The sequence below is a fragment of the Salmo trutta genome, chromosome 39 (genome assembly GCF_901001165.1).
Source record: "Salmo trutta chromosome 39, fSalTru1.1, whole genome shotgun sequence".
Taxonomy (NCBI): Eukaryota; Metazoa; Chordata; class Actinopteri; order Salmoniformes; family Salmonidae; genus Salmo; species Salmo trutta.
In genome coordinates, this window is record NC_042995.1 from 25,031,772 (window position 1) to 25,175,950 (window position 144,179).

The following is a 144,179-nucleotide window of genomic DNA, read 5'->3' on the forward strand; positions in this document are numbered from 1 at the left end:
CCTTTATTTGGAGAGCTACCGTCCTGTAGGTTTTCACTCCAACCCTTATTTAGTACACCTGCTTCTAATAATTAGCTGCATTTACACAGAAAGCCCAATTCAGATTTTTTTTCACATTAATTGGTCTTAAACACATCAGGGCTTCTTTACCACGAACTGTTTGGTCCTATTGCAGAAGATTTGTTGGTACTGCAGGTCTTCTGGAAAGACATGGTTGTGGTCTTAGCATTTGAAACTTTTTGTGAAAGGGATGTAGGGCAATACGCCTTTGTTGGTAAAGTTATCAACCGAATGGGACCGGCTAGCGTATTGTTTAGGGACATTGAGGGGAACATTGGGAGCTGCTTTTGAGAGGAAATATCAGTCAACAAAGTGAATGGGTGTGGGGGAGAAAAAATGTATGAAAAGTCTTAGGAAGGCAGTATTAACCACTTTTACTCTTGAAATCTTTGGTTTTTTACTACACAGTGAATTCTTAAATAGATGGATGGAGCTAAGGCTTAAGAGGGTGTGAACTATGCTGAATGGGTGTAGACAAAGAAGAGCTCTCCAGTAGGTGTACCAAAACATTCACGGGCCATTTTCTCAAAAGTGGGATTACAAATTCATCAACTTTCAAAGCAAAATTACTTTCTCATTGTTTCTCAACTGCAGTGTATGATACTGTATTCAATTTTCCAGCTCAGTGTCTCTACTTGTATCCAATGTAAAAAACACAATTCCTATTTTGCTGCATAGGACCGAATTCAGGTGGTGGGCCACATATATCTATAAAGTATGTAAATATGCAAGATATGGACAAAAAACTGTCTTGGGGTATCAAAACAAAGAAGCTATATAGTACAGCTTAATTCAAATCATTTATATGCAGATATGTCTTCCCTACGGATTATTCCATATTAGAGAGGCCATGATAATATTTTACTAAATTAGCACAGTGCACCAGGGGAGAACATTTCCTCTGTAGAGTCATTGTGGAATTCAGTTCATTACTAGGAGCTTGTCATTTGTCATTCCTGTTACTTCCCTTTTCCGATTGCCTGTCTCATTATCTTTAATTTTCCCCTGTTTACAATAAATATTATGTTCATTTCTCATTTTATAGGCTTATATTGAACTGATAGTGTTACAGTGTTGTTCTATCCCTGGCTCCAACCAGGGACCCTTTGAACACATCGACAATTGCCACCCATGAAGCATCCTTACCTGTCACAAAAGCGGCAGCCCTTGCACAGCAAGGGAAACAACTACTTCAAGGTCTCAAAGCAGATGACATCTTGATTGAACACTGCTAGCACACCATTAACTAGCTAGCCATTTCACATCGGCTACACTCACTCCCCTTTAACAACATTCTTCAAAGCAACCCCAGCTGTCGAGCAGACCCCGACTGAGTGATCTGGATCAACAGCACCAATGTTAGTGTTGAGTCAGTCCCTCTCCTTTCCCCAACCTGGACTCAGAAAAGGACCCTCTGAAAACATTGACAACTGTCACCCATGAAGGACTGTTTCCTGTCACTCCACAAAAGCCAAAGTCCTTGTGGAACAACTACTTCAAGGTTTAAGAGCGGGTGATGTAACCAATCGAATGCTACTAGCGTGCACCTCTAACTATTAATTAATGGTCAAAAGGAAATCAAGTCTTAGTGTTTTAATGGACACTTGGCTATAAAAGCTCACCATAACAAACCAGTCAACCAAACAATTTTTCTAACACATTTTTAGGGTAAATTGTGTTTTTATACAGTATCATCATTATCTTGAAAAAACCTTTTCATGAAGTGACTTTTTTTCAAAGGACCTGAAAATTTTGTATTCACTATTTAATTGTGTGGAATGTACATTATAACTGCATTACAAACACATTTTTAGTCAATGTTACTTATCGAGTTGTTGATTGTTTTTTGGAGTATATTGGAGGATGGGCCTATATGCCATTTTAAGGTCAACAAAGCAGGACCAGGAGAGGGGAACCCTATATTATATAATCAAACCCAGTGCTACAAAGCTGATTTGTTGGAAACAAGGCCAAACCAAAGCCAACATAGCAGTTTATCTAATTGTAAATATACTGTACATACAGTACGTGTTCATAATTTATTTATGCACTTTGAGATTATTCTGTATAATGAAAGGCGCTTTACAGATGTAATAAATTATAAATACATCTACGTCACTCTGATGGTATGCTTTGGAACAGTAGAGCAGACTAGACATTTAAACATACACCAACATGGAATCTAAACACTGTGCTTCTGATCTGGTCTCAAATGATGACAGGTGAGATGGTCACCGTAGCGACACATTATCCTCCATTATTAAACAAATATGGTTGTGTGAAAATGCTTTGAGACTGTGAAAACAGACACCTGTTCACAAACTGGGAGGAGGAGAGTGGTTACTTGGACTTGAAGTCCAGCAGGGCAACTGGTGATGAGATGCAGAACTAAATCTGTACATTTCTTGTTTGCAGAATGTTCTCAAATAAGCAATATGTAAATGTATCATGTCCCCATTGGGATAGTTTTAGACTGAATCTCTGGAAATGCTTATTTTAATCAAGCTGGGCATGATGTTATGTCACAACAAAATGGCAACTGTCACAGGATCCAACGAAAGTGGCGCCCCTCCTCGGTCGGGCGGCGCTCGCCGGCCTATTAGCTGCCACCGATCGTTGTTTCTGTGTCTTTTGGTTTTGTCGGTCTGTTCCACACCTGTTTCGTGTCCGTCATTAGTGGGGCCTTATTTAGTGTGTGTTTTCAGTTGGGGTTTTGTGCGGGATTGTTTATTGTCCACTCAGGACGGTGGGCCGTGATTTATACATTTTTACTGACAGTTTTCGTCAGAAGATTTACCGGGATGCGCCCCTTGCTTTTGTGCCGTGTGAATATATTTTTTGCGTGTTTATGGGAATGTGTTTTTCCCAGGCAGACTGTATGTAGCGCCCTGTGCCTCGCGGCTTTTTGTGTGTGTCAATTTATTAAAAAGACACTCACCTCCAGCACCTGTCTCCTGCATCTGATTCCGCCTCTACACCAGTCCAAGTCAACTGTGACAGCAACCTTCCCTATTAATTGCATAAGAGAAAAATGGCATTATGACCACTGTTTTTTGTCTAATATTAATGACAGTGAAATTAATTTCCTAACATTAGCTCTTAACCTTTTGAGAACCTTGAGGCAACATTAAATTTACTTCAAACAGTAAACTCAGAGAGGGTTGAACTATGTGTACTAACACCGTATTAATGAGATGCTCAGCATGTTTGCCAGTTTTTACATTATAAATGACCAGTCTCGGTTACAGTGGTGCAGCAATAGCTGTTGCACCTGCTTCACCACACTGTCTGTGTGAGTGGACCATTTCAGTTTGTCAGTAATGTGTACGTCGAGGAACTTGAAGCTTTCCAGCTTCTCCACTACTGTCCCGTCAATGTGGATAGGGGGTGCTCTATCTGCTGTTTCCTGAAGTCCAAAATCATCTCCTTTGTTTTGTTGATGTTGAATGAGAGGTTATTTTCCTGGCACCACATTCCCAGAGCCTTCACCAACTCCCTGTAAGCTGTCTCATCATTGTTGGTAATCAAGCCTGCTACTGTTGTGTCATCTGCACACTTGGTGATTGAGTTAGAGGCTTGCTTGGCCACGCAGTCATGGGTGAACAACAGGGAGTACAGGAGGGGACTGCGAAGTGGAGGTGTTTTTTCCTAGTCTCTCAAAACACTTCATGATGACAGAAGTGAGTGCTATGGGGCGAAAGTCATTTAGTTCAGTTACCTTTGCTTTCTTGGGTACAGGAACAATGGTGGCCATCTTGAAGTATGTGGGGGCAGCAGACTGGGATGGGGAGAGATTGAATATGTCCGTAAACACACTTAAATGTCTTACTCACATCAGCCACAGAGAAGGAGAGCCCACAGTCTTTGGTAGCAGCTGTGTCGGTGGCACTGTGTTATCCTCAAAGCGGGCAAAGAAGGTATTTAGCTTGTCTGGAAGCAAGACGTCGGTGTCCGCGACGTGACTGGTTTTCCTTTTGTAGTACGTGATTGTCTTTAGACCCTGCCACATACAATTGAAGTCGGAAGTTTAAGACATCAGTCAGGAAGTTAAAGCTTGGTCACAAATGGGTCTTCCAAATGGACAATGACCCCAAGCATACTTCCAAAGTTGTGGCAAAATGGCTTAAGGACAACAAAGTCAAGGTATTGGAGTGGCCATCACAAAGCCCTGACCTCAATCTTATAGAAAATTTGTTGGCAGAACTGAAAAAGCATGTGCGAGCAAGGAGGCCTACAAACCTGACTCGGTTACACCAGCTCTGTCAGGAGGAATGGGCCAAAATTCACCCAACTTATTGTGGGAAGCTTGTGGAAGGCTACCCAAAAAGTTTGACCCAAGTTAAACAATATAAAAGGCAATGCTACCAAATACTAATTGAGTGTATGTAAAATTCTGACCCACTGGTAATGTGATGAAGGAAATAAAAGCTGAAATTAAATAATTCTCTCCACTATTCTGACCTTTCACATTCTTAAAATAAGTGGTGATCCTAACTGACCTAAGGGAATTTTTACGAGGATTAAAATGTCAGGAATTGTGAAAAACTGAGTTTAAATTATTAAGTTATTATTAAGTTATTATTAAGTTTCTAAGGTCTTCGAAAGCCAAGTCAACAAACAGATTACCGACTATTTCGAATCCCACCGCACCCTCTCCGCTATGCAATCTGGTTTCAGAGCTGGTCATGGGTGCACCTCAGCCACGCTCAAGGTCCTAAATGACATCGTAACCGCCATCGATAAGAAACAATACTGTGCTGCCGTATTCATTGACCTGGCCAAAGCTTTTGACTCTGTTAATCACCACATCCTCATCGGCAGACTTAGTAGCCTTGGTTTCTCAAACGATTGCGTCGCCTGGTTCACCAACTACTTCTCTGACAGAGTTCAGTGTGTCAAATCGGAGGGCCTACTGTCTGGACCTCTGGCAGTCTCTATGGGGGTACCACAGGGTTCAATTCTTGGGCCAACTCTTTTCTCTGTATACATAAATGATGTCGCTCTTGCTGCTGGTGAATCTCTGATCCACCTCTACGCAGACGACACCATTCTGTATACTTCTGGCCCTTCTTTGGACACTGTGTTAACTTCTTACATCTACACGTTCCGCTAGCGGAACGATTGCTCCAATATCCAATGATGGGCGGGGCGCGAAATTCAAACTCCTCTAAATCCGAAAACTTACACTTTTCAAACATATGACTATTTTACAGCTATTTAAAGACAAGACTCTCCTTTATCTAACCAAACTGTCCGATTTCAAAAAGGCTTTACAGGGAAAGCAAAACATTAGAATATGTCAGCAGAGTACCCAGCCAGAAATATTCAGACACCCATTTTTCAAGCTAGCATATCATGTCACATAAACCCAAACCATATCTAAATGCAGCACTAACCTTTGATGATCTTCATCAGATGACACACCTAGGACATTGTGTTATACAATACATGCATGTCTGTTCAATCAAGTTCATATTTATATCAAAAAACAGCTTTTTACATTAGCATGTGACGTTCAGAACTAGCATTCCCACCGAACACTTCCGGTGATTTTACTAAATTACTCACGATAAACGTTCACAAAAAGCATAACAATTATTTTAAGAATTATAGATACAGAACTCCTCTATGCACTCGATATGTCCGATTTTAAAATAGCTTTTCGGATGAAGCACATTTTGCAATAATGTAAGCACATAGCCCGGCGTTACAGGGCTAGCTATTTAGACACCCTGCAAGTTTAGCCTTCACCAAAATCACATTTCCTATAAGAAAAAGGTTCTTACCTTGCTTGTTCTTCATCAGAATACACTGCCAGGACTTCTACTTCAATAACAAATGTAGGTTTGGTCCCAAATAATCCATCGTTATATCCAAACAGCGACGTTTTGTTCGTGCGTTCTAGACACTATCCCAACGCTAAATCTCGGCCACGAGCTTGACGCAAAATATGACAAAAAATGTCTAAATATTCCATTACCGTACTTCGAAGCATGTCAACCGCTGTTTAAAACCAATATTTATGCAATTTATCTCGTAGAGAAGCGATAATATTCCGACCGGGAATCTGCCTGTCTGTAAACTGAGGAAAAAAACGAAAGCCGGGGGCGGGGCGTGTCACGCGCCTAAGGCTTAGACCATCGAGTGACCACTTAGCTTTTGCCTTCCTGTGCTTCAGCCAGGGCTTTGAATTACGTCATTCCTGTTTTTCCCGGGCTATGAGACCTCATTGGAGACGTGTGAATTGTCACGTAAGAGCAGAGATCCTTTGTAAACGACAGAGATAATAAAGAAGGGCAAGAAATGTTCAGACAGGGTACTTCCTGAACAGAAGCATCTCAGGTTTTTGCCTGCCATAGGAGTTCTGTTATACTCACAGACACCATTCAAACAGTTTCAGAAACTTTGGAGTGTTTTCTCTCCAAAGCTAATAATTATATGCATATTCCAGTTTCTGGGCAGGACTAATAATCAGATTAAATCGGGTACGTTTTTTATCCAGCCGTGAAATTACTGCCCCCTAGATGTAACAGGTTAACAACCCTCCAGACGAGCTTCAATGCCATTCAACTCTCCTTCCGTGGTCTCCAACTGCTCCTAAACACAAGTAAAACTAAATGCATGCTCTTCAACCGATCGCTGCCTGCACCTGCCCGGCCATCCAGCATAACTTCTCTGGACGGTTCTAACTTAGAATTTGTGGACAACTACAAATACCTAGGTGTCTGGTTAGACTGTAAACTCTCCTTCCAGACTCACATCAATCATCTCCAATCCAAAGTGAAATCTAGAATTGGCTTCCTATTTCGCAACAAAGCATCCTTCACTCATGCTGCCAAACATACCCTCGTAAAACTGACCATCCTACCAATCCTCGACTTCGGCGATGTCATTTACAAAATAGCCTCCAATACCCTACTCAACAAGCTGGATGCAGTCTATCACAGTGCCATCCGTTTTGTCACCAAAGCCCCATATACAACCCACCACTGCGACCTGTATGCTCTCGTTGGCTGGCCTTCACTTCATAATCGTCGCCAAACACATTGGCTCCAGGTCATCTACAAGACCCTGCTAGGTAAAGTCCCCCCTTATCTCCGCTCACTGGTCACCATAGCAGCACCCACCTGTAGCACGCGCTCCAGCAGGTATATCTCTCTGGTCACCCCTAAAGCCAACTCCTCCTTTGGTCGTCTCTCCTTCCAGTTCTCAGCTGCCAATGACTGGAACGAACTACAAAAATCTCTAAAACTGGAAACACTTATCTCCCTCACTAGCTTTAAGCACCAGCTGTCAGAGCAGCTCACAGATCTCTGCACCTGTACATAGCCCATCTTTAATTTAGCCCAAACTACTACCTCTTCACCTACTGTATTTATTTATTTTATTTATTTTGCTCCTTTGCACCATATTATTTATATTTCAACTTTTAACTTTCTTCAAACTACAAATCTACCATTCCAGTGTTTTTCTTGCCATACTTTATTTACTTTGCCACCATGGCATTTTTTTGCCTTTACCTCCCTTATCTCACATCATTTGCTCACATTGTATATAGTCTTATTTTTTTCTACTGCATAATTGATTGTATGTTGTTTTACTCCATGTGTAACTCTGTGTTTTTGTATGTTGTCGAACTGCTTTGCTTTATCTTGGCCAGGTCGCAATTGTAAATGAGAACTTGTTCTCAACTTGCCTACCTGGTTAAATAAAAGTGAAATAAATAAAAATTAAAAAATGTATTTGGCTAAGGTGTATGTAAACTTCTGACTTCAAGTGTATGTTTGATAGTTACAGTTGAAGTCGGAAGTTTACATACGCAATACCATAGATACTTTTGTACTTGTTTCCTCCAGCATCTTCAGAAGGTCCTTTGCTGTTGCTCTGGGATTGATTTGCACTTTTCGCACCAAAGTACATTCATCTCTTGGAGACAGAACATGTCTCCTTCCTGAGCGGTATGACGGCTGCGTTGTTAACAAGAAATTTGTGGAGTGGTTGAAAAACGAGTTTTAATGACTCCAACCTAAGTGTATGTAAACTTCCGACTTCATCTGTACATTAGTAATGGAAACACAGACTCTTTGTTTCAGTATTAAAATGATCCTTTAGTAATACAATTGTAGGCAGAAGTTGGTACAGTATATGATAGCTCTCCCCAGGTTCTGCAAAATGTCTAAAACATCCTGTAACTCATATAGCCTCTCCCATTCCTCCTTGTGTGAGTTTCCCTGGCAACAACATTTTAATAAATCTAACCTCCCCCTGATATGAGCAGACATCTTGTCAGCAATTAAAAGCTCCGAAGTGGGTTTGACTGAAACTTGACCTTTCATCACAAGTACATGGTCATAACAAGGTGAACGAGTCCAAGCATCTTCTGACAGGTGGCTGTTTTCATCAGGCCTGCGGCAGCCTTGTGTTCTCAGAAAACCAGTCGTATTCTCAGTACCTCAGATAGCCAGGTGGGGCCCAGACAGGAGGAGTATGTATGAACGTAGGCAGATTCCTGCTTCTGATAGTGTCTGAAGGGCACAACAATCAAAACAGGTGTTAATACACACACAGTTTACCATAGCACAATTTATTAACCCTTTAAAAGGGATGAGGCCTTGGTTTAACCCCTTCGGTATCAAGAACGGTCCACCACCCGAAGGACATCCAGCCAACTTGACACAACTGTGGGAAGCATTGGAGTCAACATGGGCCAGCATCCCTGTGGAATGCTTTCGACACCTTGTAGAGTCTATGCCCCAATGAATTAAGGATGTTCTGAGTGCAAAGTTCTTAATGTTTTGTACACTCCATGTATGTACATTTTCAGTGAGTAATTTAGTCTAATTTACTGCAATATAAATACTCAATTTTTTGTGTTGTGTTGATGAGTCTTTAAAACTAAATTAACTTGTAATTTTCATTTGTTATTTGTTTTTGAGCTACACCACCGGTCAAAAGTTTTATAACATGTAAGGACCGATGCTGGAGATGAGAAGCAGGTACGGGGAGTCAACATTTAATCAGGAAACGAACAAAGACCAAGACAAGAACAGCGTCAGCACATGCGTACAAACCGACAATTACTGCTGCAGCAGGGAATAGAGCGGGGAACCGACAGATATAGGGGAGGTAATGACAGAGGTGATTGAGTCCAGGTGAGTCCAATAATCAATGATGCGTGCGAAGGAGAAAGGCAGGTGTGCGTAATGATAGAGAGCCTGGCGCCTTCCACACGCCAGGGAGGGAGAGCGGGAGCAGGCGTGAAAGAACACCTACTCATTCAAGGGTTTTTCTTTATTTGTACTATTTTCTACATTGTAGAATAATAGTGAAGACATCAAAACTATGAAATAACACATATGGAATCATGTTGTAACCAAAAACGTGATCAACAAATTGAAACATATTTTATATTTGAGATTCTTCAAATAGCCACCCTTCACCTTGATGACAGCTTTGCACACTCTTGGCATTCTCTCAACCAGCTTCATGACGTAGTCACCTGGAATGCATTTAAATTAACAGATGTGCCTCGTTAAAGTTAATTTGTGGAATGTCTTTCCTTCTTAATGTGTTTGAGCCAATCACTTGTGTTGTGACAAGGTAGGGGGGTATACAGAAGATAGCCCTATTTGATAAAAGTTCATATTATGGCAAGAACAGCTCAAATATGCAAAGAGAAATGAAAGTCCATCATTACTTTAAGACATGAAGGTCAGTAAACTGCCTGTTGCTCAGGCCCTGAAGCCAGGATATGCATATAATTGTTACCATTGGAAAGAAAACACTGTGAAGTTATAGGGGACTAAAACACAATAGATATGGTAGGAGAAAATCCAAAGAAAAACCAACCAGCATAAAAAAATTGAGAGCATATGCTCTTCCATTAGAACATATAGGGAAAAAATGTAATCCAGCTTCCAGTATGCAATTCCTATGGCTTCCACTGGATGTCAGTAGTCTCTGTTCAAGATTTCAGGCTTGTTTCTTCCCAAACGAGGAAGAATTCAGAGTTTTAGTACTGGAAATCAGTCTATGCGCACGCGATGAAAAGGACGTGCACCTGCTAATATCGTTTTCCTATTGAACATACTTCTTTCCGTATGAAATATTAAAGTTTAATTACATTTTAGGATATCTGAGGATTAACCTGTTGGGGCTAGGGGGCAGTATTTTCACGGCCGGATAAAAAACGTACCCGATTTAAACTGGTTACTACTCTTGCCCAGAAACGAGAATATGCATATAATTAGTCGATTTGGATAGAAAACACTAAAGTTTCTAAAACTGTTTGAATGGCGTCTGTGAGTATAACAGAACTCATATGGCAGGCCAAAACCTAAGAAGATTCCATACAGGAAGTGCCTTGTCTGACAATTTGTTGTCCTTCTGTTGCATCTCTATCAAAAATACAGCACCTGTGCTGTAACGTGACACTTTCTAAGGCTTCCATTGGCTCTCTAAAGCCGCCAGAAAGATGAATGGGGTGTCTTCTGTCTCTGGGTAAAGTACAGCAGCAGAGTTTGTAAGTGGTCAGCCTGGGGACAGTGAGACTGAGATGCGCGTTGACGAGACTTCTCCATTTTTTTCTTTCAGCCTTTGAATGAATACAACGTTGCCCGGTTGGAATATTATCGCTATTTTACAAGAAAAATAGCATAAAAATTGATTTTAAACAGCGTTTGACATGTTTCTAAGTACGATAATGGAATATTTTGACATTTTTGGTCACCAAATGCGCTCGCGCGTTACCCTTCGGATAGTGACCTGAACGCACGAACAAAACAGAGGTATTTGGATATAACTATGGATTATTTGGAACCAAAACAACATTTGTTGTTGAAGTAGAAGTCCTGGGAGTGCATTCTGACGAAGAACAGCAAAGGTAATCCAATTTTTCTAATAGTAATTCTGAGTTTAGTGAGACCCAAACTTGGTGGGTGTCAAATTATCTAGCCCGTGATGGCCGAGCTATGTACTCAGAATATTGCAAAATGTGCTTTCACCGAAAAGCTATTTTAAAATCTGACATTGCGTTTGCATAAAGGAGTTCTGTATCTATAATTCTTAAAATAATTGTTATGTATTTTGTCAACATTTATCATGAGTAATTTAGTAAATTCACCGGAAGTTTTCGGTGGGTATGCTAGTTCTGAACATCACATGCTAATGGAAAAAGCTCGTTTTTGATATAAATATGAACTTGATTGAACAAAACATGCATGTATTGTATAACATAATGTCCTAGGAGTGTCATCTGATGAAGATCATCAAAGGTTAGTGCTGCATTTAGCTGTGGTTTTGGTTTTTGTGACATTTTTGTGATTATTTTTGGCAGGGTACTCTCCTGACATAATCTAATGTTTTGCTTTCACTGTAAAGCCTTTTTGAAATCGGACAGTGTGGTTAGATTAACAAGAGTCTTATCTTTAAAATGGTGTAAAATAGTCATATGTTTGAGAAATTGAAGTTATAGCATTTTTGAGGTATTTCTATTTTGCGCCACGCGATTCCACTGGCTGTTGACTAGGGTGGGACGCAAACATCCCACCTAGCCCAGAGAGGTTAAAGGGCTTACTCACATCGGCTGCGGAGAGCGTGATCACACAGTCTTCCGGAACAGCTGGTGCTCTCATGCATGTTTCAGTGTTATTTGCCTCGAAGTGAGCATAGAAGTAGTTTAGCTCATCTCGTAGGCTCATGTCACTGGGCAGCTCTCGGCTGTGCTTCCCTTTGTAGTCTGTAATGGTTTGCAAGCCCTGCCACATGCAACGAGTGTCAGAGCGAGTGTAGGTCGATTCGATCTTAGTCCTGTATTGATGCTTTCCCTGTTTGATGGTTTGTCTGAGGGAATAGCGGGATTTCTTTCAAGCTTCCGGGTTAGAGTCCTGCTTTTTGAAAGCGGCAGCTCTAGCTTTTAGCTCAGTGCGGATGCTGCTTGTAATCCATGGCTTCTGGTTGGGTATGTACGTAAAGTCACTGCGGGGACAACGTCATCGATGCACTTATTGATGAAGCCAATGACTGATGTGGTGTACTCCTCAATACCATCGGAGGAATCCCGGAACATATTCCAGTCTGTGCTAGCAAAACAATCCTGTAGCTTAGCATCTGCTCAGGGGCTGAGTCACTGGCTTATTGGTGTTCTTCCATGCCGTCCCTAGGAGGGGTGCGTCACTTGAGTGGGTTGAGTCACTGACGTGGTCTTCCTGTCTGGGTTGGCGCCCCCCTTGGGTTGTGCTGTGGCGGAGATCTTTGTGGGCTATACTCCACCTTGTCTCAGGATGGTAAGTTGGTGATGAAGATATCCCTCTAGTGGTGTGGGGGCTGTGCTTTGGCAAAGTGGGTGGGGTTATATCCTGCCTGTTTGGCCCTGTCCGGGGTTATCATCGGATGGGGCCACAGTGTCTCCTGACCCCTCCTGTCTCAGCCTCCAGTATTTATGCTGCAGTAGTTTATGTGTCGGGGGGCTAAGTCTGTTATAAGTCTGTTATATCTGGAGTATTTCTCCTGTCTTATCCGGTGTCCTGTGTGAATTTAAGTATGCTCTCTCTAATTCTCTCTTTCTCTCTCTTTCTTTCTTTCTCTCGGAGGACCTGAGCCCTAGGACCATGCCTCAGGACTACCTGGCAGGATGACTCCTTGCTGTCCACAGTCCACCTGGCCGTGTTGCTGCTCCAGTTTCAACTGTTCTGCCTGCGGCTATGGAACCCTGACCTGTTCACCGTACGTGCTACCTGTCCCAGACCTGCTGTTTTCAACTCTCTAGAGACAGCAGGAGCAGTAGAGATACTCTCAATGAACGGCTATGAAAAGCCAACTGACATTTACTCTTGAGGTGCTGACTTGTTGTACCCTCGACAACTACTGTGATTATTATTATTTGACCATGCTGGTCATTTATGAACATTTGAACATCTTGGCCATGTTCTGTTATAATCTCCACCCGGCACAGCCAGAAGAGGACTGGCCACCCCTCATAGCCTGGTTCCTCTCTAGGTTTCTTCCTAGGTTTTGACCTTTCTAGGGAGTTTTTCCTAGCCACCGTGCTTCTACACCTGCATTGCTTGCTGTTTGGGGTTTTAGGCTGGGTTTCTGTACAGCACTTTGAGATATTCAGATACATCGGCAAGACAGTGATTTCCTTTTCCTCTGTGAGGAAAACCATTCAAGTTATGGTTAATCTATCCCATGCAGTGGCATGAGATATAGAAGGTATAAGAAAGGAGAAAGATCATTGGTCTGCATCCCAATTGGCACAATCAGGAGTGTGCATGTCTGCGTCCTAATTGGCACCCATAGGGCTCTGGTCAAAAGTAGTGAACTGTAGGGAATAGGGTGCCAATTGGGATGCAGAACATGACTATGCATGTATATGAGTGAGCATACTCTGAAGTGGATGAGTGCACCTCATACATTGAACAGGGCAGAATACCAATCCTATCAGTTTATTTGACAATCCAAACAAACCTTGATCCATTCACCTCCAAATCTGTATCTATTTTAACAGGGCCATAATGGTGCATTAACATCAAGATGTTTTTGAATCTGGGATTTTTTGTATATAAAAAAATGATTCAAAGTAAGCATAGGTTTCAAAAGAAATGTTGAATACAGAGTTTGAATAGTTATTGTGTATGCATTCATACTGTATTTGTGTGGCGGGAGAGTCTGTACTGTGTGCTCTCCATCATTGTCTATTTATAGACACTTGAATTAGATTTAGATCAATCTGTCTCGTGAATGCATGCAAGATCACAGGGTTTCTCTTCTTGTTATGGAGAGATGAGGCATAGGCTCAAGCTAGGTGAAATCCTCTCATGGATAGACCACAACATGAATCCTCCCAACTAACCTCTCACAAGAGTCCAGGGTCGTGAACACCCATAAGCACCAAGAAAACGGATTGGAACAGGGGGGGCTACTCATTTTTGTTTTCCGTTGCAAAGTATTTTAAAACGTTTTCTGCTGTGTGCTCTAATAAACACAACCCAGGATATAGCATCCAATAACTTAAAAAAAGATGTATAAATAATGGTTGTCTGACACAGGTTAACTTGTGACAGGCTACAGTGCAAGCCAGTTAGGAAGCATACTTAAGGTTAAATGTCAAGGGGCGCCCGCACAAATTTTTTCCGGAATGGTGACATTTGCGAGATCGGTTTTCTATCGCTCATTTGCATGTCACGTCAATGATATCATGTCACCGTGTGGGACTGTGGGTCAATTAACCTTGTCGGTGTAGGCGCCCTGATTCTAGTTTGTGTGCAGGCAGGCTACTGCCTGGGAAGGTCCTCTACTCAGAAGTATGAGGCAGGGGTAGGTTGACCTCAGGGGTCTCCCAACTGGAAGCTCGAGGTAGGGGGAGCGGGGGAATCTATCAAATAGCGACCTCTAACTTTGTACAGTACTAATGCAATTAGTAAAATCAGTCACTGTCACGTCCTGACCAGTATTAGGGATTATTTGTAATTGTAGTTTGGTCAGGACGTGGCAGAGGGTATTTGTTTTATGTGGTTCGGGGTGGTTGGTTGTGTATTAGGGTGTTTGATTTGTTAGTTCTGGGTTTTAGGTATGTGTTTGGGTTTGTGAGTTGTGGGAGATTAATTGCTGTGTATAGCTTTGTGCCTTACAAGCCTGTTAGTCGTCGTTGTGTTTTTCCTGTGTACGTGTTTTGTTTTCGGTTGACCTTCTTTTCCATAATAAAAAGAAGATGAGTACACATAACCCCGCTGCGTATTGGTCCACTTTCTCCGACGATGACTTCTCTTTATCTTCAGACGAAGAAGTTTGTGACAGTCACACTACGAAATGCTACCAAATAAACCACAATTTATTCATAATACTGTGAATATATATAGTTTCACAGACATATTGTTGCATTTTTTTCTGGTTTGTGCGAAATATAATATATAATAAAACCAGTCTGCATACCACCAAGGTGAATTGGTTTAGTCTTGACTCTTGGTTGACAGTGTTGGGGGATGGGTAATGTATTGATGCTCGAGTGCCAAATCAACATTTGTCTTTGTTACTTCTTTCTTATTTTTGTATTTATATAGTTGTAAATATTATTATTTGTGTTCCAAATGTCTGAATAAAAATTACAGTTAGTGCAGAATGGAGCTTTTTATGGGAGTGTGGTTCGCCCAGGGAGCCATACAACCTAGAACCGCTAGTGCCTACAGCATCCAATGTCACAGGAAAGATCATCAAGGACATCAACCACCCGAGCCACTGTCTGTTCACCCCGCTATCATCCAGAAGGTGAGGTCAGTACAAGTGCATCAAATCTGGGACTGAGAGAACTGAAAAACAGCTTCTATCTCAAGGCCATCAGACTGTTAAACAGCCATCACTAGTACATTAGAGGCTGCTGCCTATAGGCATAGACTAGAATTCACTGGCCACTTTAAGGAATGAAACACTAGTCACTTTAATAATGTTTACATATCTGGCATTTCTCATCTCATATGTATATACTGTATTTACGTTCTTAGTCACTTAATGTTTCCATATCTTGCATTACTCATCTCATATGTGCATATACTGTTTTCTACACTATTCTACTGTATCTTAGTCTCTTCCGCTCTGACATCGCTCGTCCATATGTATATAGTCTTAATTCCTTCCTACTTAGATTTGTGTGTATTGTGTATATGTTGTGTAATTTGTTAGATATCACTGCACTGTCGGAGCTAGAAGCACAAGCATTTCGCTAAACCCGCAATAACATCTGCATGTGACCAATCAAATTTGATTCGATTTGAGGAGGTAAGGACCCCTATTTCTTAAAAAAAACAAAGTGGATTGTACAACATAAAGGGATTTTTTTTAAATGTAAAGACAAGATCTTCAGAAAGGGAGACCTATGTAATTTAAATTTGATTAGAGTAAGGTGTTTTAGACATTTTGTAAATAATGTATCTAGGTAAGCAACATTTATAAAGTAAGTGGGAATATTATGTTACATTGTATTTGACGTGGAACATTTTGTTTGAAACCATGATACTGTACCTCTTTAAAAAGGTGCAATATGCAGAAATCGCTTCGCCATTTCCTGGTTGATTCTAATATAGTTTGCCTAATGTCAGTTTGTGTCAAAACAAGCAATGTATAATGTAGAGAATCATTGTACCATCTAAAATACTGTGAAATATATTTTCTATAACCAAAAATATTGTATTTTCAGCTGTTTGAAGCTGATGTACAAAACCGAAAGTAAAAGAACCAAAAACAAAACTTAAGAACGGGAAGCATAGAAATAGCACACACAGGATAGATCTACCACTTCTTAGACTTGCTTTCAAGGAGTGACAGATCTAACTCACATTTCTCTGTGAATTTGGTAGGGTTGCCCATAGTTACATATTGCATCATTAAAGAAAATGCCTAGTCCCATTTCAGGAAAAAAAAAACATCCTAGACTATTATTTAAATCCTAAATGAAAGGTAGCATGAGTCAGAATTTCATGAATTAAATATCACAGGCAACATGTAATAATTTCTCATCCCCCCCAGAAATAGCTATAATGGGATGGGTCAATTATTCTTCATGCACTCATGACGTGTCAACTCCTGAGCTAAGAGATATCTTGATTGCATGTCTTTTGTTTGAGCAAAACACGACAGCGAGGGTCCAACGCAGTGGATAGGGACCACAGCAAGTTTCCCTGTATTTGGACGGGAAAAAGCTGTGAAGCGAGCTGTAACGTATTGCATGTGCCTGTTAGGTGAAAATGTGTCTACACTGAGTGTACAAAACATCCAGAACACCTTCCTAATATTGAGTAGGCTGTTTGAAAGGTTTGAATCCTAATCAACCCATTCAATGTGAGTACATCTGTTATTGAAGTACAGTAGCTCAATGAAGCTACAGTACTCTAGCAGTAGTCAAGCTACTTATGATGAAAGCATAGTTAATGCATAGGTGAAATTTGCATTTGAATTTCCTGTCTTTTTCGGCTTCAGACAAAAGCTAATATTTCACTTACAACATATTCTTCTTTTCACGGAAGGTGAGTTCTTTTCATGGAAGGTCTGATAATAGCACAAGTCCTGCCTTGAAACATTACTGTGCATTATAACTATTTGAAATGGCGTAAAACAACATGGGTGTCAATGGCAGCCTAAAGTGGTTGGTTTTCAAAATGGTACAGCTCTTTAACAGTTTAAGCTACAGAGATCTTACAACTACATAACTATTTTATGAACTACACTGAACACAAATAAACACAACATGTAAAGTGTTGGTCCCATGTTTCATGAGCTGAAATAAAAGATCGCAGAAATGTTCCATAAGTACACATTTTGTGCATCAATGTGTTTACATCCCTGTTAGTGAGCATTTCTCCCCTGCCAAGATAATCCATCCACCTGACAGGTGTGGCATATCAAGTGGCTGATTAAACAGCACGATCATTACACATGTGCACCTTGTGCTGGAGACAATAAAAGGCCACTCTAAAATGTGCAGTTTTGTCCCACAACACAATGCCACAGATGCTTTTGAGGGAGTGTGCAATTGGCATGCTGACTGCAGGAATGTCTACCAGAGCTGTTGCCGGAGAATTTAATGTTAATTTCACTATCATAAGCTGCCTCCAACGTCATTTTAGAGAATTTGGCAGTACTGTACATCCAACTGACCTCACAAACGCAGACCATGTGTATGGTGTCGTGTGGGCGAGCGGTTTGCTGATGTCAATGTTGTGAACAGAATGCCCCATGGTGACGGTGGGGTTATGGTATGGTCAGGCATAAACTACGGACAATGAACACAATTACATTTTATCGATGGCAATTTGAATGCACAGAAATACAGTGACAAGATCCTGAGGCCCATTGTGAGGCCCATTTTTTTTAAGGTATCTTTGACCAACAGATGCATATCTGTATTCCTAGTCATTTGAAATAAATAGATTAGGGCCTAATGAATTTCAATTGAGTGATTTCCTCATTAACTGTTACGCAGTGAAATTTTTAAAATTGTTGCGTATTATACAGGGCACGTTTGAAAAAGTGACCTAGGTCTCAATATGCCTTGTTAAAATAAAGGTTAAATAAAGAAATAAGAAGAACTCAGGGAAAACGTAGGCTGTAGCTGTATTGACAATTTCGATGCAAGGCAGCACTCAGATACAGTTAACTATGAAAGGTTGCTTTCTTCATAGGGGGACTCCCAAGTGACGCTGCGGTCTAAGGCACTACATCTCAGTATCACAACCGGCTGTGATTGGGAGTCCCATAGGGCGGCGCACAATTTGCCCAGAGTCATCCTAGTTTGGCCGGGGTAGGTCGTTATTGTAAATAAGAATTTGTTCTTATTTGCCTAGTTAAATAAAAAAATACAATAAAATTCATGGCCTTGTTGAAGAAAAAAAAAATACTCCTGTATACTGACAGTTGACAGCATATAGAATGCAACCAATATTCTATATTAGGAGAGAATATATTTCTCAACATTTGTATTTGAATCAGGCCAGTAAACGTAAATTGTCATCATCAATGCCAATACTTCCCATTCATTTTGATGTCAGACATAGCTGACAGTCAGTCTGACAAGGTGTCTATTGTCCCTGTATAAAATCTTATGCTAGTGATGAATCCAATTTCCCCTCTGGAGATCAATAAAGTTTAGGAAGTGTATATTTGACCGGCAGAAAAAAAAAAAAGATTAGCCATAGTGGTTCGAAATTAATTAAAGTTTGGTTAGGAAAGAGTGAGGTTAAGGTAAGGGTTAGGAAAAGGCATTAAAGTTCACATTGGTTTAGCGTACCTCCGCCATTAATTTTCTGCTGGTCGAATATAATTAAAAATATCAGGGCAAAAACCAAAACCACAGGAAGTGCTTAGGGGAAATTTGCATACATTATATCGAAGGAGAATGCTTATCAATACACTGAATAAATGTTTCAATGTTGTCCATCAGAGGGGTATACTACAAAGCAGGATCAATGAGTTAGCCAGCTAACTTTGATAAACAATGCTAAACTTACATTTTTTGGGGGTTGTTGAGTCAACTAGATCATTCCTATTTCAAGCTTATCTTTCTAAAAAATTAAGTTATGAAAGAATATTTAGGTAAGTTAGCTGGCTAACTTGATCCTGCTTTGTAGTATACCCCTCTGTTCCATTGGCTTCATAACAAACATATTTGCCTATGGTTTGTAATGATTTGTATTTTATTATTAGAGAGTCTTGCATGTTCAGGATGTTCGGCCTACATAAGACACTGCATTTATATTTCTTGTTTTGCATTTACATTGTGGTAGTTGCCTATGGTTTGTAATTCTTTAGTTGCTCATGAAATCCTGGATTGGGATGGATAGAGGGTCTTGCTTCCTTCACAACGGCAAATGCTTCATCAAACCCCAAACCTTCTCTGTACATGAGGTACCCAATTAATACTGAGGCAGCACGAGAGACTCCGGCATTGCAATGGACCAGGACAACCCCACTCTGGAGAAAATGGGGAAAGAAATATAAATTAACGACTTGAGAAATGTGGCAATAAGGTGTTACACAGTTATACAAAATATTATACAGTGCATAGGTTACTATTCATAGAAAATACCCTACCCACTCTTATTTACTTGTTTTTACTGTTACGGCAAATCCCAATTATTGTCTTACATGGTCAGTTAACACAAAGATTAATTAATTTATAACCATTCTTATATTACCTCGGTTTTGGCTTGATCTATGAACTGTGAACATTCTTGGAGATATGAGGTGATGTCTGTTTCCGGAATATCCAGAATGGTCACTGTTTTATAACTGAATAGATCTGGGAAGTTATTTTTAACACCATAGGCAACATTCAATACATGTGAAACCTGGAAGGAAGAAGTGTTGAGTTAGGGAAATGTATATTTGTTATTGTTTATTAATTTATTATTGTTTAATTGAAATGTACACCACAATAGGCAAGTTTTTACCTTAAATTTCTTCAAAGTTTCTATATCTTGGGCTGCATCTTGGGACGCTGAAAAAAAATTAAAAAAAAAAAAAAAAAATCTGTATCATCCCTTCACAATGTTGTAACAAGGCAGGCTACTATGTGTCAACTAGACAGTACAGAAAATAATAATTTAGACTGAAGTTAATGGTTCAGTGATTCACGCTTGTGTGATGAGTAACCTTGACTGAGACCTGAAGAATTGCATTATCGACCTGAGCTTATGCCTAAGCTTTAGCTCAGTGGGCTAATACAACCTACAGTCTTGTGGCACACAGGAGACCTGGGTTTGAACCCAGTCACATTCACAGCAGTTCTAAAAGTTGTCCCAAGTCCCCCTTAAAACACTTCCGGATATTCTGAGGACCCCCTACATCGGAGATCCCATTTTTAAAAGTAAACAGTCTGCTCAATACTAATTTATTGTCGACACTCAAAATATGAAATTGAAAACGTTGGAATATTTGAAAGTATTTAAAAATACTTATCTTCCAAATGTGAGATATTTTGGACTAAGTGCAGTTATTTTGTATTTGCTAGGTCTCTTTGCTTTTCCTAGGACCCCTGGTTGAGAACCACTGATATACACTAGGGTCTAGAATAAACACTAGGCAGGTTTCAATTGACCCAGGTTTATGTGACAAAAGCAAAAAACAACATTTCGACATGTGTAATGGAAACGGTAGACATACGAAACATTTTCTGAAGATTGACAAACATTTGATCTGTTCGACAGGAGGTGGATTTTTCTTTAGTCCAACTTTCTTTATTGCAACAAATGTGAACCGTGTTTTTCGAATATCTGATTATTGCTGAATACATTAGAAGGTAGGCGGGGCACATGATGTCATGCAAGCTCATCTCCACATATAAAAGTAAAATGTAACTAAATGTAATCCAAATCAAATCTTATTGGTCCACTGGTTTAGCAGATGTTATTGCGGGTGTAGCGAAATGTTTGTGCTTCTCGCTCCGACAGTGCAGTAAAATCTAACAAGTAATATCTAACAGTTTCACAACATATACCAAAAATACACGTAAATCTAAGAAAGGAATGGATTAAGAATATATATACATATGTCAAAGCGGCATTGGACTAAGACACAGTGGCATAGTATAGAGTACAGTATATACATATGAGATGGGTGATGCAATATTTACAAACAATTAGTGACTAAGATACCGTAGAATAGTATAGAGTACAGTTTACACATATGAGATTAATAATGCTCCGTATCGTGCATTACTCAAGTGTTTAGTGTTTCATTTCCTTAAAGTGCCCAGTGAAACCTAATCTATGTCTATAGGCAGCAGCCTCTGATGTGCTGGAGATGGCTGTTTATCAGTCAGTGGTGTAGTATAGAATACAATACAGTATATACATATGAAATGGGTGATGCAATATATAAACACAGTATATATATTGCAATATATAGGACCATGCCTCAGGACTACCTGGCATGATGACTCCTTGCTGTCCCCAGTCCACCTGGCCGTGCTACTGCTCCAGTTTGAACTGTTCTGCCTGCGGCTATGGAACACTGACCTGTTCACCGGACGTGCTACGTGTCCCAGACCTGCTGTTTTCAACTCTCTAGAGACAGCAGGAGTGGTAGAGATAATCTCAATGGTCGGCATTGAAAAGCCAAATTACATTTACTCTTGAGGTGCGGACTTGTTGCACCCTCGACAACTACTGTGATTATTATTATTTGACCATGCTCGTCATTTATGAACATTTGAACATCTTGGCCATGTTCTGTTATAATCTCCACCCGGCACAGCCAGAAGAGGACTGGCCACCCCTGATAGCCTGGTTCCTCTCTAGGTTTCTTCCTAGGTTTTGACCTTTCTAGGGAGTTTTTCCTAGCCACCGTGCTTCTACACCTGCATTGCTTGCTGTTTGGGGTTTTAGGCTGGGTTTCTGTACAGCACTTTGAGATATCAGCTGATGTACGAAGGGCTATATAAATATATTTGATTTGATAATGCAGAAAATACACGAGAGTAAAGGGGCCTTGCTTTAACAAAGTTAAACATTTTCACTGTAGTGTCCAAAACATCTTTCAAGCATTCCCTTGGCAGCAAGAGCATCTCGGTGGATGCTGCAGTGTACCCAAGTGGCGTTGGGAGCTTCTCCTATGTCTCCCTGTCATGGCTTTTGCGCCATTAGTACAGATACCAACACATCTTGACCACCAAAGTCCATTTGATGTCACAAAGCTGTCCAGTACTTTACAAATATCCTCTCCTGTTGTCCTGGTTTCCAGAAGAGGATGTCTTGCTTAATTGACCCCCCAATAAACGTAACAGACATATACCAGGAGCAGTGAAGGAGCAGTCTGCCACGTCTGTTGACTCATCCAGCTGTAACGAATGTAATTCACTGGCTTGTATGCGAAGCAGTAATTGTTTCAAAACATCTCCTGCCATGTCACTGATGCGTCGTGAAACAATGTTGTTTGATGAAGTCATTGTCTGTATAGTTTTGGACTTTTTCCCCCAGCATTGTCCCAGCCATATCCACGTCAGCAGGAAGAATTAAGTCCTCCACAACAGTATGGGGCTTGCCTGTTGTCGCCACTCGGTAGCTCACCATATCAGACGCTTCTAGCCCCTTCTTATTAATGGTATCTGTTGGTTTTATACGTTTTACTACTCGAAAGGCGTCTTTATTCTTGCTCAAAAGTCCCGTGGCTTATTTTTCAAATTGTCATGTTTCGTTTCTAATTGTCTGCGCAAGAGTGAAGGTTTCCTGCAAGAGATTAACGGTTAATGTGATTGGATGTTAATTGTTTGACTAGGCTACCTGTATTTGACATTGTGTTGTTATTTCGCTGAACACTAGATGGTTTAATTTTATTTTTGGCAGTGAAACAAGGCTACTCAGACAAGAAAAAAACCTCAACCAAATGTTCAACCCCGTTGGAAAATATAAATGTACTGTTTGAAAATGTGAAGAAAAATAAAACGTACAAAAAAAGCGAATCACATTTTATTTGGTGTTTCCCCCTACTGCATTGCGTACCCCAGTTTGGCAATACCTGTGCTACTGTGATGACACCACCCTCTCCTGCTGCACTACGATTACATGAATGAGTGGTTTTGACATAGGGTTCAGAGGGTCGGTAGGAAAAAATGGCGGAAGTGGATGCTGAGTTCAAGTCAAGCAGCGCGTCAAGATAGTTGGTGAAAATGAATGTTCTGAATGGACAGCAGCAGTAGTGAAAACTGGAACAAAAACTGGAACAAAGAAGGAAATTGTCTAAATTCGGAGTGGAGAATGTGCATGAATGATAATGAATCACTTCTTGTTGGGATGCGTTTGCTGAGTAAGGATGCATATGTGGGAAACCCATTTTAGATGTCAACTGGTGAAGTACGCGCTGGGAAAAGTGGAGTCTGTCAGAGTGACCATGAGCCTCAAAAGAATCCGGACAACAGAAGTTTTGAACTTCGGAATAGAGCACCCATCAAAGGAGTCATCTCAGGTGTGACAACAGATATTAAGGTTGAACACATGGACAAAAGATGTGCTTTTCTTTCAAAAACAAGGACATTTCTAAGTGACCCCTAACTTTTGAACGGTAGTGTATATCAGATCCCTACACAGGCTCAAGGGGAACCTGGGAGGGCGGGTCTTCTGAAGAGTTGCAATCCCTTGCAACTCTTCAGATGTAAAATGTAAAATCCTTGAGTCCCAAAAACTTTTCTGCCGCATTCACAATAATGTCCAGTTTCTTAGATTTCTTTGAGACTTGTGCCGTACAGTTTATAACTGTGGCAATGAACTCCACAAAATCCACCTTAACACACAATGTATCTTTTGACTGGCAGCAAACATTTACTACAGCCATTATTTTGAATCACCTCCTCATAGGAGATTCGATTGACCGCTCAAACCTTTTCCACCTCAATCTCCATCACCCTTACAGGGCACTTCAGGAAATCGGGATTATGATCCCCACCACAAGTGCAACAACATCGTCCTTCTACACACCATTCTTCAATATACTCTGTCCGTCTGCACACCCTTGCAACATGGCCAAATCCTTTACAATTCTTACACTGCAATGGTTTGAGGACGAAAGCTCTTACAGCATATCTTACATAACAAAGCTTCATATGCGTGGGTATTTGATCTTTATCAAAAAACAGGACCGACAGACTTTATTTTTCCCCATTCCCCCAGCGGGTCAGACGCCGGGCATCAACCACACCAGGAATTTTCTTCATTAAAATAACATCAAATTGATCAGAAATACAGCGTAGACATTGTTAATGTTGTAAATGACTATTGAAGCTGGAAACGGTTGATTTTTTATGTAATATCTACATAGGTGTACAGAGGCCCATTATCAGCAACCATCACTCCTGTGTTCCAATGGCACGTTGTGTTAGCTAATCCCAGTTTATCATTTTAAAAGGCTAATTGATCATTAGAAAACCCTTTTGCAATTATGTTAACACAGATGAAAACTGTTGTTCTAATTAAAGAAGCAATAAAACTGGTCTTCTTTAAACTAGTTGAGTATCTGGAGCATCAGCATTTGTGGGTTCGATTACAGGCTCAAAACGTCCCGAAAAAAAATACTTTTTTCTGAAACTCGTCAGTTTTGCGCGTACTATTTAATGAAGCTGCTAGTTGAAGACTTGTGAGGCGTCTGTTTTTCAAACTAGACACTAATGTACTTGTCCTCTTGCTCAGTTGTGCACCGGGGCCTCCCACTCCTCTTTCTAGTCTGGTTAGAGCAATTTCACGCATGGAATAGCCTTCATTTCTCTGAACAAGAACAGACTGATGAATTTCAGAATAAAGTTCTTTATTTCTGACCACAAACTTTTGAACCGTAGTGTGTATATTTGTATATATACAGTTGAAGTCGGAAGTTTACATACACTTAGGTTGGAGTCATTAAAACTTGTTTTTCAACCACTCCACAAATGTCTTGTTAACAAACTATAGTTTTGGTAAGTCGGATAGGACATCTACTTTGTGCATGACACAAGTAATTTTTCCAACGATTGCTTACAGACAGGTTATTTCACTGTATCACAATTCTAGTGGGTCAGAAGTTTACATACACTAAGTTGACTCGGCCTTTAAACAGCTTGGAAAATTCCAGAAAATGACGCCTGAAGGTACCACGTCCATCTGTACAAACAATAGTACGCAAGTATAAACACCATGGGACCACGCAGCCGTCATACCGCTCAGGAAGGAGACATGTTCTGTCTCCTAGAGATAAACGTACCTGGTGCGAAAAGTGCAAATCAATCCCAGAACAACAGCAAAGATCCTTGTGAAGATGCTGGAGGAAACAGGTACAAAAGTATCTATATCCACAGTAAAACGAGTCCTAAATTGACATAACCTGAAAGGCTGCTCAGCAAAGAAGAAGCCACTGCTCCAAAACCGCCATAAAAAAGCCAGACTACGGTTTGCAACCGCACATGGGGACAAAGGTCGTACTTTTTGTAGAAATGTCCTCTGGTCTGATGAAACAAAAATAGAACTGTTTGGCCATAATGACCATTGTTAAGTTTGGCGGAAAAAGGGGAAGGCTAAATCAAACCACCTCTGTAAAATATAAATATATATTTTACAGAGGTGGTTTGATTTAGTTAATTTTTTTGTTCATTTATTTTGTGTGTGTGTGTGTGTAGGGGGGGGGGTTGTGTATTTTGTCCCATGTTTGGAAATCCTGTTTCCGTCCCGCATATTAGGTAGCAGGATGCATAGAAATATTGGCGATTGCACAATTTATCGAAGATGAATACATAGGGCTCAGCTAGGAGTTGATGGACAGTCAGAAGAGCAAATTAAATGGTAGGAGGGACATCCCAACTTCAAGCGGTTTCCAATTTCACTTCCTACATCACACAGGCTCAGAAAATATACTCTGTCTGTGGGAACCAAGGCTATTGCTCAATGCAAACCATTTCGATCTATGGTGTACACACAGATGAATTTATAAGCGGAAATGTCGGTTGGAACGGGTACCAGTTTACATTTAATAGGATTATTCTAAATGACTACTGCTTTAAAAAGCAATTTGTATAACTATAAAAATGTTTCTTTACAGGACAAGGATTGTACTGACTTTTGTTACATTCCCACAAGACACTTTCAAGACTTGCTTTTCTGGTTGGCTGGCAAGTTTCACCATCCAATTATTTAAGATCTAAAGTAGTGCAAATTTCACCATGGCACGGCCCATTGCGATACATTGGCACATGATGATTATTTGAATATGGCAAATATTAGTAAATGATTGTATTCTATCCCACCCACTACACTGTTATTCAAGACATGGGGTGGGTTGCACCAACGTGGATTAACTCTTAAACTGGGTTAAAAATCAACAATTAATCTTGTTGCACCAAATTGTAAACCTAGTTATAAATTAAATCATTCCTCTAATCTAAATTTAGTTTCACTTTAAACATAAATTAATCTATGTTGGTGCGACCCATTTGTGTGTGACGTCATTACGTCCTGACGTTGTCTACACGAGACAGTTAAAAGGAAACGCTCGATAGAAAATAATTGTCGCATCTATTTTATATGCAAACTTTCTTAATGTCGACAACAACAAAATATCCCTGGACAACTTAATTGAAATAACTAATGATGATGCCTTACAGAGCAGTAGAAATGGCCTGATAATGCCAACATGAAGATCCAAACTGGTATCTTGAACAAATCCACAGCCTGACATCCCTTGGTCCTCATTTTCGTGCACGTTGGAGTCGTCCATTGTTTCTATGTGCCGTCGCCCGAGCACAGTTGTCACAACAGTTCTTTGCTTTTTCAGTTTTGTTTTCGAAAATCCTTGAATTTCCTGTGCAAGTGAATGCATTGCATCTGTCAAATGGGTCTTTGCAAGCACAAATACTGAGAGCCGCTAATCTAGTTTGCAGCACATACCAGAAAAAACGTTTTCGCAACAGTGTATTGTAATCCAATGAAGTGCTCACGTTTTATTGCAAACTACGTTTTTCCGAACGCTAGCTATCGGGCTACCACCTGTCACAGTCATACAAATGGGAAATATGAACGGGATTGTGTCACGTGAACAGAGCCGTGTTGCAGGAAGCAGCCTCGTTCTGAGCGGGGGGGCAACACCTTGGTAGCGAGAAAGAAAAGCAGGGAGACAGTGGGGTGGATTGTGGGTTTGTTAGCTTTGATTATTTCCTTAAATGGACGAATTGTAACACTATAACACGATTTTTATTATATCAAGTATTTATTCTATACCAACACTATACTGCGAAGATACAAGACACATTTTTGGTTTGAGGAACACCTTGAACAAGTAAAATGTCACGGGGGGCAATGCAGCCGAGCCAGCAAAAGCTGGCAGAGAAATTTACCATCCTTAACGACAGGGGAATCGGGATGCTCACTCGTATCTATAACATCAAAAAGGTAACTAAGATATGTCGGTGTTACATTCTTAAGTTCATAAATGTATATATACATTTATCCATTCTTAGGTAAGTAAATAGAAACCTGTGTTTGGTTCTAATAATATAACGTTTACATGACTGGTGCAAAGCATCGGGAATGGTCAGGAATCAGTGCGAAGGCCTTAATGCTAGCTAGCCTGCTTGTAATGGTAGACAGACTGCTAGCTAATCATCCTCATCTTGTAGTAGCTAGTTAGGCAGAAAGCTCGGGTGGGTGCATAGCCAGAAACGATATTCTGTACGGTCTACTATGATTTCAAGAATCAGTACGTCTGTTAACACACAACATTAGCTAGCTAACTATGGTCAGCCCCCAAACCCTTCAATGGATAGTTTGCTGTTTAGTGTGATGATAAGTGAACGTGTTGATGACAGCCATTTAGGTAGCATGCTAGTAGTGACGAGGACGGGGATATTTTTGTTGATATCGTTTTGACTATCGTAATATGTTTAGAGCACTTATTTCCACGATTGATCTAAACGAGTTCTCATGGCTCGCTCTTGCCCATCTGCAGCAGAGACATGGGGAGTAATATGTTTGGAACATCGAATCACAATGAAATCACAGTATCAAATCACAATACTGGGTGTGCAGCAAAGTAAAATACTGCAATAATAGACTACGGTATAAAACCCTCCATTTGGAGACTATCGCAAAATGAGAGCTACTGGGGTGTGCATGATTTTGATCCAATCTTTATCAAGGTCTTGTTGAGCAGCTGATTTTTTTTTTTTATGTGTTGTGTTAGCGCAGGGCTTGAGCAAAAGCCTGTACACCCAGTAGCTCTCCTGGATTGTTGGCCAGCATGCACCATTACAATTACAACCAAATACTCTGTCTTTGTTAAATAATTCCCTCATTCAATGATCCAGGTACCAAATGGCTAAGGTGGGCGACTTCTAAGCAAAGTAGCTAACTAAGACATGTTTGGGATGGTGTTGTGCCAAAAATCTCCCCCCTGACAGAATTCCCCCCCCCCCCCCCCCCCCCCCCCCTTCGCGTTCTTCATTGCTGCGACTTGCTTGCTAGTTGAGATTTCTGCTCTTCACTCCGTTGTCAGTTTAGCCTACATTTCTCAAATCTTAGTAGCAAAAAGCGTTTTTCGGTTTGGCTATTTGTTTCAATATGGCGCCCTGGGCGAACCTCCCCTCTCCTGCTCCCCTCTCCTGCTCCCCTCTCCTGCTCCCCTCTTCCCTCCCTTCTCCTCCAGCGCCCGCACTCGAGGGCACCACGTGCCGCCCCCGGCAAAATGCCTGGGCGGCTGCCCATGTCGCCCATACCTAAATCCGCTACTGATTTGTATTAGTCTATAAATAAATCTCTTTGCCAAAATTCGTAATCTCTCCCATGTCTTATTCGACTAGTATTTTTGAAAGTGTAAGGATAATAATTCAGCCGTAGTTGTTCTGAAATGTTTATTGCTTGCCAACATTTTACTCCCTCTGTGTAATAACACACATACATTCATTATTAATTTCGGTTGCCTATCCTGACGTGAAGTGTGTTCTATAGAAAGTATTTGACTCTGATGTGTGCCACTAAGTATTTGACTCTAGTGACAAAATGAAGGAAATTAGAAGGGGGGGGGGAATTCAGGCAGGGGGGAGATTTTCAGCACAACACCCGGACAATACCAGTATGACAATATTTTTGAACGTTGTCAGAAGTATGTTGTATAGAGGAGAATCTCCGTTTTTCCAAGAGTGTCAGAATTATTTCTTAACACCCAATTTTGAGTGCTTGGGAAGGTGGTTTTACAACCAGAGTATGCAGCATTGGTTTCATCAACTGTGCATCGTATCAACTTTGTCGGCCTTTTGCAGTTATACACTTGTGCCGGTGGAAAGTGGTTTTATAAAAAAAATGTTTTGGGGGGGGGCATCACACATGACAATTATATTAATACATGCTAATAGTTAACTAGCGAGAACCAGCCAAACTACACAATATGTTTTGAATTGAATCTAGCTAGTCTGTTGTATTATTTTACCCGCTGCTGCAATGTCTCTCTCTCTCTCCTCTGGCAACGGCCCATTGGCACACATGCAGGTGATGCACACACCTTGACTTTTCCAGGATTTTCATTGCTGACCAAAATTTGCTATAACTGGGCAAATGACTCACTAACTAGCAATGAATATCAACACGTGCACATGTGGCTAGGCACATTTTGACATAAAAAAAACTTGCATCTCTTGACTGCAGGATTGAAAGACCTCTAGTGCCTGTCAATGCAGGCCTACAATAATTATACTCTGATGCGCTCTGCAAAGATTGGGAGGACAGTGCGCAATACTGCACATCCGGAGAACATTTTGATCCGGTTCTGATCGGAGTAGCCTAATTGTTTGACATAGATTTTAACGTTATTATTAAACAACTTTTTTCTTTGTCCATATGGACAATCTGTAATCAGCTTCTTTTTTTTTTTATATATATATTTTTTTTTACTTGCCAAGCAGACAAGTGTTAATGTCAAGCTCAATGATTATTGAGGATATAACAAAAAAATCCCTCATGAGTTTAGTTCAACTCAACTGTTGTACTCTATCAGAACCCAAAATTTAAGCTTGTTTTACTTCACAATTTGTAAACAATGTAATTGTAAAGAAACACTGTGGACCTATAGCCTCAACATGGTTAAAACTATCATTTTGATATCATGAATGGTCAAAGCTATGTCTGAATTTGAGAGGTTACATACTGTATCTCAGCACAAAAGTATAAGATCTCCTAAACCTGTGTTAAACTACAGACCTTATTTTCGGCGTTTATCCATAAACATTAATTTCCCCGTAAGCTTTGGCCAAAGAGCCATGGTGGAGTAGTGCCTACAAAAATATGCCATTACTATTGCTCTCTATTGAATGGCAAGAAATGTTATGGATTGTATCTGTAAAATCAAAACCAAAGTAACATATCAGATAATAATTTGGCAGTCACTCAAGTAATCGAATATGAACGTTTATCCGGATATCCGAATGGACGTGTCCATCCCTACGTGAACTGTACTACGTTGGCTCTATTTTATTTTCATATTGTCGTTTCCATCACAGTTCTAGCAACTATGGTGGATTTGTAACCTACAGTTCAGCTTGGCTTGGTTTGGCTGTAGGGCTATAGTGTGATTGAGGCAAAGTGAGCTGTTGGCCCAGCCGGTCACAGTCTTTCTGAACCATAGTGACAGGACTGTGTCGGAGACCAGTGTCAGCCATGTGATGCTTATATTCTATTCACTCTCCTGTCTGCGAAGTGTAGGCCATAATCCAATTTACTGAGTCAGGCAAACTGTCTTATTCACACAATCATGCACTAGTTTCGCTACGATACTACAGTTGAAGTCGGAAGTTTACATACACCTTAGCCAAATACTTTTAAACTCCGTTTTTCACAATTCCGGACATTTAATCCTAGTAAAAATTCCCTGTCTTAGGTCAGGTAGGATCACCACTTCATTTTAAGAATGTGAAATGTCAGAATAATAGCAGAAAGAATAATTTATTTCGTCACATTCCGACTGGGTCAGAAGTTTACATAAACTCAATTAGTATTTGGTAGCATTGCCTTTAAATTGTTTAACTTGGGTCAAATGTTTCGGGTAGCCTTCCACAAGCTTCCCACGATAAGTTGGGTGAATTTTGTAACTGAGTCAGGTTTGTAGGCCTCCTTGCTCGCACACGCTTTTTCAGTTATGCCCACAAATTTTCTATGGGATTGAGCTCAGGGCTTTGTGATGGCCACTCCAATACCTTGATTTTGTTGTCCTTAAGCCATTTTGCCACAACTTTTGAAGTATGCTTGTGGTCATTGTCCATTTGTAAGACCCATTTGTGACCAAGCTTTAGCTTTAACCTCTCTGGGCTAGCGTCCCACCTACTCAACAGCCAGTTGAATCCCGTGGCGCGTTATTCAAATACCTTAGAAATGCTATTACTTCAATTTCTCAAACATATGACTATTTTACAGCATTTTAAAGACAAGACTCTCGTTAACCTGTTATGGATAGGGGGCAGTATTTTCACGGCTGGATAAAAAACGTACCCGATTTAATCTGATTATTACCCCTGCCCAGAAACTAGAATATGCATATAATTATTAGCTTTGGATAGAAAACACTCCAAAGTTTCTAAAACTGTTTGAATGGTGTCTGTGAGTATAACAGAACTCATTTGGCAGGCCAAAACATGAGAAGATTCTGTTCAGGAAGTACCCTGTCTGACCATTTCTTCCCCTTGTTGATTCTCTCTATCCATTACAAAGGATCTCTGCTGTTACGTGACACTTCCTACGGCTTCCATGGGCCCTCAGAGCCCGGGAAAAAGCTGAATGACATAATTCAAAGCCCTGGCTGAAACACACGAGCGCTTTTGCGAAGTGGTCTATCAGAGGACAAAGGGCTTCATGCTCGTGCCCGATTTGACCCCGTGATTTATTTTCTTTCGGCTGTTTAGCTAATTGTAGATACCCGGTCGGAATATTATCGCTTTTTTACGAGAAAAATGGCATAAAAATTGACTTTAAACAGCGGTTGACATGCTTCGAAGTACGGTAATGAAATATTTAGAAATCTTTTGTCACGAAATGCGCCATGCGCACGACCGTTATTTACCATTCGGATAGTGTCTAGAACGCACGAACAAAACGTCGCTGATGGAACATAACTATGGATTATTTTGGACCAAACCTACATTTGTTATTGAAGTAGAAGTCCTGGGAGTGCATTCTGACGAAGAACAGGAAAGGTAATAACATTTTTGTTATAGTAAATCTGATTTTGGTGAGTGCTAAACTGGGTGGGTGTCTAAATAGCTAGCCCTGTGATGCCGGGCTATCTACTGAGAATATTGTAAAATGTGCTTTCACCGAAAAGCTATTTTAAAATCGGACATATCGAGTGCATAGAGGAGTTCTGTATCTATAATTCTTAAAAATAATTGTTATGTTTTTTGTGAACGTTTATCGTGAGTAATTGAGTAAATTCACCGGAGGTTTGCGGGGGGTATACTAGTTCTGAATGTCACATGCTAATATAAAAAAGCTATTTTTTTTATATAAATATGAACTTGGTTGAACAAAACATGCATGCATTGTATAACATAATGTGCTAGGGTTGTCATCTGATGAAGATCATCAAAGGTTAGTGCTGCATTTAGCTGTCTTCTGGGTTTTTGTGACATTATATGCTAGCTTGAAAAATGGGTGTCTGATTATTTCTGGCTGGGTACTCTGCTGACATAATCTAATGTTTTGCTTTCGCTGTAAAGCCTTTTTGAAATCGGACAGTGTGGTTAGATTAACGAGAGTCTTGTCTTTAAAATGCTGTAAATTAGTCATATGTTTGAAAAATGGAAGTTTTCGGATTTTAGAGGAATTTGTATTTCGCGCCACGCCCATCATTGGATATTGGAGCAGGTGTTCCGCTAGCGGAACATCTAGATATGAGGTTAATCTAACCACACTGTCCGATTTCAAAAAGGCTTTACAACGAAAGCAAAACATTAGATTATGTCAGCAGAGTACCCAGCCAGAAATAATCAGACACCCATTTTTCAAGCTAGCATATAATGTCACATAAACCCAAACCACAGCTAAATGCAGCACTAACCATCTTCATCAGATGACAATCTTAGGACATTGTTATCTTCTTCAGCCTACCATCCCGTTAGCGGGATCATTTTCCAGCGAAAACTCCTAGCGACATTAGCATAACGAAATTCAATATATATTTTTTTTCAAATATAGGGCTGTCTCATATCGTTTTATAGATACACCTCTCTTGAATCGACCCTCGTTGTCCGATTTCAAAAAGGTTTTACAGGAAAAGCACAATATTAGATTATGTTAGAGGAGTACATGGTAAAAGTCGCATCATATGAATTTTCCGAGCAAGCACACCCATCACATATAACCAAAAAACAGCTAAATGCAGCACTAACCTTTTACAAACTTCATCAGATGACACACCTAGGACATCATGTTACACACAGCATGCAATCTTTTGTTCAATAAAGGTCATATTTCTATATAAAAATAGCATTTTACATCGGCACCTGAGGTTGACTAACAATTTCCCATAAAATGCGTCCCGGGAAACAGTGCTACAATTTTATAAAGAACTATTCGAAAACGATTTTTTTTTTTTATATTGTCAATCTAAGATTTATAGATGAATATCTCTTGAAAACACCAGTCAAAACAGATTTTAAATTAACTTTACAGGGTAATCACACTTTGAGATCAAATGGGATGCGATACCCAGAAATTGAGCTCGAAAACCTAGCTCGGCGCCACCTGTGAACAATAGCACGTAACATCTGATATTGTATAATATCGCCAATAATCCCTCACCTTTAGTTGTCTTCATCAGAAATCACTTCCCGATGTCCCAGGTCCATGACAAATGTATTTTCGGTCGAAAAAGTCCATGCTTTATGTTCCATTAGCTTCCTCTTGTTAGCGCGTCCTAAGGCTGTAATCAAATGTCGATCCGTGGGCGGCAGCTGTCTAACGCAAAATGACTGTTTACGGTAAGTTAGGGTCGTTCAAACATGTCAAACGTTGTATCAAGTAATCGTCAGGGCCTGTTTCAACAAGAGAGCCAATCAGATTCAAGTGGGACGATTTCATTGTGTTTCAAAAAACTTCCAAAGGTGGGGGCAGACACGGCCGCCAACGTCACAATGCTCATGGCCCTCCGACTGTGACCAATTGCCACATCGTCTCTTTCACTGAGTTTCCACCGCAGAACCCTCAAAACACTTTGTAAAGACTGGGGACATCTAGTGGAAGCACTGGAAAGTGCTCAATTATCATTTTTTTACGTTGTGATTTATAGGTAAGGCTGTGAAGTCGAGTCGACAATTCAGATTTCCACTTCCTGGTTCAATCGGTCTCGGGGTTTTGACTGCCATACGAGTTCTGTTATACTCACAGACACCATTCAAACAGTTTTAGAAAATTTAGGGTGTTTTCTATCCATATAAAATAAGTATATGCATGTCCTAGCTTCTGACTTTGATTAGTAGGCCGTTGAAAATGGGAACGATTTTTTTCCAAAATGCGCTGTGGCGCCCCCTATCCTAGGGTAAGTCCAACAGGTTAAACAATAAATGCATGACTGTTCAATCAAGTTCATATTTATATCAAAAACCAGCTTTTTACATTAGCAGGTGACTAGCATGTGACTAGCATTCCCACCGAACACTTCCGGTGAATTTACTAAATTACTCACGATAAACGTTCACAAAGAAAATAACAATTATTTAAAGAATTATAGATACAGAACTCCTCTATGCACTCAATATGTCCCATTTTAAAATAGCTTTTCGGTGAAAGCACATTTTGCAATATTCTAAGTAGATAGCCCGGCATCACAGGGCTAGCTATTTAGACACCCAGCAAGTTTAGCATTCACCAAAGTCAGATTTACTATAAGAAAAATGTTATTACCTTTGGTGTTCTTCGTCAGAATGCACTCCCAGGACTTCTACTTCAATAACAAATGTTGGTTTGTTCCCAAATAATCCATTGTTATATCCAAACAGCTGCGTTTTGTTCGTGCCTTCAAGACACTATCCGAAAGGGTAAATAAGGGTTACGAGCACTGCGCATTTCGTGACAAAAAATGTCTAAATATTCCATTACCGTACTTCGAAGCATGTCAACCGCTGTTTAAAATCAATTTTTATGCCATTTTTCTCGTAAAAAAGCGATAATATTCCGACCGGGAAATCGTTTTTTATTACAAAGAGAGTGAAAGTAAAAGCATGCTATCCCCTCATGCACGAGCCTCAGTCTAATGGCCCTCTGATAGACCACTTGCCAAACGCGCTAGTGTGTTTCAGCCTGGGCCTTGAATTACGTCATTCAGCTTTTTTCCCGGGTTCTGAGAGCCTATGGGAGCCGTAGGAAGTGTCACGTCATGCCAGAGATCCCCTGTTTTTGTTAGATATTATCAAGGAGGGCAAGAAATGGTCAGAGAGGGCGCTTCCTGTTTGGAATCTTCTCAGGTTTTGGCCTGCCAAATGAGTTCTGTTATACTTACAGACACCATTCAAACAGTTTTAGAAACTTTAGGGTGTTTTCTATCCAAAGCCAATACTTATATGCATATTCTAGTTACTGGGCAGGAGTAGTAACCAGATTAAATCGGGTACGTTTTTTATCCGGCCGTGCAAATACTGCCCCCTAGCCCCAACAGGTTAACTTCCTGACTGATGTCTTGAGATGTTGCTTCAATATATCCACATCATTTTCCTGCCTCATGAATCCATCTATTTTGTGAAGTGCACCATTCCCTCCTACAGCAAAGCACCCCCACAACATGACTTTGCCATCGTTGGTGCTATTGGGATGGTTCTCTTCTGCTTGCAAGCCTCCCCCTTTTTACTCCAAACATAACAATGGTCATTATGGCCAAACAGTTCTATTTTTATTTAATCAGACCAGAGGACATTTCTCCAAAAAGTACGATCTTTTTCCCCATGTGCAGTTGCAAACCGTAGTCTGGCTTTTTTATGGCGGTTTTGGAGCAGTGGCTTCTTCCTTGCTGAGCGGCCTTTCAGGTTATGGCGTATTGGACTCGTTTTACTGTGGATATAGATACGTTTGTACCTGTTTCCTCCAGCATCTTCACAAGGATCTTTGCTGTTGTTCTGGGATTGATTTGCACTTTTCGCACCAAAGTACGTTCATCTCTAGGAGACAGAACGCGTCTCCTTCCTGAGTGGTATGATGGCTGCGTGGTCCCATGGTGTTTATACTTGCGTACTATTGTTTGTACAGATGAACGTGGTACCTTAAGGCGTTTTTCTTAGGTCTTGGCTGATTTCTTTTGATTTTCCCATGATGTCAAGCAAAGAGGCACTGAGTTTGAAGGTAGGCCTTGAAATACATCCACAGGTACACCTCCAATTGACTCAAATTATGTCAATTAGCCTATCAGAGGCTTCTAAAGCCATGACATAATTTTTCTGGAATTATCCAAGCTGTTTAAAGGCACAGTCAACTTAGTGTATGTAAACTTCTGACCCACTGACATTGTGATCTATTGCATTTTAAGTGAAATAATCTGTCTGTAAACAATTGTTGGAAAAATTGCTTGTGTCATACACAAAGTAGATGTCCTAACCGACTTGCCAAAACATTAGTTTGTTAACATGACATTTGTGGAGTGGTTGAAACACTTAGGTTGGAGTTATTACAACTAGTTTATTAAACCTTCCAACTTCAACTGTATATGTGTGTGTGTGGTCACAATAATTATATTATAAAGGCTGTCATGGCTAACTGCAATATTAGTGTACTGTTTTTTTTCTCAAGACTTGAGTGTCATTTGCAGTAAAGTCTAGGCAACAAATAACATTGGATTGCTTTCTTTACATTTTTCAGCTGTGAGGTAGGTTCACATTAACCACTTTTTATTTTACAGAGATTGATCATGTAGATCATATTCTTTGTTGTTTAATTATTTAAAACCTTAATTTCCCCCAAGCAGGGAAAAAGTGTCGCCTTTTGAGGCCCTCATGAGTTTGCATCCCTGATTTATGCTTCTCTTGCATGCTGTTCTTTCTGCTTATCCACCCTACAACCCTCTAATCTTCCATGTCCTCAGGAAGCCTATAGGCTAGACGGAGAGAAGCTTACAGAGCACCCCACTTCTGGAGGTCAAGGTTCTTATTGTAGGGACAACGTAAACTACACCATAATTAAACTTCTTAGGGATCAAATCCCTTGAGCGGGATCGATTTGACAACATCCGGTGAAATTGCAGAGCGCCAAATTCAAATTAAATGACTATAAATATTTTAACTTTCATGAAATCACAAGTGTAATACATCAAAATAAAGCTTATCTTCTTGTTAATCCAGCCGCTGTGTCAGATTTCAAAAAGGCTTTACGGCAAAAGCAAACCATGTGATTATCTGAGGACAGTACACCGCATACAAACACATGAAATTCATATTTCAACCAGGCAGGTACGTGATAAAAGTCAGAAATAGCGATATAATATATGCCTTACCTTTGAAGATCTTCTTCTGTTGGCACTCCAAAATGTCCCAGAAAACATCACAAATGGTCCTTTTGTTCGATAATGTCCTTCTTTATGTCCTAAAAATTTCAATTTATTTGGTGCATTTGATTCAGAAATACACCGGTTTCAACTCGCCCAACATGCCTACAAAGTATCTAAGTTACCTGTAAACTTGGTCCAAACATTTCAAACAATGTTCTTAATCCAACCTTAGGTACCCTAAAACGTAAATAATCGATCAAATTTAAGACAGGATATACTGTATTCAATACCGGATAAAAACAACGTAAAGCGCATTCCAGGTCAAGCGCACCAAAAGACTTGAGTCCATCTGAGTGACACATAGAAGGAACAGGGCTACTTCTTAATTTCTCAAAAGAAAAACATCAACCAATCTCTAAACTGTTGACATCTAGTGGAAGCCATAGGAACTGCAGCCAGATTCCTATTAAAAAGGCCTTCCCATAGAAAACTAATGGAAAACACATTGACCTCCAAAAACATTTTTCCCTGGAAGGATTGTTCTGGGGGTTTCACCTGCCAAATCAGTTCTGTTATACTCACAGACATTATTCAAACAGTTTTAGAAACTGAGTGTTTTCTATCCAAATCTACTAATAATATGCATATCCTAGCTTCTGGGCCTGAGTAGCAGGCAGTTTACTTTGGGCACGCTTTTCATCCGGACATGAAAATAGTGCCCCCTATCCCTAAGAAGTTTTAATAGCATCAGTATTGAATGAATGACAGTTTGGGACACTCGCATAGGCCTAGGTAAGAAGTTCCCCCTATGTGGCATAACATAGGCCTATGTCCTTGGCCTGTATAACGAACATATTAGAATGTAGTATTATTTCCAAAACCAGTTGGTTTTAATTAGATATGCATGTTAGTTACTTAAGAGCGTGTGTTGATGTATACCTTTCTCTCTTTCTGTTACAATGCTTCTCCTCCAGCAAGGACAAGTTTGGAAGGTTTGCACAGCTTTTCGCCTTCCACTAAATCTCAACCTTCCTATCGCCTTCTACCTAGTCTCATGTTTCATGACCCTTCTCTATGTTAACCACAGTGCCTTAGCACATAGTGTTGTACAGCTGCTATAAGAGGTCTGTGTTGCCAAATCGGAATGCTTTTGTTTCCCGTCTCGTTGAGCTATTGCCAGAAAAATGGTCTTTAAAAGCAGAATTTATAATAGAAAGGATTTTGATTGACGGCTACTGTGTGTTACTGTGTGTTTTGAGAAACATGGTGCTTCGTGTTGTACTTTTCTCTCCCATTCTTAAATCCTTGCCCTTCAGTAGTTTGTGTTGCAATCCACTGAGCCTATATGTGTAGTATAGTCTAGATACTTACATGCCATTCCTGTTGTAGCTTTTTAGCCTATTTGTTGAACAAAAAAAACACGCAATGTCACTCTTTTAGACCTACAGGCTCTGTTTTGTCTCAGATCTTCGTATCGCCCCTCTTTCTCAAATGAAGACTGCCGTTATGTAGCAAGCAACATCATCCATACTAACCACTACTGTAGGCTAGGGTCGTCACAATACCAGTGTCACGATTCTGCTATGCAACATTTTCTATAGGAAGCAGACTAAACTCCTTTGTCCTTTAAGAGCTTGCTGTGCTATATCTTGGAAAATAAACAAATGCAACACTGGTGGACAACAGAAGGCTGTTTGTTTCCAACATTAGGACTGTTTTCCTCAATAACGTATAGCATGGAATGCACAGAGAAGTCCCTATCACAGTTGGAGGCCCTCCCTTCTCTTGCTAGAACAAAAGCAGTACCTGTTGCCTGCCGACCCGGTAGCGACGAACCTACCGATTCTATACTCGTCAGTGGCCAAAAACTTGACTTTGAGCCAATCTGAGAGCACGAACCCCCACGTGGGGGAGTCAACAACAAAAAATGACAAATAAGGGCATTTTCTTCGTACATCCTCGGATGAGCCAGTCACACTTCATATGCAATGTAGGCTATGGGATGGTGGCTAGCTAAGTGTAGAGTTGCAATGCCCACAACACTAAATACTTCCTCCAAGCTAGCTAACCACTGTAGCTAGTATTGACACTATAATTATTCACAATGGTTGTTAGCTGCCCTGTTAGTGGTGTCCTTGGCTGGCTGGCTGGCTGGCTGGCTAGCTAGCTAGCTAGCTATGTTGTGCTAGCTAGTGAATATGCTAACATTAGCTAGCTAGCTAAACATTTGGCTATGGTCTGACACTGGCAGTATGGGATTATGGAGAGTGAATTAAATTGTTTCTTTGCCATCTTGCTAGGTAATTATCTAGCTGTGGCCATCTGGTTAGTATCAACAAGGGCTTTCTACAAAATCGCAACATTAGCGCAGATCACTTGGAATCTAGACTATAAGCAATACGAACGGATATGCATTGCCAAACAACGTTACTGCCACCTTCTGGCCTGGAGTATTTTAACAAGGCTGAGTTCCAAAGTCTTTGAGGTGTGAACATAAACGAGATTGAACAGTGTCGGCAGTCAGAGGTTGGCAGGCAAGCATTTGTAATCTTACCGGTGTGTTTGAGCTGTGTCTGCATCATGTTTTGTTTCTTTGCCATAAAAGTTCTGAATATCGCAAACTGGTATCGTGACAACCCTACTGTAGGCAACACCAGGACAGCATTAGAATGCTTGACACCCCACAGAGCCATATTAACCAGTTCAACCAATTAATCCAATCACTGTTTTAAGTACAGAGAGAGAGAGCTTAATTGTCTAATTGAAAGCTTTTTAATACTTTTTAAAGTTGTGTTATTGGCAGTTAATTGTTGACCAACGATGACTGGCTTTATAGTGGATGAAGATACGTCACCTACAGAGGCTATTGTGTATCATTCTGTGTATTTTCATTTTGACGTGGCAAATTGTTTGCAACACCATGCAAAAAACAGTGCATTGTTTTCATACTGTACTGTTAAGTTATTCAGGCTTGATAAGGCAAGACTTGGTGGAAGTCTGACATTAATACAGTAAGGTTGTGTAAGTTACATTTAGGGTCATGTTCTTTAGGCATCAAACGGAAGAAAACCGACTAAAACAAGGAGGGACATCCTGGACGCAACTTTTCGCTTTCCGTGGGCAAAACAGTCTCTTGCGTGCCCTAATGAGCTTGACCCTGATGTTTTGACTGCCCACCGTTTTCATATACAAGCCTACTTTCTCCAATGATTGTGGTATAGTATTAAAGTTAGTGTCCACACACACCATAAGGTTTAGTAATTATCATTATTAACCTATGTGATGACAACGCATGCATGCACAGCATCCTGTTCACCTTATGACACGTGTACCCAAAATGCATGCCTCTATACCACCATGTTAAAGGGGAAGTTGACCTAAAATCCAAAATGTCCCAAGTGATTCCATACATTAAAACTAGTTCGGTGGAGTTTTCCTTCTCTCTCCCTGCAGTCTAGAACTGGAAAGCTGCTAAAACAGGTCACGTGATGTGTTTTTGTGCACTGCTAGCTCTGCTAGCTCTGCTGTCAGAGACACAGTTTTTGTTTTATTGACGGCATATGGCTGAATTACCCAAAAAAATATATAAGTACTCTCAAAGACTAACAATGTGCCATGTTATAGCCTGAATTTAAAATTGATTAAATTGCACACAAAAAAATGTTTTGGCCTACACACAATATCCTATAATGTCACAGTGGAATTATGTTTTTCGAAACGTTTACAAATTATTTAAATTAAATGCTGAAATGTCTTGAGTCTAAGTTTTCAACCCCTTTAAGGCAAGCCTAAATAAGTTCAGCAGTAAAAATTTGCATAACAAGTTTCATGGACTCATGGCAATAATAGTGTTTAACTAACCTTATCTATATACCCCACATGCAATTATCTGTAAGGTCCCTCAGTCGAGCAGTGAATTTCAAACACAGATTCAACTAAAAAGACCAGGGAGGTTTTCCAATACCGCACAAGAAAGGGCACCTATTGGTAGATGGGTAAAATAAAAAGCAGACTTTAAATATCCCATTGAGCATGATAAAGTTATGAATTACACTCTGAATGGTGTATCAATACACCCAGTCACTATGAAGATACAGGCGTCCTTCCCAACTCGGTTGCCGCAGAGGAAGGAATTCACTTTTTTTCCTGAATATAAAGTGTTGTATTGGATTTGCCCCAAACATATTACTGAGTACTACTCTCCATATTTTCAAGCATAGTGGTGGCTGCGTCATGTTATGGGTATGCTTATAATCTTTAAGGACTGGGGGGTTTTTCAGGATAAAAAGTCAACGGAATGGAGCTAAACACAGGTGGAATCGTAGAGGAAAACCTGGTTCACTTTTCAGCAGGACAATAACCCTACAACACAAGGTCAAATCTACACTGGAGTTCCTTACCAAGAAGACCGTAACAGTGGCAGAGTTATAGTTTTGACGTACATCTACTTGAAGATCTATGGAAAGACCTGAAAATGGTTATCTAGCAATGATCAACAACCAATTTGACAGAGCTTGAAGATTATTGAAAAGGTAATGGGCAAATGTTACACAATGCAGGTGTGGAAAGCTCTTTTGAGACTTTTACACAGAAAGACTTACAGCTGTAATCGCTGCCAAAAGTACTTCTACAAAGTATTGACTTGGGTATAAATTAGATATTTCATGTGAGTACTCAACAGTCAAATGCCCATCCCTAGTCTCATACAGCATAGCTTTGAAGTGGGTCCTCTGCAGTGAGTCACTGGGTCCAGGAGTCCGGATTCCTCTCCCATCCTGCGTGTTAAATACCGTCCGAGCCAAATATCCACTGCCGTAGGGGGTATACCCTGGTTTTCAGGAAGTGAAAGACTCCCAGGTATGTGCTGCTCTGTCGTGAGAATTTTTATCCCAATTGTTGAACTCAACTATCACTCAAGCTTTAAATAATTCCCAGAGGTTGTAATGCCCTGTTTAATAAATTATTATTCAAAGACCCAGTCTGCAATAGATCAATACTTTATTAAAAAAGTACTCTCCCGTCAAAAATGAGAACTCAGTCATTTTTACAATTCCCATACCCACAAACACACACACACACACACCAGTAGAAACTCCACCTCCCTTTTAGATGGGCTGTATTTTTCCACAATACCAACACATCATTTCTCATTATCTTCTGTAAGCCTAGGCATTTCTAACAGTTACTCCCCTACCTAGATTGGGGAGGCCTCTTTCCTGTTATTGGTTTCAGAGTTCTCACAAGTCGACAGTTCAGTAGGCCTTGAATGTCTCAACTATACATTTCTCACATTGCTGCATAGTAACACAATGGTTTTTGTCTCAACTTGTCTTACACACACATTATTGGATTATAGTCTTATAATTCTAATACATTTCACACAGTGATACAGTTTCAGAGTGGAACACTTTAGCCATTATCTTAAAACATACAAATTATTCTATCATGCTCCCAGCCTGTGATTTGTTTTGTCAGGTTAGGTACTGTGACTGCAAAAATAAAGAATATCCATGCAAATGGACCACAAAAACTGGAATACAAAACATTCAAACATTGTTTAGTTATATATATACAAATATTTTAAAAACTAGTATACAACATGTTAGCAACCTATTGTATGTGCATCATGAAAGTCTTTGTGTCTACTTCATTCTGGAGTGATATCTTCTAACCAGGTCCTTTCTCAGGTCTCTCCTCTAGTAATGTTGGCTGGAAGATTAAAGTAGGTTTGGGCAGGCGGGATGAAGGATTCTTGTAAACCACCGTTGGATGTTGTTACCACTCCAGCACCTGGTCAACCAGTTTCTCCCTGAACTGCAAAAGTATTTTTTTTGGCCACCCACTGGTTGGACTGTTTTGGGATCAAGTGTTTCTCACCTACACAATTAAAGCACAGGGCAGTTAGACATGTTTACATGGTACACACACAGACTTATTCTTAATGATGATTTTTGTGTTTCACAAAATACTGGTAGCTTATGTCGTAACAGGAAATATGGTACTTCATATTATTCTAGACATAATGTATTCAAAATGTGATGTACATGAGTGATCTATTTTATAATAAAAATACTGATATAAAGAAAATTAGGTCTATCAAGTTATTCAAGTAGCTTGTTCCCTGTCCACATTTTCATTATTATATTCCAAATTAGTATTATGTGTATTGAGAAAGGAATAACTTCCACCCAAACATAAGTCAAGTGATACCATGTTAACTAACCTATAAAACCTTTTTGTTATTGCCATTGTGCTACATGTAATTATATTGTTAGGATACTCATGGCCCCTATTGACAGGGGGAGGGAGTTACAGATAAACAATAGACCAGACTGGGAAATAATATACCCCAGGTGGTTCCTGCGGCCAGGTATTCCACACAAGGCTATACAGTTGCCTGAAATGTTGTCATGCAAATAAGTCATGGCTAGCCAACACATTGGGAAAAGGTGTGAAAATATCCAGTAGACAACATCAACTCACATTGATGCCAAAGGCACTTGCTGTTGCTTAGTCATTTGAAGACCGATCTATTGAGGCCAGAACCTGTGAGTGAGATGGGGAAATTGACCTCAGTTATTTGTGGCACAATGGGACTTCATGATACATTTGCAATATTGGCTGTAGGAATGTTTACATAGTATTTACTGTTTTTATCGTTACTAGCCATCTTCTGCATCTGTCTGCATCTGTCTATCTTTCAATGGAAAATAGTGAAACTTTGCCTTCTTCCCAAGATGTCTTTATATAGTGCATACCATGTGGCGTCAAGCTCCAAATAAGGACATAAACAGTGCATTCGGAAATTATTCAGACCCCTTGAGGTTTTCCACATTTTGTTACGTTACAGCCTTATTCAAAAATGTATGAAATTATTATTGTCCTTTATCTACTCACAAAACCTCAATGACGAAGCAAAAATTATTTAAAAAAATGTTTGTAAATGTTTTAAAAATGGAAATCACATTTACATAAGTATTCCGACCCTTTACCCAGTACTTTTGTTGAATAACCTTTGGCAGCGATTACATCCTCAAGTCTTCTTTGGGTATGAGGCTACAAGCTTGGCACACCTGTGTTTGGGGAGTTTCTCCCATTCTTCTCTGCAGATCCTATCAAGCTCTGTCAGGTTGGATGGAGAGCGTTGCTGCAAAGCTATTTTCAGGTCTCTCCAGAGATGTTAGATCGGGTTCAAGTCCGGGCTCTGGCTGGGGCACTCAAGGACATTCCGACACTTGTTCTGAAGTGCATTGTCTTGGCTGTATGCTTAGGGTCAATGTCTTGTTGGAAGGTGAAACCTTTGCCCTAGTCTGAGGTCCTGACCGCTCTGGAGCGCTCTGGTTTTCATCAAGGATCTCTCTGTACTTTGCTCTGTTCATCTTTCCCTTGATTCTGACTAGTGTCCCAGTCCCTGCCGCTGAAAAACATCCCCACAGCATGATGCTGCCACCCATGCGTACCCAAGGCCCTTCTCCCCCCCGATTGCTCAGTGTGGCCAGGCAGCCAGCTCTAGGAAGAGTCTTGGTGACTCCAATCAAGTTGTATAAACATCTCAAGGATGATCAATGGAAACAGGATGCACCAGAGCTCAATTTCAAGTCTCATAGCAAAGGGTCTGAATATTTATGTAATAAGGTAAAAAATCTAAACCTGTTTTTGCTTTGTCATAATGGGGTATTGTGTGTAGATTGTTGAAGAGCAACATTAATTTAATCAATTTTAGAATAAGGCTGTAACGTTTAAAAAAAGTGGGAAAAGGGAAGGGTTCTGAATACTTTCTGAATGCACTGTGCGTCAGAGTTTGCCCCACAAGAGCGCACATGTGCAGTTGTTACACATCTCCGGTGTTGCAGTTGGCCACATAAAACATCTGTGATTATTTTATATAAATATTTAAAGTGGAAAAGTATACATTTCCTGACTCAAAACTGATAGTACTTTTGATCAAAGTAGCTCAGCCGAAAAGCGTCAGTTTCTTTGTTTTCATTGAACATGCCATACAAATAAAGGCATTTTAATTCATTATCAACTCAGCAAAAAAAGAAACCTCTCACTGTCAACTGTTTATTTTCAGCAAACTTAACGTGTAAATATTTGTATGAACATAACAAGATTCAACAACTGAGACAAACTGAACAAGTTCCACAGTCATGTGACAAACAGAAATGGAATAATGTGTCCCTGAACAAAGGGGGGTCAAAAGTAACAGTCAGTATCTGGTGTGGCCACCAGCTGCATTAAGTGCTGCAGTGCATCTCTTCCCTGTAACGAACAGCGTTCAGATTGCCTGAAATGACAACAAGCTCAGTCTGATGATGCTGTGACACACCGCCCCAGACCATGACGGACCCTCCACCTCCAAATCGATCCTGCTCCAGAGTACAGGCCTCGGTGTAACGCTCATTCCTTTGACGATAAACGTGAATCCGACCATAACCCTTGGTGAGACAAAACCGCGACTCATCAGTGAAGAGCACTTTTTGCCAGTCCTGTCTGGTCCAGCGACGGTGGGTTTGTGCCCATAGGCGACGTTGTTTCCGGTGATGTCTGGTGAGGACCTGCCTTACATCAGGCCAACAAGCCCTCAGTCCAGCCTCTCTCAGCCTATTGCAGACAGTCTGAGCACTGGTGGAGGGATTGTGCTTTCCTGGTGTAACTCGGGCAGTTGTTGTTGCCATCCTGTACCTGTCCCGCAGGTGTAATATTTGGATATACCGATCCTGTGCAGGTGTTACACGTGGTCTGCCACTGCGAGGACGATCAGCTGTCCGTCCTGTCTCCCTGTAGCGCTGTCTTAGGCGTCTCACAGTACGGACATTGCAATGTATTGCCCTGGCCACATCAGCAGTCCTCATGCCTCCTTGCAGTATGCCTAAGGCACGTTCACGCAGATGAGCAGGGACCCTGGGCATCTTTCTTATGGTGTTTTTCAGAGTCAGTAGAAAGGCCTCCTTAGTGTCCTAAGTTTTCATAATTGTGACCTTAATTGCCTACCGTCTGTAAGCTGTTAGTGTCTTATCAACCATTCCACAGGTGCATGTTCATTAATTGTTTATGGTTCATTGAACAAGCATGTGAAACAGTGTTTAAACCCTTTGCAATGAAGATCTATGAAGTTATTTGGGTTTTTATGAATGATTTTTGTAAGACCGGGTCCTGAAAAAGGGCCATTTTCTTTTTTTGAATGTGGTAACCTATTTATCCGTATGCCTTCAATTAAACAAAGAATTTGTCTACAATAGGTCTTTGAATGACAACGGAGCAGAGCTAACTCCACCTAACTAGTTTCAATGTATGGAATCAGTTGTGAAATGTTTTATTTTAGGTATACTTCCCCTTTAAGAACAATCCCATTTGTAGAGAACTGCCCAATGAAAACCTGATCATAATTTAGGACAAAAACTGCATTTAACCTATTGATTCCAGATGGCATTTTTAAATTACGAGACCTAAACAGGAGACCTTGTGTAGAATGTTTTGTTCTCTTCCTCTCTCTCTCTGCTCACTCCATTTTTCAGCAAAAATGAAACCATTTTCACTCTGCCTGTTCATCCTGTCAATCATGAACTTAATTAACAACCTTCTTATTTGACTAACAATGCTGCTCAATGAGAATCAGCCAGTATTCAAAGATGACTGCTGTAGCATTTTTAGCTGTTTCTGTTCTCTTCCCTTTCCACTTTAGGCATGCGGGGACCCCAAAGCAAAGCCGTCATACCTGGTAGACAAAAACTTGGAGTCGGTAGTTAAGTTTATCGTACGAAAATTCCCTGCAATAGAGACACGAAACAATAATGTAAGTTCTGTTTTAAGTTTATTCAAATGACCTTATGTAGTAGGATATTGTATTAATATACTGTATTAATGTTATTGATTTTGTCTGTGAGCGTTCAGCGTTCAGTAACTGCCATGTAGTCAGTTGGTAGAGCATGGCGCTTGTAACGCCAGGGTTGTGGGTTCGATTCCCACGAATGAACAGTATCAAAATATATCCCCTCACTGCTGTAAGTCGCTCTGGATACGATAGTCTGCTTAATGACTAAATTGTAAAAAATGAAACATGCTGAGTGTACAAAACATTAAGAACACCTTCTTGATACACTCAGGAAACTGTTGACTGTGAAACCCAGTAGCGTTGCAGTTCTTGAGACAAACTGGTGTGCGTGGCACCTACTACCATACCCCGTTCACCCTCTGAATGGCACACATTACAAAATCCATGTCTCAATTGTCGCACGGTTTCAAAATCATTTTTAACCTGTCTCCTCACCTGGGCTCCCGAGTGGCGCAGCGGTCTAAGGCACTGCATCTCAGTGCTTGAGGCGTCACTGCATCTCAGTGCTTGAGGCGTCACTGCATCTCAGTGCTTGAGGCGTCACTGCATCTCAGTGCTTGAGGCGTCACTGCATCTCAGTGCTTGAGGCGTCACTGCATCTCAGTGCTTGAGGCGTCACTGCATCTCAGTGCTTGAGGCGTCACTGCATCTCAGTGCTTGAGGCGTCACTGCATCTCAGTGCTTGAGGCGTCACTGCATCTCAGTGCTTGAGGCGTCACTACAGACACCCTGGTTTGATTCCAGGGTGTATCACAAGCGGCCGTGATTGGGAGTCCCATAGGGCGGCGCACAATTGGCCCAGCGTCGTCCGGGTTTGGCCGGTGGGGGCCGTCACTATAAATAAGAATTTGTTCTTAACTGACTTGCCTAGTGAAATAAAGGTTAAATAAATTTCAAAAATACATCTACACTGATTTTAAGTGGATTTAAGTGACATCAATAAGGGATCATATCTTTCACCTGGATTCCCCTGGTCAGTCTGTCATGGAAAGAGCATGTGTTCATAATGTTTTGTACGCTCAGTGTATATAAAATTACTTTAGGCATGGTGTCGCCGGAAATTGTCTGTCATCATTTAAAAATGGTAACTTCTAAATGTATGATCACATAGTCATACTGTATGTACATTATGTGTACTGTACATTTGTGTTGTCATATATATGCTACTTTTTACTATTTGCCTTTGCTGTGTTTGTGTGAAATGTGTAGCTAACTGCATATAGACTGCCTATACTGCCTATAAACAAAGAACAAAACATAAGGGACATAATGACACAGTTAAACATAATTAAGCTCAAAGTCATTCCGACTTTGAGCTTAATTATGTTTAACTGTGTCATTATGTCCCTTATGTTTTTTTCTTTGTTTGTTTTTGTTCAATGTTTTGTATGCGTAAATTGGCTTTTTATGGATTGTTCTTTTTGGTAATTTTGTACTATTTGTAATGCCATTTTGCTTTGCTTAGTCTGCCTTTTTGTAGTGGAACAGTTTTAGTTCTCATCTAGCCTATTGCTTCTTATCCTGATAGACTATGCAAAGGAATCCTAGTTTCATTTTACCCACCCCATCTAGGTTAAGGCGGAAATCAGTTTAATTCTGCTTCAGCTCTTGGATTCCTTCGTATAGCCTAGTAATGCATCTTGACAACTAGGTTATCTGGTTATTAAACCATTCTATTTGAATACTCTGTCATTATTCTTACCAATTAGACTACCGTAATTTCCGGACTATTGAGCGCACCTGAATATAAGCCGCACCCACTGAATTTAAAAAAAAATATTATTTTGAACATAAATAAGCCGCAGGTGCCTACCGGTACATTGAAACAAATTAACTAAACACAGGCTTTAACGAAACACGGCTTGTAACAAAAATAAATAGGCTTTAACGAAACACTGCTTGTAACAAAAAATAAAAAATTTGCAGTAAACAGTAGCCTACCAAGAAAGTCATTGGTCACTATCTTCCTCCTCCTGTGCACTGAAACCCCCTGAAGTCATCTCCTTTCAAAAAAATTGAAAGCGGGAAAAATCCATATATTAGCCATTGTTTAAGCCACGAGGTTCAAAGCGTGGGAAAAAAGTTGCGGCTTATAGTCCGGAAATTACGGTATACATTTATCGTACAAGCTAGGCCTATATGGCTGGGTTTACACAGTTAGCCCAATTCTGATATTTTTGGCAAAAGATATGATCTGATTGGTCAAAAGTGGAAAAAAAATATTAGAGTTGAGCTGCCTGTGTAAACACCGCTTATCAGTGGGGAAACATGCAAACACAATTTATTCTTGCTAATTTGTCTTGAAAATATGTAAAAGATAAACCCCTTTACCCTCATGCTATTCAACTCTGAGGCAACGTTATGTCAGAACTAGTTGGCCCAGCTAAAAAAAATATTGAATTGTATGATTGAGATTTTGATTGGAGCATTATTCACGTGAAAATGTAACAACTAAGACCATTTCCATTTTCGCAGGAGAGAAACGTTTTTTTGTATTAATAGTATTGTATTGGTCTTCCATGAAATGTAATATAGGGCATGGGTAATCTGGTTAACCTAACCACCTGAAATTACATACTAACTTCAGAACAAACATGTCCTTATTGGTGCATTAACATTTTACTGACATACAAGACAGTCCTATAATATATGTAAGAGAATACAATTAATAATTGTATATAGCTAATGCTAGAGCTGATTTAGATAAACATAGCTAGACCAATATTTAGTCTCAGTTTGGCAATAAAGCATAGCTCATGGTAATATTACAGTCAAACATATCACAACTACAAACCATACTGGATAACGGCCTCCTGAGTGGCGCAGTGGTCTAAGGTTGTGCCACTAGAGATTCTGGATTCGAGTCCAGGCTCTGTCGCAGCTGGCCGTGACCGGGAGACCCATGGGGCGGCGCACAATTGGCCCAGAATCGTCTGGGTTAGGGGAGAGTTTGGCCGGCAGGGATGTCCTTGTCACATCGCGCGCTAGAGACTCCTGTGGCGGGCCGGGCGCAGTGGGCGCTAACACGGTCACCAGGTGTATGGTGTTTCCTCCGACACATTGGTGCAGCTGGCTTCCGGGTTAAGTGGGCATTGTGTCAAGAAGCAGTGTGGCTTGGTTGGGTTGTGTTTCGGAGGACGCACGGCTCTCAACCTTCGCCTCTCCTGAGTCCGTACGGGAGTTGCAGCGAGGAGACAAGACTGTAATTACCAATTGGATACCACGAAATTGGCTAATAATAAGTAAAAAGGGTAATAATAATAATTTAAAAAAGAAAATACTGGATAGTCACTCAGTACCTAAGGTTCCCTACAGTGCATTTTTGTCATGCAGTCATTAGCTAATAAGATCTGGAGACTGGTGTAGTTAAACTATCTAAACTTTAACACTGACAAATGGTTTACTCAAGAAGTTATCGGTTATTGGCCAAATTCAAAAGTTAGATATGCAATGAAATATAGAAAATAATAGTGCCGTAAAATGTCAACCATCAAACCAGGAGAATGACATGGTGTGTGACTGCTGGTGAAAGAAGTGAACCTTACAGATAAGTTTGACATGACTACTTTGACATGCTCCTTGAGAGACCTAACAAATTGTTTATTCTACATTTACAGCAACAGCTTACACAGCTTCAAAAAGAAAAGTCTGAAATACTAAAGAATCTATCTCTATATTACTTCACATTTGTGGATGTCATGGAATTCAAGGTAAGGAAATTCATTTTTTAAACTCGATGTTAAACTACTTTAATAGGTATGTTCATGTAATAATAAGCATAATGTAACATGCTTTTTATATATTTTTTATTTTACCTTTATTTAACTAGGCAAGTCAGTTAAGAACAAATTCCTATTTTCAATGATGGCCTAGGAACAGTGGGTTAACTGCCTTGTTCAGGGGCAGAACGACAGATTTTTACCTTGTCAGCTCGGGGAATCGATCTTGCAACCTTTCGGTTACAAGTCCAACGCTCATAGATGTGTATATAGCTGTGTTAATTAGGCTAGATCAATGTCTGAGTAGCCATTTCGTCATTACTCTGAATAGTGGTAGGAAAATGCTGCACCTGTAGAATCATATACAATTTAGCTATGTTGTACCTATACAATCCAGACATGAATGTTTTATATTTCTTCTAGGACAATGTTTCTGAATTGCTCAACACTATTGACGCTTGCCAGGTTTTCTTTGATGTTGTAAGTATTCATCTTTCCACAATTCCCTTTACTTGGTATAAAAATAAGTATTTTTTTCAAATCTCCTCAGAGATTATATATTTTCTATAATCCTAATCAAAGCTAACTGAAGTTTTTCATTCTGTCTTTATAGACGGTTAACTTTGACCTCACCAAGAACTACCTTGACTTAGTTGTCACCTACACTACACTAATGATGCTACTGTCCCGTATTGAAGAGCGGAAAGCAATCATTGGACTCTACAACTACGCCCATGAAATGACACACGGGGCCAGGTACAGCTAGAGCTATGAGCAGGACTATCCTCTGTGAAATATATTATGTGATGTCTTTTGACTTTTTTTCCCCTCTTCTCCGCAACCAGTGACAGGGAATACCCAAGGCTGGGCCAAATGATCGTGGACTATGAGAATCCTCTAAAAAAGATGATGGAAGAGTTTGTCCCTCATGGGAAGGTGAGACACAAGACATCTGTGAATATATTCCTCAGTAACACTAATATACAAAATAAAAATGGATAGCACTGTTTTACATACACGGCACAGATAGCATCATGTAAGAAATGTCCACAATTTCCTATTCACTAGCAAGTAAATACCTATAGAAATGATTATGCACCCAGAAATACCTCCAATTTATCTCCTTCTCTTTCTGTTCCGATGGCGATAGTCTTTGTCAGACGCACTCATCTCGCTGCAGATGGTCTACCCCAGGAGGAACCTGTCCGCAGACCAGTGGAGGAATGCCCAGCTTCTGAGCCTGATTAGCGCCCCCAGTACCATGCTCAACCCAGCCCAGTCAGACACAGTCAGTGCCTACTGCCCAGTCACTTTCCTAAGCCCCTACTACAACTAAACTGCTTCTAAACCCACCTTCACACCAATCAGTTAACACCTCTCACCCATCCAACACCTTATCTGGTTGACATGCCATGTGTTCTCCCATTTATTCTACTCATTCTGTAAATGTATTAGCCAGCTCTACTGTTTGGAAAATTGTGTTCATAGATGTTTTGGACAAGCTGTTTTTATAGTCCACATTATTAGCAGTCCAATAATATATTTTCAGTTCAAACTTCATCTGTGAATTCATCCTGACAAATCTCTGGTCTCTGTTCTAGATGCCCTGTGAATACCTCTCCTTAGACTGTATGGAGAAATGGATTGTGTGTAAGTTTACTGCTCAAGTTATTGTGTTAAGTTTTTTTTCCGAATTGTTCAGGGAGGATTCATTTTGGACTTATGCTTAGCGTCTGCCCTGAGATTGGATGGTTGGGGGTTCGATCCCTGGTCAAGTCATACCAAAGCATGGGACTTCATGCCTCTGCTTGGCACTCCTCAATAAGGAGATTGATTGGGGGTAAGGCCTTGCGACAGATTAGTGTACTGTCCAAGGGGTTTACTTGTACATCAATCTGTCTCGTGCTACATTAACAGAGTTAGGCTCTTGCCCCTAAGGCTTTACTTGTCCAAGGATTGCTTACTTAAAACTAACTTATTTTATAACAGTCACAAGAAATATTAAAATGCTTCAGGTGGGTCTCAGTGAAAAATGTACTATATTACTATATTTGCAATTGTAGAGCAGCATTCAGCAGTTTTTACAGTACTAACCCGTCCCTCCACTAGTCGGGTTCGTCCTGTGCCACGCGGTGCTGAATACTGACCCAGCAGCGCTGAGCCTGTGGAAGCTGGCCCTCCAGAGCAGCACCTGCCTCTGTCTCTTCAGGGATGAGGTCTTTCACATCCACAAGGCCTGTGAGGACCTGTTCGTCAACATCCGTGGGTAAGCCGCTCGCCAACACACCACCCTCAAACCACTCAGAATACACCACTCTCAATGTCTTTCTTATGAGGAGCTGCAGGAGGATTCATGAAGTATGTCTTGTAATTGTTTTGTTTTCTGACTGATACAAGTAGTAAATACATATTAAACCCTTAAATTATTTTGTTTTGTTTTTTGTTCATGCTGAATTTGAAGTATCATTCCAAAGTCATCTGTACCAAGGTTATTATACTATTTTCACTTTTCATTTAAGTTAAGTTTAATTTTAGTTTACAGTCCTGTTTGTTAGTTTTGATACGTTTTTTATACTGTAAGTTTTTTTGTAGTTTTAGGTTAAGTTTTAGTTAAATGACATTCAGCTCATAAAGGCTTCATAAAGCCTTCATAATGCCTTCATAAGCACGACATGTGTTTCAAAGTATCTATAGTCACATATCATGCTTTATAAAGGGTTCATAAATGTGGTATAACTGACAATCACCATTGTCAAGTATGACATAACCCACTATGTAGAATATGATAAACATTTGCTTTATAAAGGGTGACAGGTTGGGTCAGTTAGAATACACTCTAAAGTCAAATCAAATTCAAATCAAATTGTATTGGTCACATACACATATTTAGCGGATGTTATTGTGGGTGTAGCAAAATGCTTGTGAAGTCATGTTAGTCACATTACACAATCTCGTTCCCAGACACTTCCTCTCAAATCAAACTTGGCCTTCATTAGTTTAAAATGCAATTTTAAGAAGATAAATTGTGGAAATGGGTTGGGTTTAGCCATAATTATTACTTTTTTTATAGTATTAACTAGTGACGATGACAAATACTTTACTCAGTAAGGTCACTCCTATAGAATTCTATGGTCACTTCCACAAAGACCAGCTTTGAATGGTTGATATCCCAGGCTTATATGTGCTGTTTGTGCAATAGCCTGGGGATGACGTTACACCAAGAAACACTTACCTTGATGAAAGCACCTAACCTAAAGAAATTGAAAGTGGCTTTCTTCTGCAACCAAGTTACATGTTCCTCCGTACACAAACACGCATACAACAAAAACAAGCCATACCGCACAGTGTTGGGCCCATCAGGTCTTTGACACATTCACCCATTACCCCGCTGAAAGATCATCCACAAAAGGTTGGCACCATTGTAACCGGTTGTAATCAAGCCCTGGTCTCCAGCATGGGAACAGAAGAGGAATACCTGGTGCGGTGGTCTCAGGTTGGACTATGCTAAATCATCTTGGCTCTGGCACACACAAGCTTTGCAGGTCCATCCACCCATTTAAATACCTCTCTCACCCTACAGTAACCTGTGGATCACGAGAGCGCCTTCATAAATCAGGAGAACTTTAATAACATATTAGACACTTTATGTAGTGTCCTGTAATACTTAGGTGTCTCACTTCAAACTTTGGTCATTCATAACACATCCATAAAGACTCTATATCGCATGACGCTGTACTTCATTTAAAGTCAAACACCTTTGGTCATTCATAACATATACATAAAGGCTTAATGATGTAAACACAAATGTATTATCACTCACAGCTAAAACAAATCAACATGAAAGACCTGTTTAAACCATACATTTCCTATTATTTGTACATTTTAAAACAATACAAATACATAACGTTTCAAAAAGTCCAGCAAATCAATTACATTGAACATTACACAGTAGTGTAGTTTGTCCCTGAGCCGGCGGACGAACGGTTCTTGCCTCTCTGCCTGCTGGAGGTACTGCATGCTGGTTCCAACCTTAAAAATAACAACAAAGTAAGTTAGCATGTCTGTTAGGAAATGCCTTTGTCACCATCTGGATAAGAACATTTCTGTGCTTCGCCAGAAACTCTAAATGGGGTGATGGGAATCTCCATTCGATTCGTATTATTATATTCCTTTTTCATTTACAAATCGCATGACATGATTATGAGATGTGGATGTATCTAAGGGAATTTGTTTAGCTGAGCCTGCTAGCTAACAAAATTTCAAAATTATTTGAAATAACGACAGGTCGCTACAGTATGAAATCAAACTCCAACACTTAACTATTACAAGCAAAATTTAAATTACAATAAATTAAGGTTAACTTGCTTGTTTTTCGCTGTCCGGTGGAACCACAATTGATTTGTGAACTCATCCTATGATCAGCGACTCGTCACCAACACTAAAAAAAGAACTTTGTGGTCACAAATTTGGAAATTTGCTAAATAAAAGTCCCCCACGTAATAGTATGTGTCAACAACCTGTATTTATTAATGTTAAATGAAAAATAATTGTCATATTTAAGTGACCTTTTTATTAAATGTGTGTTTTAAAACATGTTCCAAGGTCATATAAATGCCCCCAATGCGAATCACTGTATATGGAATGCATATTGGCTTATAGAACAAAAACTATTCTGGGTACCGCAGTGAAAGTATTGTAGGGAGTACTCTGTAGGGTTATTTATTTATATATATATATATATATATATATATATATGCTAGCGGAACGTCTAGATGTAAGAGGGCAACTACACTCAAATCAAATTTTGTAAGATTTTTCACAGACCTCAAAAGCATTGTTGTGAGTACATAAAATGAAATATGTTTATATTTAAAAAGTGTTGCCAAACTGGGGGAAAACCTGAAAAAATGGGGGAAATCCAAAACCTGGAAAAACCAAACTGAGGAAGTGTACTTTGGGGAAAAAATGCAGTAGACTTTCAAAGGCCTCACCAAAGTTTTTTTGCTGCATATGTGCTGTCATCCTGCAGCACGGCTTTTTGGGGAAAGCTGAGGTCAGGTCCAATATTGACTATGCACCCAAGAGGGAAAGAAGTTGGGCCATCCAATAAATGTTTAAGAGTAATAATAAAATATTACATTTAGCAGGCGCTTTTATCCAAAGCGACTTAGCCATGTGTGAATACATTTTTACTTATGGGTGGTCCCGGGAATCGAACCCACTGTCCTGGCGTTGCAATGCTCTACCAAGATACTTGACATGCTTATAAATGCTTTTTGAAGGCTCAATTTAATGATTCATAAGGCCTTTATTAAGCAGTACTTTTGCCACCCTTTATAAAGCACAGGTTTGTCATATTTGACAGTGGGTTACATCACACTGTTATGCCACATTTATGAACCCTTTATAAAACATGACATACAGTTATAGATGATTTGAAACACATTTATGTAGTGTTTATGAAGTCGTTATCAGCTGTATTTAAAGTGGGACCAGAATGGTCAACTAAAACGTAACATTAAAATGTGACAAAAGATGATGTTGTTAGAACATTGATTCAACATGTTTTTTCCTGGTGGGTTGATCCTTGATTTTGAAATCTTCTCAACCAGTACTGGCAATGAATCTGCCAGTTTTGTCATCAAATTAGCACAAACGACAGGACTGTTGAATTCTAAGTCAAGTGTCAACTCACTGCTGCGTAAATCCAAACTTTCTCTTCTGAAAGCTCAGTGTGGAAAGACTGCTAGCTGCAACTTTGAACTCAGGCATTAGTTTCAAGGGCAGAGTGTATTTTTGATCATAGCCGAGTAACTAGTCCATGTAAGAACCAAGTACCTTTGCAAAGAGAGAGAGACTTAATAAATGAATTCAGACACATTTTGTTGTTGTACTGTAATTGGAGCCTTGAGAACGTGTGTGTGAGACATTTTCACAAAATAAAAGTACCTTAGTAAATGTGTACAGAAGTCTCCCTTCACCTTCCATCATTTTAACAACGTCCGTTGTTTTCCAGCTACAATAAACGTCTAAATGACATCAAAGAATGCAAAGAACAAGCACTATCGCAAGCGTAAGTATATCGTCTTCATTGTCCCCAGTAGTTTTTTTATACTGCCTTGCAATAGAATGTTCATCATGCTAAATCAATAAAACATTAATTTTGCATTCATTGCAGTGGATCCATGCATAGAGAAAGGCGCAAGTTTCTTAGGTCTGCCCTGAAAGAGTTGGCCACAGTTCTGTCTGACCAGCCTGGACTGCTGGGCCCAAAGGTAAAAATATCCCCTTTTTTAATCTGTCGATGGATATGTATTGTCATTATTGTTGAATAAGTGTGCAATTTGCTTCTGTCACTAACAAGTCATCTTCAATAAATAACACATGTTATCTATGTTATGTGTGATAGTCTGAAGAGGAAGTTCAGCAAAACTTGGAGGACAGTGGAAGTTGATAAAGGCTTATTTTGATCAACTTCCACTGTCCTCCAAGAGTTGCTGAATTTCCTCTTCACTTCAGTTTGCTCCTCAATTCATGTGTTTTGCATCTGTGTTCCCTTCCCTTTTTGTGTGACAGTGTAATAGGATGTCTGAGTCTAAAGGCCATGTTGTTTTTCCACAGGCTCTTTTTGTGTTCATGGCTCTCTCTTTCGCCCGGGACGAGATCATCTGGCTCCTCCGCCATGCAGACAACATACAGAAAAAAAGCACAGATGACTTCATTGACAAGTAAGCTGTATTAACGGTACAAACCATCTGTGGGGGATAATGCAGATTTTTAGCTTCAAATGGATAGTGGTTTGCTTATATGAAATCCTCACCTGGGATGTATTCACTAGGAACCAAACGAAAGCAAACAGCCAAAATGAGGTTAGACTAAGGTAGCGGTGGGCGATAAATCGTGCTTTGGCAATTCATTTGCAAATGTTTTTGAGTGTAATAGGAAATGCCTGTATCACGGGTAGCACATTTTTATGAGCGTTTTTTGTTATAACATCAGCATTTGCGGCATCTCACACATCTGGATTGACTCCGTCAGCCCATAATCGACCAAAGCACACCTCAACTGCTTCACAGCACATGCACCATGTTTCAAAAAGTTATCTACCAATCACAAACAATCCTGACCTGCCTTACCTACATGTTGTAACTGCACCCATTGAATGAAGCATCAACAGCAGCAGTGCTAAGAGGTTGGTTCCATCATCACAGACAGCAGAAAAGTTGACAAAATTGACTTGATATACTTCTCTATTCAAACTATGGAACATCCCTTTTTACTTTTGTTGGAATCGGCTAAACAACTTTGAACATTGAGATATTACATAAATGATAGAGAAGAAGCCTTGAATAGACAATCTGTAGAAAGCCAGAGGGCTTTGGAATGTGTCTGATGGAGGAGAGCGATGTGTTGATATAGGGAAGACAGATGGATATCTGTGGATTAGGTGAAGGAGGGGTTGAGGTCAGGAGGTGAGGGGTGAGGTCAGTTCCCCTTAAGGGAGTAATCAGGGTTAGTATCTGGTTACCTTTTTTCTCTTGGGCATAAACTAAGGATTGGAGAGAGGGAGTGTTTTAAGTCAGATGTATATAACCAATGGAGAGACATTTTTTGCTGTCTGATTACAGCTGTACAGAACCTTTGGGAAGAATTAAACTTGGTTAAAGCTTCTCTAGTGACCGTGGGTAATTTACTCTGAAAAATAAGAACCTAACACTTTGCTAAAGATAAAGTTTTGTTAGTATGCTAGAACTGTTCTCAGCTCTGAATCCACGATATGGCAATCTATCTAATACAACTCAGAGGGTTTTCTTTAATGGAAGCTTCTCTAATGTCAAACATGTAATGCCCCAGGGCAGCTCTCAAGTCCCTCTACTCTTTTCTATTTTTACCAATGACCTGCTACTGGCATTAAACAAAGCATGTGTGTCCATGTATGCTGATGATTCAACCATATACGCATCAGCAACCACAGCTAATGAAGTCCCTGAATCACTTAACAAAGAGATGCAGTCTGTTTTGGAATGGGCGGCCAGTGATAAACTGGTCCTAAACATTTCTAAAACTAAGAGGATTGTATTTGATACAAATCATTCCCTAAGTTCTAGACTTCATCTGAATCTGGTAATGAATTGTGTGACTGTTGAACAAGTTGAGGAGACTAAATTACTTGTTACCTTAGATTGTAAACTGTCATGGTCTTAACATATAGATTCAGTGGTTGTGAAGATGGGGAGAGGTCTGTTCTTAGTAAAGAGATGCTCTACTTTTTTGACACCACACTCCACAAAGCAAGTCTTGCAGGCTCTAGTTTGATCGGATCTTGATTATTGGGATCCCAAGTGGCGCAGGGGTCTACAGACCCGGTTCAATCCCGGGCTGTATCACAACCGGCCGTGATCGGGAATCCCATAGGGCAACGCACAATTGGCCCAGGCCATCATTGTAAATAAGAATTTGTTCTTAACTCACTTGACTAGTTAAATAAAAACACATTTGGTCATGTGCTGCAAAGAAAGACATAGTTAAGCTGCAACTGGCCCAGAACAGAGCGACACGTCTTGCGACTCATTTGTAATCAGAGGGCTGATATTAATACTATGCATGACAGTCTCTCTTGCCTAAGAGTTGAGGAAAGACTGACTGTGTCACTTCTTGTTTTTATAGTAAACATTGTGTTGGAACTTCCAAATTGTTTGCATAGTCAACTTGCACACAGCACTGACACATACACTTATCCCACCAGACATGCCACCAGCGGTCTTTTCACAGTCCCAAGGTCCAGAACAAATTCAAGGACACGTACAGTATTTTAAAGAGCCAGAAGAGCATGGAACTCCCTTCTTATATAGTGCAAGTGAACAGAAAACCTGGTTTCAAAAAACAAATAAATCAACACTTCACAGCACAACGCCTCTCCCACTTGTGACCTACTTGTTGTGTGTATGTACTGACATGTATGTGTGACTGATCGACGCATACACACACATTTAAAAACATTAACATGTAGTGTGTAAATTGAAAATTATTTTGCCTAATGTATTTTTTGTTATATGTCGGACCCCAGTAAGACTAGCTGTCACCATTGGCGTCGGCTAATGGCGATCCTAATAAATCAATTTTTTTTTTAAATAAATGGGGCCCCCTTGGGGTCGAGGCCCCTGGGCACGTAATCTGGCCATAATAACTACAAGATTTAGATGGCTGGTTAGCCTTACTTACCTACCTACCTAACATGGGCTAGTAGGTGATCAACTGAACATTTCTGACCGGTTATAAATAGCTCTTCAAGGTCTGTCAGTGACAAACGTAATGAGGAAAACTGCCCATGCAATACAACATTTTGAAATTGCACCTTGTGCCTTCTACAATTACTACTGTCAACAGCAGTAAGATAAAATCCGACTGATTTCCTAAAGTTGAAATACTCTTGCGTATGGCTTGGCTGCCTTAGACTAACCTGAACTTGTTCCATAAGAAACACTTATTTTGCTTCAGTGTTCACCAATCAATACACCCCTGACTTCTCATTTTCTCTTGTTGCTTTTCAGGCATGTTGCAGAGCTCATCTTCTACATGGAGGAGCTCCGGGCACACATCAGGAAGTATGGTCCCGTAATGCAACGGTACTATGTGCAGTACTTGTCCGGCTTTGACGCTGTGATTCTCAACGAGCTTGTGCAGGTGAGACCCCCCCCATACACACATTAACATGTGCACGCTGACACACGCATTCAAGTTTTTTGCATTCAACAACATTCTGCAACAACAAGACAGTGACACGTAGATCTCCCCTTCCAGAACCTCTCCGTCTGCCCTGAGGATGAGTCCATCATCATGTCCTCCTTTGTGAACACCATGACCTCCCTCAGTGTGAAGCAAGGTATTCAGCCTGACACTTACGATACTCGCCTGCCTGCCACTACCTCCTTCCCAAGTGTTGCTTTATGTATAGACACTGTGGTAGGTGCGAATGTTGACATCAGGATATGAGTGTTTGTGCTTGTGTTGCAGTGGAGGACGGAGACGTGTTTGATTTCCGGGGCATGAGACTTGACTGGTTTCGTCTACAGGTAAGCCACTGCCAGCCCAGGGCTGGCTATGGTAGCCATAACAAAAACAGTCCTCTTATTACAAAGCTCAATAACTCTATGCTACCCTAGTTATACCCTTATGGGCCAGTTTTTTGGACCCAGATTAGAATCTCCTTTGAAAGTGCTTTTTAGACTAGTATTAGGTTTAATTTGTGTCTGGGAAGCTGTCCCTATGAATATGTCTATTTGTAAACAATCTGCTACATGCCGTATTCGATAGGGGGGTACAGCTAGTGATTTGGCCGCTATTTAGCGAGTGAAATGTTTCGAGAGCAACATAAATTGAACAAAAGTTACGTTATGCTAGTTTGCAGCATTTACAGCACATAAACGGTGGTTTTTGCCCCCTTAATTCTTTGCAATATAAAACTTTGGGGTAGGGGGGATTGCTGAACTGACATGGAATTGTTTTAAGTTGGTCATAATATGGATCATTTAGCTATTTGGTTTAGAACTTTAGGACCCCTTTAGGTATAAAAAAAAAAATATACGGTACCAGTCAAGTTTGGACACACATACTCATTCAAGGGTTTTTCATTATTTGTACTATTTTGTACATTGTAGAATAATAGTGAAGACATCAAAACTATGAAATAACACACATGGAATCATGTAGTAACCTAAAAATATTTTATATTTGAGATTCTTCAAAGTAGCCACCCTTTGCCATAATGACAGCGTTGCACACTCTTGGCATTCTCTCAACCAGCTTCATGAGGTAGTCACCTGGAATGCATTTCAATTCGCAGGTGTGCCTTGTTAAAAGTTAATTTGTGGAATTTATTTCCTTAATGCGTTTGAGCCAATCAGTTGTGTTGTGACAAGGTAGGGGTGGTATACAGAAGATGGCCCTATTTTGTAAAAGACCAAATAGCTCAAATAAGCAAAGAGAAATGACAGTCCATCATTACTTTAAAACCTCTATGGGATCGGTGTGTCCCCACCCACGGTACGGTTGAGCTAATGTGATTAGCATGACGTTGTAAATAACAAGTACATTTCCCAGGGCATAGACATGTCATATATTGGCAGAAAGGTTACATTCTTTTTAATTTAACTGCACTGTCCAATTTCCAGTAGCTATTACAGTGAAAAAATACCATGCTATTGTTTGAGGAGCATGCACAACAAAACCTTTATCACAGCAACTGGTTTGGTACATTCACCTCTGAAGGTAAATAATGTACTTAAATTCAGTAATCTTGCTGTTTTGTCATCACGAGGGTCCCAGAGATAAAATGTAGCATCAGTTTTGTTTGATTAAAATCAATTTTTATATTAAAATGTAGGAACTGGGTTCTACAGTTTGAACCCCTGCTCTGTCTGCCCCTAGATGTGAAGGTTAGTGTATTTTCTGTAGAGATGCTAATTATCCATCATTTATGACATTCCTGGGAGTGTATAAACTTACATTTTTTATTACCATATCATTTTTGGATGTTCTCTATATTTATGTACTTGAAAATGTATCAATTGACCAATTCGGCACATTTGGGCAGTATTGATACAACATTTTGAACAGTAATGCAATGGTTCATTAGATCAGTCTAAAACTTTGCACATACACTGCTGCCATCTAGTGGCCAAAATATAAATGGTCTTTCTCTTGCATTTCAAAGATGACGGAACAAAACCAAAAAATTGAAATTGCATGTTTTTTTCTTTGTATTATCTTTTACTAGATCTAATGTGTTTTCCTACATTAATTTCACATTTCTGCAAACTTCAAAGTGTTCATTTTCAAATGGTATCAAGAATATGCATATCCTTGCTTCAGGTTCAAACCATCATTGGCTATGATGTAACTGGCTGTTATGAGGAACGCGACAGGAAAGGAAGACCCAGAGTTACCTCTGCTGCAGAGGATAAGTTACCAGCCTCAGAAATTGCAGCCTAAGTAAATTGGCGCCGGAAGAAATGGCAGCAGTTTTACGGGCGCCCAACCAATTGTGCTATTATGTGTTGCTGTTTTTTGCGTTATTTGTAACTTATTTTGTACATAATGTTTCTGCAACCGTATCTTACGGCAAAAAATTGCTTCTGGATATCAGGACAGCGATCACTCACCTCGGATTAGACAAAGATTTTTTCTCCAACAAGCAAGACGCACAGGACATTCTCCAAACACCCGACAGGGCCAACATCCCCATTATTTGCAAGAGGAAGAAATGCAAGCACAGAGGACACAGAGCGGGATGCCTCGTGAGGACCTGCAGAAAGGCGAGTGGGAAAGCTGCCGTTAACGTCAATATAACTCGCCAACGTGCAATCATTGGACAATAAATTAGACGAGGTATGATCACGAATATCCTACCAACGGGACATCAAAAACTGTAATATCCTATGTTTCACAGAATCGTGGCCGAATGACGAAATGGATATTCAGCTAGCGGGATATACACTGCACCGGCAAGATAGAAGAGCACACTCCAGTAAGACGGGGGGGGGGGGCGCGGTCTGTGCATATTTATAAACAGCTGGTGCACGACTTCTAAGGAAGTCTCTAGATTATACTCGCCTGAAGTAGAGTATATTGTGAAAAATTGTAGGCCACACTACTTGCATAGAGTTTTCAGCTATACTTGTCGTGGCTGTTTATTTACCACCACAGACCGAGGCTGGCACTAAGACCGCACTCAGTCAGCTGTATAAGGAAATAAACAAACGGGAAACCACTCACCCAGAGGCGGCACTCCTAGTGGCCAGAGACATTAATGCAGGGAAACTCAAATCAGTTCAACCAAATTTCTATCAACACGTTAAAGGTGCAACCAGAGGGAAAAAAATTCTAGATCACCTGTACTCCACACACAGAGACATGTACAACACTTTCCCTCGCCCTCCATTTGGTAAATCTGACCACAACTCTATCCACCTGATTACTGCTTACAAGCAAAAATTAAAGCAGGAAGCACCAGTGACTCAGTCTATAAAGAAGTGGTCAGATGAAGCAGATACTAAACTACAGGACTGTTTTGCTATCACAGACTGGAACATGTTCCGGGATTCTTCCGATGGCATTGAGGAGTACACCACATCAGTCACTGGCTTTATCAATAAGTGCATCGAGGACGTCGTCCCCACAGTGACTGTACGTACATATCCCAACCAGAAGCCATGGATTACAGGCAACATTCACACTGAGCTAAAGGGTAGAGCTGCCTCTTTCAAGGTGCGGGACTCTAACCCGAAGCTTACAAGAAATCCTGCTATGCCTTGTGACGAACCATCAAACAGGCAAAGCGTCAATACAGGGCTAAGATTGAATCATACTACACCGGCTCTGACGCTCGTCTTATGTGGCAGGGCTTGCAAACTATTACAGACTACAAAGGGAAGCACAGCCGCAAGCTGCCCAGTGACACGAGCCTACCAGACGAGCTAAATCACTTCTATGCTCACTTTGAGGCAAGCAACACTGAGGCATGCATGAGAGCATCACCTGTTCAGGACGACTGTGTGATCACGCTCTCCGTAGCTGACGTGAGTAAGGCCTTTAAACAGGTCAACATACACAAGGCTGCGGTGCCAGACGGATTACCAGCACGTGTGCTCCGGGCATGTGCTGACCAACTGGCAGGTGTCTTCACTGACATTTTCAACATGTCCCCAATTGAGTCTATAATACCAACATGTTTCAAGCAGACCACCATAGTCCCTGTGCCCAAGAACACTAAGGCAATCTGCCTAAATGACTACAGACCCGTAGCACTCACGTCCGTAGCCATGAAGTGCTTTGAAAGGCTGGTAATGGCTCACATCTACACCATTATCCCAGAAACCCTAGACCCACTCCAATTTGCATACCGCCCAAACAGATCCACAGATGGTGCAATCTCTATTGCACTACACACTGCCCTTTCCCACCTGGACAAAAGGAACACTTATGTGAGAATGCTATTCATTTACTACAGCTCAGCGTTCAACACCATAGTACCTTCAAAGCTCATCACTAAGCTAAGGATCCTGGGACTAAACACCTCCCTCTGCAACTGGATCATGGACTTCCTGACGGGCGGCCCCCAGGTGGTGAGGGTAGGTAGCAACACATCTGCCACGCTGATCCTCAACACTGGAGCCCCCCAGGGGTGCGTGCTCAGTCCCTTCCTGTACTCCTTGTTCACCCACAACTGCATGGCCAGGCACGACTCCAACACCATCATTAAGTTTGCAGACGACACAACAGTGGTAGGCCTGATCACCGACAACGATGAGACAGCCTATAGGGAGGAGGTCAGAGACCTGGCAGGGTGGTGCCAGAATAACAACCTATCCCTCAATGTAAGACTAAGGAGATGATTGTGGACTACAGGAAAAGGAGGACCGAGCACTTCCCCATTCTCATCGACGGGGCTGTAGTGGAGCAGGTGGAGAGCTTCAAGTTCCTTGGTGTCCTTATCAACAGCAAACTAGAATGTTCCAAACACACCAAGACAGTCGTGAACAGGGCACAACAAAGCTTATTCCCCTCAGGAAACTAAAAAGATTTGGCATGGGTCCAGAGATCCTCAAAAGGCTCTACTGCTGCAACATCGAGAGCATCCTAACTGGTTGCATCACTGCCTGGTACGGCAATTGCTCGGCCTCCGACCGCAAGGCACTACAGAGGCTAGTGCCTACGGCCCAACACATCACTGGGGCTAAGCTGCCTGCCGTCCAGGCCCCCTACACCAGGCGGTGTCAGAGGAATGCCCTAAAAATTGTCAAAGACCCCAGTCAGACTGTTCTTTCTACTACTGCATGGCAAGCGGTACCGGAGTGCCAAGTCTAGGACAAAAAGGCTTCTCAACAGTTTTTACCCCCAAGCCATAAGACTCCTAAACAGGTAATCAAATGGCTACCCGGACTATTTGCATTGTGTCCCCCCCCCCCAACCCCTCTTTTACGCTGCTGCTACTCTCTATCATATATGCATAGTCACTTTAACTATACATTCATGTACATACTACCTCAATTGGCCCGACCAACCAGTGCTCCCGCACATTGGCTAACCGGGCTATCTGCATTTTGTCCGCCACCCGCCAACCCCTCTTTACAATACTGCTACTCTCTGTTCATCATATATGCATAGTCACTTTAACCATATCTACATGTACATACTACCTCAATCAGCCTGACTAACCGGTGTCTGTATGTAGCCTCGCTACTTTTATAGCCTCGCTACTGTATATAGCCTTGCTACTGTTTTTCACTGTCTTTCTACTGTTGTTTTTATTTCTTTACTTACCTATTGTTCACCTAATACCTTTTTTGCACTATTGGTTAGAGCCTGTAAGTAAGCATTTCACTGTAAGGTCTACACCTGTTGTATTCGGCGCACAAGACAAATGTTTCACAGATTTCAAGTGACAGACGCATCTCAACATCAATTGTTGAGAGGAGACTGCGTGATTTAGGCCTGCATAGTCGAATTGCTGCAAAGAAACCACTACTTAAGGACACCAATAAGAAGAGACTTGCTTGGGAAAAGAATGGACATTAGACTGGTGGAAATCTGTCTGTGTCTTTGTGAAAAGCAGTGTAGGTGAACTGATGATCTCCTCATGTGTGGTTCCCACTGTGAAGAATGGATGAGGAGGTATGATGGTGTGGGGGTGCCTTGCTGGTGACAGTGTCTCTGATTTTAATTAGAATTCAAGGCACATTTAAACAGCATGGCTAGCACAGCAATACGCCATCCCATCTGGTTTGCGCTTAGTGGGATTATTGTTTGTTTTTCAACAGGACAATGACCCAACACACCTCCAGGCTGTGTAAGGGCTATTTGTTAATTTGGAAAGTATTCAGTCTCCTTGACATTTTTCACATTTTGTTACGTTAGAGCCTTATTCTAAAATGTATTTCATTAACTGTCTCTCTTTGATCTACAGACAATACCCCATAATGACAAAGCGAAAATGAGACTCGAAATTGAGCTGAGATGCATCCTATTTCCATTGATCATCCTTAACCTCTCTTGGGGAGGTGGGACACACTATTCAACAGCCAGTGAAAAATCAGAGCGCCAAATTCAAAACAACAAAATGTCATAATTCAAAGTTCTGAAACAGACGACTATTTTACACCATTTTAAAGGTACACTTCTCCTTAATGTAACCACATTGTCCGATTTCAAAAAGGCTTTACGGCGAAAGCTTAAAGTTAGATTATGTTAGGACAGGTACAACACAAGGAAAACCACACAGCCATTTTCCAAGCAGGAGAGGGGTCACAAATACCAGAAATTCAGCTAAAATTAAGCACTAACCTTTGACGATCTTCATCAGATGACACTCCTAGGACTCAATGTTAGACAATACATGTATGTTTTGTTCGATAAAGTTCATATTTATATCCAAAAACAGCATTTTACATTGGCGCGTGATGTTCAGAAAATATTTTGCCTCCAATACTGCCGGTGAATCAGCACAACAATTTACAAAAATACTCATCATAAACGTTGATAAAATATTAAACTGTTATTCAAAGAATTTTAGATAACCATCTCCTTTATGCAACCGCTGTGACAGATTTCAAAAAAGCTTCACAGGGAAAGCACACTTTGCAATAATCTGAGTACGGCGCTCAGAAACATACACTAGGCAATACAGATACCTGCCATTTTGGTGTCATCAAAAATCAATAGCATTATAAATATTAACTTACCTTTGATGATCTTCATCAGAAGGCACTTCCAAGAATCCCAGGTCCACAATAAATGTTGTTTTGTTCGATAAAGTCCATAATTTATGTCCAAACACCTCCTTGTTGTTTGCGCGTTCAGTAAGCTACTCCAAATGTAGGAAGCTTGGCCAAAATGTCACGACGAAAAGTCAAAAAAAGTTATATTTACGTTCGTTGAAACATGTCAAACGTTCTATAGCATCAATATTTAGAGCCTTTATAACTTAAAACTTCAATAATATTCCAACCGGACGATTCCAATGTCTTGAAAAACGTTTTGGAACACAGCTACCTCCTCACGTGAAAGCGCGCCATTGAACTCATGTCCTTTCCTGAGACACCAACTTCCCGGCCTTCTTGTTCGCTCTCTGTTCACTGCAAAAGCCTGAAACTAGGTTCTAAAGACTGTTGACATCTAGTGGAAGCCTTAGGAAGTGCAAAATGAACCCTAAGTCACTGTGTGTTGGATAGGCAATGACTTGAAAGGACTTCAAGCACCAGATTTCCCACTTCCTGGTTTGATTTTTCTCAGGTTTTTGCCTGCCATATGAGTTCTGTTATACTCACAGACATCATTCAAACAGTTTTAGAAACGTCAGAGGGTTTTCTATAATATGCATATTCTAGTTCCTGGGCCCGAGTAGTAGGCCGTTTAATTTGGGTACGTTTTTCATCTGGCCGTGAAAATACTGCCCCCTACCCTAGAGAAGTTAAGATGTTCCTACAACTTGGAGTCCACCTTTGGTAAATTCAGTCTATTGGACGTGATTTGGAAAGGCACACACCTGTCTATATAAGGTCCCACAGTTGACAGTGCATGTCAGAGCAGAAACCAAATCATGAGGTCGAAGGAATTGTCTGTAGAGCGCCGAGACAGGATTGTGTTGAGGCACAGAGCTGGCGAAAGGTACCGACAGATTTCTACAGCATTGAAGGTCCCCAAGAACACAGTGGCCTCCATTCTTAAATGGAAGAAATTTGCAACCACCAGGACAGCCCAGCCAAGCTAAGCAATTGGTGGAGAAGGGCCTTGGTCAGGGAGGTGACCATGAACCTGATGTTCACTCTGACAGAGCTCCAGAGTTCCTCTGTGGAGATGGTTGTCCTTCTGGAAGGTTCTCCCATCTCTGTAGCGCTCCACCAATCAGACCTTTATGGTAGTATGGCCAGATGGAAGCCACTCCTCAGTAAAAGGAATATGAAAGCCTACTTGGAGTTTGCCAAAAGGCCCCTAAATGACTCTGACCATGAGAAACAAGATTCTCTTGTCTGATGAAACCAAGATTGAACTCTTTGGCCTGAATGCAAAGCGTCACTTCTGAAAGATAAACAGAGCAAAGTACAGAGATCATTTTTGAAAACCTGCTACAGAGCACTCAGGACCTCATTATGGTCTATTGTGTGTAGATTGATGAGGGGAAAAAAACTTTAATCCATTTTATAATAAGGCTGTAACGTAACAAAATATGGAAAGGTGTAGGGGTCTGAATTTACTGTATTTGCAGTGTATATATATGTATATATATATATATTTTACACACATTTAACCCCTTTTTTTTAAATAGGCACAAAACGACCTTCATACTTCCGTTTGGGTGTTAAATGAAACAACATTCCTTTTAACAATGAAACAGCTGTGACGGGGAGTCGAAGAGCAAAATTGAGAACACCATTATGTTTGTGAGATTCTCCCTTTTCCATAGATTGGTCATAATGTACTGAACAAAAATATAAACGCCACATTCAATTTCAAAGATTTTACTGAGTTTCATTAGGCCCTCACATGGCTGGGCAAGCGTGCAGTCATGGGTGGGCCTTGGAGGGCATAGGTCCACCCACTTGGCAGCCAGGCCCACCAACTTGGCAGCCAGGCCCAGCCAATCAGAATTTGTTTTTTTTTCCACAATAGGGCTTTATTACAGACAGAAATACTCCAACCACCCTGGGTCCTGGGCTGGCATGGTTACACGTGATTTGTGGTTGTGAGACCGGTTGGACGTACTGTTAAATTCTCTAAAACAATGTTTGTGGCAGCTTATGAATATAAAATTGTCTGGCAACGGCTCTACTGGACATTCCTGCAGTCAGCATGCCAATTGCACTCTCCCTCAGAACTTGAGACATCTGTGGCATTGTGTTGTGTGACAAAACTGCACATTTTAAACTGGGCTTTTATTGTCCCCAGCACAAGGTGCACCTGGGTAATGAGCATGCTGTTTAATCAGCTTCTTCATATGCCACACCTGTCAGGTAGATAGATTATCTTGTCTACGGAGAAATGCACATTTGTGCACAACATTTGGGAGAAATAAGCTCTGTTGTGTGAGTGGAACATTTCTGGGATTTTTTATTTCAGCTCATTAAACATGGGGCCAAGAAGCGGAAGTGTGACACTGGCGGATGCAGTGAATTGAGACTCATCCAATGCAAAAAAAAAATGATATCCCCATTTTTCCCGTTATTATTTCACTAGGCAAGTCAGTTAAGAACAAATTCTTATTTGGCCTACCCCGGCCAAACCCGGACGAAGCTGGGCCAATTGTGCGCCGCCCTATGGGACTCCCAATCACGGCCGGATGTGATATGTAACTTAGATTGACGTGTCAATCTACTCTAGGGGGTTAAACACCAGTTGTAGGAGAGACTGTAATATGATGCTACCTGAAATGGAGAATGGTTTTGATTTGAAATTCAAGGTATTTTGATTGATGTGATGAAACTGTTGTCTGTCTCTCTCGCTCTCTCCAGGCCTACACTAGTGTGTCAAAAGCCTCTCTGGGTATCGCTGACCACCGTGAACTGGGCAAGATGATGAACACCATCATATTCCACACCAAGATGGTGGACTCCCTGGTGGAGATGTTGGTGGAAACCTCAGACATTTCCATCTTCTGGTAATACATAACCCGACAGACAGAAAATATATACATATTTCATTTTGTTCATACAGGGTAGGTCAGCATTGATACCAGGGTCTCATATAGAAGGGAGCTGTGCAAGCATGTACATACACAATAAAATGTAATACAATGACAATATCTGTACAACAAGATTATTCAAAACAAACACAAGTCTCACATATCACCGTCCTTAAACTTGATCTAATCTGTCCAATGCAGACTAGCAATGGCCTCAAGGCTATTCCATGAGCTAGGGGTATAAAAACTAAAAGTATTTTTCCCCCTCTCAGTGGAGACCCGTGGGACCTCCAGAACCAGCCAGTCCAAGAGCGGGTCTGAAAATTAGCTGGATCTCCAATTATTGCGTGAGGTGGGGGAGTCTCTGAAAAAACGCTTCATATTAAAAAGCATCCAATGCTGGAAACTTCTGGTAGTCAGAGACTCCCAGCCAACAAAACTATACAAAATGCAGTCATGTGTACAGAAATTGTCCCCAGTAATAAAACGCAGTGCTGAATTTAAAGATTTTAAAACAGAGACTGCCGTGTGAATGTAGATTATATCACCATAATCAAGTACTGGGAGAAGAGATGCTTGAACAACCTTCCTCCTACTTTTAAAATTGAGGCAGGATGTATTTCTATAAAAGAAACCAATCTTAATGATCTGCTTTTCAATGTGTGTTTTAAAAAAATAGCTCATTGTCAGTCCAAGTACCTATAATGGGGAACTTGCTCAATTTGGGTTCCCTTCAATGTGCAAATACGCAGGTCCTCAGGGTCAATATTACGAGACCCAGAGAACAACATAAACCTGGTTTTATTAGGATTAAGCACTAGTTTAAGATCAGTAAGCAATTTTTATTGAGTCAATATAAGGTTGAAAGTCATGAATGGCCTGCTGTACTGAGGGGGCAAAGGTGTAAATAACTATCTGCTTATAGAGATGATTTTTACAGGTTTTAAGATATATATAAAATTTGTCTATAAATAGTGAAAAGAACGGAGCCCAAAATTGACCCCCGCGGCACTCCTTTCTTAATATTGAGGAAACTACATTTGATAAGCACACATTTTTTCCTGTTATAGATATAAGATTGTATAAAACTGTACCTCAAGCGAGGACATGGAATAAAATAAGTGTTAGTGAGGGTTCTTGCTCGAGTAAGCCTAACAGCTCTTAGTACTGAGCAAATGTTGGTGATAGCAGTCTGGATCCATTTTCATTTGGTGGAAATAGATCTACAATGGTTTCTTAGCTAAACATGTAGAGATCACTTACGGCTGAATTTCTCGCAGTTCCAATGCGCAGAAGGAATAGGACCGGAGAATATGGGTTGTTTACCCGGATCCTGTATGGTCTCGATAAGCTGTTTTGAAAATGGATTTGAGCTTTTCTGCTTTCACTCACTTGACATGAATTTTGATGGTTGGGAACAGTTCTTGTAAATCCATCATGCGCACCCCCAGGTAATAAAGAGTACTTGCATCTGGGACGGCAACATGACAAACCATGGAGGTTTCAGCAATGATGCTAGATCAGGGGTCTCCAATCCTGTTCCTGGAGAGCTTACCCTCCTGTAGGTTTTTGCTCCAACCCCAGAGTGAAAACCTATAGGACGGTAGCTCTCCAGGAACAGGTTTGCAGAGCCCTGTGCTTCATGGAGGACGATTCCTTCCAGCTGGAGCAGATGAAGCTCCTCCTGCTGCTCACCCATTTCAAAAATCGCTGGAGTTTGGGGCCGAGGGTGGGGGGCCTTGGACTCACATTGGGTGTTCTCAAAGCCCTCAGCAGACTGGGAGAAGTGGACCACTCATTACTTACACTGGGGACTCCGGACTTCCTTTTTGAGAATCCTACTGTGGGAGTGGAATTTCCAGGCTGAAATTGATTGGCCAGGAACAGCTCAGATTGTGCTTGTGGTCAGTGGCTCGTTCTTCTACCTTTCCTTCAGCTTTTACCTTTACCGGTGAATGTCACTGAGTGCTGGGACTGGCTAGATGGCATTGGGGTAGAGCTGGTCGGAACGCCGTTGTGTAGCGGTATGTTTGGGAAGTCGACCTCCATAGTTTTTGTCCCGGTCTGTCTCAATGGCAGATCCACCCCAAGGGAGAGTGTATATTCATTGCCGCATTCACTCTAGAAGCCTCTTGGTGATAATTCAGTCTACTCTTCAGTCTCCTTGAAGCGTGATCATCCTATCCTCCAGCTCATTATTTTGATTGCACTTTAAACAGATGTAGACCTGGGTAAATTCTTCCTCCTTTCACACCAGAACTGCCAGGCCTTTTAGCCTATAAGTATCCGCTAGAGAATGTTGTCAGGGGCTCCATTAGCATACGCATACCCTCCAGCCAATGACGGGTCAGCATTCTAACAGTCTAATAAATACATGTCATATATGCAATCGGAAGAATAATAATTTGGTTGTGTTTATGAAGGTGTTAAGGTAACATTAGAATATAATAGCATTTATTAGTTTGTTACTGTAGGCTATAAGTAAAAACGAAAAACCACTAGTTCAAGAACAAAATCCATAAAACAGAAATCATTATAATTTTGTTTTGACAGGTCTAAAGAAATTGAAAATAATGTATTTAAAAAAATATATATATATATATATGTTACTAGTCTTTGCCTAATAGCCTGAGCAATGCTGCTGCACGAGTGCTCATCAAATTAAATGTTATTTGTCACATGCGCCGAATACAACAGGTGTAGGTAGACCTTACAGTGAAATGCTTACCTACAAGCCCTTAAAACCTCTTAAGGATCAGGCCTTTTTTTCAATTTTCGCCTAAAATGGCATACCCAACTCTAACTGCCTGTAGCTCAGGACCTGAAGAAAGGATATGCATATTCTTGATACCATTTGAAAGGAAAAACTGAGGTTTGTGGAAATGTGAAATGAATGTTGGAGAATTTAACCCATTATCTGGTAAAATCTGGTAAAAAATAATTAAGAAGAAAAATGTTCCATATTTGAAATGCAAGAGAAGCCATTATTAAAAAATGATATGGTAATACAAAATGTAAGTTTACACACTCCCAGGAATGTCATAAATTATGGATAATTAGCTTCCCTACAGAAAAGACACTAACCTTCACACATCTAGATGGGGGTGCAGCAAACACAGCAGGGGTTCCAACTGTAGAACCCAGTTCCTACATTTGAATATAAAAATTGATTTTATCAAACAAAACTGTTACATTTTATCTCTGGGACCCTCAGGATGACAAATCAGAGCAAGATGACTGACTGTAAGTACAGTATTTACCTTCAGAGGTGAATGTCACCAAACCAGTTACCGTGAAAAGTTTTGTTGTTGTGCACTCTCCTCAAACAGCATGGTATTTTTTTTGCTGTAATAGCTACTGTAAATTGGACAGTGCAGTTTGATTAATAAGAATTTAAGCTTTCTCCCCATATAAGACATGTCTATGCCCTGGGAAATGTCCTTGTCACTTACAAGTCATGCTAAACACATTAGCGTGTCCGTCCCCTGGATGACCGATCCCGTATAACCAACAATGCAGTTTTTAAGAAGAATTATTAAAGAACAAATAATTAAAGAGCAGTGGTAAGAGCAGCAGTAAAATAACAACAGCGAGCAGCAACATTATGTATAAAATAAGTTACAAACAATGCGAAAAAACTAACAAAATAGCACGGTTGGTTAAGGGTCCATAAAACGGCAGCCATCCCCTCCTGTGCGATTATCATGTGCTGAACGCACGGCACAGCACTGTTATTTTAAAAAGTGATATCTGGAGAGCTATTTGACAAAGTTAAGCATCTTAGAAACTGCAGAATATGCTCATTCTAATAAATCAAAACGTTTTGCCTGCATGTGGCTCAGTTGGTAGAGCATGGTGTTTGCAGCGCCAGCATGGTGTGTGTAACGCCAGGGTTGTGGGTTCGATTCCCACGGGGGGCCAGTACAAAAAAAAAAAAAATGCATGAAATGAAATGTATGCATTAACTACTGTAAGTCGCTCTGGATAAGAGCGTCTTCTAAATGACTAAAATGTAAATGTAAAATGTAAGGAGGATTTGATAAAGTGGTGATCCTTTCCCTGCCTCGTTCAATTAATTCCAAGCTGCGCCCATCTCTTCATGTACAATTTTACAACTGATAATATTGTCAGACATCAGATTATTGTCAATTTAATCTTGTCTTTAGGCTAATTTATGTGTGAAATTAGTTTCGGTATAGTTTAGGTGGAGTTCGCTTCCTCTCACTCATCACCTCGGATAGTCAAGGATATGTTTTGCATTATTCTAAAGGCCTACTGCAACACATAGCATGTTTTAATTTACCTTACAATAAATGCAATTAGTAATTGAGTAATAGTAAATGATACAGTCCAGTAAGAGCTTATTTAAAAAAACAAAAAAACAATGAATGACATCAAGGCCCACGGTCAAATGATTTGCCATAAACATGAGCGCAAACGATAATAAATAGGCATAACACAAATGTAAAGAATAATTGCATAAATAAATATTTGTGAAAATATATGTTAATGACAAGATATGAAAACAAGATTAATTAATTAATTGTTTTGGATATGATTGCTCTAGATGGATTTTGAGTTTGACTTTCTTGGTGTCCTCGTCTCATTGGTGGTGATAGCTTCTACAGCCGAGCATTTGAGAAGATGTTTCAGCAGTGTTTGGAACTGCCCTCACAGTCGCGCCACTCTATCTCATTCCCCCTGCTGTGCACACACTTCATGAGCTGCACCCATGAGCTCTGTCCCGAAGAGGTAAGGCCCCGCAACCAATGGTTGAAAGAAACCCTTATGAAGCATAACATCACATTCATATCTAGAATTCGTTTCGTAAGGCTAAGTCTGCAAAATTCAGGAAACATTCTTAAAGTTCCTGGGTTTTTCAGAAATCCCGGTTGCAGGATTCCCAGTTGGAGTGTTCCCTCACTGCATGTTCCCTTCTGACTCTGGGAATCCACCAACTGGGATTTTTTTTTTTACCTGGGAACTTTGGGAAAGTTTCTGGAATTTTGCAACCCAACTTGAGATTCTCATAAAACACTAAGGGCACCATTTTTTGTGGTGCAAAAGAATTGTGCAAAGTGCAAAACTTACTATAAATGTCATTATAAACATCTGTGTGATATACTTTCAAACTTTTCTTCAACAATGTGTAAATGTGCATAAAATGATTGCATTGATCAGTTTACTAAACTCAAGTAAAAAAAAAGCCTGATTATAAAGCACATTGTTCAAGAAACATTTCAAATTAAATCACTGCGAGATTGAGGTTTATTGTCAGTTTTGCACTTTGAATAATTATTTTGCACTACGGAAGTGTTGCCTAAAGATTCCCATCTCACACTGTTCCTGAGTGGTTAACTACCTGTCCCTTCCCTGCGTTCTCCCAGCGGCATCACATTGGCGACCGCAGTCTGTCGCTCTGCAACATGTTCCTGGACGAGATGGCCAAGCAGGCGCGCAACCTCATCACCGACATCTGCACAGAGCAGTGCACGCTCAGTGACCAGGTGAGGGGTCATCGGCATGGAGACCCATGTCCTTGTGGAATAGGGTATATAATGATGCGTTTGTCACTTTAGCGGTCTCTTTTTTCCATAGTGACTTCAGTACAGTGAAAGCATATTTTTAGTATGTGTATGATCCAGAGTAGGACTGCTGATTCTAGGATCAGTTTCTCCTTTTATAATGACTGGACAGGGGCCATATTGATGTAAGACTTATTGACAATATATGACAGTTTCATGGAATCCTATTTTATCTTCTTATCAAAGTATAGATACAATTATTGCACATGGATTTTCATTCAGATTAGATTTTATCTCTTTGCAGCTGCTCCCTAAACACTGTGCGAAAACCATCAGTCAGGCAGTGAACAAGAAGTCCAAAAAGCTGACTGGGAAGAAAGGCGAGCCAGAGCGAGAGAAGCCGGGTGTTGAAAGCATGAGGAAGAACAGGCTCCTGGTCACCAAGTGAGTTGCACGTGTCTGTGTCTCGGTGCATATGTATGTGTGGCTGTTTGTGGGTGCCTGTGGGTGCCTGCGTGTGTGTGTGTATGTTAGTAGTTGCTGATGTTAATTTCTATCTTGTTGTGTCTTCCAGCCTGGACAAGCTGCACACGGCGCTGTCGGAACTGTGCTTCTCCATTAACTACGTGCCCAACATGGTGGTGTGGGAACACACCTTTACCCCCCGCGAATACCTCACCTCACACCTGGAGATCCGCTTCACCAAGTGAGTCCACCCACCTACACATAGAATGCCTCCCAAATGATGCGCTTTTCCCTATTTAGTGCTCTACTTTTGACCAGGGCCCTAAGTGCCAACTTAGGTTGGAGTCATTAAAACTAGTTTTTCAACCACTCCACAAATTTCTTGTTAACTTGTTGGGGATAGGGGGCAGTATTTTCACGGCCGGATAAAAAACGTACCCGATTTAAACTGGTTACTACTCTTACCCAGAAACGAGAATATGCATATAATTAGTAGATTTGGATAGAAAACACTCTGAAGTTTCTAAAACTGTTTGAATGGTGTCTGTGAGTATAACAGAACTCATATGGCAGTCAAAACCCTGAGACAAATCCTAACAGGAAGTGGAAATCTGATTTGTGGAATCACTTTCAACACTTTGCCTATGAAACACACCGTGAGTTAGGATTCATTTAGCACTTCCTAAGGCTTCCACTAGATGTCAACAGTCTTTACAAAGTGGTTTGAGTAAAAACTGACCGAACGAGAGGCCTTGAAATTTTGTCATAGAGGGAGGGCCATTACTACTATGATGCGCGTGCCCGTGGGTACTCTTTCGTTCCGAAACGTTTAGTAAGACAATGCAATCGTCCGCCTTGAATATTATTGAAGTTCTGATTGAAAAAGGCCCTAAAGATTTATGTTATACAACGTTTGACATGTTTGAACGAACGTAAATATATATTTTTTGCACATTCGTGACGACAAGTGCAAATTCTTTGAATGACAATATTATATTTGACCAATGTTTTCGAATAGTAATTTTGTAAATTGTAGCGCTGATTCACCGGAAGCATTTGAGGGAAAATATTTTCTGAACTTCATGCGCCGATGTAAAATGCTGTTTTTATATATAAATATGAACTTTATCGAACAAAAATGCATGTATTGTGTAACATGATGTCCTAGGAGTGTCATCTGATGAAGATTGTCAAAGGCTAGTGCTGTGTTTTGGGTATTTGTGATGCATGCTAGTTGCTTTGAAAATGGCAGTGTGATTATTTTTGGCAGGGTACTCTCCTAACATAATCTAATGTTTTGCTTTTGCTGTAAAGCCTTTTTGAAATCGGACAACATGGTTCGATTCAGGAGAGGTGTATCTATAAAATGGTGTAAAATAGTCATATGTTTGAGAAATTGAAGTTATAGCATTTATGAGGTATTTGTATTTTGCGCGACACGATTCCACTGGCTGTTGACTAGGGTGGGACGCAAACATCCCACAGTTCCCAGACAGGTTAACAAACTATAGTTTTGGCAAGTCTGTTAGGACATCTACTTAGTGCATGACACAAGTAATTTTTCCAACAATTGTTTACAGACAGATCATTTCACTTATAATTCACTGTATCACAATTCTAGTGGGTTAGAAGTTTACTTACACTAAGTTGACTGTGCCTTTTAAACAGCTTGGAAAATTCCCGAAAATTATGTATTGGCTTTAGAAGCTTCTGATAGACTAATTGACATCATTTGAGTCAATTGGAGGTGTACCTGTGGATGTATTTCAAGGTCTACCTTCAAACTCAGTGCCTCTTTGCTTGACATCATGGGAAAATCAAAAGAAATCAGCCAAGACCTCAGAAAAACAATTGTAGACCTCCACAAGTCTGGTACATCCGTGGGAGCAATTTCTAAATGCCTGAAGGTACCACATTCATCTGTACAAACAATCGTACGCAAGTATAAACACCATGGAACCACGCAGCTGTCATACCGCTCAGGAAGGATACGCGTTCTGTCTCCTAGAGATGAACATACTTTGGTGCAAAAAGTGCAAATCAATTACAGAACAACAGCAAAGGGCCTTGTGAAGATGCTGGAGGAAACAGGTACAATAGTATCTATATCCACAGTAAAACAAGTCCTATATCGACATAACCTGAAAGGCCTCTCAGCAAGGAAGAAGCCACTGCTTCAAAACCGCCATAAAAAAACAGACTATGGTTTGCAACTGCACATGGGGACAAGATCGTACTTTTTGGAGAAATGTCCTCTGGTCTGATTAAACAAAAATAGAACTGTTTTGCCATAATGACAATCGTGATGTTTGGAGTAAAAAGGGAGACTTGCAAGCCGAAGAAAACCATCCCAACCGTGAAGCACGGGGGTGGCAGCATCATGTTGTGGGGGTGCTTTGCTGCAGGAGGAACTGGTGCACTTCACAAAATAGATGGCATCATGAGGTAGGAAAATTACGTGCATATATTGAAGCAATATCTCAAGACATCAGTCAGGAAGTTAACCTCTTTGGGCTGGGGAGCAGTATTTTCACGTTCGGATGAAAGGCGAGCCCATAGTAAACTGCTTGCTACTCAGGTTCAGAAGGTAGGATATGCATATCATTAGTAGATTAGGATAGAAAACCCTCTGAAGTTTCTAAAACTGTTTGAATGATGTCTGTGAGTATAACAGACCTCATATGGCAGGCGAAAACCTGAGAAAAATCCAACCAGGAAGTGGGAAATCTGAGCTATGTAGTTTTTCCAAGTGATTGCCTTTCCGATACACAGTGTACATTTGGTGAGATTGCACTTCCTAAGGCTTCCACTAGATGTCAGTCTTTAAAACGTTGTTTCAGGCTTCTAATTTGAAAGGGGAGCGAATAAGAGCTGTTTGAACCAGTGGTCTGGCTGAAAACCTTTAGTTTAGTCACGCACGAGCTCCGTTCCCTTTCATTTCTAAAGACAAAGGAATTGTCCGGTTGGAATATTATTGAAGATTTATGATAAAAAAATCCTAAAGATTGATTCTATACATCGTTTGACATGTTTCTACAAACTGTAATGGAACTTTTTTGACTTTTTTTCTGGACTTAGTGCCCGCGCCTTGTGCATTTGGAATAGTGAACTAAACGCGCAAACAAAAAGGATGTATTTGGACAAAAAGATTAACTTTATCAAACAAAACAAACCTTTTATTGTGGAACTGGGATCCCTGGAAGTGCATTCCGATGAAGATCAAAGGTAAGTGAATATTTATAACGCTATTTCTGACTTTTACTGACTCCGCAACATGGCGGGTGTCTGTATGGCTTGTTTTGGTGGCTGATCACTGTACTCAGATTATTGCATGATGTGCTTTCACCGTAAAGCTTTTTTGAAATCTGACACAGCGGTTGCGTTAAGGAGAAGTTTACCTTTAATTCTATGCATAACACTTGTATCTTTCATCAACATTTATGATGAGTATTTCTGCAAAATCACCGGATGTTTTGGAAGCAAAACATTACTGAACATAACGCTCCAATGTCAACTGAGATTTTTGGATATAAATATGAACTTTATCGAACAAAACATACATGTATTGTGTAACCTGAAGTCCTATGAGTGCCATCTGATGAAGATCATCAAAGGTTAGAGATTAATTTTCTCTATTTCTGCTTTTTGTGACTCCTCTCTTTGGCTGGAAAATGGCTGTATGTTTTTTTGTGACTAGGGGCTGACCTAACATAATCGTATGGTATGCTTTCACCGTAAAGCCTTTTTGAAATCGGACACTGTGGTTGGATTAACAAGAAGTTTCTTTAAAATGGTGTATAATAATTGTATGTTTGAGGAATTTTAATTATGAGATTTCTGTTGTTTGAATTTAGCGCCCTGCACTTTCACTGGCCTTTGTCAAATCGATCCCGTTAACCTCTTCACTATAGGGGGCAGTATTTCCACGGCCCGGATGAAAAACGTACCCAAATTAAACTGCCTCCTACTCAGACTCAGAAGGTAGGATATGCATATTATTAGTAGATTTGGATAGAAAAAACACAGACGTTTCTAAAACTGTTTGAATGATGTCTGTGAGTACAACAGAACTCATATGGCAGGCAAAAACCTGAGAAAAATCCAACCAGGAAGTTTGACCTCACATGGTTGTAGTCATTTCAAATGATGTTCTATCTAAACTACAGTGTCTGTGATGTCATATTGCACTTCCTAAGGCTTCAACTAGATGTCAACAATCATTAGAACCTTGTTTGAGGCTTCTACAATGCTATTTGATTGAATAATACCCGGAACAGTAAGTGGTCAACCTGGTGTCATTGACTTACCTCGTGCGCACTCACGCAGGGCTAGCCATTTTTATTTTTATTCTGTAATGAATCTGCTATTGTCTGGTTGGAATATTATCGAAATTCTACGTTAAAAACACCCTAAAGATTGATTGTAAACATGGTTTGACATGTTTCTACAAACGCTGAGGGAACTTTATAACTTTTCGTCGACGGTGGATAGATGCATTTTGGAATGGTGATCTGGACGCGCCATCAAAAGGGATTTATTTCGACATAAATTATGGACTTTATCGAACAAATGAACATTTCTTGTGGAAGTGGGAGACCTTCCGAGTGCATTCAGCTGAAGATCAGCAAAGGTAAGATAATATTTTTAACATATTTCAGCGTTTTGTGGATGCCGTGGCTGGACGGCTAACTGAATAGCTTGGGGCTTAGTACTCAGAATATTGAACAATGTGCTTTCTCCGTAAAGTTATTTAGAAATCTGACAAAGCGTTTGCATAAAGGTATAGTTCATCTATACTTATGTAATTAATTATTATATATTTTGTCAACGTTTATGATGAGTATTTCTGTAAATTATGGTGCACATTCACCGGAAATTTGGGGGTGAATACATTTTCTGAACGTCACGCGCCAATGTAAAATGTTTTTTTGTTGTTGATATAAATATGAACTTGATGGAACAAAAAATGCATGTATTGTCTAACATAATGTCCTAGGAGTATCATCTGATGAAGATCGTCAAAGGTTAGTGCATAATTTTAGCTGGTTTTGTGCTTTTGGACGGCTACCCTTGCTTGGAAAATGGCTGTCCTTGCTCGGAAAATGGCTGTGTTGTTTTTTTTTGCTGTGGTGGTATCCTAACATAATCTAATGTTTTGCTTTCGCTGTAAAGCCTTTTTGAAATCTGACAACGTGGTTGGATTCAGGATAAGTGTATCTTTAAAATGGTGTAAAATAGTCTTTGTTTGAGAAAATGTAATTGTGGTATTTTAGTTGTTTTTGTATTTCGTGCCATGCCATTGGCTGTTGGCTAGGGGTTCCGCTGGCGGAACGGGGTTCCTCTAGCGGAACGCCTAGATGTAAGAAGTTAACGGGATTTGATCCCTAAGAAGTTTTTTAAAGCTTGGTCGCAAATGGGTCTTCCAAATGGACAATGACCCCAAGCATACTTCCAAAGTTGTGGCAAAATGGCCTAAGGACAACAAAGTCAAGGTATTGGAGTGGCCATCACAAAGCTCTGACTTCAATCCTGTAGAAAATCTGTGGGCAGAACTGAAAAAGCGGGTGTGAGCAAGGAGTCCTACAAACCTGACTCCGTTACACCAAAATTCACCCAACTCATTGTGGGAAGCTTGTGGAAGGCTACCTGAAACATTTGACCCAAGTTAAACAATTTAAAGGCACCGCTACCAAATACTAATTGAGTGTATGTAAACTTCTGACCCACTGGGAATGTGATGAAAAAATATTTTTCTCTATTATTCTGACATTTCACATTCTTAAAATAGTGGTGATCCTATCTAACCTAAGGCAGGGAATTTTTACTTGGAATTACATTTCAGGAATTGTGAACAACTGAGTGTAAACGTATTTGGCTGAGGTGTATGTAAACTTCTGACTTCAGCTACTTCGCCACCATGGCCTATTTATAGCCTTTACCTCCCTTATCTCACCTCATTTACTCACATTGTATATAGACTTATTTTTCTACTGTATTATTGACTGTATGTTTGTTTTACTCCATGTGTAACTCTGTGTTGTTATTTGTGTCGAACTGCTTTGCTTTATCTTGGCCAGGTCGCAGTTGTAAATGAGAACTTGTTCTCAACTTGCCTACCTGGTTAAATAAAGGTGAAATAAAAAAATAAATAGGAAACTGTATGATACATTACCATGGATTGAAACAATGTGATCGATAGATATAATCTATAGATTGATCCAAGACTCATGATGCTCCATCTTCTCTCAGGTCCATCGTGGGAATGACCATGTACAACCAGGCCACACAAGAGATCGCCAAACCCTCCGAGCTGCTCACCAGCGTGCGTTCCTACATGACGGTGCTGCAGTCCATCGAGAACTATGTGCAGATTGACATCACGCGAGTGTTCAACAACGTGCTGCTACAGCAGACCCAGCACCTGGACAGCCATGGGGAGCCCACCATCACCAGCCTCTACACCAACTGGTGAGTCCCACCCAACCAACACACCAGTCCTCAGTTCACATACATTGGCTTGCGAAAGTATTCACCCCCTTAGTATTTTTCCTATTTTGTTGCCTTACAACCTGGAATTAAAATAGATTTTTTGGGGGGGTTTGTATCATTTGATTTACACAACATACACAACAATATTTATTGTGAAACTAACAAAACTTGAGCGTGCATAACTATTCATTCCCCCAAAGTTAATACTTTGTAGAGCCACCGTTTGCAGCAACTACAGCTGCAAGTCTCTTGGGGTATGTCTCTATAAGCTTGGCACATCGAGCCACTGTGATTTTTGCCCATTCTACAAGGCGAAACTGCTCCAGCTCCTTCAAGTTGGATGGGTTCGGCTGGTGTACAACAAAGTCATAACGCAGATTTTCAATTGGATTGAGGTCTGGGCTTTGACTAGGCCATTCCAAGACATTTAAATGTTTCCCGTTAAACCACTCGAGTGTTGCTTTAGCAGTATGCTTAGGGTCACTGGAAGCTGAACCTCTGTCCCATTCTGAAATCTCTGGAAGACTGAAACAGGTTTCCCTCAAGAATTTCCCTGTATTTAGCACCCTGTATTTAGCACCACTCAATTCTGACCAGTTTCCCAGTCCCTGCTGATGAAAAACATCCTCACAGCATGGTGCTGCCACCACCATGCTTCACTGTGGAGTTCTCGGGGTGATGAGATGTTAGGTTTGCGCTAGACATAGTGTTTTCCTTGATGGCCAAAAAGCTAAATTTTAGCCTCATCTGACCAGAGTACCTTCTTCCATATGTTTGGGGAGTCTCCCACATGCCTTTTGGCGAACACTAAATGTGTCTTTTTTCTGGCCACTCTTCCGTAAAGCCCAGCTCTGTGGAGTGTATGGCTTAAAGTGGTGCTATGGACAGATACTCCAATCTCCGCTGTGGATCTTTGCAGCTCCTTAACCTCTCTAGGGGGTGTGGGACGCTACCGTCCCACCTGGCCAACATCCAGTGAAATTGCAGAGCGCCAAATTAAAAAACAGAAATACTCATTATAGAAATTCATGAAACATACAAGTGTTATACATCGGTTTAAAGATTAACTTCTTATTTATCCAACCACGGTGTCAGATTTCAAAAAGGCTTTACAGCGAAAGCAAACCATGCGATTATCTGAGAACAGCGCCCAGCAGACAAATCATTAAACAGTAACCAGCCAAGTAGACGAGTAACAAAAGTCAGAAATAGCGATAACATTAAACAGTTAGCAGCCAAGACGAGGAGTAACAAAAGTCAGAAATAGCGATAAAATTTCACTTACCTTTGATGATCTTAATATGATTGCACTCACAAAACTCCCAGTTACCCAATAAATGTTTGTTTTGTTCGATAATGTCCCTCTTGACATTCAAAAACCTCCGTTTTGTTGGTGCGTTTTTTTCAGTAATCCATTGGAACAAAGCGCGGTCACAACAGACAGACGGAAAATCCAAAAAGTACCATAAAAGTTCGTAGAAACATGTCAAACGATGTTTATAATCAATCCTCAGGTTGTTTTTGTCATAAATAATCGCTCATATTTCAACCGGACAATAGCTTTGTCAATAGAAAAGGAAAAACAAGAAAGGCACGGTCCCGGTCACACGCCGGACTCATGTCTGGAAATTTCCACTGTCCTCTCATTGAAAGTGGTGTTCCTCCCTCATTTTTAGAGTAAAAGCCTGAAACAATGCCTAAAGACTGGCCACATGTAGTGGAAGCCATAGGGATCGCGAACTGCGTCATAAGTCTTTGTATGGTGGATAGGCTTCAATGGAAAAATAGGCATTTCAAAATAAAGGCACTTCCTGGATGGATTTTCCTCAGGTTTTTGCCTGCCATATCAGTTCTGTTATACTCACAGACATTATTTTAACAGTTTTGGAAACTTTAGAGTGTTTTCTATCCAAATCTACCAATTATATGCATATCCTACCTTCTGGACCTGAGTAGCTGGGCATGCTTTTCATCCAAAATTCAGAATCCTACCCTAGTGAGGTTAAAGGTTATCTTTGGGGTCTTTGTTTGCTCTCTGATTTAATGCCCTCCTTGCCTGGTCCGTGAGTGTTTGAGGGCAGCCCTCTTTTGGCACGTTTGCTGGGGTGCCATATTCTTTCCAGTTTTTTGTAATGGATTTAATGGTGCTCTGTGGGATGTTCAAAGTTTCTGATATTTTTTTATAACCCAGCCCTGATCTGTACTTCTCCACAACTTTGTCCCTGAACTGTTTGGAGAGCTTGCATTTGGAGAGCTCCTTGGTCTTCGTGATGCCGCTTGCTTGGTGGTGCCTCTTGCTTAGTGGTGTTGCAGATTCTGGGGCCTTTCAGAACAGATGTATATGTACTGAGATCATGTGACAGATCATGTGACACTTAGATTGCACACAGGTGGACTTTATTTAACTACCGTAATTTCCGGACTATTAAGCGCACCTGAATATAAGCCGCACCCACTGAATTTAAAAAAATATATTATTTTGAACATAAATAAGCTGCACTTGTCTATAAGCCGCAGGTGCCTACCGGTACATTGAAACAAATGAACTTTACACAGGCTTTAACGAAACACGGCTTGTAACAAAATAAATAGGCTTTAACGAAACACGGCTTGTAACAAAAAATAAAAAATTTGCAGTAAGCTTTAGTTGTCTTTTTGCACTGAGTCAATTCCTCACGCTGCTGTTTCCAACGTCTTATCATCGACTCATTAAGACCAAGCTCCCGTGCAGCAGCTCTATTTCCTTTTCCAACAGCCAGATCAATCGCCTTCAACTTGAAAGCTGCATCATATGCATTTCTCCGTGTCTTTGCCATGATGAGGGTGACAAAATGACTACCGTAATCAGAATGATGGGAAGTTTGAGAGCGCTCAATTTAATCTAAACAGTAAACAAAAAAGTTGTTTGACCTTAATCCGTTCGGCAATTTAATTGGTCTAATGAAAGCTTCATGCCGCCAAAAAAATGAGCACGTCACAGAATTTATTTATTTTTTTTTAATTGAAAGCGGGAAAAATCCATATATTAGCCGCGTCATTGTTTAAGCCGCGAGGTTCAAAGCCTGGGAAAAAAGTTGCGGCTTATAGTCCGGAATTTACGGTAATTATGTGACTTCTGAAGGTAATTGTTTGCACCAGATCTTATTTAGGGGCTTCATAGCAAAGGGGTGAATACATATGCATGCACCACTTTTCCGTTTTGAATTTTTTGAAACAAGTACATTTTTTTGCTTCACCAATTTTGACTATTTTGTGTATGTCCATTACATGAAATCCAAATAAAGTCTATTTAAATTGCAGGTTGTAATGCAACAAAATAGGAAAAACACCAAGGGGGATTAATACTTTTGCAAGGCACTGTATTATGTCACCTAGGTGATTCCTCACAAAACCAGGACAAAAAAATGTCCAATGAGTGGATGGAGATTTGGGCCGTATGTATTAAGCATCTCAGAGTAGAAGTGCTTATTTAGGTCAAAAAGTGAATAAGATAACATGGACTGGCGGACCTGATCCTAGATCAGCACTTTTGATAGATATCCATTCTATCGTGTCACCCAGTGAGATTGAGTCTGCTTGTGTGTCCATAGGTATCTGGAGACCTTGCTCCGGCAGGTAAGCAACGGCCACATTGCCTACTTCCCTGCCATGAAGGCCTTTGTCAACCTGCCTATGGAGAACGAGCTCACCTTTAATGCTGAGGAGTACTCAGATATATCCGGTGAGACCATCAGAATAATCTATTAGACATAATAGAGGCTTGCAATACTTTGAGCAGGAATTTGTAGCCTGTCCTGAATAGGATAATGTGACGTGATGAGTATAGTGTATGCTGAGGCTGCTGTATAGTGAATATAGTTTTGTGAATATTCCACCACTCTAGGACAAGTCATTTTTTGGGGAAAGCCTTGCCTTTATCGGGTTAAATATGTGTACATTTTAATCATGGCCACCTACATACTTAAATCCCAAAAGCATTGGGGATAAGCGAGAGGAGTGTGAATCGTGACGCATTGTCTTTCCCACAGAGATGAGGTCACTGTCAGAGCTGCTGGGACCCTATGGCATGAAGTTCCTCAGCGAGAGCCTCATGTGGCACATATCCTCCCAGGTGGCAGAACTCAAGGTGTGGTCACTGACTGAATCAGAGGCGTTTGTTTTTGTTTTCCTTCAGAGCTTTTTGTACTGATGTTGATGCCCCTGGGCTTTTTATCTCTGTTGAATCTCATTAATAGTACCTCTCTCTTTCTTTTATTTTGTCTTTTCTGTTTTTTTTTGTCTGGCTCTGTCTTTCTCGCTCTCCCCCTTCCTTCTCACTTCCATAGAAACTGGTGGTGGACAACGTGGAAGTTCTGAACCAGATGAGGACCAGCTTTGATAAACCAGAGCAGATGGCTGCCCTCTTTAAGAAGCTCTCATGTACGTCTCTCTTGCCTTGCCCATGTCTTACTCTTGTAGCCCCAAAACAGAAGAAACAGTGTGTTTGTCAGTGTGCTTGTTGCCATATTAAGCACATCCTGTATATGGTAATGACTCAAGATTTGCTCCCTAAATGGTTTTCCCACAGATCAGCACTGAGCATTGAACTCTCTTTAGTTATATGTTTTTCATTTTGAAACACTTTTACAGGAGGTTAAAGCCTTGTTTGTGTCTTTGTCTGTGTTCTGTAGCTGTTGACAGCGTCCTGAAAAGGATGACCATTATTGGAGTCATCTTGTCATTCCGATCACTGGCCCAGGAAGCACTCCGCGACGTAAGTCCAGTCACAACACTTATCCTGGCCAATACTGTATCACTCACTAACTAGGCCTCTGTATCATCACTGAAGTCCTCTGCTGTATATCTGGGTACAAATAAGATCAAGTCAAAATTGCCATTAATGTAGCTTGGGTGGTATCGCAGTTAGTGCCACCGCTTACAGCACTTCTACACCAGTGTCGACATGGGTTTGAAAACGCACTCTCGTCCTATTATTCCCTACTTTCTCTGTCCAATAAAATGTATAGAAATATGAAAGATGTGAAAGAAATGCCAGTAACTAGATTTAACATGACAACATACCGGCACTCAAATGTGGCCCATTTTTCTGTCCCATCACCCGTCGTCAGGTGCTGTCCCTCCACATTCCTTTCCTGGTGAGCTCCGTCGAGGATTTCAAGGACCACATTCCCAGAGAGACTGACATGAAGGTAGGAGGCAACGTGTGTATATAGGACCTTTCTCAGTGGGTTACAATGGAGACAACAGTCTAGATCAGTCTTTCCCAAACCTCTCTTGAGTACCCCCTATACAGTTTGACTTATTAGATGTATTCCAGTATGAGCACACCTGATTCAATTGGTTAACCAATCACCAAGTCCTGCATTAGTTGAATCAGGTGTGCTAGTTCTGGAATACATAAAATAGGTGAAACTGGTGTTCCCCTGTACTGGAGGATAGATTTTGGAAAATCTTTTGAAGATGATGATCTGATGTTTTTATGGCTGAGTCTACTCTTCCTGTCAGGTGGCCATGAATGTGTATGAGCTGTCGTCTGCAGCAGGCCTGCCCTGTGAGATAGATCCAGCCTTAGTGGTGGCCCTTTCTTCACAGAAATCAGGTGAGTGCCACAACTAGGCCCCTGCAAAGGGCTGACAGTGTTTGCCAATGGAAATAAACACATTTGAGGAAGATGCTCATTTTATGTGTATGTTCAAAATTCTAAAGGCCCTCGCACATCTGAGCTATCTTTTTTGCAGGTGCATGGTAACAGGCGAATAAGATGAGAAAAAAAGAAGAAACCCGCACAGTGTGCAGGTTTCTCATGTGTATCTTCAGTTCATTACAAAAGGAAAGCCTGGCTGTACTGAATACTGCTACCTGGAAAAACATAAACATGATTATGGTGTAGTTTACAGAGCTTTGACATTGTTTTCTAAGAGCAGCTGTTTGATTGTCATCCAGTTATTAACTGTACATAATACCACTGTTTCCAGAAAACATAAGCCCAGAGGAGGAGTATAAGATCGCCTGTCTGCTCATGGTCTTCGTTGCTGTTTCCATGCCAACTCTGGCCAGCAACGTCATGTCTCAATATAGCCCTGCAATCGAAGGTATTTTAATAATTTCTGTGTCAATGGCCGTTTGGGTAATAGTGGCCATATCTGATTAACCATAGAACCCACCAGGCGCAGATATAGATCTGTCTGAGTACTTTTTAGAACACAAGTATGGCTATTCGGACAGGCCCTATATCCTTAATAGTATGTAGGGATGCACGATATATCGGTGAACATATCAGAATTGGCCGATATTAGCTAAAAATGCCAACATCGGTATCGGCCCGATGTCTAGTTTAACACCGATGTTAAAAACTGATGTCTAAACTGCCGTGCATACCTATATAATGACGTAATGACGCCACATAAAATTCTGCGCTACACATGCAACACAGCATTCCTAACCTAGGCCAAAATGTCTGCTGTGTGGATCGAGCAGTCAACAAGTCGAGCAGTCATTTGAAAGAGTAAGAACATTTCAGCGAGACAACTCAAAGGCAAAATCCATTAAAGCCAAGATAATGGAATTCATTCCCCTTGACAATCAACCGTTCTCTGTTGTGGGTGATGTTGGCTTTCGCCAACTGGTTGAGCAACGGTACACACTACCAAGGGTGCTATTTTTCAGATGTTACCCTACCGGAGTTAGACAGTAATAACGTCACTGCTATTAGCTTCAAGACATACATACTATGGAACGCCGTTTGGGTCTTTGTGTGTCAAAAAAGATACAGTAGCACTGTCAAAGCTGTACAAAAGTCTACAGACACCGGCCACGAACGATGTGTTTACAATAGCGCGTTGGTAATAAAGCATAATTTGTTTGACCAAAGCTTCTGGGGTACCTAGCTAGCACCAATACAACCAGCCTGAAAACAATGACCAGTAGAAACTGCAGTCATTTTTATTATGTGTGTGTGTTAACTATTTAACTGTACTAGAATGCTTAAAAGGCCACTAAAAATGTAAATATCGGATATCGGTATCGGGCAAAAATGTCATACCGGTGCATCACTAGTAGTATGGTTAGTACACAGTGGCCATGTCCGAATACCCTGATCGGGTATGCGAAAATATAATACTTTTTAGTAGGTCTATGTGAAATATGGAACATTTGGTATGCTTTATATGCCAGTATGGTGTGCTCATTTCAGCTTTTCATCTAGTACAAATGCTATTGAACAAGAGAAAAATATTTTCAGACCCATGTCTGTTCGAAAACAGCTGATCATCAGATAATGAGACATGCACTTCCAAAATAAATGAATGACGGGGAACAGGCGCGATTGCACATTATGTGATGCCTTCTCAGTATGAATGAGCCTAGTATATTGACATGTGTTGCTTACTGCATATTTTTTATTAAAACAGTATGTTCCATAGTTGTACGTATTATGATTAGTACACAGTATGTAGTTTTAGTAAGTAGTAACCAATAACTATTTGGCTACTACTTTCTTTTGATTTTGTATATAACTATAGAGAGATTGAGGTAGCCAAGGTAAACAGTCGAGCAATTGTTGTTGGACTGTGATAACTGAGAAGTAAATGTTTTCTTCAATCTTTCTAAGGACACTGCAACAATATTCACTGTCTGGCGAAAGCTGTCAACCAGATAGCTGCTGCCTTGTTCACCATCCACAAGGGAAGCATTGAAGATCGTCTCAAAGAATTTCTGGCTGTATGTGCAACATGTCGCTCTTATGACTATTGCTTTGAATTGTCAACATTGATATATTATATGCATATTTTCCTTTCCCTCCCTGTGATTTATCACATTGGATTGGTGCATCCATTTTTGTACTTTTACATTTAATTATATTTAGCCATTGATTCTTGGATATAACTTATAAATAAATACCTCTTGAGTTTAGTTCAACTTTCTTACCCCATCTAAACCCAAAATGTGAGCTTGTTTTACTTCATTGTTTGTAAGCAAAGTAATTGTAAACAAACACTGTATAGCTTCAGAACATAGTTAAAACTATAATGTTGATCTCATGGAGGGCCAGTCCATGTATCATGGCTCTGTCCAGCCCCATCCCTCAGGTGTTGGTCAAAAAAGTGGCAAGGTGACCGCTTTGTTGTTGTTTGAATCCCAGATTCACTTTAACATTACAAATGGATTTGTCACAACTTTTTTCCCCACTACTGAGCAGTTTCTGAAATGCATTATCTTTGAAAACTTCAAAATATTTTTTTTCATTGATGAGCAACTTTAAAATAAATTAGTGTTGCTGCAGACCTTTAATCCTCTGCTGTTTTGGTATTTACAGCTGGCATCTTCCAGCTTGCTGAAGATCGGCCAGGAGACCGACAAAATGACGACACGAAACAGGGAGTCTGTGTACCTGCTGCTGGACATGGTGAGTATTTGTGCTTATTCAATATATTTGGGATGACACAATACGGTATGGCACATCACCCAAGGAGATTTCCGAATACTGCAACTAGTGATTTATTTAGCTACTTTTATTATGTGATGTTCGTGGGAAGTAGACAATTATTTAAAACGGCAAATTGCATAAATAATATCCCATCCCATCTATGAATGTCACCCATTATCATTATGCTTATGTATGATAAATAAAAGTTCACTCCCACACATTTTCTCTAAGAATCTTTTTTATACATACTGTATTTTTTTATTCATATTTTCTTTTTGAGATAGAAAGTCATAAATGAGTGGGGAAGACAGATAGAGAAATACACAAGGTACAGGTGGGCTTTAAACTCATGCTGTACGGGGCAATGTTTAGTCTGGAGTCGGAAGCGCTACAACTAGGTTTCGGCACAAAATACATGTATTTGGTTTGGTTTCAGATTGTCCAAGAGTCTCCATTCCTCACCATGGACCTCCTGGAGTCATGCTTCCCTTACGTGCTACTGAGAAACGCTTACCACGCCGTCTACAAGCAGAGCATCAGCTCATCTGCATAAGTCTCCTCTTCAGAACATAAGTCCCTCACATGGGACATCAAGTGGACCACAGGAGCCTTGCTAACATAAACTGCCATGTGCTCATTTCACTTGGTCTTAAAACTACACTATGAAATTGTGGGATACATTTTTTTCTCCTTGTGAAATTGCATTAATGACCTGTCGTTTCCTAAAAGAGTCATACAGTAGTAACCTATGAGTTTTACTTGATTTAAAAAATATATATGATTTACACTACTGAATTCAATTGTTTTATGAAAAGCATCAGTTTTTCAACATGAGAAAAAGGTGTAATGGAAAAATAACAATCTCTGATGTTTGGGGGCTGAATTTTAAATATCTTTATTATTAATAATGCAAACATGTTGCCTGTTTATTGAACGGAGCTTTAATGATGAACAGTGATTTTATTTAGGTCGTTGTTCTAAATTTTTATGGGTTATTCTGTGTGTTTTTTTTACAGTTTGGTTTTTATATTTGCCAAATTATTGACAGAAATGCGTCTAATTTGGTTTGATACTTAACATTATTGCCGGTAGCTATATAATAAGATGAACAGATGGTGTTTGTACAAAGCATAGTATACTTTTTTTACTAACTCATGATGCCTCAGTGTCATTAACTCACCATTGTACCTGCCCATATGGTATGATAAAAATTATTGCATATTTATGGAATGTTTATAAATTGTTCTACCTTAACCACTTTATGTTTTACATTTTTGAAAATTACACTAACTTCCATAACAGAAATAAACAATAGGTTATATCAAACTGCTCTGTTAGTCCAAATATAGCAGCATCCAGTTGGCGGACCATTGTACCAGAGTGAGTTCCATCCCAACTGTGACACAAACTCTCAACCTTTTGTGCACATCGCTCACCACTCAACGTCAACTGTGCAAACTGACTCCATGAGCAACAGTTCATTTAGTTTTACTAACTTCAAGTTGTCAGGGAGGGGGTTCATCGATGGCCACTCAGATGCTTATCTACCCAGCTAGTTTCACGTCTGACAGACCAGAGGGATCTACTACTTATTATTGTAAGTTAGCTGGCTAAGTCATTGATCTTGCTTTCTAGGATACCCCTCAGACATGTACTAAGAAAGGGAAAATCTGATTCATACCCCCAACTTCAGAAAATGTGCAGTCAGAGCAGTGCCACCAACCAAGTCAATCTGAACACCATTGAGAGAGAAACAAGGCCAAATGGTCAAGTCTTTGACCTAGGAGGGTGGGAATTGTTTTTCCTTCATTATCTGTGAATATTTGTATGTCTTTTTGGATCTCCATTAGCTGCTGCCACTCTTCCTGGGGTCCAGCAAAATGAAGGCAGTTACACATTTTTAAAAACATTACAATACATTTACAACAGATTTCACAACATCTTATGTGTGTGCTCTCTGGCCCCTACTCTGTGTGTGTGTATAATGCGCATGTGCCTATGTTTGTGTTGTTTCACAGTCCCCGTTCTCCATAAGGTGTATTTGTATCTGGTTTTTAAGTCTAATTTTACAACTTGCATCAGTTACTTGATGTGGAATAGCATTCCATGTAGTCATGGCTCTATGTAGTACTGTACGCCTCCCATAGTCTGTTCTGGTCTTGGGGACTGTGAAGAGACCTATTGCGGCATGTCTTGTGGGGTATGCATGGGTGTCTGAGCTGTCTGCCAGTAGTTCAAACAGACAGCTCGGTGCATTCAACATGTCAATACTTCTCACAAATACAAGTAGTGATGAAGTCAATCTCTCCTCCACTTTGAGCAAAGAGAGATTGACATGCATATTATTAATGTTAGCTCTCTGTGTACTTGCGAGGGCCAGCCGTGCTGCCCTGTTCTGCGCTAATTGCAATTTTCCTTTGTGGCACCTGACCACACGGCTGAACACTAGCCCAGGTGCGACAAAACTAGGGCCTGTAGGACCTGCCTTGTTTATAGTGCTGTTAACAATACGAAGCAACACTTTATTATGGACAGACTTCACCCCACCTTAGCTACTATTGTATGAATATGTTATGACCATGACAGTTTACAGTCCAGGGTTACTCCAAGCAGTTCAGTCTCCTCAACTTGCTCAGTTATGACATTATTCATTGCAACATTTAGTTGAGGTTTAGTGAATTATTTGTCCCAAATACAATGGGTTTCGGGTTTTTTTATATTTAGGTTTCTTATTCCTTGCGACCCATTCTGAAACTAACTGCAGCTCTTTAAGTGTTGCAGTCATTTCAGTCGCTGTAGTAGCTGACGTGTATAGTGTTGAGTCATCCGCATACATAGATACACTGACTTTACTCAGTCACTAGCACGTCGTTAGTAAAAAAATTAAAAAGCAAGGGTCGTTAGTAATGAATGAAAGAAGTAAGGGGCCTAGACAGCTGCCCTGGGGAATTCCTGATTTGACCTGGATTTTGTTGGAGATTAAAGAACACTTCCATTAAAGAACACCCACAATATAGCAGGGGGTGTAGAGCCATAACACAAGTTTTTCCAGCAACAAACTATGATCGATAATGTCAACCACACTGAATAACAACACAGCCCCCACAATCTTTTTAAATGTCAATTTCTCTGTTATTTGTGTAAGATTGTTGAATGCCCTTCCCTATAAGCGTGCTGAAAGTTTGTTGTGAATTTGTTTACTTTAAAATAGCATTGTGTCTGGTCAAATGTTTTTCCAAAAGTTTGTAACAGGCTGATTGGTTGGCTATTTGAGCCAGTAAAGGGGGCTTTACAATCCTTAGGTAGGGGAATAACTTTTGCTTCCATCCAGGCCTCAGGGCACACACTTTCTAGTATGCTTAAATTAAAGATATGGCAAATAAACTCAGCAAAAAAGAAACGTCCTCTCACTGTCAACTGCATTTATTTTCAGCAAACTTAACGTGTAAATATTTGTATGACAAAACAAGATTCAACAACTGAGACACAAACTGAACAAGTTCCACAGACATGTGACTAACAGAAATTGAATAATGTGTCCCTCAACAAAGGGGGGGGGTCAAAATCAAAAGTCAGTCAGTATCTGGTGTGGCCACCAGCTGCATTAAGTACTGCAGTGCATCTCCTCCTTATGGACTGCACCAGATTTGCAAGTTCTTGCTGTGAGATGTTACCCCACTCTTCCACCAAGGCACCTGCAAGTTCCCGGGCATTTCTGGGGGGGATGGCCCTAGCCCTCACCCTCCGATCCAACAGGTCCCAGACATGCTCAATGGGATTGAGATCCAGTCTCTTCGCTGGCCATGGCAGAACACTGACATTCCTGTCTTGCAGGAAATCATGCACAGAACGAGCAGTATGGCTGGTGGCATTGTCATGCTGGAAAGTCATGTCAGGATGACCCTGCAGGAAGGGTACCACATGAGGGTGGAGGATGTCTTCCCTGTAAACGCACAGCATTGAGATTGCCTGCAATGACAACAAGCACAGTCCGATGATGCTGTGACACACCGCCCCAGACCATGACGGACCCTCCAAATCGATCCCGCTCCAGAGTAGAGGCCTCGGTGTAACGCTCATTCCTTCGCCGATAAACGCAAATCCGACCATCACTCCTGGTGAGACAAAACTGCGACTCGTCAGTGAAGAGCACTTTTTCTCAGTCCTGTCTAGTCCAGCGACGGTGGGTGACAAGGTGACATTGTTGCCGGTGATGTCTGGTGATGATCTACCCCCCTACCCCGGTCAACAGCACTGCACCCCCCACAGCAACTCGCCCAAGCCTTCCCCATTTCTCCTCCCAAATCCAGTCAGCTGATGTTCTGAAAGAGCTGCAAAATCTGGACCCCTACAAATCAGCCGAGCTAGACAATCTGGACCCTTACTAAAATTATCTGCCGAAATTGTTGCAACCCCTATTACTAGCCTGTTCAACCCCTCTTTTGTGTCGTCTGAGATTCCCAAAGATTGGAAAGCAGCTGCGGTCATCCCCGCTTCAAAGGGGGGGACACTCTTGACCCAAACTGCTACAGACCTATATCTATCCTACCCTGCCTTTCTAAGGTCTTCGAAAGCCAGGTCAACAAACAGATTACCGACCATTTCGAATCCCACTGCACCTTCTCCGCTTTGCTATCTGGTTTCAGAGCTGGTCATGGGTGCACCTCAGCCACGCTCAAGGTCCTAAACGATATCTTAACCGCCATCGATAAGAAACACTACTGTGCAGCCGTATTCATTGACCTGGCCAAGGCTTTCGACTCTGTCAATCACCACATCCTCATCGGCAGAATCAATTGTCTTGGATTCTCAAATGATTGCCTCGCCTGGCTCACCAACTACTTCTCTGATAGAGTTCAGTGTGTCAAATCGGAGGGCCTGTTGTCCGGACATCTGGCAGTCTATGGGGGTGCCACAGGGTTCAATTCTTGGCCGACTCTCTTCTCTGTGTACATCAATGATGTCGCTCTTGCTGCTGGTGAGTCTCTGATCCACCTCTACGCAGACGACACCATTCTGTATACTTGTGGCCCTTCTTTGGACACTGTGTTTACAACCCTCCAGACGAGCTTCAATGCCATACAACTCTCCTTCCGTGGCCTCCAACTGCTCTTAAATACAAGTAAAACTAAATGCATGCTCTTCAACCAATCGCTGCCTGCACCTGCCCGCCCGTCCAGCATCACTACTCTGGACAGTTCTGACTTAGAATATGTGGACAACTACAAATACCTAGGTGTCTGGTTTGACTGTAAACTCTCCTTCCAGACTCACATCAAACATCTCCAATCCAAAGTTAAATCTAGAATTGGCTTCCTATTTCGCAACAAAGCATCCTTCACTCATGCTGCCAAACATACCCTCGTAAAACTGACCATCCTTTCCGATCCTCGACTTCGGCGATGTAATTTACTCCAATACCCTACTCAATAAATTTGATGCAGTCTATCACAGTGCCATCCGTTTTGTCACCAAAGCCCCATATACTACCCACCACTTCGACCTGTATGCTCTCGTTGGCTGGCCCTAGCTTCATACTCGTCGCCAAACCCACTGGCTCCAGGTCATCTACAAGACCCTGCTTGGTAAAGTCCCCCCTTATCTCAGCTCGCTGGTCACCATAGCAGCACCCACCTGTAGCACGCGCTCCAGCAGGTATATCTCGCTGGTCATCCCCAAAGCCAATTTCTCCTTCGGCCGCCTCTCCTTCCAGTTCTCTGCTGCCAATGACTGGAACGAACTACAAAAATTTCTGAAACTGGAAACGCTTATCTCCCTCACTAGCTTTAAGCACCAGCTGTCAGAGCAGCACACAGATTACTGCACCTGTACATAGCCCATCTATAATTTAGCCCAAACAACTACCTCTTCCCCTACTGTATTTATTTAGTTATTTTATTTTGCTCCTTTGCACCCCATTATTTCTATTTCTACTTTGCACCTTCTTCCACTGCAAATCTACCATTCCAGTGTTTTACTTGCTATATTGTATGTACTTCGCCACCATGGCCTTTTTTTGCCTTTACCTCCCTTATCTCACCTCATTTGCTCACATTGTATATAGACTTATTTTTCTACTGTATTATTGACTATGTTTGTTTTACTCCATGTGTAACTCTGTGTTGTATGTGTCAAACTGCTTTGCTTTATCTTGGCCAGGTCACAATTGTAAATGAGAACTTGTTCTCAACTTGCCTACCTGGTTAAATAAAGGTGAAATAAATAAAATAAAAATCTGCCTTACTACAGACCTAGAAGCCCTCTGTCCAGCCTCTCTCAGCCTATTGTGGACAGTCTGAGCACTGATGGAGTGATTGTGCGTTCCTGGTGTAACTCGGGCAGTTGTTGCCATCCTGTACCTGTCCTGCAGGTGTTGTGTTCGGATGTACCGATCCTGTGCAGGTGTTGTTACACGTGGCCTGCCACTGCGAGGACGATCAGCTGTCAGTCCTGTCTCCCTGTAGCGCTGTCTTAGGTGTCTCACAGTACGGACATTGCAATTTATTTCCCTGGCCACATCTGCAGTCCTCATGCTTCCTTGCAGCATGCCTTAGGCACGTTCAAGCAGATGAGCAGGGACCCTGGGTATCTTTTTTTTTGTATTATTCAGAGTCAGTAGAAAGGCCTCCTTAGTGTCCTAAGTTTTCATAACTGACCTTAATTGCCTACCGTCTGTAAGCTGTTTGTGTCTTATTGACCATTCCACAGGTGCATGTTCATTAATTGTTTATGGTTCATTGAAAAAGCAATGGAAACAGTGTTTAAACCCTTTACAATGAAGATCTGTGAAGTTATTTGGATTTTTACGAAATATCTTTGAAAGACGGGGTCCTGAAAAAGGGCCATTTTTTTGCTGAGTTTAGGAGTGGCAATATCATCCGCTATTATCCTCACTAATTTTCCATCTTGCTTATCTTAAAGTAGTTGGCAATATCAGTGGGTTTTGTGATGAGTGAGCCGTCTGATTCAATGAATGATGGTGCAGGGTTAGTCTTTTTGCCCAAAATTTAATTTAAGGTGCCCCAAAGCTTTTTACTATGCTTCTTTATTTCATAGTGTAGTTTCTTATTTTTTTATTTAGTTTAGTCACATGATTTCTCAATTTGCAGCACGTTTGCCGATCTGTTGTGCAGCCAGACCTATTTGCCATTTATTTAGCCTCATCCCTCTCAACCATACATTTTTTAAATTCCTCATCAATCCACTGGGATTTAACAGTTTGTACAGTCATTTTCTTAATGGGTGCATAAATGTGTCAGTGCAGCGCCTGGTTGCTTCTCATTACACACCACGGACCAACAAATATTCTTCACATCAACAACATAGGAAACACTACAAAACTTATTGTATGACCTCTTATACACTATATTAGGCCCAGCCTTTGGAACTTTGGTTTTATGGCTACTATATTGTGATCACTACATCTGATGGATTTGGATACTGCTTTCAAACAAATTTCTGCAGCATTAGTAAAGATGTGATCAATACATGTTGATGATTTCTACGAGCCAGAATTGACCTAATTTGGGGATCGACCTATTGTTTTTCATTTCTTGGCCACAAGATGGCCCCCTCATCATTCCTTTGTACAGTCAAGCGCACACTGGTAACATTTACCACCACATACACTACATCACCAAAAGTATGTGGACACCTGCTGGTCGAACATCTCATTTCAAAATCATGGACACTTGTATGGAGTTGCTAGTGAGGTCAGGCACTGATGTTGGGCGATTAGACCTGGCTCGCAGTCGGCATTCCAATTCATCTCAAAGGTGTTCAATGGAGTTAAGATCAGGGCTCTGTGCAGGCCAGTCAAGTTCTTCCACACTGATCTTGACAAATGGGGGTGAAACAGGAAAGACCCTTCCCCAAACTGTTGCCACAAAGTTGGAAGCACAGAATAGTCTAGAATGTCATTGTATGCTGTAATGTAAACATTTCACTGGAACTAAGGGTCTAGCCCGAACCATTATTTATCCTCCACCAAACTTTACAATTGACACTATGCATTCGGGAAGGTAGCTTTCTCCTGGCATCTGCCAAACCCAGATTCATCTGTCGGACTGCCAGACGTCAGCACAAGAACAGAGAATGCGTTTCCGCTGCTCCAGAGTCCAATGAGCTTTACACCACTCTAGCCGACACTTGGCATTGCGCATGGTGATCTTAGGCTTGTGTGCAGCTGCTCGGCCATGGAAACCCATTTTATGAAGCTCCCGACGAACAGTTATTGTGCTGACTTTGCTTCCAGAGGCAGTTTGGAACTCGGTAGTGAGTGTTGCAACTGAGGACAGATGATTTTTACGTGCTCTGTCGTTCGCTACATACTTTAGTCTGAGATAGGATTGTCTCTAACCAATCAGAGTATCATTTTTGAATTGCTGTTTTACCCACGTGTGTTCTGGCTCTTGCCCAACCCATCAGTTTCTGGACCAATCAGGCGGTCCCGAATGTGTTCGCATTCGGTGAAGGGTCAGGAGGTACCAGGGATACTTTTGAGGAGATGGGAAACACCATTGGAATCGTATTAACGCATATTATGTACGTTGCCCATTTCGTCAATTGGGCGCGCTCTGCATTCTGGACGATTCTGGGACAAGGAAAGCTCTCCTTCAAGGAGTGAATGGTTGTCAATTGGGTGGAGAAGAAACTATGTCTGGGCGGTGTGTAGCGTTTGGCTGGAGCAAGGAGTCTGGGTAGCCAGAAAACATAAATTGGGCATGCCTACTAGGCAATTGAAGGAATCTAGGGCTTAATGTATGTAATTGAACACCACTTTGATTGTGTTCAATTAAAAGTATAGACCTTTCAAATGTTGTATGCAGCGTTGAATGCAACATTATCGGCAAGTGACTTGATGCCTACTGTGCCAAAGTGATTTAAAGTTTGGGGCAAATTGACCATGTCAGGCTAATTTCATCAAACGTTTTACCATGTACATTCACTTTGGTTGTCTGAAGGGTGCTATAGAGTTCACAGCTGGCGATGCCTCATCACGATTGGATATTCCCAACGATGTATATAAACCTTTGAAGTCACCGGACAGCCATATTGGCACTCCCCAGAAGAAGCGGTCCTCCATGGGAATGAAAGGAATTCTACAGTATTTCAATTAAATGTTTCAAAGACAAAGTTACATGTATTTACAGTAACATTTGAACTTTCCCAATTATTCCCAAAGATTTTTATTTTTATATGTTTTTAAAAACTGTTTAGCTCACATAAATGCATACCTTAAAATTATGTTAAGGTCGATATTTGGCTACAGAAGTGCCACTTACCGATCTCTACAGCTTCCTTCCTAAATTAAATCCTCTGAAATAGCGTGAACAAATATTGGAGGAGTCGGCACGGCAGACTCTGAAAAGTGGGAGATGCAAATCTATCTTTTACTTCTCACTCTCTGCCCAGATCCTATAGTGGAATCAGCTAAGGTACAGTAAGCTCATCTTCGTAGTACTAGTGCAGTGGTTCTTAACCTTGTTGGAGGTACTGAACCCCACCAGTTTCATATGCGCATTCACCGAACCCTTCTTAATTGGAAAAATGGCTCTCTTCACCTTGAATTCAGCGAGCGTTGTGTTCTTGTATTGTCCATCTCCATGCAGCTTAAGGAAGTGTTCTCTTAGTTTTGCCGGTGCTAGACTAGAATTGCTCAACTTGGCATTGCAAATCATGCAGTTAGGACGCTGACTCTCATCACGTTCCGTTATACATGTGAATCCATATTGTACATATTCGTCCGACCACTTTCTTTTTTTGCTCGACATAGTATGAAGGGATTAAAATATTAAGAAAGAAATCACACGACGTACCATCACGACAGTCACAATTCGACTACTGAGCGCGCCAAATTCCCTGCAGCACAGATAGGCCAAGCGATGTTGCGTGATCACCTGCAGCCAATGATGGCCAAGCGGGGCGTGTCATCACGAATCATATGAGTCGGGTGTCTGTCTTGACCTCCGCCGAACCCCTGAGACTGACTCACCGAACCCCTGGGGTTCGATCGAACCCAGGTTAAGAACCACTGTACTAGTGCTATGTTACGTAAGCTAACTGTAGCTACAGTGGCTAGCTACGATAGAAACCCTCCGCTGTCAACTGATACAGTTACTTCCACTCGTCACAAAAAAGTTACTTATTGTCATCATTGATCAACCACCGAAGGCACACCCCATTTCTATTTAAAAATAGAGAAAGAGGCCGTTTTTCATACCCAAAGTTGACATTTAATAGAGTGAATAGAGTAAAAGTGAGAGAAAAAAAACACGTGTAGACATTAATAAATGTATTTCTAAAGCTTACAAAATATATTTTTCAAAGGTGGGGGAGTGCCAAGATGGAGGCTAGGTGGTTTCAAGCAGTGCCCGCTGTAAGTCATCTAGTGTACATATAAATAATTGGTTATTCCCGATCATTTGCAACAATGTAAATGAGTGTCATCGCTTTCTTTCCTTTGCGGTACATCAAACTGTCATGATTACCAGCTGAGATAAAACTTTATGTTAAATTTGCTCCTGGTTCAGAGTTTGTCTGGGCAGTGTCTTAACATCATCCTAAAACCTACTCTGACCTGAGTTGGGAGTTTTTTCTGAGATGCTTTGTGGATATGGGCCCTGGACTAGTTCAAATAAAATGTTATTGGTCACATACACATGGTTAGCAGATGTTAATGCGAGTGTAGGGAAATGCTTGTGCTTCTAGTTCCGACAATGCAGTAATATCTAACAAGTAATCGAACAAATTCACAACAACTACCTTATAGTAAGGTATGAATGAGAATATGTACATATAAATATTTGGATGAGCGATGGCTGTGCGGCATAGGCAATTATGCAGTAGATGGTATAGAGCAGTATATACATATGAGATGGTTGATGTAGGATATGTAAACAATATTAAAGTGCCGTTATTTAAAGTCACTAATGATAGGCATAGGCAAGATGCAGTAGATGGTATAGAACAATATATACATATGAGATGAGTAATGTAGGATATGTAAACATTCTTAAAATGCCGTTATTTATTAAGGTGACTAGTGTTACCTTTTAAGTCCATTTATTAACCTGTCTGGGTGAGTTGGAACCCTAGTCAACAGCCAGTGGAATCGTGTGGCGCGAAATACAAATACCTCAAAAATGCTATAACTTCAATTTCTCAAACATATGACTATTTTACACCATTTTAAAGACAAGACTCTCCTTAATCTAACCACATTGTCCGATTTCAAAAAGGCTTTACAGCGAAAGCAAAACATTAGATTACCCTGCCAAAAATAATCACACAGCCATTTTCAAAGCAAGCATATATGTCACAAAAACCAAAACCACAGCTAAATGCAGCACTAACCTTTGATGATCTTCATCAGATGACCCTCCTAGGACATTATGTTATACAATACATGCATGTTTTGTTCAATCAAGTTCATATTTATATCAAAAAACAGCTTTTTACATTAGCATGTGATGTTCAGAACTAGCATACCCACCACAAACTTCCGGTGAATTTACTAAATTACTCATGATTAACGTTCACAAAATACATAACAATTATTTTAAGAATTATAGATACAGCACTCCTTTATGCAATCGCGGTGTCAGATTTTAAAATAGCTTTTCGGCGAAAGCACATTTTGCAATATTCTGAGTACATAGCCCGGCCATCACGGCTAGCTTTTTTGACACCCACCAAGTTTGGGGCTCACCACACTCATAATTACTATTAGAAAATTGGATTACCTTTGCTGTTCTTTGTCAGAATGCACTCCCAGGACTTCTACTTCAACAACAAATGTTGTTTTGGTTCCAAATAATCCATCATTATATTCAAATAGCTCCGTTTTGTTCGTGCGTTCAGGTCACTATCCGAAGGGTGACGCGCATTCGGTGACAGAAAAAATCTAAATATTCCATTACTGTACTTCGAAGCATGTCAAACGCTGTTTAAAATCAATTTTTATGCTATTTTTCTTGTAAAATAGCGATAATATTCCAACCGGGCAACGTTGTATTCATTCAAAGGCTGAAAGAAAAAAATTGAGAATTCTCATGAACGCGCATCTCCAGTATCACTGTCCCCAGGCTGACCACTCACAAATTCTCCTGCTGTTCTTCGCCCGGAGACAACAGACACCCCATTCCACTTTCTGGCGCCTTCTGAGAGCCAATGGAAGCCTTAGAAAATGTTACGTTACAGCAGAGATGCTGTATTTTTGATAGAGATGCAACAGAAGGACAACAAATTGTCAGACAGGGCACTTCCTGTATGGAATCTTCTCAGGTTTTGGCCTGCCATATGAGTTCTGTTACACTCACAGACACCATTCAAACAGTTTTAGAAACTTTAGAGTGTTTTCTATCCAAATCTACTAATTATATGCATATTCTCGTTTCTGGGCAAGAGTAGTAACCAGTTTAAATCGGGTACGTTTTTTAATCCGGCCGTGCAAATACTGCCCCCTAGCCCCAACAGGTTAAAGTTGCCAGAAATTTGAGTCTGTATGTTGACAGCAGCCTATCTATGTTAGTGAAGCTGTTTTTCAGTCTCTCGGTCCCAGCTTTGATGCACCTGTACTGACCTCACCTTCTGGATGATTGCGGGGTGAACAGGCAGTAGCTCGGGTGAGTGTTGTCCTTCATGATCTTTTTGGCCTTCGTGTGACATCGGGTGCTGTAGGTGTCATGGAGGGCAGGTCGTTTGCCCCCGTGATGCATTGTGCAGACCGCACTACCCTCTGGAGAGCCTTGAGGGCGGTGCAATTGCCGTACCAGGCGGTGATCAGTAAAGGTTTGTGAGGGTTTCAGGTGACAGACCAAATTTCTTTAGCCTCTTCACTACGCTGTCTGTGTGGGTGGACCATTTCAGTTTGTCTGTGATGTGTACGCCGAGGAACTTGAAACTTTCCACCTTCTCCATTACTGTCCCTTCGATGTGGATGGGGGGGTGCTCGCTCTGCTGTTTCCTGAAGTCCACGATCATCTCCTTTGTTTAGTTGATGTTGAGTGAGAGGTTATTTTCCTGACACCAGACTCCGAGGGCCCTCACTTCCTCCCTGTAGTCCATCTCGTTGTTGTTGGTAATCAAGCCTACCACAGTAGTGTCATCTGCAAACTTGATGATTGAGTTGGAAGCGTGCATGGCCACGCAGTCATGGGTGAACAGGGCGTACAGGAGAGGGCTGAGAACATACCCTTGTGAAGTCCCAGTGTTGAGGGTCAGAGGGGTGGAGACGTTGTTTCCTACCTTCACAATCTGGAGGCAGCCCGTCAGAAAGTCCAGGACCCAGTTGCATAGGGCAGGGTCGAGACCTAGGGTCTGGAGCTTAATGATGAATTTGGAGGGTACTACAGAGTGGTTCCTCCTTTTAAAATTTGTGAGCTTGCACCGCGGGACTTAGAGGTACCCAGCATCACGGTTTCATTGCTCCAGACCACCACAAGGGGGAGTTGGAGCACTCAATATGCATTTGGGTCCCAAGGTTTTTATATGAGCAATCATATCAAGTGGTTCCAATGACGAATTTTGACACGAGCCACCTGTCCCTGGGTGAAGGTGGCTGACAAAACATTATGGTGGAACCAAATGTAAGTTGTTATAACGTCATAACGAGTCAAGCAAAAAATGTGCAATTAAGAGGAATATGTTAGTTAATGTAGAGACAAACGTTTGTGCATATTTTTTTGTCATAAAGTTAACTTGCTATATAGCGATTTTCGTAAATTATCTGACTAGCTAACATTAGCCAGCTAGCTAGTGTTAGGAGAATGAATGTGTAATTTGTGTTGTTTAATGTTTTAGGGACTCCTGAGAAAACCAGCAAACCAGGCTGTCGTCTTGTGAAACAGTGGATTTAAAGAATCTAGCTGGCTAAAGCATTTACTGCAAATTGAATGTACAATTGTGTAAGCTTGCCTTGCAATGCAGCTGAAGTAACATAGCTAACTATTTCCTTGCTTATTGTGTAGTGGAGGATAAAAATAACTGTATGCCTATGGATGTGTCGCAAGCTACAGTATGTAGCCAATCTGTGTATGGACCCTAAAACGTTAGGTTCTGAACTAATATTCATACCAATCTGTGAACCTCAGCTATCAGAGTTGTTGTATCAACTTCAAGTCTGAATGGCATTAATGAAGCCTATGGATTGAGTAGGATATAATAACTGTATTGTGCCAAGAATGCAAGTCCTATATACATGTACTGTAGTTATTACCACGCATGAGATTCCCACATTGTAGTCTGTACATTGAATATATTCACTGATCATGTACTCTGTGTAACCGGTGTGAGATGGCTAGCTAGTTAGCGGGGTGCATGCTAATAGCATTTCAATCGGTGACGTCACTCGCTCTGAGATCTTGAAGTAGTTGTTCCCCTTGCTCTGCAAGGTCCGTGGCTTTTGTGGAGCAATGCTTCGAGGGTTGCTGTTGTCTGTGTGCAGAGGGTCCCTGGTTCCAGCCCAGGTAGGGGCGAGGAGAGGGACAGAAGCTATACTGTTACATGTGGATAGAGTAAAATATAATAACTTTATTGTGCCAAGGATGCAAGTCCTACATGCACATGTATTGTAGTTATTACCACACATGAGATTCCCACATTGTAGCCTGTACATTGAATATATTCACTGATCATGTACTCTTCCTTGGCAAATAAAGGTGTGGTTCAGGTATGAATCTCTTAGACGTTCTTTTTCAGTCATATCAAACTCCATTATTTGAATGATGCTGAATGTATGCATGTATGTATTACAATTATACACTAAAACATTGTTTACCACTCCTGCTCCTGGGACATCAATGATTACACATTGTAACTATGCAATAGACTAGAAACATGATTGATTTGTAATTCATATATATGGTTTTGCCTACACCAAGTGACCTGCTTTTTAAATTATATGAACAAAAAATATTCTATGTTATTTAGAATGGCAAGCCACACAAAATTAAAAGGGCCTATTTATATAATGAATATGAATTCGGAGGGCAGAAATGATTAACTATTAAAGCATTAGACCTCTCACTAAAGGCATCAGTCAGACAAAAGATATACTTAAATCCAAACTGGTTCACTAGTAAGTAGGATGAGACATTCCTACCAATGTTCAAGAATGGCCGTTTTCCCTTTATTCAGATTATACCTGCTCACTTTCGGTTGTTTGATAGAGAAATCATCTCCAAAATAGTTATTTTTTTTTAAAAGCCTTAGAAAGTTGGTTGCAATTTCAGTTTAATCTGCCTGAAAAGACAGAACAAATAATACAACAAATATTGTGGTTAAACTCAAATACACTAACAATTTTTGTGAATGATATCATAAATAGGACTGGTGGAGTTATTTCACACATGCAGCTAACACAGACATATGGAAATGTCTGCTCTACCCAAAATTACAACCAACTAATTGCAGCATTACCACAAAAATGGAAGGCAAGTAGAAGGGGAAAAAGTAAGGAACTTGTATGTCGGCCCTGCATTAAGAACATAAATGGTTGAAGAAAAGTGTGATAAATAAAAACATGTGCCAATTTCATTTAAGGACCAAAAACTGACAGCTGTGCCATATAAATTGCAAAATAGTTGGGAAGAGATTTTCGATGTATCCATTCCAAGGCACCAGGGGCAAAAATCTGATATCAACTTTGGAGGGGACAATTACATAACATTTTCTCAAGAGCAATTCCTGAGGGGGACACCAAAAGTAGTGCTGTAACACATAGCCTACATTGTAATATGGTAAATGTATATTGAGGAACCAAAGAAATAAGGTGTTTGCCGTACTCCTAACTACCGGTACCCAAAACTACACAACTAATCACAACAGCAATACCATTGCCTTTAACAAATCTTAGTTCAGTCACCAGTTTAAGTTGAGAGTGGGGGTATCCATGGCATTTTCCAATTATGTTCCTATTTTACAAGTCAAAAAAATTGAGAACCTTTCATAATGTTGCCAAACAAAGACTCAACAAACTTACCTGAAACTCCCTGTCTCTGCCAGTCTGTCCCTGCATATCTGTCCCCAACTCTGCTGTCTGTGTGCCATTTGTTGCCTGCTCTGCCTAATGACATCATTGTGAAACATTTCAATTAGAATTTAATTTCTTTCTTATGAACATTTTATCAACTAGTCTTTGAGATATTAGGCTACTAGGGTTCTTACTTTGCGTTTTGGTGTACTGAAAAATACTCTGATGTCCGTCTTTTATTTTTCTGCCATTTTTCTACCTGGCTGGCTGGCTGGCTACACACACACACACAGTGTGTAGGTTATTTACAGTAGGATATGGGCTTCTATCATCTTATCTTCTATCATTCTATTTGAGCTTCGATCTAAAAGGTAGCTAGCAAATGTGAAACTGATTAAAATGACAAGAGTTGACAGCTGTATGAGTTCACCATCTACACAACATATGCTGCAACCTTTTGTAATTTTAATAGTTTGTTTCATATTGGCTGGCTTCCAACAATAGCTGAATTTGCAAAGCTAGCGAGCACCAATTCCGTTTCAGTGGTGTTTGCTATAATCTTTGCTACCCGGGTTAAATAAAGGTGAAATAAAATAATTAAATAAAAGTTCCCTTGCGACAATTTAGCTTTTGCAACGAGACCATTAAATATACTTAAGACAATGGTAGAAGAGAGTGTAGTTCTGTTCAGTTTGGACTTCAGTTTATCGCTAACCTTATCACAGGGACTTTGAAGCACTAACTTACATCATCTGCATGCTGATCTTGGAATAAATTGACGATAGCAAAGATTCCATCTTTGACGACGCCACATAAATGGAATAGGTACTAGCTAGCTTAATAATTAATATTTGCGCACTAGCTCTGCATATTCAGCTAGTGTGTGTGCGTGATTGACTGGATTAACCTCACGTCAGTTACGTTCATTGAGTGCCTTTCAGACAGTAGACACGACCTGTTACCTTGCCAACAAAGGAACTGGCAGTGGATCAAACCATCTTTTGAAACTTAAAAACGCACAATTAAGTGTCTATAATCAGCACAATTGCTTTCATTGCATATTATTAATATTATTTAAATTACATAGTTATGTTTCAGTGATATATTGGGGGGGACGAATCATATTTTTCCACGGATGGGGGGGTCGTGTGTCCCCCGTCCCCCCCAGGATTTCCGCCTCTGCATGGCACATGGTTTATGAATTCATACAGAAAACAATGCCGGATTAAAAATTGAGAATTTTTCCATTTAAATTACTATACAAAATTCTTGCAGTCAATAGAATGTTATATATATGGGGGATACAATCTTCCCAGCTCCGCAGATTTTGCTGTGAGGAGGCAGAATCATTAGATCATTTAATTTGGTATTGTCCATATGTATCTCGTTTTTGGTTACTGGTCCAGGAATGGCTGAAGAATTGCAACATTTGCCTAGAACTAACGCTGCACATAGCAATACTGGGTGATTTGAAAAGCCAGAGTCAATCAATCAATCAATCAATAATATAATAATTATTTTAGCAAAGCATGTTTATTTTTAATTTACAATTTACAAGGTTCAGTACTTTTGTGAAACATCACAGCACAGTTGAAAAATATATGGCAAATAGAAATACAAAATGGATGATGTTAAGAGATAGATGGGAGGGGTTGAATGGAGCTGAAGGGTGGGACTAATAACAAGATTGTAGCGTGGTGTGTACTGGCGGCAGAGAAGCCAGGCGCAGGAGAGCGAAAACTGATTTACAACGGTGTCGTTTAATACACATAAAAATCACTGTAGACAGAACAATATAATAATGGGTCAAACAAAACCCGGTAACCCCCAGCATAACGTGCACAAGCACTACAAGAAAACAATTACAGACAAGGACATGGGGGGGAACAGAGGGTTAAATACACAACATGTAATTGATGGAATTGGAACCAGGTGTGATGGAAGACAAGACAAAACCAATAGAAAATGAAAAGTGGATTGGCGATGGCTAGAAGGTTGGTGACGTCGACCGCCGAACGCCGCCCGAACTAGGAGAGGGAACGACTTCGGCGGAAGTTGTTACAGTACCCGACGCGCGGCTCCAGCAGCGTGCCGACACCGACCTCGTGGACGACCCGGAAAGCGAGGTACAGGGCGATCTGGACGAAGACAGCGGAACTCCTGCAGCATTGAAGGGTCCAACACGTCCTCGACCGGAACCCAGCACCTCTCCTCCGGACCATACCCCTCCCACTCCACGAGATACTGAAGGCCCCTCGCCTGGCGCCTCGAATCCAGTATGGAGCGAACGGAGTACGCCGGGGCCACCCCGATGTCCAGAGGGGGCGGAGGAACCTCCCACACCTCAGACTCCTGGAGATGACCAGCCACCACCGGCCTGAGGAGAGACACATGGAACGAGGGGTTAATACGGTAATCGGGTGGAAGTTGTATCCTTTAACCTCTACGGGCTAGGGGGCAGCATTGAGAATTTTGGAAAAAATATGTGCCCATTTTTAACTGCCTCCTACACCAACTCAGAAGCTAGAATATGCATATTATTGTTCAGGTTTGGACAGAAAACCCCCTAAAGTTTTTAAAACTGTTTGAATGGTGTCTGTGAGTATAACAAAACTCATTTGGCAGGCAAAACCCTGAGACAGATTCTGACAGGAAGTGGATACCTGATGTGTTGAATTGACTTTAAGCCTATGCCATTGAAAAACAAAGGGGTTGATGAATGTTTTGGCACTTCCTATTGCTTCCACAAGATGTCACCAGCCTTTACAAAGTGTTTTGAGTATTCTACTCTGAGATCTGACCGAACAAGAGCCTTGGAACGATTAGACACCTGGCGCGCGAGTTCATGTTGGGTACTCTCGTTCCAATACGTTTTAAAAGAGAACCCAATCGTCCGCCTTGAATTTTATTCATGTTCTGGTTAAAAAAGGCACTAATGATTTATGCGATACAACGTTTGACATGTTTGAACGAACGTAAATATATTTTTTCCGTTCGTGAAGTGAAGTGATGTGCTAACAACACGGAGCTTTTTGGACATAAATGATGAGCTTTTTTGAACAAAACTACATTCGTTATGGACCTGGGATTCCTGGAAGTGACATCTGATGAAGAGAATCAAAAGGTAATGGATTATTTACATAGTATTTTCGATTTTAGATCTCTCCAACATGGCGGTTAGTCTGTATCGCAAAGCGTATTTTTCTGGGCGCAGTGCTCAGATTATTGCAAAGTGTGATTTCCCAGTAAGGTTATTTTTAAATCTGGCAAGTCGATTGCGTTCAAGAGATGTAAATCTATAATTCTTTGAATGACAATATAATATTTTACCAATGTTTTCTAATATTAATTAATTATTTTGTTGTGATGACTTGACTGCCGGTTATTGGAGGGAAACAATTTCCTGAACATCAACGCCATAGTAAAACGCTGTTTTTGGATATAAATATGAACTTGATAGAACTAAAAATGCATGCATTGTCTAACATAATGTCCGAGGAGTGTCATCTGATGGAGATTGTAAAAGGTTAGTGCATAATTTTAGCTGGTTTTATGGTTTTGGTGACGCCTGTCTTTGAATTGACAATACATTACACACAGCTATTGTCAATGTACTCTCCTAACATAACCTAACTTTATGCTTTCGCCGTAAAACCTTTTTGAAATCGGACAACGTGGTTAGATTAAGGAGATGTTTATCTTTCAAAGGGTGTAAGATAGTTGTATGTTTGAGAAATTTGAATTTTGACATTTATTTGGTTTCAAATTTGCCGCTCTTGAAATGCACCTGCTGTTGATAGGGTGCGCCACGGGTGGCACGCTAGCGTCCCACATAGCCCAAAGAAGTTAACAAACCTCGTTCACTCTCCTCAGGATTTTAAATGGCCCCACAAACCGCGGACCCAGCTTCCAGGGGGGCAGGCGGAGGGGCAGGTTTCTGCGTTCTCCTTTTGGCACATCACGGCCTGCTTCCAATGTCTCCTCCGCGCGCCTAAACCAGTCGTCCACCGCAGGAACCTCGATCTGACTCTGATGCCAAGGCCCCAAAACCGGCTGGTACCTCAGTACACCCTGGAAGGGAGAGAGGTTAGTGGAGGACTGGCTGAGCGAGTTCTGGGCCATCTCTGCCCAGGGCACAAATGCTGCCCACTCCCCTGGCCAGTCCTGGCAATAAGACCTCAGAAACCTACTCACATCCTGGTTAACTCTATCCACCTGCCTGTTACTCTCGGGGTGAAAACCAGGGGTAAGGCTGACCGAGACCCCCAGACGTTCCATGAACGCCGTCCAGACCCTCGACTTGAACTGGAGACCCTGATCAGACACTATATCCTCAGGCACCCCGTAGTGCCGGAAGACGTGTGTAAACAGGGCCTCCGCAGTCTGTAGGGCCGTAGGGAGCCCGAGCAAAGGGAGGAGACAACAGGACTTAGAAAAATGATCCACAATGACCAGGATCGTGGTGTTACCCTGTGAAGGAGGAAGATCGGTCAGGAAATCTACCGACAGGTGTGGCCACGGCCGTTGTGGAATGGGTAAGGGTTGTAACATACCTCTGGGCAGGTGCCTAGGAGCCTTACACTAAGCGCACACCGAGCAGGAGGAAACATAAACCCTCACATCCTTGGCCAAAGTGGGCCACCAGTACTTCCCAATAAGTACCCAAGCGGGCGCCCGTGGGTACTCTTTCGTTCCGAAACGTTTAGTAAGACAATGCAATCGTCCGCCTTGAATATTATTGAAGCTCTGATTGAAAAAGGCCCTAAAGATTTATGTTATACAACGTTTGAACGAACGTAAATATATATTTTTTGCACATTCGTGACGACAAGTCCCGCGCGCCTTGTACATTATGAGTAGCCTTCGGAACGCGCTAACAAGAAGGAGCTATTGGGACATAAATTATTAACTTTTTAGAACAAAACTACATTTGTTGTGGACCTGGGATCCCTGGAAGTGCCTTCTGATGAAGATAATCAAAGGTAAGGGAATATTTACAATAGTATATTTGATTTAAGATGCTTCCAAGATGGCGCAAACCTGTATCGCCTAGCCTATTTGTCTGAGCATAGCACCTCGTTTATTGCAAAGTGTGATTTCCCAGTAAAGTTATTTTTAAATCTGGCAATGCGGTTGCATTCACGAGCTGTTAATCTATCATTCTTTTAATGACAACATTACATTTTAACAATGTTTTCGAATAGTAATTTTGTAAATTGTAGCGCTGATCCACCGGAAGCATTTGAGGGAAAATATTTTCTGAACGTCACGCGCCGATGTAAAATGCTGTTTTTATATATAAATATGAACTTTATCGAACAAAAAAATGCATGTATTGTGTAACATGATGTCCTAGGAGTGTCATCTGATGAAGATTGTCAAAGGTTAGTGCTGCATTTAGCTGTGTTTTGGGTATTTGTGATGCATGCTAGTTGCTTTGAAAATGGCAGTGTGATTATTTCTGTCTAGGTACTCTCCTAACATAATCTAATGTTTTGCTTTTGCTGTAAAGCTTTTTTGATATCGGACAACGTTGTTGGATTCAGGAGAGGTGTATCTATAAAATGGTGTAAAATAGTCCTATGTTTGAGAAATTGAAGTTATAGCATTTATGAGGTATTTGTATTTCGCGCGACGTGATTCCACTGGCTGTTGACTAGGGTGGGACGCAAACGTCCCAGGTTCCCAGACAGGTTAAACATGTTTTTAGATCTTGTTTATGGAAAACTGTTTATAACTATATTTCACACTTGCAACATGTTGAAAATTGTTTCATACTGTTCCTATCATCTCGACCACCAGTACTGCACTAACTTCGACTTACAAATTGCGTCAAACATGTTTTTAGACCTTGTTTATGGAAAACTGTTTAATATATTTCAAAGTTGGCAACTGCTGAAAATTGTCTCATAGTGTTCCTATCATCTAGACCACCAGTACTGCTGTCAAGTGGATGGATTATCTTGGCATATGAGAAATGCACACTAACAGGGACGTAAACAAATTTGTGCACAAAATCTGAGAGAAATCATATTTTTGTGCTTTTGGAACATTTCTAGGATCTTTTATTTCTGTTCATGAAACATGGGACCATGTTGCGTTTATATTTTTTTTCAGTAAAGAAACCAGTAAATGACAGAGCGATTTCAATATTGTCCGCTTGACCCGATTTCCAGTAGATAACACAGCCACAAAGTCAAACCAGCTTTCCCATTTTGACATCAGATGCCGCTCTGGTGGGAGAAATCAATAGGTGAATATCAGAGCCAATCACAACACCAGCGGGTAAGTAATACTGTGAAACATCATTCCACTATTACTGCAGATATACAGTATTATGGACATTTTCTGAAATGACAAAGTAAAAATACTCTAAGTTTTGCTGTCACAGTACCCTGACTCACCCCGACAACAGGTTGGGAACAGTAGAGTCAGCCACAGAGCAGGGCCCCTGTGGCAGGTTATAGGTTAAGTGCCTTGCTCAAGGGCACCTGAGATATTGATGCCGGCAACATTAATGTACATACTACCTCAATTGGGCCGACCAAACAGTGCTCCCGCACATTGGCTAACCGGGCTATCTGTTGTATTCGGCGCACGTGACAAATAAACTTTGATTTGATTCGAACTAGCAACCCTCCTAACAGGATATTGATGCCTCCCTCACATGCCCCGTAAACACTCAAGTTGTACAACAATTTGATAACGCATTTCATACAACAGAAAGTTTGTCTGCACAGAAATGTTTAAACAGCCATTGCGCAGTGTCTCTACCACAGTTGTGGAATTACTTTTGTTCAGAAAAACTCTCCATTGTATCACAACTGTTGTGTTCATAGTCATTACATTTCACAGCAAGCAAAAGAGCTGTGTGCTTTAATACTCTGTGACATTCCCAATAAACCAAATGCACAAATACAACATCCTCTTCACTGGAACAGGGGTGGGGCATGATGCCTTGATGATCTGATCGATAAACAGATGGAATCTTTATTTTTAAAGCCCATTATCATGGTCCATCAGGACACATTTCAGGGGTCAGAAAACATCACACAACCAATAGCAGATCTATTCCTCTCTGGCACGCTTGCCACCCTCTGCACACAGCTACTCCAAAACAGAGAGCCAGGCAGTATACAAATCACAATAGAGACTTGTAAATAATTCTCTCAACCCACAGGTGCACATAAACACATCAAAAGTGTTCAGTAAAGCTGAATGTATTTATCCTAAGGTGCAATGAAGGTGAAATCTGTTGTTGTTTTGTCGCCTGTAGGTGACATGGACTCTGGATTTGTCTACATTTACAATAGTTGTGTGGTTTGATGCAAGAGTGTATGTCCCTGCTATTTTTATAATGAGGTTTAAATCCTTTCACATTCCAGTGGCCACACTTGAATTGGGTTAAAAGAATGGTGACATTTGTCTGACATACCATGCTATTCCCCAATACCCCGCCGCCCCTTCCCTGGAGGACATACAGTAGACACACGCACACAAACATGCATGCATGTGCGTGCACACACACACACACACACACACACACTTAGAGACGGTTTCAGTGGTGTTGTGTTTCAAGTGCAGAAAGATTTCCCATGTTGATGGCTCATGTGAAGGGGTAGGGAACTTAAGTCATCTTCTAATGACAACAATGGGTTCAGCGAAGCAGAATCCTGTTAAATTGCTCTTCACTGAGCTAGATTCCTGCCCTATCAGCTGGCTCTGAGGCCCTAATGTTAGCCCTCAATCCCAACCTTCCCTTCCCTACTCTGCCAGGGCAGCCGCACAGAGCAGAGTACATCTATCAGGACACGCCATGCAGAACAGACCTCTTAGCTCCGCTGGTTCGATTCAGTGATTCTGCCATGATTTCACTCACAGACCCAAGCACATATAACTGGTGGAAACAACCAACATGACTCAGTCAGTCCTCACACATCAATTGTCACACCAGGCACCCTATCCCCAATATACAGTAGTGCACTACTTTTGACCATAGGGGTCTGCTCAAAAGTAGTGTACTATTGGGAATAGGGTGTCATTTGAGGCATATCCCTTGGGATTGGCCTAAGTACTTCACATTAAAACATTGCTTTCTTGATTGGCGTGATTATTTTTTGTTCAAAATGAAGTGAAGTGACACACACAATTTTTATTTATTTCAAGAACTACTTCTAAAATGAGTCAGACAGTTTGAGAGATCAATAGTAGTCTTGATTGCACTTAGCTGGTTTCCATCCTTGAAGTGGTGGTACAGTACAGCATTTGTGAAAATGTGCTTTCATCATGAATGACAAAAGTTAAAAATAAATTACATCAGTATGAACACTTATACATTACTTACATGCTAATTGATTTTCCTTTGACTGCAATTTAATAATAATAAATGTGAACGGAGCAAGTACTATGAGGTTGCTCTTAAGCAGAAAGGTGGAATAAATGAGTTGGGAGCAGGTTTTCTTACATTTGTCACGTCCTGACCAGTAAAAGGGGTTATTTGTTATAGTAGTTTGATCAGGGCGTGGCAGGGGGTGTTTGTTTTGTGTGTTTAGGGGTTTTGATGTATGTTCTATATTTCTATGTTCATTCTATGTTCCCTGTCCTTGTTTTGTATTTCTGTGTTTTGGCATGGCTCTCAATCAGGGACAGCTGTACTTCGTTGTATACTGTTCGTTCGTTGTGTTTTGTTTATTGTTTTGCTGGTTCACGTTTATTAAAATATGATGAACCCAACCCACGCTACGCATTGGTCCCCTTCTTCTAACGACGGACGTGACAACATTGAACAAAGTTCTCTATTGAAGTATTTCTTTCTCCTCAAACAATCCCACACAATCAAGGATTATCTCACAAGGAAAACACAAATATTTTTCTTTACAGTAACAAGGAACACAAGGTGAGTAACTTAACTGTAACATAAATTACAGGTGTGTCACCGCCTTAACTATTCATTCGTGGAGAGCTCCCTTCGGGTGGTGGTGCAGATCCGTGGTTGCCATTCTCAAGAGGTAGTTTTGTCTCCTTCTTCTTCTCCCTTCCGGTAAGTCCTCCCCTTTGGAGAAGCAATCACTCTTTTTTTCTCCAGTCCACTCCACTTCTGGTTCCCTCCTCTCTCTTGTAGGGGGAAGAGACTAGCCTCTCTAGGGTAGGTGGGACGAAATCGCTTGCGTCCCACCTACTCAACAGCCAGTGGAATCCCGTGGCGCGTTATTCAAATACCTTAGAAATGCTATTACTTCAATTTCTCAAACATATGACTATTTTACACCATTTTAAAGACAAGACTCTCGTTAATCTAACCACACTGTCCGATTTCAAAAAGGCTTTACAACGAAAGCAAAACATTAGATTATGTCAGCAGAGTTACCCAGCCAGAAATAATCAGACACCCATTTTTCAAGCTAGCATATAATGTCACATAAACCCAAACCACAGCTAACTGCAGCACTAACCTTTGATGATCTTCATCAGATGACAATCCTAGGACATTATGTTATACAATACATGCATGTTTTGTTCAATCAAGTTCATGTTTATATCAAAAACCAGCTTTTTACATTAGCATGTGACGTTCAGAACTAGCATACCCACCGCAAACTTCCGGTGAATTTACTAAATTACTCACGATAAACGTTCACAAAAAACATAACAATTATTTTAAGAATTATAGATACAGAACTCCTCTATGCACTTGATATGTCCGATTTTAAAAAAGCTTTTCGGTGAAAGCACATTTTGCAAAATTCTCAGTAGATAGCCCAGCCATCACGGCTAGCTATTTAGACACCCAGCAAGTTTAGCACTCACCAAAATCAGATTTACTATAAGAAAAATGTTCTTACCTTTCCTGTTCTTCGTCAGAATGCAGTCCCAGGACTTCTACTTCAATAACAAATGTAGGTTTGGTCCCAAATAATCCATCGTTATGTTCCATCAAGACGTTTTGTTCGTGCGTTCTAGACACTATCCCAACGCTAAATCTCGGCCACGAGCATGGCGCAGAATGTGACAAATAAATTCTAAATATTCCATTACCGTACTTCGAAGCATGTCAACCGCTGTTTAAAACCAATTTTTTATGCAATTTATCTCGTAGAAAAGCGATAATATTCCGACCGGGAATCTGCCTGTCTGTATACTGAGGGAAAAACCGAAAGCCGGGGGCGGGGCGGGTCGCGAGCGTAAGGCTTAGTCCACTGAGTGACCACTTAGCTTTTGCTCTCCTTTGTTTCAGCCAGGGCTTTGAATTACGTCATTCCTGTTTTTCCCGGGCTCTGAGACTCCATTGGAGACGTGGGAAGTGTCACGTAACAGCAGAGATCCTTAGTTTTTGGAAGAGATGTCAAAGAAAGAAAATAAAAGGTCTGACAGGGTACTTCCTGAACAGAAGCATCTCAGGTTTTTGCCTGCCATAGGAGTTCTGTTATACTCACAGACACCATTCAAACAGTTTCAGAAACTGTGGAGTGTTTTCTCTCCAAAGCTAATAATTATATGCATATTCTAGTTTCTGGGCAGGACTAATAATCAGATTAAATCGGGTACGTTTTTTATCCAGCCGTGAAAATACTGCCCCCTAGCCATAAGAGGTTAAATATGGGTCAAAGGGGCTGTTTCGAAGGGTTAAACAAGTCAGATAATTTCAAAACTTCATATGTGTGACTAGGTAACCCTCATGAACTGTAAATCAGTTATTTATCCCATCAGATTTGCAAAAAAAACTAACACACACACACACACACACAGCTAGGACATAGTGACACAGTGTGGGGCTTAGAGACATACAGTGCCTGCAATAGTTACCTTCATTCGAACGATCAAAGAACTGTCAGACCTAGAGCTCTGAAGCTTTAGAAACCTGTTCTAGAGATTAAGTTGATATTGCACGGTGAGTTATGTGGCTCTAGACGGTTCTCAGACCGAGAAACAGCCTCGTACATTTGCAATATGTTCAATTAATTTTAACATCACGAAAATGGCGACATTTAGAAATGTCCCAGAGTCTCAAGACTAGGTGCATTGAAACCACCTCGGCCCATAGAGACGGACCCCAATGTTTCTGTCCCACATGCTTCAAGAGGGCCACCATTGTTCCGGTTCCCAAGAAAGCTAAGGTAACTGAGCTAAATGACTACCGCCCTGTAGCACTCACTTCCGTCATCATGAAGTGCTTTGAGAGACTAGTCAAGGACCATATCACCTCCACCCTGTCTGACACACTAGACCCACTCCAATTTGCTTACCGCCCCAATAGTTCCACAGATGAAGCAATCGCCATCACTCTGCCCTATCCAATCTGAACAAGAGGAATACTCTAAGAATGCTGTTTATTGACAATAGCTCAGCATTCAACACCATAGTACCCTCCAAGCTCATCATTAACCTGTTGAGGATCTTATCCCGATCTTATCCCGGTATTGGGATTCATTGTCATGTGACCATGGCGGGGAATTCAAAACTGCAAGAGTAATCATTTCAAAAAATCAAATAATCAACTATTTTCCTCCATTTGAAAGATATATCTCCTAAATCTAACCACGCTGTCCGATTTTCAGAGGCATTACGGAGAATGCATAAAGTTAGGTTATGTGAGGAGAGTACATTGACAATAGCTGCGTGTAATGTTTAGCCAATTCAAAGAAGGGCATCAACAGACAGAAAACTAGCTAGAATTATGCACTTACCTTTGACAATCTGCATCAGATGACACTCATAGGACATTATGTTATACAATACATGCATTTTTAGTTCCATCAAGTTCATATTTATATCCAAAAACAGCATTTACAGTCGCGGTGAAATTCAGAATTTTTTTCGGCTCGAATGCACCCAGTGAATCCAGCATTACAAATCACGGAATTACTATTCGAAAACATTGGTAAATTATAATATTGTCATTCAAAGAATAATATATTATCATCTCGTAATTGCTACCGAAGGGCCAGATCTCAAAATAACTTTACTGGGAAATCACATTTTGTATAAACTGGGTACTATGCTAACAACAATAAGCTATATGCTAAGCTAAGCTAAGCTATACCGTTAGCATTAGCATCATCTAATATCGATAATAACATTCTAAATATCCCCTTACCTTTGATTATCTCCATCAGAAGGCGCTGCCAGAGATCCCAGGTCCAGAACAAATGTGGTTTCTTTTGACAAAGTTCATAATTTATGTCCAAATAGTTAGCGTTCAGTAGGCTCCCACAAAATGAGGTGGGCAGTGTAAAGTCACGTCGAAAAACTAAAGAAAACCTAGTAAATAATCTATTTACGTTTGTTTAAACATGTCAAACGTTGTTTAGCACTAATCTTTTGTTCCATTTTTAACGTGAAACATCAGTAAACATCAGTAATATTTTCACACAACCTATCAAGTGTCTAGAATAAACGATAATGACAAAGGCACTCTTCTCAGATTCATGCGCAGGCGCAAAAAATGAAGTGATGACGTGTCAACTTGTAAGCTTTCTAATTCGGTGTGTATTTATCACAGATGCTTCAAACAACTTTCTAAAGATCGTTGACATCTAGTGGAAGCAGTAGGAGTTGCGAACTGAATCCTTTCTCACTGTGGTATCTTTAAAACAATGACACTAAATAGTACAGCCACAAAATTCTCATTTTTTTTAATCTATTTTTCTCAGGTTTCTGCCTGCAATATGAGTTTTGTTATACTTACAGACACCATTCAAACTGTTTTAGAAAATTCAGAGTGTTTTCTATCCGAATGTGTTAATAATATGCATATCCTAGCTTCTGAGTTGGTGTAGGAGGCAGTTAAAAATGGGCACATATTTTTTTCAAAATTCTCAATACTGCCCCCGTGGCCCGTAGAGGTTAAGCTCGAGACCCTGGGTCTGAACCCCGCCCTGTGCAACTGGGTCCTGGACTTCCTGACAGGCCACCCCCAGGTGCTGAAGGTATGAAACATCACCTCCACTCTGCTGATCCTCAACACTGTGGCCCCACAAGGGTGCGCGCTCAGCCCCCTCCTGTACTCCCTGTTCATCCATGACTTCATGGCCAAGCACGCCTCCAACCCAATCATCAAGCTTGCAGACGACACAACAGTAGTAGGCTTGATTACCAACGATGACGAGATAGCCAACAGGGAGGAAGTGAGGGCTCTGGGAGTGTGGTGCCTGGAAAACAACCTCTCACTCAACATCAACCAAACAAAGGAGATGATCGTGGACTTCAGGAAACAGCAGAGTGTGCACCCCCCTATCTACATCGACAGGACCGCAGTGGAGAAGATGCAATTTTTTTTTCAATGTAATCTTTATGTAACTATGCAAGTCAGTTAAGAACAAATTATTATTTAAAATCATGACCTACCGGGGAACAGTGGGTTAACTGCCTTGTTCAGGGGCAGAACGACAGATTTTTACCTTGTCAGCTCTCGGATTTGATCCAGCAACCTTTTGGTTACTGGCACAACGGTCTTACCACTAGGCTACCTGCCGCCCCTAGTTTAAGCATCCTGTTGGGCTGTATCACCACCTGGTATGGCAACTGCAAGGCTCTCCAGAGGATGGTGCGGTCTGCCCAACACATTACCGGGGGAAACTACCCACCCTCCAGGACACCTACAGCACCCGATGTCACAGGAAGGCCAAAAAATCATCAAGGACATTAACCACCCGAGCCACTGCCTGTTCACCCCGCTTTCATCCAGAATGCAAGGTCAGTACAGATGCAGCAAATCTGGGACTGAGAGACTGAAAAAAAGCTTATCTCAAGTCCACCAGACTGTCAAACAGCCATCACTAGCATATTAGAGGCTGCTGCCTGTAGGAATAGACAAGAAAACACTGGCCACCTTAAGGAACGGAACACTAGTCACTTTAATAAGGTTTACATATCTGGCATTACTCATCTCATATGTATATACTGTATTCTATTCTATTTGTCACATAATATTGTTTACATATCTTGCATTACTCATTACTCATCTCATATGTATATACTGTATTCTATTCTATTTGTCACATAATATTGTTTACATATCTTGCATTACTCATTACTCATCTCATATGTATATACTGTTTTCTATACTATTCTACGGTATCTCATTCACTTAATGTTTACGTATCTTGCATTACTCATCTCATATGTATATACCATATTTTATACTATTCTGTATCTATGTCCGTTCCACTCTGACATCGTTCGTCCATATGTATATAGTCTTACTTCATTCCTACTTATATTTGTGTGTATTGGGTATACACTACCTGTTAAAAGTTTTAGAATACCTACTCATTCAAGAGTTTTTCTTTATTTTTACAACTATGAAATAACACATGTGGAATCATGTAGTAACCAAAAAAGTGTTCAATAAATCACTTGATGACATATTTTCACACTCTTGGCATTCTCTCAATCAGGTTCACCTGGAATTGTAACAGCCGTCGTTGAAGAGAATAGACCAAGGCGCAGCGTGGTTAGTGCTCATCATGAATTTATTAAAGATAGAACACTGTAAACAAAAAAACAAGAAACCGACAGCCAAACAGTTCTGTCAGGTGCAAAACACTAAACAGAAATTAACCACCCACAAAACCCAAAGGAAAACAGGCTGCCTAAGTATGGCTCCCAATCAGCGACAACAATATACAGCTGTCCCTGATTGAGAGCCATACACGGCCGAAACAAAGAAATACCAAACATAGAAAAAAGGACATAGAATGCCCACCCCAACTCACACCCTGACCAACCAAAATAGAGACATAAAAGGATCTCTAAGGTCAGGGCGTGACAGGAATGCTTTTCCAGCAGTCTTGAAGGAGTTCCCACATATGCTGAGCACTTGTTGGCTGCTTTTCCTTCACTCTGTGGTCCGACTCACCCCAAACCATCTCAATTTGGTTGAGGTCAGGGGATTGTGGAGGCCAAGTCATCTGATGCAGCACTACATCACTCTCCTTCTTGGTAAAATAGCCCTTACACAGCCTGGAGGTGTGTTGGGGCATTGTCCTGTTGAAAAACAAATGATAGTCCCACTTAGCCCAAACCAGATGTGATGGTGTATTGCTGCAGAATGCTGTAGTAGACATGCTGGTTAAGTGTGCCTTGAATTCTAAATAAATCACAGACAGTGTCAGCAGCAAAGCACCTCCACACCATAACACCTCCTCCTCCTCCATGCTTACGGTGAAAAATACACATGCGGAAATCATCTGTTCACCCACACCGCGTCTCACAAAGACACGGTGGTTGGAACCAAAAATCTCCAATTTGGACTCAGGCCTAAGGACACATTTCCACCGGTCTAATGTCCTTTGCTCGTGTTTCTTGGCACAAGCAGGTGTTTTATTCTTATTGATGTCCTTTACTAGTGGTTTCTTTGTAGAAATTCGACCATGAAGGCCTGTTTCATGCAGTCCCCTCTGAACAGTTGATGTTGAGATGTGTCTGTTTCTTGAACTCTGAAGCATTTACTTGGGCTACAATTTCTGAGGCTGGTAACTCTAATGAACTTATCCTCTGCAGCTGAGGTACCGCTGGGTCTTCCATTCCTGTGGCGGTCCTCATGGGAGCCAGTTTCATCATAGCGGTTGATGGTTTTTGCAACTGCACTTGAAGAAACTTTCAAAGTTCTTGACATTTTCCAGATTGGCTAACCTTCATGTCTTAAAGTAATGATGGACTGTTGTTTCTCTTTGCTTATTTGAGCTGTTCTTGAAATAATATGGAATTGGTCTTTTACCAAATAGGGCTATGTTCTGTATACCCCCCCCCCCCCCCCCCACACACACACACACACACACACACACACACACACACTGTGTTACAACACAACTGATTGACTCAAACGCATTAAGAAGGAAAGAAATTCCACAAATTAACTTTTAAGAAGGCACACCTGTTAATTGAAATGCATTCCAGGTGACTACCTAATGAAGCTGGTTGAGAGAATGCCGAGAGTGTGCAAAGCTGTTACCACGGCAAATGTGGCTACTTTGAAGAATCTCAAATGTAAAATATATTTGGATTCATTTAAGTGGTGATTGAGGGGAGATATCTGTCAGTCTGTTGGCTCCACCTCCAAGCTTTATATGGACTTCCTGCCCCAACGAGGCAAGACCGTAACTCGTTAAGCCAGTGAGTGTTTTGGGATAAAAGAGGGAAGCAGCCTGCGCAACAGGGCAGAGGAGGTAAGATGAGAGCAAAATCAGTGTGATTGCCTGTTGTGACCAGGACTGTTGGACTGCAAATTACAGCTACTGATAGGTGTGATTTGTAGTCAACCACTTGCATGAACACATTGGTTTTTAGAACAGCACATGAATAGAAGACTGAAATGAGTTATAAGAAAAGCACAAACATTAAAATTCTCGTTACGGTCTGCCTGCTGATTTGTGTGGTGCTGATGGCCCTATACCGTGGAGGAGGGTGGAGACCATGTAAGCAAGCGTTAGCTTTATCATATGACCACACCTCATTTCTGTTCGGTGGCAAGCGCTAGTGCTGATAAATTACGAGTCAGCAATATCTCTGCATACATGAGGAATGCTCTGCTCTCCTTATGAATACAGAGTGCAGTATTGTGAACAAATCCTAGCTCTGTCAAGAGGAACCGAACTCTGCAATCCTTAGGCCCAATTTGGCTGTATGCATAAGAGCAATGTATACTTGTCAAACATTTGTAGCAGTTAAAAAAAGCATAGGCATGCTATTTGTATTCTCCAACTACATGTTATGTAATGTTATTGGGAGAAAATTCAGCCAGCTGTACTAATCTTTCAGTGTACGGAAAAAAAACATGCACCATTCATGTTTCCTTCATTCTCTAGCACTGCTGTTTACCTGCTCTGTTTCAGTGATTCTTATCCAGAGCTATCGCTTATGACAGGGCTGCATGATTTATGCAGTTCACCACCAAGGTCTTGTGTTTTTCTCTGCCCTTTCTTTCTTTAGAGAGAGAGATGGGAATACAGTAGGCTAGCCAGTCTGGGTGCACTCAGAATCTCAATCATGGCCAGTTACAGCTTGGGGATGGGCTGCCAATCTGCATGGACCTGAGAAAGGACCAATCGATTTCAAGAGTGATGAGCGTGTTCAGCGGACTGGAATCCCCCAGCACCCCTTTTTATTTAGGCTTGTTTGAAGAAGTTTATTCAACTCAGAAAGTGAGGCGAGAGTTAGTCCAGTGGGGTTTGGATGTTCTGATGAAGAGTAGGTTGTTTAGTAGCTAACTGCTAAATGGTGTACATTAATTATGATTTTATACTACTTTTACATAAAAGAAGGTCTCTAACAACAACAAAAAATGGTTTTAAAGAGACCTTTGCATGGCAATCAAATAATAGTAATCCCTCCTTCTCACTCACTTGCTTTTTTTCTATTCCTCCCCCCACCCCATTCAATTGCTACACCTGTCAGGAGTCTGCACAAATGCCCAACAGTTCAACAAAACCAGAAATTCCAGAGTACATTATCCCTTCAATATCTATTCCTCCTTATTCAGCATTTCTACTGCACATTTAGCAAGCTGGCAGAATACTGTATGGTCCTATTCGGAAAGAGTTAATTGATTTAATGTCATTACAACTAAAGCAGTATCAAGGAGGATCTTTTGTACAATGGATAGTTATTGCCATTCATTATGATTGATGAACACATGATATCAGCTAATCCAATCAATGTAAAATTAAAAGGAAGTATTTTACCCACCGACTAGTCAATGTCAAATAATCATACTGAAGTTACTCTAGTAGCCTACAACAGCACTCAATTATTATTTTTACCCCTTTCTGTCGAGCATCCTTTTCACTTTTTCTCTGTGTTAAACCTACACTATTTTGTAGGCCCAGGCAATTGATTCTCTGAGCATATTGTGGGTGTAATTTGCTGTCTGAGGGAAACAATTGTTTCTTTACCACATTGACAAATGTGAATTCTATTGTGTTTCAGGAAAAATGTGAATTGAAAAAAAAAAACAATTGGGAAGAAAGTGGAATAATGTGGGTAGACAATTGTCACAGAGAACCAAGGTTTTTTATTTCATAGAAAGGCATCAATGTTATTTAATCAAATCTGAATAATGACTTTCTTCAGGCATGCGAAGATTGTGTAAATAAAGCAGATATTGCTTCTATGTAAGCTTGAAGTCATGTTATGATTGGTATGTGGAAAATTAGGCACATATACACTACCGTTCAACAGTTTGGGGTCACTTAGAAATGTCCTTGTTTTTGAAAGAAAAACAATTTTTTTGGTCCATTTAAAATAACATAAAATTGATCAGAAATATAATGTAGACATGGTCAATGTTGTAAATTACTATTGTAGCTGGAATTTTTTATGGAATATCTACATAGGCGTACAGAGGCCCAGTATCAGCAACGATCACTCCTGTGTTCCAATGGCACGTTGTGTTAGCTAATCCAAGTTTATCATTTTAAAAGGCTAATTGAACATTAGAAAACCCTTTTGCAATTATATTAGCACAGCTGAAAACTGTGGTTCTGATTAAAAAGCAATAAAACTGGCCTTCTTTAGACTAGTTGAGTATCTGGAGCATCGGCATTTGTGGGTTCGATAATAGGCTCAAAATGAACAGAAACAAAGAACTTAATTCTGAAACTTGTCAATCTATTCTTATTCTGAGAAATGAAGGCTATTCCATGCGAGAAATTGCCAAGAAACTAAAGATCTCGTACAACGCTATGTACTACTCCCTACACAGAACGGCACAAACTGTCTCTAAAAAGTTGCACAACTGATCAAGAGGACAAGTAAATTAGAGTGTCTAGTTTAAAAAACAGACGCCTCACAAGTCCTCAAATGGTAGCTTCATTAAATAGTACCCGCAAAACACATGTCTCAAAGTCAACAATGAAGAGGTGACTCCGGGATGCTGGCCTTCTAGGCAGAGTTGCAAAGAAAAAGCCATATCTCAGACTGGCCAATAAAAAGAAAAGATTAAGATGGGCAAAAGAACCCAGACACTGGAAAGAGGAACTCTGTCTAGAAGGCCAGCATCCCAGAATATATTAGTGCTTGTTTTTAGATGGGGATTAAGTTGGCTTTACTTAGTTATCCATTGTTTAGGAATTTTCAGAATAACACATCCTTACAAATAGGACAATGCTAAACACAAATAGTACACCCTGTGTGAGAAGAATCCCCTAGGCAATTTGTGCCCCGTGTGAGGATTCTCCCACCACAGTTCAAATCTACCTCCAGTTTTCCCTTTTTCTTAAGTATCCTTTGGAATCTATTCTTTCACAGCTGTAGTGGCAAAAAAAATCCTGCCCCATACACTACCGGTCAAAAGATTTAGAACACCTACTCATTCAAGGGATTTTCTTTATTTTTACTATTTTCTACATTGTAGAATAATAGTGAAGACATAAAAACTAGAAAATAACACATATGGAATCATGTAGTAACCAACATTTTTTAAACGAATCCAAATATATTTTATATTTGAGATTCTTCAAAGTAGCCACTCTTCCCTTTGACAGCTTTGCACACTCTTGGCATTCTCTTAACCAGCTTCATGAGGTAGCCATCTGGAATGCATATCAGTTAATTAACAGGTGTACCTTCTTAAAAGTTAATTTGTGGAATTGCTTTCCCTCTTAATACGTTTGAGTCAATCAGTTGTGTTGTGACAAGGTAGGGGTGGTATACAGAATAAAGCCCTATTTGGTAAAAGACCAATTCCATATTATTTCAAGAACAGCTCAAATAAGCAAATAGAAACAACAGTCCATCATTACTTTAAGACATGAAGGTTAGCCAATCTGGAAAATTTCAAGAACTTTGAACATTTCTTCAAGTGCAGTTGCAAAAACCATCAACCGCTATGATGAAACTGGCTCCCATGAGGACCGCCACAGGAATGGAAGACCCAGCGGTACCTCTGCTGCAGAGGATCAAAAATTTGATCATATTACTCCAGTGCTAGGCTCCCTACACTGGCTTCCTGTTAAGGCAAGGGCTGATTTCAAGGTTTTACTGCTAACCTACAAAGCATTACATGGGCTTGCTCCTACCTATCTTTCCGATTTGGTCCTGCCGTACATACCTACACGTACGCTACGGTCACAAGACGCAGGCCTCCTAATTGTCCCTAGAATTTCTAAGCAAACGGCTGGAGGTAGGGCTTTCTCCTATAGAGCTCCATTTTTATGGAATGGTCTGCCTACCCATGTGAGAGACGCAGACTCAGTCTCAACCTTTAAGTCTTTACTGAAGACTTATCTCTTCAGTAGGTCCTATGATTAAGTATAGTCTGGCCCAGGAGTGTGAAGGTGAACGGAAAGGCTGGAGCAACGAACCGCCCTTGCTGTCTCTGCCTTGTCGGTTCCCCTCTTCCCACTGGGATTCTCTGCCTCTAACCCTTTTACAGGGGCTGAGTCACTGACTTACTGGTGTTCTTCCATGCCGTCCATGGGAGGGGTGCGTCACTTGAGTAGGTTGAGCCACTGACGTGGTCTTCCTGTCTGGGTTGGCGCCCCCCCCTTGGGTTGTGCCGTGGCGGACATCTTTGTGGGCTATACTCGGCCTTGTCTTCGGACGGTAAGTTGGTGGTTGTAGATATCCCTCTAGTGGTGTGGGGGCTGTGCTTTGGCAAAGTGGGTGGGGTTATATCCTGCCTGTTTGGCCCTGTCCGGGGGTATCATCGGATGGGGCCACAGTGTCTTCTGATCCCTCCTGTCTCAGCCTCCAGTATTTATGCTGCAGTAGTTTATGTGTCGGGGGGCTAGGGTCAGTCTGTTACATCTGGAGTATTCTCTTGTCTTATCCGGTGTCCTGTGTGAATGTAAATATGCTCTCTCTAATTCTCTCTTTCTCTCTTTCTTTCTTTCTCTCGGAGGACCTGAGCCCTAGGACCATGCCTCAGGACTACCTGGCATGATGACTCCTTGCTGTCCCCAGTCCACCTGGCCATGCTGCTGCTCCAGTTTCAACTGTTCTGCCTGCGGCTACGGAACCCTGACCTGTTCACCGGATGTGCTTGTTGCACCCTCGACAATTACTATGATTATTATTATTTGACCATGCTGGTCATTTACGAACATTTTAACATCTTGACCATGTTCTGTTATAATATCCACCCGGCACAGCCAGAAGAGGACTGGCCACCCCTCATAGCCTGGTTCCTCTCTAGGTTTCTTCCTAGGTTTTTGGCCTTTCTCAGGAGTTTTTCCTAGGGAGTTTTTCCCAGCCACCGTGCTTCTTTCACATGCATTGCTTGCTGTTTGGGGTTTTAGGCTGGGTTTCTGTACAGCACTATGAGATTTCAGCTGATGTACGAAGGGCTATATAAATAAATTGGATTTGATTTGATACGTTCATTAGAGTTACCAGCTTCAGAAATTGCAGACCAAATAAATGCTTCACAGAGTTCAAGTAACAGACATATCTCAACATTAACTGTTCAGAGGAGACTGTGTGAATCAGGCCTTCGTGGTTGAATTGCTGCAAAGAAACCACGAAGGACACCAATAATCTACGGATTAGGTGACAAAGCGAAAACAGGTTGTTAGAAATGTTAGCAAGTTTATAAAAAAATAAACTGAAATACCTTATTTACCTAAGTATTCCGACCCTTTGCTATGAGATTCAAAATTGAGCTCAGGTGCATCCTGTTTCCATGGATCATGTTGAGATGTTTCTACAACTTCATTGGAGTCCACCTGTGGTAAATTCAATTGATTGCACATGATTTGGAAAGGCACACACCTGTCTATATAAGGTTGCACAGTTGACATTGAATGTCCGACGAAAAACCAAGCCATGAGGTCGAAGGAATTGTCCATTGAGCTCCGAGACAGGATTGTGTCAAGGCACAATCTGGGGAAGGGTACCAAAACATTTCTGCAGGATTGAAGGTCCCCAAGAACACTATCCTCCATCATTCTTAAACGGATGAAGTTTGGAACCACCAAGACTCTTCCTAGAGCTGGCCGCCCGGCCAAACTGAGCAACTGGGGAGAAGGGCCTTGGTCACGATGTGAAGAAGAACCAGATGGTCACTATGACAGAGCTCCAGAGTTCCTCTGTGAAGATGGGAGAACCTTCCAGAAGGACAACCATCTCAGCAGCACTTCACCAATCAGAATTTTATGTTAGAGTGGCCAGACGGAAGACACTCCTCTGTAAAAGGAACATGATAGCCCCTTGGAGTTTGCCCCTTGGAGTTTGCCAGGACAGACTGTCACGTCCTGACCAGCAGATGGAGCTAGTGTTTTAGTTTTGGGGTCAGGACGTGGCATGTTTGTGTTGGGAATGTTTGTGTGGTTGATTGGGACTTCCAATTGAAGGCAGGTGTGTTGAGTTGCCTTTGATTGGAAGTCCTATATAGGTGTGTGTGTTTTTCTTTGGGGTTGTGGGTGGTTGTTTTTGCACTGCATTTCTAGCCTGCAGAACTGTAGCTGTTGTCACCTTTATTGTATTGTTAAGTGGATGCTTTACTCCTTATTTGTAATTAAAGATGAGTATTCACATACCTGCTGCGCCTTGGTCCATTTATGAAGACAGCCGTTACAGAACCACCCACCAAACCAGGACCAAGCAGCAGAAGAGGAGGAAGCCACAGGAGAAGAAAAGGGAAGAATGGACATGGGAGGACGTCCTGGACGGTAAGGGAGCCTACACCTGGGAAGAGATCCTGGCCGGAAGGGATCGCCTCCCATGGGAACAGGTGGAGGCACTCAGGAGAGTGGAGGCAGCTGGACAGAGGAATCAACGGGAACGTTATGCTGGAACACGGTTGGCTAGGAAACCCGAGAGGCACCCCCAATAATTTTTTGGGGGGGGCACACGGGTAGCTTGGCCAGGCCAGGGAAGAGCCGTAAGCCAGCTACCCGTGCCTACAGGGAGGTGCGTATGAGGTGGAGGGCGCCATGTTACGCTGAGGTACGCACCATTTCGCCTATACGGACGCACAGCCCAGTCCGCCCGGTACCAGCGCCCCGCAGGTGCCAGGGCAAGGTGAGCATCGAGCCGGAAGGGGTGAAGCCAACCCTGCACTCAAGACCGCCAGTGCGCCCTTTCGGTCCGGTGTTTCCCGCTAGACGCACTAGCATGTAGGTGCGTGTCTCCAGGCTGGCATGTCCAATACCAGCCCCACGCATCAGGAGTCTAGTGTGTCAGCCCAGCCTTGCCAGTCAACAGTCACCAGAGCTGCCCGCCAGTCAACAGTCACCAGAGCTGCCCGCCAGTCAACAGTCACCAGAGCTGCCCGCCAGTCAACAGTCACCAGAGCTGCCCGCCAGTCAACAGTCACCAGAGCTGCCCGCCAGTCAACAGTCACCAGAGCTGCCCACCAGTCAGGAGTCACCAGAGCTGCCCGCCAGTCAGGAGTCACCAGAGCTGCCCGCCAGTCAGGAGTCACCAGAGCCGCCCGCCAGTCAGGAGCCGCCAGAGCCGCCCGCTAGTCAGAAGCCGCCAGAGTGGCCCGACTGCCCGGTTCTGCCAGAGTGGCCCGACTGCCCGGTTCTGCCAGAGTGGCCCGACTGCCCGGTTCTGCCAGGGTGGCCCGACTGCCCGGTTCTGCCAGGGTGGCCCGACTGCCCGGTTCTGCCAGAGGTGCCCGACTGCCCGGTTCTGTCAGAGGTGCCCGCCTGCCCTGATCTGCCAGGGTGCCCTGCCTGTCAGGATCTGCCAGAGTGGTCCTCCTGTCCTCCGGCCCAGCCCGAGTGGCCCTCCTGCCCTCCGGCCCAGCCCGAGTGGCCCTCCTGCCCTCCGGCCCAGCCCGAGTGGCCCTCCTGCCCTCCGGCCCAACCCGAGTGGCCCTCCTGTCCTCCGGCCAAGCCCGAGTGGCCCTCCTGCCCTCCGGTCCAGCCCGAGTGGCCCTCCTGCCCTCCGGTCCAGCGGCCAGCCTGAGGGGCCCTCCTGCCCCCCGGCCCAGCCCGAGGGGCCCTCCTGCCCCCCGGCCCAGCCCGAGGGGCCCTCCTGTCCCCCGGCCCAGCCCGAGGGGCCCTCCTGTCCTCCGGTCCAGCCCGAGTGGTCCGTCTGCCAGGGTCAGCCCGAGTGGCCCGTCTGCCCGGCGCAGCTATCGGCGCCATCAAAGTGGGCGACGCCGAAGGTGGAGCGAGGTCCACGGCCTGCACCTGAGCCACCTCCAGGATAGGTGGGTTGGGGAGGGAGGGTGTAGCACAGTGCCGTCGGTGACGGCAGCCACCCTCCCTTCCCTCCCTTATTGTTTAGGGGTTATTGTTTATGGGTTTTTTGTTGGTGTTTTTCTGTTGGTAGGTGCATTCCGGGGTCTGCACCCCGAGGGGGGGGGGGGGTACTGTCACGTCCTGACCAGCAGATGGAGCTAGTGTTTTAGTTTTGGGGTCAGGACGTGGCATGTTTGTGTTGGGAATGTTTGTGTTGTTGATTGGGACTTCCAATTGAAGGCAGGTGTGTTGAGTTGCCTTTGATTGGAAGTCCTATATAGGTGTGTGTGTTTTTCTTTGGGGTTGTGGGTGGTTGTTTTTGCACTGCGTTTCTAGCCTGCAGAACTGTAGCTGTTGTCACCTTTATTGTATTGTTAAGTGGATGCTTTACTCCTTATTTGTAATTAAAGATGAGTATTCACATACCTGCTGCGCCTTGGTCCATTTATGAAGACAGCCGTTACACAGAATGGCACCGGAGGGGATGGCTGCCGTTTTACGTGCTCCTAACCAACTGTGCTATTTTATAAACATTTTTGCATTGTTTAACTTATTTTTTTACTTATTTAGTACATAATGTTGCTGCTACCATCTCTTATGACCGAAAATATCTTCTGGACATCAGAACAGCGATTACTCACCTCAAACTATAAGAATTTTTTCTTTTAACGAGTCTGACGCGAAGGATATACTGCTTTCTCGGGAACGGGCCCAAATCCCCGTCATTTACATTGAAGAAAAGACAGAGAAAAATCGCAATCATTGGAAAATAAAATGGATGACCTACGATCAAGATTATACTAACAAAGGAACATTAAATCTCGGCCTTGTCTCAGGATGGTAAGTTGTGGGTTGAAGATATCCCTCTAGTGGTGTGGGAGCTGTGCTTTGGCAAAGTGGGTGGGGTTATATCCTGCCTGTTTGGCCCTGTCCGGGGGTATCGTCGGACTGGGCCACAGTGTCTCCCCTGCTGTCTCAGCCTCCAGTATTTATGCTGCAGTAGTTCATGTGTCGGGGGGCTAGGTCAGTCTGTTATATCTGGAGTATTCATCCTGTCTTATCTGGTGTCCTGTGTGTATTGAAGTATGCTCTCTCTAATTCTCTTTCTTTCTCGCTCTCTTTCTCGCTCTCTTTCTCTCTCTCTTTCTCGCTCTCTTTCTCTCTTTCTCGCTCTCTTTCTCGCTCTCTTTCTCTCTTTCTTTTTTTTTCTCTCTTTCTCTCTTTTCTCTCTCGGAGGACCTGAGCCCTAGGACCATGCCTCAGGACTACCTGGCATGATGACTCCTTGCTGTCCCCAGTCCAGCTGGCCGTGCTGCTGCTCCAGTTTCAACTGTTCTGCCTGTGGCTATAGAACCCTGACCTGTTCACCGGACGTGCTACCTGTCCCAGACCGGCTGTTTTCAACTCTCTAGAGACAGCAGGAGCGGTAGAGATCCTCTCAATGATCGGCTATGGAAAGCCAACTGACATTTACTCCTGAGGTGCTGACTTGTTGCACCCTCGACAACTACTGTGATTATTATTATTTGACCATGCTGGTCATTTATGAACATTTGAACATCTTGCCCATGTTCTGTTATAATCTCCACCTGGCACAGCCAGAAGAGGACTGGCCACCCCTCATAGCCTGGTTCCTCTCTAGGTTTCTTCCTAGGTTTTGGCCTTTCTAAGGAGTTTTTCCTAGCCACCGTGCTTCTACACCTGCATTACTTGCTGTTTGGGGTTTTAGGCTGGGTTTCTGTACAGACCTTTGAGATATCAGCTGATGTAAGAAGGGCTATATACATTTACTTGATTTGATTGGGGTGAAGGTTCACCTTCCAACAGGACGACCACCCTAAGCACACAGCCAAAACAATGCAGGAGTGGCTTCGGGACATGTCCTTGTGTGGCCTAGCCAGAGCCTGGACTTGAACCCGATTAATCATCTCTGAATACCTGAAAATAGCTGTGCAGCAACGCTCCCCATCCAACCTGACAGAGCTTGAGAAGAATAGGAAAAACTCCCCAAATACAGGTGTGCCAAGCTTGTAGAGGCATACCCAAGAAGACTCAAGGCTGTAGTCGATGCCAAAGGTACTTCAAAAAAGTACAGAGTAAAAGGTCTGAATACTTATGTAAATGTGATATTTCAGATTTTCTTTATACATTTTCTAACAAACAGTTTTTGCTTTGTCATTATGGGGTATTGTGTGTAGTTTGATGGTGACATGTTTACGCCATAACGAGCAGCCTGGTGACCAAGAGGCCGGAGAGGGAGCACACGTGACAGTATGTGATATCAACAGAGAGGTATATTTTCTAGGTGATTTAAATATTGACTGGCTATCATCAGGCTTCAAACTGTAATTAATACCTGCAACCTGGTTCAAGTTATCAGTCAACCTACCAGGGTAGTTACAAACAGCACAGGAATTAAATCATCAACATGTATTGATCACATATTTACCAATGCTGCAGAAAATGTATTTAGATCAGTATCCAAATCCATCGGATGTGATTGATCACAATATAGTAGCCATATCAAGGAAAACCAAAGTTATAGTGCACAGCACAGGAATGATATGTAGTGGTGCAGCACCTAAATAATGTTATGATGTACTGATTTATGTTTTGTTGTATATAAAATGCAAGTGCCATAATGTGTTTGGACCCCAGGAAGAGTAGCTGCTGCAAGGCAGCACCTAAATACAAATACAAAAATAAGAGGTCATACAATAAGTTTTGTAACAAGATGTTATGATGTACTGATTTATGTTTTGTTGTATATAAAATGCAAGTGCCATAATGAATTTGGACCCCAGGAAGAGTAGCTGCTGCAAGGCAGCACCTAAATACAAATACAAAAATAAGAGGTCATACAATAAGTTTTGTAGTGATTTGTAGTAAAATTGAGCAAGTTGAGGTGACTAAACTGCTTGGAGTAACCCTGGATTGTAAACTGTCATGGTCAAAACATATTGATACAACAGTAGCTAAAATGGGGAGAAGTCTGTCCCATAATAAAACACTGCTCTGCCTTCTTAACAACACTATCAACAAGGCAGGTCCTGCAGGCCCTAATTTTGTCGCACCTGGACTACTGTTCAGTCGTGTGGTCAGGTATCACAAAGACGGACTTAGGAAAATTGCAATTGGCTCATAACGGGGCAGCACGGCTGGCCCTTATATGTACACAGAGAGATAACATTAATCATATACATGTCTATCTCTCCTGGCTCAAAGTGGAGGAGAGATTGACTTCATCACTACTTGTATTTGTGAGAGGTGACATGTTGAATGCACCGAGCTGTCTGTTATGCACTACTGGCACACAGCTCGAAAACCCATGTATACCCCACAAAACATGCCACCAGAGGTCTTTTCACAGTCCCCCCGACTATGGGAGGTGCACAATAGTACATAGAGCCATGATTACATGGAACTCTATTCCACATTAAGTAACTCATGCAAGCTGTAGAATTAGATTATAAAAACGAATACAAATACACCTTATAGAACAATGGTTACTGTTAAGCAACACAAACTTAGGCACAGACATGCATACACACACACGGTAACACTATACACACACGTACATATGGATTTGGGTTATAGATATGTGGTAGTAGAGTAAGGACTTGAGGGCGCACACTCAATGTGTTGTGAAATCTGTCGTGAATGTATTGTAATATAATGTTTTTAAAATTGTATGTCTGCGTTAATTTTGCTGGACACTAGGAAGAGTAGCTGCTACCTTGGCAGCAGGTAATGGGGATCCATAATAAATACAAATACATCTAGAACGCCACTTGATGCTGCTTATTAGCATCTTTACAGCTAATTCACATTTTTAAGCGACTAGCTGTCCGGCTGTTGTTGTGTACACAACTTCTTGAATTACGTTTGGTTCTCATTTGTGAGGTTGACAACAGTAGCAAAAAACATTAGCAATAGAAAACTTCTTTATGTCCTTGAAACTACTGTATTTTGGATTATGATATGGTAAGAAGCAGTACTAAGCCAGTCTAGGTTTTCTAAGTAGTGTTTTAAAAAATGTGAACAAATCAAATATGATTAAATATTACATTTAAAACATAAACCAACCACTCTGCTGTCATTCTAAAGTTGCCAAATTAAGTTGGCTGTAGAGTTTTGCAATTTTTTATTACCACCCACATGTTCAACAATAACAACCAAGTTATTATTACTAATATGTATATCGGTATGTGAGACTGACTGAATATGACAGTTCTAAACGCCAAAGCAGGGACTCTAATGTAGAGAGCTGTGCTGGGAGAATCAGAAGAGAAAAATATCATTTGAACAAACACCCATGTTGGCTCTGCTCCGAGGCACAGAGGGGCAGCACAATATATATGCTAATATGGTTTGTATCTGCAGATGAGAATGAGAAAGTTTTGGATGAAAGTGGGCTAAAATGGGCACAGGAACTGTTTTAGGGATGCTGATATGGCACTTAAAAAAGCTATCTAGAAGCTTAAAGGGTTCTTCGGCTGTCCCCACAGGAGATGCCTTTGAATAACTTTTTTTTGGTTGGATGTAGAACCCTTTCTACAGAGGGTTCTAGATGGAACCCAAAAGAGTTTTACCTGGAACAAAAAAAGGGTTATCCTATGGGGACAGCCGTTGAACCCTTTTGCAACACTTTTTTCTAAGAGTGTACCTTTTGGAATCACGTGTTTAGAATCATACTTTGAAAGCCTGCAGGAGGCTGTAATTTCTCATTACTTTGCCCTTGCCCTTTCCTCGGTCATGTCATACAGAACCAGAATTGTAGATCATCTCAGCTTGCATCAATCGCCTTTCTTTCACACCAGTCATCTCTCTTACAGTGCAAATGTTGACAGGGGAATAATGACTGAAAGGATCCAATGATCAGATCTGAGGTGAAGCGGTCTGTCAGAAACACCAGTGACCAGCAAGCAGATGGGATTAAGGGTTTATCATTGTCCAAATGTGTACGCGTAGGCACAGCAGTGTTTTAAAATATTGGACAGTTGGCTTTCTGTCACGTTCTGACCAGTAAAGGGGTTATTTGTTATTGTAGTTTGGTCAGGACGTGGCAGGGGGGTATTTGTTTTATGTGGTTCGGGGTTTGTTAGTATATGTGTTTATGTAGAGGGGTGTTTGGTTAGTGTATTCCGGGGTTTTTGGGTTATGTTCTATATTTCGTATTTCTATGCTCTGTCTATGTTGTGTATTTCTTTGTTGGCCTGGTATGGCTCTCAATCAGGAACAGCTGTACTTCGTTGTTGCTGATTGAAGTCATACTTAGGTAGCCTGTTTTCACCTGTCCCTTTGTGGGAAGTTGTGGTTGCATAGCTGTGTGTTTTAGCCTGCAATCCTGTTCGTTCGATCGTTTTCTTGTTTTGTTTGTGTTCAATAAAAGTAATTATGAGCACTCAACCCGCTGCGCCTTGGTCCACTACGTATTACGTCCGTTACACTTTCAAGTCTTACTGCTGGCAATGTCATAATCTATGGCACGTTGCACAAGCCCTGCACTTTTAAAATGGCTGTGTACTGTACCAATGGGAATTTGCGTATGTTTAGAGTGCAACCATAAGATGAAAGATCTGACAAAAATTGGTGACCATATTTTATCTCAAAACCAGATGTTCAAATCTCTTATTCCCCAACATGGGGACAATTGGGGTTTGTCACAGTTTTTTCAGAGGCTTTTTGGTTTGGTGTCCAACCTGAGATTTGGTTGGACACCAGGGTTGAGTAATACCGAAGACTCCAAGAATGGGACCTGATGTCTCTGCTTGGCACACAGCATTAAAGAGATGAATTAGGGGGAAAGGCTCTGTGATAGACTAGCATCCTGTCCAGGCAGTGTACTTGTACATCAAGCTGCCTCACGCTACAGACGTGACTGGTCTGGCACTGACAAAGCTAACTTGTCCAAGGCTTACTTACTTACCCGGTTTTGTGTTTAGACATAATTTTTGTGTCCAGAAATATATCTTTACCTGGGTGTAATCTATCTGGTTATCTGACATAATTTTGCATCAACAATAACAACACATCAACCAGAACTTTTGTTTTACCCGCTTGCCTGCTACCTCTAAATCAAGAGATTCATGTCATCATGGATCGGGAATGACTTGTACTGTCTGAGGATAATATATAATATCCCCCCCAAATGTCTTACAGGTATATGATGTCCATGCTATTTGAGCGTGACTGATGTAGCAGATTTGATTTAGGGAGCTGATTGAGATGGCAAGCTGAACTGGAGGGCATCCATATGACACTTTTCCCTCCTCTCCTCCCACTGTACACCACGCCTCTGAGACGTCCTTGAAAGGGGTTTTAGAGGTAAGGAATATTCTTTATGAAATGTGTGACCCTGCATGATGGAGTCTGTAAGATACACAGTGAAACTCACAGTGGAGGCCCTACATATTTTTGTGGGAGTGCAAAATGCATAGCCTATTTGCAGGGAGTAGTTTGAGTCAAGGTGTTTCTCGTCTTTGCTTTCACACAGATAATAGCAGGGAATATACTAGTAGGCATATTATCTTTTTGTTAAAATGACTTTTTGAAACAAAGTCACCTATTCACAACCAATTTAAATTACATTTCAGCTTATAAAAAAAATACAATTACAATACTTTGTATGTGCATTTGTAGAGACATTCTGAAAAACTGTTGGTTTCTGTCAATTGCTCTGTGACATCACTGGGGGGACAACTCGCTAAACTGGTGGCATAGGAATCGATGCGACTGAGTGCACTGGAACTGCAAACCTTGCACACATGGTTAGCATTTTAGATCATTCTATGAAATCCTTTACCAGGCACCATAGTATTGTTCTAAAAAATATCCCAGTAGCCAATTACATCACAACATTTTGGATAATTTACAGATGTCCTACGATAGCGTGATAAATAGATGATGAGGTGATTTGCAAGGTACAGGCGTATTCATCACTGAAATGTGCCGATCATAACAGCTGTAATATCATAATAATAAGTCATTTTGTAATATAATATATGAGACGCAGGGATGGATTGATCAGGAGATGTTCATTCAACAAACAACCCGTTCACTGTCCAACTCAAGGCCTATCCAGGGGAGTAGCGTAGCCTACCCATATGGCTACTGACTGAGAGTGTACAGTCAGTATGTTTGAATAACACTGAGGGGCAGTGTTTTTACAACTAATGCCGGTTTGCCTGAGGCTGATGCCGTGCAGGTGTTTGTACACATGCATATACACACACTCTCATTCAAATAAATGCATACAAGAACACACATAAACATGTAATAGTGCCAGACATGCACACAAACATATACAGTTGGCATTGCTGTTATGATTTTAGTTGTCCTTGATGTCCTTGTTTTAAATGTATTTTATTTTTATTTTGCATTGTTGTTTGCTGTTTTCTTCTGTCTTTTTTTCTCTTCGGTTCATTCTGTTGGTGCATTGGAGGGTTCTTGAGGGTGGGGAATGGAATTAATTGTATTTTACATTTTTCTTCTTGGCTGTGGGAGGGGTCTCGAATGGTTGAGGGACAGCCATTGGTGAACTGTGGGGGGATCTTGGAGGGTTCGGGTTCACGTCTTTTGGCCTGATGGGAGATCTGTCAACGTGCCCTTGAGCAGGGCATTGACCCTGGATGCTTCTGTGTGTTGCTCTGAATGGGAGTCTGTTGGATGACAGGTATGATGTAGTTGTTGAGCGGCTTCACTGCAAGTATATTGTATGTTTCGGATATTCAATCAAAATTTTAATACAAATAAAAAAGGTGAGAAGAAATTGTCAGGGTGAGAAGAAATTGTCGTTTTAACAATGTTTTGAAGCTATAAGGTTTTTTTATTACATTTTTTACAAGCAATGGAGTAAAGCAAGGTTATAGTTAGGGGTCTGATGGGGTAAGACAGTGGAACTCAGCTCATGACACATTAATACGCTATATTCTTCATTATAAACCGGGTGGTTCGAGCCCTGAATGCTGATTGGCTGAAATATGTGTTATATCAGAACGTATACCACAGGTATGACAAAAAATATACTTTTTACTGTTCTAATTACATTAATAACCAGTTTATAATAGCAATAAAGCACCTTGCGTTGCGTTGCGCTTAAGAACATCCCTTAGCCATGGTTTATTGGCCATATACGAACACCTTCTCGGCCCTTATTGCTTAAATAATATATAGCTATCATAAGTCCCAAAATGTATATATCAATCCCAGATTTCCCCTTTAATTGAATCCGGTTTATATGTTGCGACTTTCTCCATACCAATATAATTTCAAGTTCAGTGTTATCTGCCAGAGTCTGGTCGAGCCTATTCTGTCAATGCCCTTACTTTTTGTCTCCCTCTCTACTGTCTAAAATGAGACTCTTAACACAGATGCTTTTGTTCCCATTGCTGAGTGCTTTGATTTCCAATTGTCATCTTTGACATTTAATGCTCCAGCCGGGTCCTGCTGTGCTCATCAGTCTGCTCTATTAGAAGGAAGGTTATATCACTATCAATAAGTCAATTTTGTTGTTGTCTAACAGACAACTGAGTGCTTTTTATGTCACTTAGAACATACTATAAGTAGTGGAACTTTTTCATTTCAAAAGGTCTTAGTTGTTGAACAGTGTGTTCTTTTAGCTCTCCTTAAATTACCTATGTCATGACCTCATAGGTTTTTGGTATGTTTATTGGATAGAGAGAGACAGAGGTGAAAGGTATGAGAGTGCAAAAAAAACTTTTATTGGTGGAATCAGGTGAGCAGAAAAAAACCTTCACACCTTTGGGTCTCTAGGACCAGGATAAAGAAACACTGTGGTGAAAAGTAAGGTGCATACCCTCTGGACTGTGCACCGGGTCATCAGAAACCCCAGAAATCTGAGGGGGCACAAAGTAAGATTAGAATGGCTGGGGGGTAGTCCAGAGTGGAGCTAGGACCCCCGTCTAGAAGTTGGTTAATTTTACATTTTTTAAACACCTGAAACAGATTTTTACGGCAATCTAGTGCCATAATCATTATACTTAATTCTATGTAAAAAATATTGATATTTTTCTGCATATCTTAGCATACCTCTTTAGCTGTCTGTATCTATCTAACTGAAGGTTAAAGTTTGAAATAAACTTAATATTCTTCTCTGCATCTCTGCTAAAATCTGGGTAAAATATTGTATTTATTCAGTTAATGTCATAATTGCTTGCTAATTCTACCAACCTACCAGAACTTTATGACCATGTTTTTTTATAAACCCTCCATATTGCACCAAAACGGCTTCAGCTATGGTTACAAGCCAAATAACCCTTATTTGGCACTATATACAACCAATTGTTTTAGTGTATAGCCTGAAATTGATTATTGTAGCTAGTTGAGGTTGGGAGATAGGTTCCCAATCTGGGCTAGCTAAAGCCAACTTCATAAAATTGCTAGGTGGCTATTAGTATTACAGTGAAACATCAACAAATACAACTTTTTTTTAAACAGGACTAATCTGAGGGGGAATGTGTCCCTGTGCTACCTACACTCTTAAAGAAAGGTGTTCCAAAAGGATTATTTGGCTGTCCCGATAGGATAACTATTTTTGGTTCCACGTAGCAGTCTCTGGGGAAAAGTTTCTACATGGAATCCAATAGGGTCATACCTGGAACCAAAAGGGTTCTTCAAAGGGTTATCCTATGGGGACAACCGAAGGACCCTTTAAGTTCTAGATAGCACCTTTTTTTCTAAGAGTGACGCGTGATGTGAGGCATGACGCCTCTGAGCACATACAGTAGCTGTTCAAGCATTAACGACCTCAGTGTCTTGAACACATCAGCCTGTGGTAAAATCAATCATTTCCAGGCCCAGAGACATGTACTAGTCTGTGGCAACCTAAATGCCAGAACCGGACAAGAACCTGACACCCTCAGGTTCTGACACCCTCCACAGTAATTGTGAAAGTTTAAACTTGGCAGTAGAAAATCTAAACAGTATATTTGACCTCTCAGCTTCCCTATCAAATCTAAACATTTCAAACATAAATTTGCTTAAATAATATATAGCTATCATAAGTTCAAAAATGTATATATCAATCCCAGATTTCCCCTTTAATTGAATCCGGTTTATATGTTGTGAAGAAAATGAACAACTATGACAAATGGTTTGATGAAGAATGCAAAAATCTAAGAAAGAAATTGAGAAACCTGTCCAACCAAAAATTTAGAGACCCAGAAAACCTGAGTCTATGCATTCACTATTGTGAATCACTAAAACAATACAGAAATACACTATGGAAAAAGAAGGAACAGCACGTCAGAAATCAGCTCAATGTAATTGAAGAATCTATAGACTCTAACCACTTCTGAGAAATTGGGAAACACTAAACAAACAACACGAAGAATTATCTATCTGAAATGGAGAACAAACAGCAAAGAACAAAAAGCAAAAACATATACATGATCAATATTAACTATTAAAGACTACCAGAACCCACTGGATTATCCAATTACATTGAATGAACTACAGGACAAAATAAAAACCCTCCAACCCAAAAAGGCCTGTGGTGTTGATGGTATCCTCAATGAAATTATAAAATATACAGACAACAAATTCCAATTGCCTATACTTAAACTCCTTAACATCATCCTTAGCTCTGGCATCTTCCCCAATCTTTGGAACCAAGGACTGATCACCCCAATCCGAAAAGTGGAGACAAATGTGACACCAATAACTACTGTGAGATATTAGTCAACTGCAACCTTGGGAAAATCCTCTGCATTATCATTAACAGCAGACTAATACATTGTCTCAGTGAAAACAATGTCCTGAGCATATGTAAAATTGGCTTTTTACCAAATTATCATACGACAGACCACATATTCACCCTGCACACCCTAATTGACAAACAAACAAACCAAAACAAAGGCAAAGTCTTCTCATGCTTTGTTGATTTAAAACAAATCCTTCAACTCAAATTGGCATGAGGGTCTGCTATACAAATTGAGGGTGGTGTTGGGGGAAAACATACAACATTATAAAATCCATGTACACAAACAACAAGTGTGTGGTTAAAATTGGCAAAAAACACACATTTCTTCCCACAGGGCCGTGGGGTGAGACAGGGATGCAGCTTAAGCCCCACCCTCTTAAACATATATATCAACGAATTGGCGAGAGCACTAGAACAGTCTGCAGCACCCGACCACACCCTACTAGAATCTGAAGTCAAATGTCTACTGTTTGCTGATGATCTGGTGCTTTTGTCACCAACCAAGGAGGGCCTACAGCAGCATCTAAATCTTCTGCACAGATTCTGCTAGACCTGGGCCCTGACAGTACATTTTTTAAATGTATTTTTTATTTCACCTTTATTAATCCAGGTAGGCTAGTTGGCCAAGATAAAGCAAAGTATTGTGACACAAAAAACAACACAGAGTTACACATGGAATAAACAAACATACAGTCAATAACACAATAGAAAAAGTATATAAACAGTGTGTGCAAATAATGTAAGACAAGGGAGGTAAGGCAATAAATAGGCCATAATGGCAGAGTAATTACAATTTAGCAATTAAACACTGGAGTGATAGATGTGCAGAAGATGAATGTGCAAGTAAAGATACAGGGGTGCAAAGGAGAGAAAAAAACAGTATGGGGAAGCGGTAGTTGGATGGGCTATTTACAAGATGGGCTATGTACAGGTGCAGTGATCTGTGAGCTGCTCTGACAGCTGGTGCGTAAAGTTAGTGAGGGAGATATGAGTCTCCAGCTTCAGTGATTTTTGCAATTCGTTCCAGTCATTGGCAGCAGAGAACTTGAAGGAAAGGCGGCCAAAAGAGGAATTGGCTTTGGGGGCGACCAGTGAAATATACCTGCTGGAGCGCTTGCTACGGGTGGGTGCTGTATGGTGACCAGTGAGCTGAGATAAGGCGGGGCTTTACCTAACAAATACGTATAGATGACCTGGAGTCCGTGGGTTTGGCAACGAATATGAAGCGAGGGCCAGCCGACGAGAGCATACAGGTCACAGTGGTGGGTAGTATATGGTGACAAAATGGATGGCACTGTGATAGACTACATCCAGTTTTCTGAGTGGAGTGTTGGAGGCTATTTTGTAAATGACATCACCGAAATCAAGGATCAGTAGGATAGTCAGTTTTACGAGGGTATGTTTGGCAGCATGAGTGAAGGATGCTTTGTTGCGAAATAGGAAGCTGATTCTAGATTTAATTTTGGATTGGAGATGTTTGATGTGAGTCTGGAAGGAGAGTTTACAGTCTAACCAGACACCTAGGTTTTTGTAGTTGTCCACATATTCTAAGTCAGAACTGTCCAGAGTAGTGATGCTGGACGGGCAGGTAGGTGCTTGTAGAGATCGGTTGAAGAGCATGGATTTAGTTTTACTTCCATTTAAGAGCAGTTGGGGGCCATGGAAGGAGAGTTGTATGGCATTGAAGCGTGTCTGTAGGTTAGTTAACCTGTT

The 144,179-nt window shown here is 41.2% G+C and overlaps 2 protein-coding genes across 7 annotated transcripts; one reads left to right on the forward strand and one right to left on the reverse strand.

Moving 5' to 3' along the window:
- Nucleotides 1-18,911: 18,911 nt before the first annotated feature.
- LOC115179664 (dual specificity protein phosphatase 19) lies at nt 18,912-27,074 on the reverse strand. Its single transcript, XM_029741324.1, has 4 exons — nt 26,664-27,074; nt 19,998-20,044; nt 19,743-19,895; nt 18,912-19,518 (listed from the first exon to the last, which is right to left on the reverse strand). Exons 1-4 carry the CDS (start codon nt 26,878-26,880, stop codon nt 19,336-19,338), a joined length of 600 nt encoding a protein of 199 aa, XP_029597184.1. The 5' UTR covers nt 26,881-27,074; the 3' UTR covers nt 18,912-19,335.
- A 79-nt stretch (nt 27,075-27,153) lies between these two features.
- LOC115179663 (nck-associated protein 1-like) lies at nt 27,154-92,965 on the forward strand. Of its 6 annotated transcripts, none has more exons than XM_029741317.1 (33): nt 27,156-27,449; nt 38,481-38,498; nt 47,192-47,302; nt 50,959-51,051; nt 51,484-51,540; nt 51,674-51,816; nt 51,906-51,996; nt 52,211-52,348; nt 52,662-52,710; nt 53,170-53,326; nt 53,522-53,548; nt 57,077-57,133; nt 57,239-57,335; nt 57,682-57,788; nt 60,612-60,744; nt 60,862-60,943; nt 61,075-61,133; nt 70,566-70,711; nt 75,355-75,487; nt 76,123-76,242; nt 76,565-76,704; nt 76,835-76,966; nt 82,975-83,193; nt 86,805-86,935; nt 87,243-87,340; nt 87,540-87,633; nt 87,885-87,967; nt 88,323-88,403; nt 88,720-88,813; nt 89,190-89,306; nt 90,824-90,933; nt 91,529-91,618; nt 92,076-92,965. In XM_029741317.1, exons 1-33 carry the CDS (start codon nt 27,342-27,344, stop codon nt 92,190-92,192), a joined length of 3,432 nt encoding a protein of 1,143 aa, XP_029597177.1. In that variant the 5' UTR covers nt 27,156-27,341; the 3' UTR covers nt 92,193-92,965. The 6 variants fall into 6 exon arrangements, with proteins under 6 accessions (XP_029597182.1, XP_029597177.1, XP_029597178.1 ...); XM_029741318.1 differs by having other exon boundaries at nt 76,126-76,242; XM_029741320.1 differs by lacking the exon at nt 53,522-53,548.
- The last annotated feature ends 51,214 nt before the right edge of the window (nt 92,966-144,179 follow it).

Excerpts from the sequence above, each read along its gene's own strand:
- LOC115179663 (XM_029741317.1), top strand. The coding sequence starts at position 27,342 with ATGTCACGGGGGGCAATGCAGCCGAGCCAGCAAAAGCTGGCAGAGAAA. Across the intron at positions 53,549-57,076 it reads CCAAAGTCATCTGTACCAAG|CTACAATAAACGTCTAAATG; the intron begins GTTATTATACTA and ends GTTGTTTTCCAG. Across the intron at positions 88,404-88,719 it reads CCAGAGAGACTGACATGAAG|GTGGCCATGAATGTGTATGA; the intron begins GTAGGAGGCAAC and ends TCTTCCTGTCAG.
- LOC115179664 (XM_029741324.1), bottom strand. The coding sequence starts at position 26,880 with ATGCATTCACTTGCACAGGAAATTCAAGGATTTTCGAAAACAAAACTG. Across the intron at positions 20,045-26,663 it reads CAGGCCATTTCTACTGCTCT|CGTCCCAAGATGCAGCCCAA; the intron begins GTAAGGCATCAT and ends ATTTTTTTTCAG. Across the intron at positions 19,896-19,997 it reads AAACTTTGAAGAAATTTAAG|GTTTCACATGTATTGAATGT; the intron begins GTAAAAACTTGC and ends TCTTCCTTCCAG.